This window comes from Tinamus guttatus, unplaced genomic scaffold (genome assembly GCF_059628265.1).
Source record: "Tinamus guttatus ecotype Peru unplaced genomic scaffold, ASM5962826v1 Tinamus_guttatus_pri_ptg000702l, whole genome shotgun sequence".
Taxonomy (NCBI): Eukaryota; Metazoa; Chordata; class Aves; order Tinamiformes; family Tinamidae; genus Tinamus; species Tinamus guttatus.
The window spans coordinates 909,702-1,053,162 of record NW_028289236.1 but is presented as its reverse complement, the minus strand read 5'-3'; the positions used below and the strand labels follow the sequence as shown (position 1 = coordinate 1,053,162).

General features: G+C 46.2%; 3 protein-coding genes across 5 annotated transcripts; 1 reads left to right on the top strand and 2 right to left on the bottom strand.

Moving 5' to 3' along the window:
• Positions 1–7,362: 7,362 nt before the first annotated feature.
• Positions 7,363–19,781, bottom strand: SPP2 (secreted phosphoprotein 2). 3 transcript variants are annotated; one of them, XM_088536705.1, is made up of 7 exons: positions 19,684–19,781; positions 19,461–19,585; positions 18,140–18,262; positions 16,792–16,902; positions 14,974–15,028; positions 14,510–14,617; positions 7,363–7,780 (listed from the first exon to the last, which is right to left on the bottom strand). In XM_088536705.1, exons 1-6 carry the CDS (start codon positions 19,730–19,732, stop codon positions 14,520–14,522), a joined length of 561 nt encoding a protein of 186 aa, XP_088392831.1. In that variant the 5' UTR covers positions 19,733–19,781; the 3' UTR covers positions 7,363–7,780; positions 14,510–14,519. The 3 variants fall into 3 exon arrangements, with proteins under 3 accessions (XP_088392831.1, XP_010223619.2, XP_088392830.1); XM_010225317.2 differs by having other exon boundaries at positions 7,363–7,777; XM_088536704.1 differs by lacking the exon at positions 7,363–7,780 and adding an exon at positions 12,309–12,369.
• Positions 19,782–35,114: 15,333 nt separating this feature from the next.
• TRPM8 (transient receptor potential cation channel subfamily M member 8) lies at positions 35,115–71,770 on the bottom strand. The gene is made up of 23 exons (XM_010225316.2): positions 71,672–71,770; positions 71,057–71,130; positions 69,505–69,661; positions 66,727–66,904; positions 65,824–65,996; positions 64,802–64,976; positions 63,697–63,764; positions 60,770–60,967; positions 58,724–58,826; positions 57,280–57,398; positions 55,805–56,095; positions 55,255–55,350; positions 54,230–54,359; positions 52,111–52,256; positions 51,323–51,435; positions 50,786–51,002; positions 47,029–47,120; positions 45,867–46,008; positions 44,296–44,467; positions 43,659–43,836; positions 38,903–39,093; positions 36,439–36,538; positions 35,115–35,163 (listed from the first exon to the last, which is right to left on the bottom strand). The coding sequence occupies exons 1-23, from the start codon at positions 71,768–71,770 to the stop codon at positions 35,115–35,117; spliced, it is 3,261 nt and encodes a 1,086-aa protein (XP_010223618.2).
• A 26,279-nt stretch (positions 71,771–98,049) lies between these two features.
• On the top strand, positions 98,050–119,833 carry LOC104577821 (uncharacterized). The gene is made up of 5 exons (XM_088536727.1): positions 98,050–98,066; positions 98,508–99,596; positions 114,566–114,636; positions 117,003–117,081; positions 119,686–119,833. The coding sequence occupies exons 1-5, from the start codon at positions 98,050–98,052 to the stop codon at positions 119,831–119,833; spliced, it is 1,404 nt and encodes a 467-aa protein (XP_088392853.1).
• The last annotated feature ends 23,628 nt before the right edge of the window (positions 119,834–143,461 follow it).

The window sequence follows — 143,461 nt, the reverse complement described above, 5'->3', positions numbered from 1 at the left end:
CGGCATTCGCCTTAGCAAGGCCTGCAGAGCCTTTTGGGAATCACAGAAGGGACCTCTAGAGACCATCTAGTCCCACCCCCCTGCTCAGGCACCTAGAGCACGGGGCACAGGACTGCATCCAGGCGAGTTTGGAAGATCTCCAGAGAAGGAGACTCCACAACCTCTCTGGGCAGCCTGTTCCAGGGCTCTGTCACCCTCAAAGTTCTTCTTCATACAGAAATGAAACTTCCTATGTTTCAATTTGTACCTGTTGTAATTGAACCCTTGTTCTGTTGCTGACCATCGCTGAGAAGAGTTTGGCCCCAACCTCTTTACATCTTCTTCTCAGGTATTTGTACACGTTGATCAGATCTCAACCTTCTCTTCTCCAGGCTAAACATGCTGAGGTTGCTTAATCATCTTCATTGCTCTACACTGGATCCTCTCCAGAAGTTCCACGTCCCTCTTGTCCTGGGGAACCCAGAACTGCATCCAATACTCCTGGCGTGGCCTCACCAGAGCTGAGGAGAGGGGCAGGATCCCCTCCCTGGACCTGCTGACAACACTCCTGCTCAGGCAGGCCAGGAAGCCTAGATTAGGTCTAAACTTTCCTGATGTGCCCCAGGCACCTCAATGTTTTTCTCTGCGGAAACGGCACTGCCAAGGCTCTACCGCTTTGCTTTACTCCAAGTGACTTTTTAAAGACCATTTCAGACAGCAGGCCTAGTGCAGACACAAGGCCTGCTGATCTAGTCTCTAGATTGTGGGCTGTTTTAAGTCAAGAGCTTTCAGTCTGGTAGGTTGGTTTTTTTCTCCATTATTTATTCCAGATTTGGAGGCTGAGCCAACAACAGCACTTCCCCAATAAAGTCACACAGAAAAAGCATGAAGCAAGTCCAAAAGTCTGTTGGAAAGGAACATCACACCCTGGGAAGAGGAAGAAAACAACAGCTGAGGTCTGGGCAAGAACATTCAACTGCATTCGCTGTCATCTTGAGAGATGTCTTGAGCCATCCTTGACTGAAACCATGGTGTCACAGGGGCCTGTGAGAAGATCATAAAGTAGTTCATCCCCCTTATGCCACAGGAAGAAAACTACAACACCTCTGCTTTGCCAAGAGCCAACTGGGAGAACTTCCTAGGAACTTCCTACACATGGTAGCTGTGATTCCGAACAACCAAGCCTCACCAGCAATACGCACAGAAGCTGGTTGAGGAAAAATGGTCTGATGTTTCAGGAATCCACTGGTGCTCTTCAGTACAGAGCATTTGTCCCCACTGCAGCATGAGACTGAAGCGAATGGACATGAGGATGAGGCATTTGTGCTAGAGAGGGGAAAAACTACTTTAAAGTTAGCAGAAGGTTTGAAAAGAGGAAACACCATGGCAGGGACCTGGAGTTAGCAGATGGTGGCAAAAGTTGTCCTTGGTTGTGAAAGTGCTAACTAGTGAAGTTAAAAGAATTAGAAGGGCCTTTCTAATGCTAGTCTGCTGTTGTGAAAGACAGATGGGAGGTAGGAGCAGGGGTGAGCAGCAAAGTCAGAAACCTTCTCTGAAGGAGAAGATACATGAGCAGTTCTGAGGTACGATAGCAGATGAGCTCCAGAGCAGGTGGGGTAACTGGTCAATATGCAGGAATTTCCCCCTAAGATACAGGCAGAAATCATGCCCTTGTCTCCAGCACACACTGCGCTCCAGCCAACTGCAGAAACCTCCAACATGCCCAAGCAAAGTTCCAAGGCCCACAGTCTCGTAAGAAACCCGTTGCTCTGGAAACAACTCTGAAATTAAACCTTCTCCACAAAGAGAATCTCTCTTACTGGGGATGCCTTACAGCTTGCAGACCAAGGAGAGGACTGGCTGGGAAATTTGATTAAAAGCTATTTTATTAGAAAGTGTCGATTTGTCATGCAGAGGATGGGAAAATCCACTGTCCTCAGAACTAATAAGCAAGAACATTTTTGTGACTGAAGCAGAATTTAAACTCTGGGCTCCCAAGTGCAAAACAAGCACTCCGACTAGGCCAGGCAGTTTCTTGCCTCAGTCATTTCTCCTCCTCCTCCCCTGATTCCTTCATTTAAATAAACAGCTCCCCCTTCCCAACAATTTTCATTTTATGACACAGCAGGAAAGAAACCAGAGAAAGGAGAGGGGAAAAAATAAAAACTTTGACAACTTGAACCATTTCCCCTTGTACCAGCATTGCATTTACTCCATTCTGTCACCTAACCACACTCATGAACAGTCTTTGCAATTATTGGGTTATTGCCTGAGAACACACTGCAACCAGACATGTGCTCCATCCTTTGCAGAAATGGGTCCATTTAACTCCTCCTGGGTCTTGGTGTTGAATTCACCCTTGGAATTGCACTGACAGTGGAGTCAAAATTGGAAAATGCTCAAGTCCTAATCCCAACATCAAACTACTCCGTATCAGGACAAGGGCTTGGCAACTAATGCCTATCCTTCATCTTAAGGAGATCATCCAGGGGTCAATCCGGTCTGTCACCCACCTGAGATTAAGTTGCTGACAGGAGAACACGTGCCAGGAAGTCTCTGCATTCCTTCAGGATGAGCGATAACCTAACAGCAGCATGGCTCCATCAGCTTTTACTCAACATGATCTTCACCCTTGGGAAAACGCAGACTAGTTTTACTTAGTGCTAAATCCCTATTAATTTCTGGTAACGCTATTCATACCCAACTAGCCCAAGCAAACAGGATTGCCACCAGGCTGCCAGAGATCCAGAAGACTTACAGACAGAAACCTGGGGGCAGGCAGAGGCAGAAACCAAAGCAGTGTCAAGCCCAAAACACTCTACAGACAACTATTACCACTCAGCATCAGCAGCACGGTGGCAGTTAAGAGTGCCTGTGAAGTCCTGCACCATTCTGGACCACATCTATACCTGCGTTACAAAAATGCTGGTAGAAGGGCCAGAAAGGAATCAAGCCCAGTTCTTCTGCAATACTGTGGCATAGTGCAGTCCTTTGCTAACACAACATGGGTACTCCCCAGACGCTGTCAGCATAAAAAGTGCTACGGTGTTCAAAAAAATAAAAAAAATGCAAAAACAGGCCAATTCTGCCATGAACATAGATTTTGCCATCCTTTCAGAGGGAGTAAAAAATCAGCAGTTCCCCTGTTTTCACAGAGACAAAATAAGGTACTAAATTTCTTCATAGGACAAAACCACTCTTTGCACAGACAGATCTCTTGATACCTCCTCTACAGCAAACTGGAGTAAAAGCTCCCACACCTCATTCCTCAAATTATTGCCCCACTCTCAAGTCACAAACTCAGATCCACTCAGAAGCAAGTCCCCAGAAGTCCTCGCTTCTTTTGTCATGCTCCAGCTACTGCAGAGGCTCTAAATCAAAGGCTCACTGTTTACCTTCCCATGAGACAAAACCAAAAGCAATTGCTGCAAAGCTTCTGTACAAAGCAAATCCCAGTCTAATATCACATGGCCATGCTGCGTCCCCTCAGACGTAACTCCATTGCAGCTGTCTCAGTTTCTCCACAACCTCTTAGCCAACAAAAAGACAATTTCTACTTTGCACATTCCTTCACTGCAACTAGCATCTCTAAACATTGCAGGGAAAGCTCTCTCCCTTTTTCTGCTGTTCCACAGACCTTCACTTATGTATCTGCTCCCTCCTCAGTGTGCTCTGCTCTACGTCTTGCTATTCACAATATTCTTCCTTTCTGTGTAAAACCAGAATGCCAACATCCCCTTCCGCAACATAGGAAAAAGGTGATATCTTACACATCAGGCTTTCAAATTTAACTAAAACTCCAGCCTAATACCCTGGCTCTTCTCATTTATATGCTGGAAAGAGAGTGTAACTAATAACTTGGAGAGGGTGGAGGGCACCTGGAGAGCAGAAGATATAAATGGACACTGCATTAAACCACTTCTTGGTGCAGGAGTGTAAAGACAGCTTGATGATACAAAGTTCTCCATTGCAGCTTGGTCCCTCCTAGACAGATGAGGTTAGATTTGACAAGGACAGAGACACTTAGAGCTCGCAGGTGTGAGGATGTGGCTGAATGCTAACAGAGCCAAGATTTCAGCATGATTTCATCCTTCAGTTACAGTTAGGGGATTTGCTCTTGGATGCTGTTACAGTATTTCAGACCAAGCCCTCAAAAACATGGGAGTTGGAAGGGAACATCCATAGCAACTATCACTAGCATGCCGGGGTAACGAGTGCTCGAGTCAGCGATTTGAGCCCACTGAAGACTTGAGTAATGTGGACAACAGAATTATTACTCCCCAGCCCTGGAGAAACATCTGCACAGCAGATGCCACATCAGCTTCTAGGTGTGAGGCTGGACATTTGCGGGAGGACATTTGCATATGTGTAGCAAAGAGTCTAGAATGGCTGCAATCCATTTTGCTGTGGAAAGAAAGTGCTTGCTTTGCTTTTCACAACAGAGACCTGCACATGGGTGACTAGCATAAAGGCATCCTCTGTAAACTGAAGAGGTCTAGTTTTTTGTTGCTTTTGTTATATCTACCAAAAGAAAATGCTGAATGTGACCATACTTCCTTACAGACAGGGCGCTTGTCCTTGTTTCCAGGGAACAAGGCAGCAAAGCCTTACCTCCAAAAATGTTTTTGGTCATGGGACACCTATGTAGCCAGTGTTAAGAGATTAGAAGACCTTTTTCCTCCTATTTAGTACAAAGATCACATCTGGAGGTCATAAGCAACTAGCCTCTTACCAGCTAACTAGCACTAAGCTCAAAGACAAGTTTTCTATCCCAGGTTTTGAAGGACCCACTGACAAATTGATCCATCTTTTCTTCCTTTTCTCCCAGACATGCCCTCCTCCTCGTCTGCCACTGCAGGGACCTGCTGCTCCTCTTAAACTGTTTTCAGGCTGAGAACTGCCTTTTAGGAACTGTGAAATAAGAAAAGAACAAGTAACTAAGAACAGCTGAAGTGTGTTCACATGGTAATCCACCTCATCCATCCATCCCATCTCACAAGAGCAGCTAAAGAAATCCTGCTGCATGCCCATGCCTTTGATTAAGATGGGAAGATGTAGATGTACCTGCCTTAGAAGTCGATGGCCACAATCACTTGTGCTCAGCAGTTTTGGAAAGCAGCTAAGCTGTTTCTTTCTGCCAGCTTTTAAATGAAGAACCATGGTTATACCTAGACATTATCACAAAACTGTGGAGTCAGAAGATGCTTAACAAAAATGACTCAACTGCAGCAAAGAAACAGACTGTTCAAGACAGCTGAGGCCCATACATTTGTAATGAAGGGGTGACGTTTCTAATCCTGTTCGCATAAAGTAAAATCTCCATGAGAAAAGAAAACAGTCCTTCCTTTGATAGGCCTCTCCTCTACACCTCACCAACACCTTCTGCCACCTCCTATCCCCTGCTGCTACTACTGCTTGCAACCATTGAGGGCTCTGATTATATGTTGTCATGCTTATGAGACAGAAATCCCTGCAAATGAAGTCACTTCCCTGCAATCCAAAAAGAAAATTAACTGCAAGTCAAGCTAGATTACAGTGTTACTCTAGAGAGCAAATCAGTTGGTTTTGAAAGGAGGAACATTTACAGAGCCATCAAGAAATTCTGCAGCTACCATCACTACCACTTAAAATGAAGACCATAGGCAAAACAGCAGCAAAACTGTAAACTAAATTTTGCTCTGTATAATGAAAGTAAAGGATGATAGAAGCAGACCTTAAAATCAAGGAGATCCTTTCTCTAGAGGCACAGTTTTGTTATGTCTGTGCCTTTTAAAGACCACTTCATTGCTAAACGGCAGTCCCACACTCCAACAGATACTCAATCAATTTAGCTGTTGTTATATAAACAAATTTACCTATTAAATCAACCCACTTTGGCACAAGGCCATAATGAGCAGTTACAAAAACCACCCAAGCTGGATCCCCAGTGCCATGAGCTACTCTTAAGGGGAACAGATTTATACTAATTAATTAATTTTATCTTCTGCACAATCAGAGCATATGCTCTGATCGATCCTATGCGTATAATGGGCAATTCTCCAAATATACCTGCTAGGGTCTGTAACTGTAAGGAGGAAGAAAATCACAGGACTTTGCCATAACAGGATTTCTGAAACACAACATGAGCTCAACTGCTGATTCTGAGTGCATAAGGAGTTATCAAGATCACCAGAGCATCCCCAGTGTGGTGTTGCTGTACAGACACTCATGGGCAGAGCTTTTAAAAATGAAAAACCACTTCACTAGGATTTTGGCACTGGTAATGTCATCATGGCGAATCAAATCTCTTAAAAATGTTCCTGCTGGCTGCTATCGTGCCCAGCCAATACAGGTACCATCACTCCATGTAATTGACTAACTCCATCTCTCCCGCCCTCCCCAAAATGAAATGCTGTCAATTCAGTCAGGTACCCAGGTGAGCCCAGTTCCCACTGCAGTGCAAAAGTTCAATCGCATTTGTCCTGCGCTCCCAAATTTTCACCCTTGAGGTTGTATGCAAGGAATAAAAGCTTGTACAGTTTGTTTCATTTCTTGGCGAACACCAGCCTCACCACTACCACAGAAAAGATCCCCCTGCCTTCCCCTCCTCAAAAGTCAGGTTACTAAAATTTCAGAGAAAAGACCCATTTGTTCTTAAAAGGTCCATGTACTTGATTTCATGGCCATGATCTTCCTCTGCCTCCCACATGAGTATACTCTGATGTGGAAAAAAAAGGAGCATAGAAAGCTTGCTAAATCAAAGTGCAGACGTATACCTGAATTTCCACCAATAGCACAGCTGTCACACAGTGATGTCCCTGTTAACTAACCCTCTTTTCAAACTGCTCTTGTCAAATGGGAAGCAATATGACTTAGCAGTTTGCAAGAGGTATCACAGGGGTTTTCCTATGGGCCAGAGCAAGCAAGCAAACAGCTGTCACAGCTCAAATGATGCATGAGAAGGGGTTAAGCACAGGATGCTGATTATTTGCTTGAACTTTAATCCAGTCCTGTCTCATACAAATTTGAAGCTATAAATTGCACTCTAGTGTTTGGGAGACAGCAAACAAGCTTATGCCTGAACCTACCCCAATTTGCTTACCTAAGGAATGGAAGACAGATGATTGGAAAATATAGGTCTTCCACATATTTTGGCACAGACACTAGAACCCTTCACAGTGTTTCCTGGGAGGAGAACGCAACACAAGCCTGTTTGCACGCCTCAGGTCTGCAGAGCTAACACAGACTTGGTCCCAGAGTCATAAGCATGTGAGGAATTCTGATCTAGCTTTTGACTGAGCTGCCAGGATAGTGGTTAGGTGCCTATATAAAGCTGGATTTGGGCTCAGTTAAAACTCACACCTTCCGACCCGTTGCAAGACTCTTCATCCATAGCTATTGCACTCCAGAGAAAAAGGAATGAAGTGCTTTATTAGTTTGAATGGATCAAAAATTAGCTACAAGCATTACAGAAAATTACAACCAACCAAGCAACTAGCGAGCAACCCAGAACACAGATGGAATAATCATCCTTTAATGGCATCATTATGAGATGAACCTGGATACAGTTAAGCTAGGTGTGCAAGACAGCACTCCTAATGAATCCTAACACACCAGAATGCTCTCCAGTGCCAGCTGCACACGTTTAGCACCTTACAAGTTCATCCAATGGACTTCTAGCATTAAAACAGAAACTGAGGTTGGGAGAAGACTGCCACTTTGTTACACAGTTGATTTTGCTCAAAAGGCAAAGGAAGTTGCATCAGGTCCCTTCTTCACGTGCTGGATCTTTGAATCTTGATTCTTCTTATTTTCCATTCTACTTTGAAAAAAAGGTGGGGAGGAAGAAATATCAGCGTTTGTCTCATACTTAACAGAAGTAATCAACCACCCATAGCCTAGGAAAAAACATATGCAACTACAGCATCAGATTCATGGTCTAGGGATTCTGTAAGCAGATGACTACATATGCAGAATATTTAACACATGCAAAAATGTGTATATATGAAGCAGACTGCTATAAAATTAGCAACAGCGAAATAATTAATGCAGGAGATACAAATCAACACATGCCAGAAAGTCTCTAAATCAGAGAAGGTCAAGGTTATAAGCTGATGCATGGTCTTCTGACAAATGCATTTGAATTAAGAGCTACAATATTCACAGCAAATTTGAGCTGTGTTTTTCTGAGAGAACTTGCGACTGCCTCTACAGCCATCTGTAGCCTACGCTGTATTTTCATCGAGCTGGTCACCATGGCAACCTGAAATTTTCCTATAAGACAATTTTGTTAATAAAGTTTCATGGATAGATTTGTGCCAGAAAGGCAGGTCTACACATGGGGCAGTGACAGAAACAGTAGCACCTCGAGAGGTGCCATTTAGCTTGCTTGGGGAACACCAGGAATCCAGCCCAGCTCCTGAGGATGAGGGCTGCAGGCCAAAGAACTGGGACCAGTTGCTAAATTCAGCTTTTGGCAGCAAGTGATCCTTTGTATTAGCAATCTCCCATCCAGATGGGAAGTATCCTACTGCCCAAAGAAACAGGCAGAGCCATTACATTTGTGCAGAAGTGCAGCCAGCAAGTTGAGGGAAGGGGTTCTTCCCCACTGCTTGGCACTTGTGAGACCACATCTGCAATCTTGTGCCCTGTTTTATTGGCTCCCCGGGAAAAGACAACCACCAAGTGGAGCAAGTCCAGCAGAAGCCACCAGAATGATTAGGGCTCTAGAGCAGAGAGCTGGATTTGCCTGGAGATGAGAAGGGGCAGATCTCTCTGATGGGAGAACATAAGGAAGATGGACCCAGACTCTTCTCATAGGTGCACTGGGAAAGGATGAAAGGCACAAGTTCAAAGGTGGAAGTTCTAGCCTAATATAAGGAAAAATCTTATCCCTGAGAGTGCTCAAACAAGCAGAAGCCAAGAGAGGTGTAGGATCTTTATCCTGGGATATTCAAACAGGATCTAACTGGCCATGCTTCGAGCAAGAGCTGGTGCAGAGGTTTTCAAAGATCCCTTTCCCACCAGTTCTCTGACAAGATCATTCCTAGTGCTTCCAAAACACTGCATGGAACAATGGGCTGACAGCTACGAGAGTCCTTTCGAGCTCTCCACTGAAGTGCTATTGGTTTTCCTCAGCAATAAAGTTAAGGGGGTCTTAAAATAACATAGCACAGTCTAAAGAACTATCCAAGTCCTGCATCTTCAAGAAGCAGGAGCAATTTCCTCGGTGTAGCAGTGGGCTGGATCCTTCCAAATAAATCTAGAGGAAGTGGCCAAAGGAGAAGACAAAAATCACTGCCACTCAGAATAGCAGCAGAGCAGCCCTCCTCTCTCACAGTAATAGCTCCACTTCACCCCTACGGCACGATCTGACCTGAACGTCAGGGTAGGTCCTCACTGAGTCCAAATAAAGGTCAGCCCTTCACTTCTGTGCACACCAGAGCCTGCTGTCCTCCCTGCTGCAGTGTATCGTAGGTGCCAGGGGATGCCCAGAACTGAGCTACCACAAACTCCAAGGAAAGAGAACATAATGGTGTCCTGTCATTTCCTCCCCAGTGCTTAAGATAGATAAATTGCTCTGCTCTCCCTCTCAAAGCTGATCCGGATATGGAGCTCATGCATTATGCAACAGATCCCATTCTGCAGGGATTTTCCTTCTGAGGCTTCTCTTTCCCCCCGCTCCCTAGAAAGCTGTAAGCTACGTTGAGAGAATCGGAGACAGTCGGGTGGGCTAACGGAGAGGTGGGGTAGGAGCAGCAGGAGAGGAGGAGGGAGTCTGATGCACAGAGCCATGGGAATATAAATGCAGGACTAAACTCCCAAAGGCAACAGCTTCTTAATGAAGTCACCCAGGATAAAAGCTAAGCTTTCCGTGCCCCAGGAAGGCAATGTGCCCTGCTCTGTTATTACTTTTCTGGAATAGGAACACACACAAACATCCAATCTGCTCTGAAATTTGGATCCTGGATTTCTCGAGTGTGAGCAGAACAGCCCCAATCCTACCATTATTCTTTCAGTGAAAATCCACAACATTCAAGGATGCTAGGCTGTTTGCTTCAAGCAATTTACTACGCTGCCAGGATGCCAATCAGGATGTAACAAGTGCCCTAACCCCATTACAGCTGCCAGTGAGCTATGCCAGGTAAGCTCATTCAGAGAGCAGTTTCAAAAAAAATGTAGAAGCCTTGATGAGGAAATCACAACCTGTTGGCTTTATACAAAAGAAACCTGATCCTCTGTTAGAAAACACTTTCCCTGTGTGATTAATGGCACTAAGAAAATTAGTAATTGCAACCTACATGTATATTGCAAGCAGAGACAGGAGTCGTCTTAATTTTCCTCTTCAAGGATATGAAGCAATGCTGTTGACTCCAGACAGAAATAAGTCATAGGCTGAGCCCCCCCTCTGCAAAGGAGACTTGCCTTTGGCAGTTGATTTTGAAAGAGCAGAGCATTGGGGACCTTTTCCCTTGGCTTTCTGAGCTTCAAGATGCTGGGTACATTTGAGCCTCTTTTTTTTTTTTTTATAAAAAAAACAGCTTATTATTTTTTTTTTTATAAAAAAAAAAAGGCAAAAAAAACCTTCTTGCAATTCAGAGGCACAGATACCCTTAAGCTGGTTTCATCTTAATGGAACCTAAAATTCCACAAAAAATCTCACATACCTGAGCGCAAGCAGAAAGCCTTTAATCTGCTCTGTGATACACAGCATCCTTTGTGATACACAGCATCCTTTTCCTGAGCAGGAATCCCTCCTCCCCAAGGGTTTCAGCGAGGGATTAAGTGCATTGCTAACATGCCCTTTGCTGACACTGGCAGCTAACACAGCTCTAGCAAGGCCGGCATGGATCCTACAGGCCAGGCTAACTAATGACCTTGCACTTGTTGCAGGCTAAGGTTGTTAAGCAGCGATCAGCTGTTGTACAGCAGCTGGCCCCCCGCTGCTACTCGCTCACGTGCCCAAGGTATTCGGTGGAAAGGCCAGTCCATGGCCTGACATGTGGTTTGTACAATCTCCCCCATTCCAGAGGTGCATTAGGAAAGAAATCCACAAAATCTGATTAGGGTTTGTCACTGAAGCAAGCTCATTAATCACTGATGTGGGTCTTTCACAATGCATTTTGCTGGCTTCTGCAGGCATCCACAGATCCACTGGGTCTGAAGACTCCAGACTTGACAAAGTTTTGCTTCATATAAGAATTGCACTTTTTTTTCTCTCTTGAATATTTAGCACATTTTAATAAACCAAAAAAGAGCCATAATGGACCAGTGAGATCATTCAGACTAGCTTCTTGCATAGAGCAAGGCCAGGATTCCTCTGAAATAATTTCTGTGGCTGAAGGGAAATATCAGGTTCAGAAATGCAAAATCCAGCACCAAAAATTCTTTTAACCACTTGCCTCAGTAATTTTTGCAGCAGTCAATTTCCCACACTGTTCAATAAAAAAGAATCACACTTTGTTTCTCACCTGAATTTGTCTAGCTTTGCCTGTCAACACCAGCTTCTTTAAGAGATAAAAGTCTCCTATTAAAATGTTGCTTCCACAACCTCCTCCAGAATCTTCTTTCAGGTACACTAAGCCAGCTGAATTACTTCCATCTCAAAACACAGCATGTGTTTCCTATGCTTCATCGTACTCTGTCATCACAGAATTAATTGTAATAACGCCAACCACAATCATGCAGGTGCCAAAACGGAGGAAAATAAATTTAAAAAATAAAAGAAAAAACATGACTTTCCCTGGCCTCAAACACATTTAATAATTTGGATGCTCATTGTTCGAAATGAAGCTCACAGATGAAATCCTCAGACTTTGGATACGAGTGAAATTGAGAAGCAAACACAGCTCCAGACTGTGCAGCTAATAATATTCTGTTGATCAACAAAAATCAACAAAAGGAGGAGACAAGGACTTTTGATGGGCTTTGAACATCTTCAATCTCCTGATGCATCTGCCTCTGAAACACAATTGGGCCAAAACCAGGCTCTCTGGTCCTTGCAACCTACCTTCAAGAGTGAGCAGGAAGTATTAAAACTGGAACTGCATAATGTCTCAAAAACTGCAAGTTTCTCACCACTTTTTTTCTGTTCTCTTTCAAGAAGGTTTTACATCTTGCTTCTGGTTTAGAGGTTTGCCAGGCACTAGGTCCAGGAACACAAACCATTTGTGACTGCTGCTTTAGTAGGATGACTCCTCTGGAGGATCAAAGAACTAATGTAAGAGACCTAGCATTTTTGAGACAGAAGGAAAAGAAAGGCAGCAATTTAAAGAGTATGGACCTCCTTGTCCACAACTTTTCTAGAAGATGGCTAAAGATGTTTCAACACAAATTCACTGAGCCAGATGGGGAAAGTTTGGTTCACAGAAGCCAAAGGTCAGGCATTTACAAAATTTCTCCCACTCTTCTCTGAAACAGCAAATCAACAGTACGTTACCGTTCGGTAAGCCTCAGCCTTTCCACACTAACTCCTCAGAATAAAACTACCCAAAAAGGACACAATTCACACTAAAATGCCACTTCAATACGCTCTTGGAAGTTGAAAGACATTTAGAAAAGTCAGAAATCCCTGTCAGAAAAAAAAAGGCACAAATTAAAGCTGCACTTCACCTTGTACTGGCTTATGGATAAACTAAAATAGCATATGGATTTAACAAAAAAAATTTACAAGATCAAATAGAAGTCTGACTTAACAGAATTACTAGGTTTTTCCTTTCATATCTAGCTTCTAGGAAAGTGGGGGGGGATATCTCCTTCAGCAGATATATGTTTATCAGGAAGGTACTTATGAGTAACAACTGTGTTTTTGGTGAGTCATTGGTGCAATCTGCATCTAAAACTGTCTTGTTTCCAATATGGAGAGACTGAATTGAGTGCTACGTAGATGCAGCCTTCAGTTCTGGGCCTTGCCACGGGGACCGAGACCTGCTGTGGGTAGGCAGTGAGTGTGGAAGCCCTTTCTTCAGCAAAGACGTAGCACTACGAACTTTCCTCTTCCTTTCCCAAATATTTTTAAATTGGTTAACATGCTAAAGAACCATTTCCATTTGGTGTTGCTAGAACTCTTAAAAATACCTTCCTTTAACTCTGTAATACAGCAAGTAAAATATCAGTAGCAATTACAGCTACTCCCACAGAGATCCTCAGAAGTAGGTCAGCAAAGGGGGTACGTGCAGCACAGACCTTGGCAGATCCAATGCATCATGACTTTTTGTCACTATTGTTCCCATTATCTGGGCTCCAAACATTACCATCACAGGTTCTCTGCAACAAAAGCTGCCCTGGGTAAATTGCTTCTTTGTTCTGTCAGACACAATACTACAGCATTTATTTTTTGTTTGCTGGACCATTGGGCCTCAGAGCCCCATTGCATTAGATTCTGCACAGACTTTGCCATTCCTTCAAGTGGGAAAACGATGCATAAGTAGACCCTACAAGCTGTGGGTGAGAGAACTGGCAGAATGGACCACAATATCTCAGAGTCTCTGCCGATACACTGCAGAAGGGCATGGTTCAGATCCCATAGGCAAGTGCTACATCCCTGCTAAGAGCAACCTGCTTGAGAAAGTTACAGTGCATCCCTGAAACATCAGTACTTACAGAAATATATCTCTGTAAATCCAGACAAATGGGGACAGAAAGGCACAACTGTAGCTAAGGCTTAATCCTTAAGCACATTGATTTTGTTGGCCACTGTTTTCACACTACCTGTATGCCAGGAGACTGGTGTTTATATGAGCACGTGGGACAAACTGCTCGAGAACAAGCTCTGCAGATGGATGTCTTCTTCAAAGAGAAACAGGTATAGGACAGAGAGGCAGCAAAACCCTTTTATGCTGCCTTGACCACCCACTGAAGCCTTCTGCAAGTCCTCCCTTAGGCACCAGAGACACAGAAACATAAATCCTGCCTCCAGACTAGCGATGGAACCCAAATCTGTGATGGTTGACAAATATGGAATAGGGCAAACTCCCACAACTATGTCACAGTAATAGGAGCTTTCATTTCCTAAGCTGAGACCTTAGCAGATATTTGAACCTGAGAGGGTCTTAAGCCCCATATATCACTCCCGCATATTTACTTCATCTCACAGGGGGAGGAAAAAAAAAGAAAAAAAGGGCAACTTTTGAACCATTCTTTGCACTATATAAAATGGGAGAACTGAGGGAGCAGAATTATAATCCCTCAGCTCATGCACCAGTTGACTTGACCATATGCTTTAGTTCAGGTTACATTCCAGGCAGAACAGCAGCTTATCAAAGTGCTACCTCGATTTGTCCTTTGAGTTACAAGAACTGCATGGGTTGCCTCACATTTCAGCAACATTTGGCAAGTGACCAACTGATAGTGCTATTTGTCTTGCTCCCATGCCACCGCATTTCCCCATAAGCAAGTCCTACAAATGCCTAGGACAAAATGGCTTTAACATGCTTGCAGCCAAGAAGCACATTCTCCAAGGGATCCTTTATCCTGAGCAGCTACATTCCTGCTCTCGCCAAAAACCTGCAGCATTAGCCTGCCTGAAATCTATCCTTTCAAGTGTACTTACCCAGATCATGTTACTCAATCTTGTCAGAGCTGACATAGCTGCGTTTACGCCAGTTTCCATAGCTATTACTACCTCTTCTTGAAGGGAAGGTTTCAGGAGCAAAGAGATCTTTTAAGAAAAGAGAGACATGCATGGGTGTTACATGCTGCCAGATCAGTGTTCATTCAGCATTCTGTGTCAGAAGGACAACTGCAAGGATGCACACAAATACCAACCAGCACAAGGCTGGCAAAACAGCAAATGGCCACACAGAGCACACCAACCTCAGCACTGCCCCATACTGCAGCCTAACGTTCTCACTACTTTCTTAAGGAGATGTCCTCATGAACAGGGAAAGGATGCTAGGTGTGATCTGAGCCTGCTGGTCTCCCCTATTTCCTGCTTCCTCAAAATGATGACTTGTTCACATTGAAAAGGCCAACGCACACATGCCTGGGGAGCCCAGCATAGCAGAAATCTCTTACCTTCAGAGAGACTGCTGCCTCGCGTGGTGGGGTTCATTATCTGTGCATGCATCATCTGTAAATTAAGAGAGACTTCTTTAAGAAGCACTTAACTTCAGGTCAACATGTTGGGTACCCAATACCCTGCCTGACCTGACTGCAGTGCAGATACAGCCAGGCAGCGCAAAAAGCAGAGTCAGTCTGTTGGGGTCACACAGAGCATCTTCTTGACCCCAAATGACTCTCTTAAAGCTATCTGTATTCTTCCTCTGTAGGTCTCTATCCCCGTAATATAATACCAGCCTCAGTTGGTCATGGATATGACAGGAATCATGAGCACTACTGAATTTACACCAACATCATTCACAGTGGGCCAGACTGGGATCCTTTGAACCAAGTTAAAATCTCTAGAGCAAGAGCTGTTTTGCACCTGCTGCAGCCCTTTGCAGAAAGAAATACTTTCTCTTTCATGTGCAATAATTCCCTTTGGCATTTATTCCCCATTAACATTCTAGCAAATATATTCCCTAACAGGAATATTGGCAGGAATACTGAATTTTAAGTGATGGTTAAAGCAGACTTGCAGAAAGAACACTGCTTGTAAAAGCAAGTGTTTATACTGAGTGTCCAATTAAAAAAGAGTTATGCTTAACGCACAGAGGACAAACCGAACATCCAAGACTACTGCACATATTTCAGTACTTCACACACAGTCTTCCTGCTCTGTAAATCAAGAATTCCTGTGGTGCATTCACTAGCTAGCTCTGAATAGAGGCACAGAACAAGAAAATCACAAGCTAATTTGGCAATTCAAACCAAGAGGTGACACTGAACTCTATTTGCTTCAAGTTATTCATTTGGCTGCTTGCAGTTGCCAAAAATAAAAGCTGTCCTTATCCTCTGGCACTTTGCCTTGGAACTAGCTTCATTCTCCAAGCAATGCTCAAGCATAACACCCACCATTGATTTGTAAGTGCAGGCACCCAATTTTCTATTAGCTCATGGAAAGGTGCACACTGGAATGATTTGAAAACAGCTAGCAGGAACTCACAAACTGGGACCAGCATTTACTCATGCCTTAGAAAACAAAGACGACAAGTCAAAAACAAAACCACGTGGAACAAATCCCAGCAGAGCAAGCCTTGTTCAGTTATGCTATGATTAAATGCTCAGTTGAGGGCTGGATTTAATAACAGAGTCACAGTCATCAGATGTGTCTATAAAGATGCGCCTGTCACTGTTCTCCAGATGCAGGCACACAATATCTTTTAATTAAGAAAAAACATCAAGGTTGGTAGATCTACCAAACTATTGGAATTCACACTCTCCTAAGGCAGCCATCAAACAAGGTCAAACCTTGCAACTGATGAGAAATACATGACAAGAGACAGCACAGACTTCTAACCACATATAGTTTTCTCTTCAAGACCTCCAATGGCTACTAAAAGAAATGGCAGGAGCTTCTGCAGCACAGGACAAGGTTACCAGATAAATCCAGTAAGGAGAGAAAAAGGATACTATCAGAGAAGCCCAGCTGAGACGGAGAGCCCTCTAGCAACATGGCAGCGCACAGAAAAGATACTCCAACTTTGAAGTGACCACTGTATTTGGAACTGGGGCCTAGTGATTAATCACGAACAAATTCCATGCCCACAACACCTCAGTCTCTCCACAGACAAAATGGAAACATTAAGTAAAAGGAGAAAAAAAATCCTTTTATTGGCACTCATGGTTTCAACATGTGTGATCCCAGGCAGTTACATATCCTGCCTTCACACATACTTACCCAACCACTCTTTATTCTCCCAAGCTGCAAAAACAGGTTGTCTCCTTCCTTACCTCCTCACTGCTTATTGATTCTGAGCTGAACATATCCTGATGGCACTGGACAACCATGTTTGTGATCTGCTCTTCCGAGACTATCACGACACTTCTGCAGAAAGCAGTTGGCTGTAACAGATAAAAACAGGACAAATTTGATGGAGCAAGAGTACAATGCAATCTCCCTCTTAGAGCTTCATGGAGGGGGAAAACATCCGTACAGGGATTTATGAATCATTTTCCAAAAGGAAAAGCTCAAGGCTACACCTCCAACCTAATTCCTGGAGCAGCCTGAGGCCAGAACAGTGTACTTGGGTTTCATACAACTCCACACTACAATAGCCACAAGTTATTGCTCTACTGTTGCATGTTAACTGCATGAAGCTGGAGCGTGCTATAGATGAAAAATTTCCAAATCCTTTCCATGCCTCTGGCTTTACCAGACATGAACAGAAGAGTCGTAAAGGGTTATGCTGATGGCAACTTCCACTCCAGAAGCAAAACTCTCTTTAAAAGAAGATGCCTTTATGGCTGGGGGAAAGCTGGAGCTAAACTTGCATGCAAATTTAGAAAATTGATAACCTTACACGGTTATTCATACCCCTTTGCGTTAACAGGAAAGGAGTGATTCTTCCCAAATACTCTCTGTCCATATGCTCCATCTATATTAATAGTTGTAACATGCACAAAGTTCAGGCCTTCACACAATATATCAGGTATATCTGATTAGGTGCCCCTGGTTTGGGAGGTTCTGTGGGATGGTGTCTCTTCAGTGCCATCCCAAAATCCTGCTTTTTCCTTAGACTCTCTGCCCAGGAAGGACAGATCAGTTTGACTGGCATTCACAGTAGATGTCCTTCTATGTGTGTTTTGCATCTTGAGCTCATGCAGGACTCCTTACCACTCCCTCTGAGGGTGTCCCACACGTCACTCTCCATTAATTGCCAATTCTGCACTTCTACTGGCTTCTTACTCCTTATCTGGATGGATGATAGATGAAAGCAGGTCAAACCTCAGTTTTCTCCCTCGCTTCTCTTGGAAAAAAACCATACTCTCTTCCCAGGAGTTGGTTCCAAAGACAGACATTTGCACTACATGTTGCTTCGAGACACACATGCTTTCTTTTTAGCTCTAATATTCACTCCCATACTCTTCACAGGGCAGTCAGATATGTTTCCAAAGAACCACCCCATGCCATGTAACACTTGTTCCATACTGCAGGTTGTATTTGTTTTGGCTTGTTTGGCTTTTCAGGAGGTCTGTCACTCATCAGACCATGTTTCAACATGCTGTATGAACAGCTTGTACCATGGGATGTTTTCTGTACCCTTCCACTCCCCCCATCCAAGGACACAAAAGCACTTACCACAAAAGGCCCTATTTTGAAGTCACATGTGAATGGGTCTTTCCCTGAAATTTTGGTGCATACAGTTTCACGGATACTGAACTGTATCACTAGCTTGTAATCATTGCTGTTCCACATGTCAACCTGGTAAAAAGATCAACAAAATATATAATTAGTGCCTGTTAGTCTTCCGTGTCTGCTACATGGCAATCTTAATTCTTTATCAAGCAGAGCCAAGAATTTAGAGCAGATTACTACAGTGTGAGAAAGGGTGTTTTCTTATGCATGTTTTTAAGAAAAGGGTCAATTCTGTTGTTTTGAACAGATTTGATAACAAGAACATAGCACAGCTTTCCGCAGGTGCTTCAGATGAAACCCCGCAGTCCTCTGCAGAGCCTCAAGTAGGTTTCCAAGACTGCTGCCACCAAGACAACAGCAAAGCAACACTCCAGATGCTCCCATCTTTTTGTGAAAAGCCGGGCGATAACAGCTCTGCTTCAGCTATCTAGACTGCTGGGAAGTATATTGTAAACACATGACTTAGAAGTAAATCAGAAGATTGCAAACAATTGAATTAACACAGCTTGAAGAGAGACTCCTTGTTAGTTCCAGGACCTCAGCAGGACATGTGCATGACACACTGCAAACTTTAGAGCATCTGGCTGCTTTTGTTGAAACATTAAGATGATCTTTTCTTATCCTCACAGTCTAATCAAGTTTTAGCTTGGTAAGGAAGACTCAAAACCACTGCTTTCAAACACAAAATTTTCCAGAGTAGATCTATTCAAATGTCATTTTGCCATTCATCCTTGCAGAGGATTTGATACATGCTACCTAACAGAAACACAGTGATTTCTCAGGTTGTTGAGGAACACAGGCATGCCAGCTTATATTATGAAGTTAACTTTGGGAATCCAATATAATTTTTAGTAACATATGTTAGAACAGTTAAAGGTTTCCTGATTGTACCGGTGTTTAGAGACAGGTGAAGTAAATACAGATTTAAGGCAGACTACTATGTTGGTAGTGGGATCTAATTAGCACTGCAAACATTCAGCTGAGCCTGTCTGAGGGCCCCAGTCTCCCTGTGCCCCAGACAGAAAGCAGTTAGATGGAGGTATTTGAAAGTGCCAGCTCTTTTTTGAGTAAAGTTTGGAATGAACTCCTATGAGACGTCCCTCACAAATTTCTCCTTTGGAAGTGCAAAATTTGAACTCCTAACATTAATATTAAAAAAAATATATATACAAGGAGCATCCAGATTCCAGCTATAGCTTTAGAAATAAATTTTCCAAAGAAAAGCAAATTTCAGGTAAAGTATCTGAATTGTCTGCAGACTTACAGTTCTAACGTGGCTCCTGACAACACCATACAAGTTTGGCCCCCGGGACTGAGAATTGATTCTTGCAATGGAAGCATTGAGAGCCTCTTCTGTGACAGGCAGTTCATAGTCATACACTGGAAATGCTGAGACAGACATACGATTCCATTAAAAGTTAATCTGGTCTCCCCAAATCCCCCCAAATTACACGAAATAGGACATGGATCCATTCTGAGCAACTTACCTGAACATGAGAAAACACTCACTGTAAGCACAAAAATTAAGATCCTCATAGTGTATCTATCAAAATCCTCTGGTCTTTTTGCTCTCTAAGCAGTGGTTTCCAGAACATGTTCTTGTCTTTATATAAACACAGCCTTGATACTACACCTGACCTTCCGGTGTCCAAACTCTGCTACAAACATTGCACTTTAAACAGAATTGATCTCGGAGTAAATATTTCCTGTCAGCTTTTTTCCATTTAGCAGTAGTTCTCCATTAAGACATGGACTGTAGTGCCTTCCCCTCCCGCCCCACCCCCAGCACTGTGACTAGAAGGAGGCACTGAATTTCTGATAACTCCATAGCCAAAGGCAGGACCCAATTATTTTTGTTCTCTTCTAGACATTTTTTCCTCCAATTTAAATCAGTCAATTCTTCTGTTACCACTTTTGTGTCCCTGCAGTGACTGAAAGCAGCTGCATGCCCATGACTCCTGAGCAGATGATTCCCCAAAATCAAATGGGAATTCTCCAACATGGACCCATCTACTATCACAACCCTATTGGACCATAGCATTGAATAGCAGCCTCTCAGATACAGGCACAGTGCAAACCCTTGGGACAGCCCAGAGCCCTGCAGGGTCCTGGAACTTCTGCTACTCGTCATGCACCAGACGACCAAGTCTGCACCAAGCTGACCAAAGAAGTCACTGGCTGTGGCCATTCAATACCCTCCATTAGATTCCCTCTATAATGCTCAAGCCTTAGTGTCAGCAGAGTTAATAAGAGTTTTGAAAAAAAAAAAAATCTGGCCTGATGTCATTACTGAAGCTCTTAAATGATTAGAGCCAGAGAGCTACTGGACAAAATGAGCTATGACCATCCTCTCCATTGCTGCATGTGGAAAGCTGGTCTTGCTTTCCAGATGCCAGCAACATATCTTTTACGTGTACGACAGCAGAGCCTCTGAAATGGTTTTTGTAAGATTCAGAGAAATACATGCATTTTAGTGCTCATAGCTCTCCACAAGAGTCAGGAGAAAAGAGAGAGAAACTGCTCAAGATAGCTGCTTTCAAACAAGTTCACTCATTCCCGACTGTTCACAAAGCAGAGATATGTCTAAATCCACATTTGCTGGGAGATCCCAGCCATAAATTTCCTCCCTTAACCTTCAAATTGCAGCTCTTCTTGTAGCATGTGGAGCAAGATCACTGTCAGAGTTTCCCACACGACAAGTCCTCAAGGAAGTCAAGGAAGGATGTGGAGCATGCAAACTACAAGGCCAAAATTCAGTAAGAGCACAAAGCTGCTACTGGTTGTTAGCTCCTAGGGTAAAGCAAGCCATGGGCAACCTATCAGTATTCAGCAATAGCAATGCCATGCCTACTTGCCCATTCCTCACCGCTATACTCAAATACTGTTGTTAGAAGGAAGGCTAAAAATGCTCATCCATGACGGAAACCTCCAAGAATCTGCAACTGAAAGGGACATTTCATCCTTATTAAAACTAAGTACATTCTGAGCAGCATCAATAAACAAGCAATCTTCCTCCACTTCATCCTGCACTTTGCACTCCGGAAGTGGTAAAGGATGATGATGCAAAGCTAAGGCAAGCCAGGCCATCAGACCAGCCCCCCGTTCCCAGTGCGCCCCAGCAAGCAGCTCATGTGCCAGTTGGTAGCGCTCCATAGGAACATACTGTGACTCCACTTGGAACAAGGCAGGCCCAGGAAGACAAACAGACATGCGGCCAAGCAGGGAACGCGCCGGGGCCACGGCACTGGCTCACAACGCACCGCATGTGCTGTTCTCAGACACGTGCATGGCGTGCGCCTTCCAAAAAGGGGTGGGCATGTCTTGCGAGCCAACTCAAAAATGGTCAAAATGAAACTACTACTATTTAGGAGAAGGAATTTGGAATTCAGCATTGGGAATATGGGCCAAAACGCCACTTGAAACTTTTCCCAGAGGAAATCCAGAGCCTCTACTGCACTTTGTGCTCATGGCAGCTGTGGACAGTCTCTGCCTGCTCCTAGACATCCCCGTCTGTAGGAGGAGTGGCTGCTCTTCCTGCTACCCTGTTCTTGGCCTGTGCAGAGAAAGCTGGTTAGGAAGGCTGCTAGGCCCCAGGAAGGCTGGTTAACTCTTACCCACTGCAGCCAGGGCAGAGCACCACAACACAGAGCTTTTAAACTGAAGACTCAAGAACAGAGTCTGGTGCATTACAGACAACTTTTCTGCAGCTCCAACTACAATGCCTCAGATCTATGAGGAACCCTTCAGATACACCATCTGACTTGCCACTTCAGCACTTTCTCTGCAATCAGCCAATGCTGCTCCTGCAGTAAGGAAACAAGAGCAACGAAGACAGCTCTTAGCACGTGAATGCAGAAGAGTCTGCATTCAGATCTCCAAGGATTTTATTTCCCATCAACTTGCTACAGTACTTTGGACAACGTAAGCTTTTGTCTTCATCCCTAGAAAAGGGATCATTTCCCTCACCTATGATAAAAGCATTTAATGTTTTATTAGGACCTGAATATCAGCAAAACTACTTCCTAACTGCTAAGTAAAAGAATTATTAGCAGCCCCATAATAATTTTAACTAGGGACCAGATTGTACTTCTCTCACAGTAGCTACGAGGTGACGCTGCCAGCAGGAATGTAGAAGAGCTGAGCAGTGCTTAGAAATAAAATTGTTTAATGAAATGAAAGGTCCTCTGCAGCGCTCTGGCTTGGCTTTGCTATGTCCAGAGAATGGAGATGTTCATTATTCCATCTCTCTAAATCTTGGCTCATTAAGCTTGTAATGAACTTGGTAAATATTTCTCCTGTGTCTCCACAGATACATTATACACTCCAGTAGATTCATGTTGTTACAACAAAATTGGCTTCATTCACTGTACATGTCAGCAGAGCGCTTGCGTGCAGGGCAGATAAGCGAGTGCTGACTACCCTCTGTGTCTGTGGGTACAGATGATAGACAGAACTCTCCCTCCCCGGCCTGCCCGTTCAGTCTCACCAAGAGGGAGGGTAAGGAGGGAAGCAGATGGCTTCCGCCTCCTCCAAACCGTCTGCTTGCCACTAAAGGCTCCAGTGCAGGAATCCCTCTGCTGCAGGAGTAGGTCTGGCAAGTAAAAACAAAAAACAACAATAAAAAAAAATACACTCAACTTTGTTGTCTAAACTTCAGGGCTGGGTTTTTAGAAACTGGGAGACAGCAGAAGATCCAGCCAACCAAGGAGGAACAGGACTGATTGAGAAAGAAAAACAAACATGAGCAACAAGCTCAGCTTATCTTCCAGCCAAGAGCTGGGCAGGACATCTTTTCAAAGGAAGACTGAAATGCTTTAGTACATATTGATTCTTGATGTGGTGAGGAAAGACAGGCAGGCAGACAGCAGCAGCAGGGAAGGGAAAGAGATGAGGTGAGGGAGGCCAGGATTTCCTTCTCTTTCTCCCTGCAGAGATGAAGCTTGAAGGGTGTCCTATGAACAGGAGCTGCACAATATGCTCCTCAGGAGAAGTTGAATCAATTCTGCATTTCCAGACTCTAAGTTTCCAGAGTTCTGAGTTTCTGGGTAGCCTTGAGGTTTTCACCAAACTTCAGTTTAGGAAATATGACTTAATTTGGGAAAAACACCTGGGATTCAAACTGGAATCCAAGTAGTACTTTGCACAAAGCCTCCAACTTTGAAGTCAAAATTCTTAAATTATTGGCACATTTAGAATCAAAAGTTGTGGCTTCATCAACACTCAAAAGTATAGTCATGCAGACTGAGGACAATATGGTCTGGAAAGAGGAAAGTGACTTATCTTTCTTCTAGGACTTGCACTTATACATCTTTTAAGGAGGGAAGGTTAAGAACAAGTATTATGGGATACAATAAAACCTCATGAAACCTAAAATTGGGCAACAGGGAGAAACACAAACCACAGTAATTTAAGGACTAAACTTTGGCTTCAGTATCAGCAAGTTCCAGCTGCCAAGCGCTTTGAGGAAGAGGAGTGGTGGTATCCAATTTAATTTACAAAGCAAATAGATGTGCACCATTTAAGAACACAGAAAATTAGGGACTTTAATAGCTTTTTCTAGTTGACCATTTTCAGACCACTTCTACTCCCAGCAATCAAGTTAGTTCTGTTCCCAGATGATTGAGAACAATAATTTCTCTTTATGAGTAAAATTTTGTTAATTACAAGACACATTTTCATCAAGAACATAAATCATGCAGCATTGCCACGTGTCCATACTCTGGAAACAGCCCAAACACCATCACAGGCACTGAGGAACTATTCCAGGCTCCTTTGTTTCCTGGCCATGCAAATCTCACAGAAAAGTTAAGGATGCCCCTACAGAAAAAGGTTGCTCAGACTTTGAGACCTGATCCGAAGTTCACACATGCCAGAAAGACTGAGCTTTGACTCCCTTTGCACCTTGCCTGCATGTTCCTGGAGAAAGTGGCAGGCCTTGGGACGGCCAGCACAGTGACTCAGCCCTTGGGCTCTGGAATAGTCTCCAATCTTAGGGGATACCTTGACCCCTAGAATGAAGGGTAAGTCTTTGTTCTTACAATTTATCTAATTGCTCACGCACCCTGGCGCTGCCCCCTATGCCACTTCTCAGCAAGAGGAGAGAGTTCCTAAGGCCCTACTTAGAGCTTCCCACTGTCCATTAGTAAAGGCACTGAAATATTTCCCCATCAAAAGGAAAATAAAGTGAAAATGAGTAAACACAGTGACATCTCAGTTTTCTCTGCACCAACAGAATTAAGGATGAAACCAAATGCATTTCACAGCTCTGGAGTTTATTCTACAGCCGCTCCATACTCCACAAGGTTTACTCATGCTCCAGGCAAACTCACTGAGTTCTTCTATGGCAAGACTTAAAACTGTTGGAACTGATCTATCAACATCATTTTTACAAGGATTAAAGAAAACATTTCAATAAGTGCCTAGAGGTCAGGGCCTGACCCCTCTTGCACTGCAGTTCTTGGGTTGCACCACATGCTTCTCCGAGAAACACAACCCAAGCCTGCCCAGTTACTACTGCTGTCAACAGAAGTGGACTTTGAGAGTGGAGCAATAGAGAGTGCACATAAAAGCAAACAAAATCTTGGTAACACACTGTACAACTGTTTTGAAACATTACAGGTTGCTGGAGAATCTGAGAGGTCTCACTCCATTCCTTTGAGCCTTTGAAACTTTAAATATTTATATTTATTATTTCTGCCAGTTCAGCAGTAACCAGCTCTGATGGAGGTGCTGGCAGATGTTTGCAGATGATGCAAAGCAAACACTACCCCAAACCCAAAGACTATCACCTGGAAAGCCAGAGATGACCATGCTGATTATTTTTCAAGGTCTTCTTCGAGTCCAAAAGACTGTAAAGCTATTCATGACTACTGTCAAACCCAAACTCTCAGAAAATATGAAATCCTAGATGAAACCTGGTAAAACATTCACCTGCCGCTTATGAAGCCGCTGGCTATACTGGCTATCAAGTGCAATCACCAGTGTGACACATTAGACATGGCTTTAGTACCTGTATCTGCTCCATTGAGAAGATAGGGCAGAGTGGCATCTTTAAGCACAGCTCATTTAATTACTTAGAGCAATTAGCTTTATGAATTAATTCCAGGGCTGTGCCTGGGCATCAGAGCCACTTAAATGAAACAGTCTAGAAAGAACTTGCCCTGCACGCCTGCTGACATTTCTCCCTGTAAACTGCTGTGTGCCGACAGCTCCAACTCAAACACTGCTGCTTTCCAAAGAGGTACCATCAGCTGGATCTTATCGTTTGATCCAGGCTGTCCAACTGCTGCTTCTGTTCCCTGAGCAGCCACGTTTGGCATGTACACAAACTTGATTCCAATGGCCATCTCCCAGACAAAAAAAAAATATACTTAGTGCAATCACATGGCACTGGCAGAAAGCACAAAAAATATATGCTTACATGGACAGACCAACTCCAGCAGTGACACAAGTGGTCTTCCTGAACCATTTTTTGCAGCATTTAATACTCCCCAGGTCAACAGTTAGTAGTCTTAGAGTTCCTCTGGCTCTGGAAAACTCCATGCCTGGAAGAGAATCAAAGTTATTATCTATGCAGTGCAGTTTCCTCCCATTCTGGAAGGCCAGAACACCCACATATTTGTGTATCAGACCCCAAAACGCCAGAAGGTTGAAGATGATGATAGTACACAAAGAATGATGTTTGAATTCTGACTGATGAGGCTTTATAGTTCAAGTTTAAGGGCTTGCTGACAACTGGAAAGGCTTGCAGCAAGCTTTTGGTTCCCCCCCCCCCCCCCTTTAAGCAGAGGTGCACTGCAAGGAACAAGGCCTAAGGCAGATATGCTACATAGCAGGATCTTGAGGAAAGATCCTCCAAAGCCACAAACTCTACGCGAGCACAGTAGTAAGGTAGAAAAAACAAGGAAGCTGCTACTTCATATATTTTCATTGTATTTTTTTTTTTAAAGATTTCACGTATATATATGCACATATGTATACACACATATTTAATCTCATGCATCCTTGATCAAGTTTCATTAAACAAAACATTTGTGGAAATCCACTATTAAGCATTTTCAGTCTGAGTGTACCAGCAAATATTAGCACAGACGAAGTTTTACATTTACACTCAAACACAGCAACTAGAAGTCCCGCTGGCATATATATAACCAAGTAAAAACACTACACAACACATACCTGCTGCCAGACATCAACCTAAGCAAACCCTTCCAACCTTTGCTTACTCATATATCCTTGCCTGAGCCAATGTTTTTAACTATCACTTCAGTCTCTCCCAGACCATGCTAATGACAAAAGTGTTTTTCAGCTATCTACTGTGTAAAGCAAACCTACATCTTCTAAGCAAAAGAGAACTTCCTCCTAAGATAAAGTATTTTATACATTCTCTGTAGTGTTCCTGTCCTACAGCAAAGATTTCCTGATATCAGAAAGCCTACGCTATTAATTAGCTAGAATATAATTAGATTTATTCCTTAGACCATGGTTTTACAATGTTATTATTAGAAATATATTAATATCCTACACACAAAAAAACAATAGAATTGGCACAAACCAACAGCTACTACTCAGATGTACGAGATGTAGGAAAACAACTAGATGCAAAGTTGCCTTGAGACAGTATTATATCAATGTTTTAAATCAAATTAATAATGAAAAAGTGGGAGACAGCCAGGGGCAAAAAATGTAAGCCGCCTCCTCTGTGAGGAAATACAAACTGGCTTCTCTGCAACACCCAGTTATTGTTCACATGCCAAGACTCCTATAGCAGGCTCCAACACCTCTTGACTTAGACACAACCTCAAGCATCTCCCTCTCCCCCAAGGGCCCTGAACAACAGCAGTGGGTCATGCTGCATCCTCTTCCTCCCTGCAGTTCTCCCATCTCGTGTCAAATGGCCATGGCAGAACCTGCTCCTGCTCTTTAGCTGGGCAGAAACCTCCAGCCCAGTACTACCCCATAAGCAGAAGACAAGAAATGAGGGGATAACATCTAGTCATGCTAGAGGTAACCACCTGCACCAGGAGTTATGGGCTACCAGAACACTTTTCTGCCCAAACTTATTTGGGCTGGAAAACAGCAGCCCTAAACTTGCCTTCTACATACAAATATATTTCTGCTGTCTTCATTCCTTTGCTGCCTCAAGAGGCTGCTATTTTACAACCGCAGCCTGGCTGTACTGCTGTTAAGAACAGGGCATTTCCCTGGAAAAGTAGCGAGTACCAAGAGATGCAGAAGACATCCCTCAGGTCAAGGGAGACACTGCAGGGCAGGCATATCTGAAAGAATACTGCTGCGCCTGATGCACTGGCAACTAAGCAAAGGACAGCTCAGTCCAGGCCAGCCATCCACACACGGATGGAGAAGCTGCCAGAAGCTCCCAGAAGCTGCTGGGGCCCCACGTGATGGAACTGAGTGTCTAAAGGTGAACTCATGTACATACAGCACTGCCACTTCCTCACATACTCATGTGAGTTCAGGGTCAGCTGAACCTGTGAGGGACAAAACCTCACCTATTTCCTTGAGACCTCTAAGAGAATGCTTAAGCTGTACTTGGTCAAGAACATGTTTCTGCTAACATTCTTGTGACAGCTGCCAGATACACGTCATTCTTTCTAAGCCCCACAGAAAAGGCCAATTAGCAGATTTTTCCAACTCCTACCTAAGGCCATCAAGATCTGCCTGGTGCCATACAAAGGAGGAGTCTCCAGTGGGATGACACATTCCCATCAGGTTCATGCTGGCTCTGTCCCACAGAAGATTACACCAAAAAAGAGGCTCCATCTGCCTGCAAGCATCTGCACAAAGCAGAGGGCAGGAGGTATCAGGCACTAGAATATCATGACACTAAATTTATACACAGTAATCTATGCTGGGAATGCAAAGGCAGCAAAAAGCAAGATAGATTCATCACCTCCTGGGGCACAGCAGCAAAATCCAGGCAAGCACAGATTGCCAGGGACTTAAAGAGCCTAAACAGATAAGATGTGCCTGCGTGCTTAGGTGTAGGCCTTTTAACCCACAGCTCTGTGCTGCATTGAGCTGGCCCTGCCTCAGGAGCAAGCCAGCCAGCCACCCTCCCACTGCATCTGCTGCAAAATCCCTTGTGGCCCAGCCATGTCAGCAGTGCAGACAACCCTGACACAAGTCAGCAGAGCGCAGAGAAAGGTGGTGGACACAGAACTGGCAGAGAAAAGATACAGCACAGAAGGCTGCTGGACAGTCATGCATATAGAACACAGGGAAGGAAAGATTTCATGCATGCCCAGCTACAAGGGAGAATCTGAGCCTTTCACAGGCAGGGCCTGAAGGACCCAGTTCTGGCTGGTGCTGTTCACTCCTCCTCCCACATCCCTGCTCCTCTCTGAAACACAACAGGCCAGAGGAGGTGCAAAGACCCCAGAGAAAATGGGAAAAGACTTTGCAAGCTATCAGGAACTTTTGGGAAATGCTTGCCAGCATGCTCTTTAGCTGGCAAAGCCCAGGCTCACAGAGGGCTGGCGCCAGCATCTGATACCCACGCAAATGACTCAGGTTCCTGAAATGGCCCAAGAACAGCAGAAGGGAACGGCATTTGCGCTGGGCTGTGCTTTAACTGAAAGAGCACTGAGAGGACAACCTGCCTCTGGGTCCTGGCCAAGTCCTCATTTCACAGCAGCTGAACCTTGGACTCTGTAGGAAGTTGGCAGATAACAGCCAGGGTAGCTCAGGAAGAAAGGTCAAAATTCAATATTATATCTCACCCTCATAAACCCCCTGCTTGCTATTAAATAGAAGCTGCCTTTCAAACATCTACTATTTGAATTCCCATTTATACTTTACCAGGGCACCACTTTTTTCTGCAGTAGTGAAGAATTGTTGGCTCTATCAAAAACACCAGCCATTCAAAGCAGCACCAATATCTAGACACCCAAAAGCATCATGTTTGTTTCCTCTGGCCTTATTAGGGGAGCCCTGGCTAATTTTTAGCTCTTATTGCAAGGCACATCCCTGCACAAGATTAAAAAGCTCATTTCCTTTTTTTTTTTTTTACTTTACTTTAGATTAGCCACAGCTCTAAGGGCTGGACTTTTACATTTTAGGCTCCTTTCTACTTCAACTTGACTGGCATGTCTTGCAAATATGAAGTTTCCTATCAAACAGATAAATCTGCTCTACAGATTACTTAACTTTTCAGAAAGCCTCATCAGGAAGTAATACTCTTAAAGTTTAGTTATATCCCTACAGAGACATTTCTTGATATTAAAGTGACTTCTGCTAAGTGACTTTTCAATTATTCAAGAATCCTCTGAGTAGTTGATGGACTAACACAACTGCCATGGATATAACAGAAAGCCTGCTCATTTGCACAGTAGCTCTGTCAGTAACAAAGCTCACTGTAATAACAACTTCTGTAAGTATAGAAGTATCATAATTGTCACAGATGTAGCAGAAAGAGAGCAGAAAAAGAGAAAGCAAGAAGCCAAAGTAGTTTTATTGTTTTAAACTGTAAATACAACCATAAGAATGCTTTTGACTTTTCACAACATGGCTCAAAGCTACATCCATAACAGTACAATGGATTACTACAGCCGCTGGCAAAAATATTACAGGTTTCATATATGAAAGAAATAGAGCAAAAGCACACTTTGCACATTAAAAGCAGGCAAATGACATAGGAAGATTCACTTCTAGAAAGGAAGCTTATCTTAATCATGATGCAAGCCAGCTGCTAAGGAAGTCAATGAGTGAGAAGCCTTCATAATCTTTTCAATGGGGGAAATTTGGAGATCTTTTCATATACCAATGAGTTACACTGCTAGCGGGAGCACTGTACAGCCCAGGATCATATAACGCACTGCATACAGTTAAACTGGGTAATGTGAAGCAGACAAAACCCTTCTCCCTCCCCCTCATAAAACCACACAGTTTAACTAAAAATATGAGCACAGCATCAGCTTGAGTAAACAGAGAAGATAAATCTTGCGTATATTCTGGATGTGTAAGCAAAAGGGGTCACCCTACAGACCCCATGCATATATTGGCCTCCTCTCTAACAGCAAATGACCAGATCGGTCAGCTGTATCCCCAGTAGAAATGTTCTCCACTTACATTAGTGCTTCACATCCCTGAACTTAAGCAATTGCCAGGACATTAAAGCATATAAAAATGTCTTCACCCCTTTGGAGCAACACGTTTTGCCAGCACACAGGGGCTGGAGGACACTGCGTGCACAGAAGCAGCTTGCACACAGGCTTTGGTTGCTAGCCAGGAAGAAGCTGGCTTTGTTCACACTGCTCATGCTGACTCACCTGGGCAGCGTTAACCGATTAAGCTACCATAGAAATTCCCCCTCCATCTATCCAGCTAGGCAGTTAGGGAACTCGCATGGCCATTTTAAGCACGTATACATTCTACCTGACAACCCTCAGACTAAGCTTATCCTTGCCAGCCAAAGGGAAATACCTAAGCATTCAAAATCAAACACAGTGGAAGACCAAGCTTAGTCACTGAGGATGAAGACAAATATGATGTTTGCAATGGAAATGAATACCAGTTGAGTGACTTCTCTTCAGCTGGTAATGTAATTAGTTTACACCACACAATCTGCCACAAGATGCAACTGCTACTTTAGAGAATAAAACAAAACAGCAGCAGAAAAACCCACACAGGAAAAAGCAGCCTAACTGTAACAAGTATCAAAGTTTTAAGAGCCAACAATCTCTTCTCTATTTGAGAACCATAACACAAACAACTCATGTATGTTTGAAAAAGTAAAATAAACTGCAATACTCCAAGCATACAAGTTAGCACTACAGAAACAACCAGGGATTGCACAGAAACCCTTTGGAAGCTGCTCCTGCATGAATCACATCTCATCCTGTTCCCTCTGCCAGCCACGCAGGGTTGTAGCCGTGGAGCTCCCGCACTGCTGCGCGGTTCTGGGCACAGTCCACACTGTCCACTCCGGAGTCCAAACGGTGGGCACGTGGCGGGACCAACGGCCCCATTCTGCCCAGGGCACGATGCAGCAATCCCTTGCATCCTGGCATGCCAGCACCTCAGACTTCAGGAGCTCTTACAGACAGACTATGCAGGTAGCAGGCTAGATCTGGCTATTATATAAGGAGTGAGGGAGGGAAATTCATTAAGACAAGCAGTTAGCAGCTAGAGGAAACCCATGAACAGACTCATTTGATGGAAATTAAGAAGCAAAATGCTTTTTACAGCAACAGCAGCATTCTTGGAATTAAGAATGCATTTTAACAGCAGCTGACAAGGACTACCTGCTGACAGCAATCATCAGAAGAAAAGAAGAAAAAAGGAGGGCTTGGTAATTTGGAGTTCTATCAAATGAGATATCATCCCCTTAGTGTTTTACCATCTTCATACAACAAGCAGAAAGAATTGTTTTCTCATAAGATCAATAAATAAATAAAAACATTTGAGTAACTCATGGTTGGACACCGATACTGTGCTGGATCAGTTGTGGTTACTGTCAGCTCTGAGAAATGATTCTTCGTGTATCAGTACCTGTGTGAGCAAAGGACAAATATTTAGAGTTGAGCTCCCAACCCAGCTCCACAACTTGCTTTTCTCCTCCATATGTCCACTTTGAAACTTAGAGGGCCCATGCAATATCTGGGTTCGAGTAGCTATTTGCTGCAGCCATCAAACATCTCCTTGCATTAGCAGGGTAGCAGTGCTATTAGTTGTCAGAACATGCAAGCAAAAACAACAGGTTCAAAGCAAAGTGCCTGGAAGGGCCAATCCAACATTGCACATTGAAGACAGGGCAGATAAGTGCTTCGTTTCAAATTAGATACCATAAGACACGTTAACTTCTTGTGAGACACCAGCCCCTCTATACTACTACCCTAGCACTGTTGAATCACCGGATATCAGCTTCAGAGCCCACACAGCTCAGATGAAAGACAGTTTGGTCACAACATCTACCAGGATTCAGCACAGTTTTACCAGGCATAAACTGAAAAGGGACTCCATCTTATCAAGCCACTGATTGGTCTACAACACAGAGTAAAACAAGAGGGCTTTTCTGCAAAGTCCACCATGAACAAAGAGCTGGAGAAGGCCTCCAAAGTCCACAGGTGTTCTCACATCTGCCTACACCAACACAGGATCAAATGTACCCGTAACACTGAAGATAAGTTAGTCGAACAGGATTTCAAAGACTTCTCATACAAGCTGCTTCAGTGTTTCATTACCGTTACTGGTCACAAACATTTCCCATTACCCAACTCAAAACTGCCTTTGCTGTGAACTAGGCCTTGAACATGTGCTCCCAGTCTAGAAGGGGTCGAGAGGTCCCTTCCAACCTCAATTATTCTGCCATTCTACAGGCTGTCTGAAAACCACTGCTTTCCTCTCAGTTCTTCTTTCCCAGGCTAATTGAGTCACTTCTTTCTACAAATTATTTTCAAGACTCCCAATGGCTCGTTACTGTTCCAAACACTTCTCAGTCACTCTGCATCTTCCTTGATGTTGTATCCAACTGACAATTCATCATGCACTAAAGAGTACTACTTCATACTTCTCAGACAAAACACCAGTTATTTATATTCCATTTCAGAGGAGCTACAGTCCTCAGACACTCTTCTGCACAGCTGCTGCCTCATAAGACTTGATTCTTACATAGGTTCTTCCATTTGGCTCTTCCATACCTATTGATTCTTTGGCAAATGCAAAATTTTTGCTCATTCTTATTGAATTGCAACCAAACCAAACAGCAAGCTACCTCTTACCTAAAAGCTGGCCAAGCTTGGAACAGGGGTCGAGCTAGATGATTTCCAGTATCTACTTCCTCCACTTCCAACTTCAATTACTCTGCAGTTTGGTGGCCTGAGCTCCAGGTGATTAGAAATTTACTGCAACCAAGAAAATGCGCAGTATCTAATAATCCTTGCAACTTTTATTAGGGGGCTCAAGCTCATAACTGAACTGGACCTCATTGCATATGAAATCATCTCTGAAAAGAAAGTGTACCAACGTTTGGCACAGGCAGGACCTATCTTACAGACATAGAAAAACTTTGAAGGAAGAAGGAGCCAGGCTCAAGCTGATTAAATCCCACCATCTAATCCTTCCTTCTCAGCAGCCATCCTTCTTATCCTGATGTCCTTAACAAAAGACAAGAGTTCACTGCACACAGCAATATTATGCTTGGCTTTCACTTCACATTAGGGATCATGGCTCAAGATCAATGTTGATGAAAAGGGCATGCAGCTCATGACCAAACCCTGCACTGCAGCTCAGGAGATTTGAGGTCCATTTCACTCTACACTTTATCCTAGATGACACAGAACAGCTATAGTGATCTACCATAACACCCCATCTTGACAATGGAAAAATAAAAAAAACTTGCTCTTACCCTCAAGTCTCTTTTCTATTTAGGCTTTTTTTTTTTTTCCTCTAAATGATATTCAGAGTTAAAAAGAACCAACTCCAATGAATCCAGCACAGTAGCTCCTAACTTCCAGAGGGCCTCCAGCACAAAGACAGCTAAAATAACTTTGGGTCATTCACAGCTTTGCAAAGGCAAGGGAGCAAAATAGGATATTTTAAGCCCTGCCAAAAATTATTAAGCACACCAGCTGGAAATTATTTTTAGAGAAAAAAGACAAAACGAAAAACAAGCAAGAGAGAAATTAGTTCTTTTATTTCTTGTCTGATATTAGAAAACGTCAATACAAGCACTAATTAACTTTTCCTCCAGTGCCATAGCAGTTTAATATTGAAGATGCGGCTCACTCAGGTCAGATAACAGATTTAAAAAGGGCTTACCCTGCTCAGGTAGTTGCTCTTAGGTTTCAGTTGCATTCATTTCATTTTGCCGGCAATCTCTTTCAGAAGGCTTTTCAAATCACAGATCTTATAAGCATAAAGAAAGAAGATTTGTATACATAAACTAAATCTAACTCATTCCAACAGATGATTGCAGCAGGGAATGTGGTGAAAGGAAAAGAACAGAAGCAGTAAGCAGTAGTAAGAACCTTAAAATACCCTAAAGCATCTATACAACATCAGCAAGGACTGGCAAACAATCATTAAGCTGGACCGTGCTTTCTGGGATACCCTGTGAACACCAGTCATTAGTCAGGAAGCAATAGCTTAACTGCTTTTCATGTGCAGTAATCACACTGTGGTGGCAATGAAGCAGTGTTAATACTGCTTTTCTAAGGAAAGCTATCTGAATAACAAAAATAATAATTGCTCCACTAAATATTATCCCAAATATGACAATATTTGAAAGGACATCCCCCGTGACAGCTTTCAGCAGTAATTAATACGGCAAGTCCTAACGCATACATATTTCATATAGCTAACGAGCAGGCATTGTGACAGCTACAAGCTCTGAACTATGTTCTATCTCCTTTTGCTCCTACAAAGCAGATTTCAGTTCAGTGGAGTAAGTGTAGAGCCAGTCTACCATAAATGGGTGTTTTTTAATATTTGCTTCCTTTAACACCTCCTTTATACATGTACAACAGTGCAAAGCCAAGGAGAAGTTTTAATTTTGTACTACAGGGAGAGCAAGATCTTATTGCCCTGGGAAGTCACTCTAAAGACTAAGATGCTTCAGAGAAATCACATGCTTGTACACAAATTTAGAATTAGGCGGTATTAACTGGACAAGCTGTTTCTAATGCTGACCCACAGAGCTGCTGCCCTCAAAGTCCAGACAGAGTAGTGCAGAGGCAGTCACAGAAGCAGCAGCAGGTGGATGTGACTTTAAAAGACCATCCATCATCCACAGCAGCAGCATCCAGAGGTGAACTAAAAGTGCAAAAGAACATGCTAACAAGTCCCCATGAAAACTGGATCTTGATGACGATGACGATTGCAAACAGCTCCCAGTGATACTCAGGTTTGTGTACATTGCTACCTGTTTTCCCCACACAGACCCATCCCCTAGAGCAGTCTAAAATACAAATACCTTTGCATCCAGTTGTCTGAAGCGATGCACCATCCTGAAAACAGAAGGACGACACAGAAAAGGACTAAGTCTGTGCATTAAAGAAGCTACACTTGACCACTCTCCCTCTGCAAAACTATGCAGAAGTGCATTACAGAAGTATCACCTGAGTAAGCCCATTCACTCTTCATCTTTTACCAAAAAGTGGAGCTAAGGCACCTGCAGAGTAGTGTTCGCTGCATGTAGTCAGAGGTTCCTTGCAAAGTAGGTTTACTGCAGACATCCCTGCTCCCAGTACCATAGCTTCATCTTTTCAAGAAGGCAAGTGGCTTGGTTTTATTACAATTATCATAAGCTAATATAAAAACTACTGTTAGTACTGCACTTTTCCAATTTCCCCTGTAAAAAATCCTTCTGCTTCCAAAATGGAACTTCTCTCTCTTTTTTTTTTTTTTTTTTCCCCCCCCCTCCTCTGGGGGGGGAAATGTTAAGTGCCTCTGGGCAGTCTTAAAAACACTTAAAGACAGCAATGGTCACAGTAGGCACCGTAGAAGATTCTGGTCCTTCTGACTCAGCTTTATCAGTTCTTCCATTACAGCTGATTTAAGGAAATTTCTAAGCTGCTGGGAGCTACCAACAAAATGACACCATCAAATGCAACAACCACTAGACAGGTTATTATAGATTTTTAGTATTTCTCTTCACTTTTAAACTACTGCTCTGGAAACACTGGAACCAAAGTGTTGCAATGTGACAGCAGTCCAAGTCACTAAATCTTCAAATCTCATCATTCCAAATAGTATTTTCCCCATCTCCAGAAGTCTTTCCTGCTCATGCCAAGTAGAGATCTGCATACGCATTGATACTGGTGGAATCCTTGATTTTTCAGACCACATTTTGATTTGTCTCCGCTAATTGTATAACTTCAAAAGGCTCTCGTGTGGAACTGGCTTTCCACCATGAAATAATTAAAGTACAACACGAATATAGCCTCTGCTGAACAAACTGTGAAGAAGTTTAAATACAAAGTTATCTGAGAAATATTGCAAGTTTTGCATCAAGTGTGATTAGCACATGTACCCAGATGCTGTTTGTATAATATGCCATTATAAACCTGCACTATCATCATTAGCCAGCCCAAAGAACTATTTCTGAAGCCATGCTATAGCAGCTGATAAAAACTGTTCAATTCAAACAAAACAGGCACATTTAAGGTTGAAGTTTAAGTGCTCGTTAGTTTATGAACATTTAAAGCTACTGTAAACTTGCTTTTATTAAAAAATACTTGACAGAAGGTTAAAAGAGTAAAGATAATAAAGGGCAGACATACTCTTCTGATGAATCGTTTGCTTTAGTATTGACTTTGACAAGGTAATTCTCTTTCATGACAGCTTCCCATGACAGAGTTTCATTGTCCTCATTTCTTAAACCTAGAAAATGATAAAAATCACACTAGATTAACTTATTTTTTTCTCTCCAGTGTGGAGATGTGAAGAAGCTGGCATAGTGCTTGCATTTGCAGAGACTAATGATTCCATTCTCCACTTACAAAGTGTTTGCAACCCTGATTCCCAGCTGTAACACAGCTCTGATATACATGACATTAACACATTTTGCTGCATACTCCTGATGAAATAAATTGGTAAGAAAAATATATAAACATCTCTCAAACTCAGAAGACTGATTTTTGAGTTTTGATTAACTGCTTTCTAAAATGGCAACTATTGACAGAACTGAAGCATTCCTGTGGATTTGAATTTTACATAAACTAATTATTTCAACATTACCACAGGTTGGGTCATTAAGAGTAACATTTATTAGAAGCCACTTTGTATCACTTATTATTGAACTAAAACATTTCAAAGCATTTTCTTTTCTAGAAAGCATCTCCTGTTAAAGAGCCATAGGGCAAGACTGGCTTTGAGGTATCAAAGTGCCCCGGGAAGCCGCTTCTACACTCCATCCTGTTCTCACAGGACAGCACAGATCCACCGAGAGGTCGGGCTCCAGAGACTGATCACATCTCAGAGATTAGATCTCCATAACCGATTAGATTTCAGATGTTTAGGCCTGTGTCTGTCTGTCTGTCACACTACAGGCAGAAGAAGTGTTAGCTTAAAAGCTGTAAAAGCAGGAAGGAAACTTGGGCAGCACAATGAGGAATAACACCACAAGCACAGAAAAGATCTCCAGCACTTCCTCTGGGCTCAATAACTTGACATTTCAAACAGCACATTGCTCTGCCACATTAACATATTAGTGCTGCTTCCTCCATCCAGATCTCAATTCTCTTCATCATCACAGTCTCAGTGATATCAGAAAGAAATCGGAAGATTTTAATTCCTTCCTTTGTTTTCAGAACAAGATCACCAGGCACCACTTAGGAAGAAATACTTGCAATTAGACCAGCTCAGCAAATAGAATATTAAACCCTGCCTCAGAAAACCAGAATAGCTTTGTTAGTGCTAAGAAACTTTATACTCCAAAACAAGTGTCTTCTGAACTAATAACACATCCAGTCAGTGTTGCAGGGCAACAGTTCACTGATAGATGGGAACAAGTCTATTAACTTACTCTCTCTCATCTGCCATGAATGGTACTTAAACAGCAACAAAAGACTATTCCAGAGAAAACACTCCATCCTGGGGTTAAAAAAAAAAAAAAAAAAAAAAAAAAAAAAAAACCACACCCACAAACATGTTAAAGCAATTCATATCTGTACTCTCTGACAGAGTAAATAAATGGAAGATAGCTATGGGACTGACTCAGCCACTCTTGCATTTTTAAGGATGGTTTCCTAACACAGTTTGCTTATTTGGCTATGCCCCTAGGGGCAGAGGACTCTTTCTCCTTCAATCAGAAGAGTCTCTGAAGTAGTTTGCACTCTATCAGGCTGCCCTGGCAGCAATGAGCTTCATTAGCTGGAAAACTGTAAAAGGAGAAAATAGAATCGCAATTCCAAAAGCTACAGTGGCAAGCAGAGAATTAGGGCACTGAATAAATTCATGCCAAACCCACAGCAGCTCAAAGTCATCTTCATGGTCTGCATGGAAAGTGTAAAACATCGCATTTCAATTCTCATCAGCATCTGAGTAGTATGCCCTCCTGCACAGTTCCCAAGCGTCAAGAAATCCTTGATCTTGCATGCTCTGTGTGTTTGGGTAACTTGGAGCAGAGCTGGTCTAATATAAAAAGCTTTTAAAGGTAGAAAGTAGCACAGGCACCTCTAAACAGACGGGATTAATTTTAAGACAAGTCATTTACATACATGAGCTAATTACACTTTGAAATTGCTTGGGCAAAGAAAGCCCTGCATGATTCTGCATATTACTGAAGTGCAGCAGGTCTCATGGTAGCACAAAAAAACTGCCTAACCAGAGCAAATCCAAAGCCACTTAAAGCAGAAAAGTTAAACAATAAAAAAGACAAAAACCCCATAACAAAAGCAGCAATTTTTAATGCTCAATTGGAAGCTTAACAAAAGAAGTTAGCGGTATAACTCCCCATGTCCCAGAGAGAGTGCAACTTTGAGTACTCAAAGGAGATTATGTCTGAAAAACGGTCAGAGGCTTAAATGTGAAACTCAGAAAGGTTTCAAGCAACACTGCTTTTGCATTTGAGCTGCTGCTCATTTCCACCACCACCACCACTTCCTCCAGGTTCTACATCGCCCTTCAAATCCAGTCCCATCCCCAAACACTAACTGCCTGGTCTGAGTACAGCATGTCATGGAAGAGCTGTAATGCCCTTGTCACAGAATCCATTCTTAAACAATGAAAAATAATCCTACTCACAGCAAAGACACAGCTCTTTACTCTCGTTCTTACAGCAGCATTTAAAAAATTTCCTCATCACCATGAAGATATAGGCAAAGATGACAAAAGGGAAGGGGATTGTCAAGCGACTGCAGTATTCCTGGACCAAAAAGTACCGCTGGAACTTCCATACTTGGTCGTTGTTCTCTTGTACTGATCCAACTGTGTATCTAATGGACAAGAAAAATACATATCCCATGAGTTATTTACCAAAGAAGTCCAGAGCCAGGTAACATGGTCTTACTGCATTATACCAAAGAGTGTTTTTGCAAAGTCATCGTGGTGCTGGTCATTATTACTGACTAGGAGGTTCCTGAGTTTATCTTCCTCTCTAGAGGAAAACCTCTAGATGGAAGGAATTACAGTAGAGGGGAAAACAAAAACAAAAAAAAAAAAACAAACAAACAAAAAAAAACTTGAAGTTACAAATAAACTAAAAAAGAAGAATATGGAGAAAATGCTATACCTACTTTTACTACCTTAGCTGAAGGCAGTTTTCTCCCAGCATAGACACATGAGAACAGGATGTTACTTTGCAAAATACCATGTCTCATTAATTCAGCAGATAACTTACTAAAAATAGACCTTTTTACAAAGAATAGAAATCTGAGATTATTAGTAGAGGTAGTAAGAGAGCTCCAGTCATGCATCAAACCTACTGTACTAAACACTGCACGAACTCAGCAAAGCAGGAGCCACAAGAGCAAACAGCTTGCAGACTGCCTGACCTTTCACTGCTGTCATTAAAGTGCAGATAGTTATTCTCAAAACATCCACGTCCACATCCTGATGGGATCCTCACAGGAGATAAGCCAAGACCTTCACCTGCAATTATTCTGTTGGAAATTACCTATCATTTTAGAAGATAAATGCAGTTCTTAATTTCCATGGTATCTGAAGTATGCAAAATGTAAACTAATATGCATCATTTTTGGCTGGTGCATGCTGGATGTGAAGAAGTTTTGTCTGTTGTAATAGCCATGTATTAATCTTTACAGCTTAAGGAGACTGATTGATGCTTAGTAGCTACCAGCAAGAGTGAAGAGTAGCAAGTACTATGCACACACTGCTCTTGGGACAGCACACATTTCTAAGTGCATCAAGAAAAAAAGATCTCAGGTTGCTGTTTGCCCACAGGCTTGAGTTCAGTGCAGTTCAACACTGCTGCTTCACTAAGTTGCTCAGCTTACTGTCAAAATGCACCAAGCAGAGCTCAGACTGTCATTAGAGAATCCATGCCAGGTCCTTCCACAAAATGAGCTGAACTGGCAAAATGTAGGTTTTTACTGGCATAACTGCACAAACCAAGGCTTTTATTACCAGGTACCATTAAAATAAGCCAAGTTCTAAAACATCAAAAGCTTTGGAGGTAGACCTGGCTTGCTGCTATGTTTTCCTTTATTAATCTGAATTGCTTTTACCCTTTCTAGGGAGCATAAGCATTATCTTCTGTTCCAAGGTCCCGAGCAGGTTAAGAAAACACAGGTACAGCAGACAGATGTGTTCCAACAGCCTTTCCTGGCATTCATTCCAATCACCTAGCCAAAATTCACATTTATGACTGGCTATGGAGACCAGGTCAGCATGGGAGGAAATATTCATAGCAAAAGGAAGAACTGAGGGACTTCTAAATTATCACAGCAATGAATCTGATCTCAGACCAGCCAGGAAAGACCACACAGGCATCTGGAAGGTAGATTTTCCTTAGGCAAATCAAAACTCCTCAGTGGCTCCTGTAAATACACCTGTTGTCAAAGCAAATTCCTGCCAAGCTTGCCACAAGTAGAGTACCATCAGAACACAGAGAATTGCAGTAGACGTCAAAAATCCCTTTTCCTGACTATAAACTTGGAAAGCCTCAGAATTTACCCCTGCAAAGCACATGGGGAAAGCAGCAGCAGATGTTCCTCCAGCAGGCTGACTCCCCTATGCCTCCTCCCTGCCACTTCCCATCTCCCATTGTAGCTCAGAGCCCTGTCAAGCATATACTCAACTAGATACATCGCAGCCTCTCTGCTGAGCCACTCGTGCCAAGCAAGATGTGAAGAGCTTTCCTTATTTAACTCACTTCCACACAGAAGTCTGCAGTATAAACACCAAAAATTTGTGGAAGCAGCTCAGGAATCTCTTCCCTGAAGACCAGCTTTGGGATGAGGCTGCTGGTCCCAACATATTCGGTGATGTACATGACTATCATCACTTATTTCACGAATCGGTACTACAAGGATGTATAATGCAGTCACCAGATGTCTGCATGGGCTACCTAGCACTTTACAAGCTGCCAGAATGGGTCTCCTGACTGGCAGACCCACAGATGGATAAATTACCATATACAAACAGAGGTGATGCCACTTTTCAAGACAAAGTCCTTTTACGTGTCCTGAGGAGATGCAGCCCGCTGCCAGTGGTGCAAATCAGAACAATAAATAGCAGCTTCAATAGAGCAGTAACACACCAAAGCCTCAGTACCCATCATGACCAAGCAGCAGTTCTGGTTAATAAAACTATAATGTCATAAAAAAGACGGCAGCAGTAATTCCATTCAGTCTAACAGCAAGGTCAGTTGTGCAGAAACTCATGCTTCATAAAGCAGTGACCCAGACATCACCCCCTGTGCAAACCACAGGGCTTTGGACAAAGCCCAGCAGAGATGTGGAGAACACCTCCAAGCAGGGAAAGCAAATCACAGTCATGCAGAGCTTTGCCAACAAGATGGAGGCATCTTGGTGTGTTCGTCCTTCCTAAAGGAACGCACATTTCAGTGTTTTGTGGACATTTACATGACAGCAGTGTAGAAGTACTCCCAGCTGCTTGTGCATGCATGTGTTCGTAGATTGATTCAATGCAAAGTAAATGAATCATGTATGTCCCTTGACTTAACGTGTAAAGCAAATTTGTTTTACTTTGCCTTGCAAACACATGGTCGGTGACCTTCCAGGATTACTGCTGCTGGGCCTGGAATCAGCAGCCAATATCATATAGCTAATCATTCATCATCTAGGGCTGTGTTTATAGGCAGATGGTTTGCACATGTCTACTTTCCATTTCTTCTGCAGCCAGCAAGCGTGTTGAACTGCATATTGGAGCATGGCTGATCCAAGCATTTTCTTCAAAGTGGAAGGAGGAAAATCCTCTCTTTGGCAGGCCTGATCCAAAGGTTACAAATGCAGCTGATGCTGCAGAATGAACAAACCTTTCAAGTCTCACGCTCACTGCATACATGTATTCCAATGGTCACTGTACTGAAGCAGATATTTCACTCCATAACTCTATCATAACATAAAACCAGAAAAGGACTATTAAAAAATGCATGGAAATAAATAACAGGAAGGTCAATTTGACTAAGAAAAAATGAACTTAGTTGATGGGAGAAGGCCAAAAAAAAGGGGGGGTGGGGGAGGAAAAAAGTCTGGGAATCAGAAGATGTAAAATTGGGTAGAGCACAGTGAAGACAGATAGCCTAGGAGAACTAAGCTACTGCTTGCGCTGCCGAACCCCCACCTGAGCTGTAAGGCACCACGAGGGCTTTGCTGCACTCGTTAGAAGACAAGAGAAGACACGACTTGCAAGCATTCAAGTTCACAGACTTCATCTCTACCACTCTAGAAGATTTTTTCTCATGTCCGTCAGCTTTCTGACCTAGAAAGGTCTGAACTGGTTCATTACCATCCTCAAACTCTATGACCATGGAACCAGGCCAGATGAAGAAGCATGTGTCTAAAAACTATCCAAGGAGATGCTATTAGACAGCTGTGTACTTTTAAAGCTAAGTATGTTACCTGGGCTTGTGGGCCAAAGGTACTTGAAACAACTAGCTCAAATATTCTTTCACAATACTTGTATGTTAGAAATAACTTCTCAGTATCAATCTAACACCTTAAGCATAAAGGACCTTTCACTCCAGCAAGTCCCTCCAGGTCCGCTAATATTAGCGAAGAATCTGAAGATGCCACAGTGTATCACAAACACACAAACCATTGATTTCCAATTTCCTGTCAAAAATACCCATTATACCAGCAAGCCTGTCTCAGCAGGGTCAAGCCAACAGCTCTTCCCTGAAGCTGTCCCAGGCAAAGAGTCACGAGAGGTACATTTTGTGATCACAGCTTTCTCACTATCAAGGCAGGTTTTTCATTCATTATATTCTTCAATATTTGTACAACTATAGTGCTTCAGGTGGTGATGGGCTACAGCCATTTAAGTGTTTATCATTTAAAACTAAGCCTGTAAAATATCTTAACATGTAAACTAGAATGTAACAGGGCTCCAAACTCATAGGAAGGTGATTTTTTTTGCTTGCCATAGAGCCAAAAATCTTAGAAACCTGCTTTTCTTCTCCAACACAAAGGCTCTTGGCTTACTACACAAGGATGACTGAATCATGCGAGGCAAATCTCATTTATTTCAATGTCCTCTGATAACAGCGTACAAATGATGCTTATAGAAGCAGTAAAAGGTCAGAGAGCAACCCATCCCCAGGACACTATTAATTTTGATCAGGTTGCTATGAGAAGTACTGATTAATCTTGCTTTTGTTCACCTTCCCACCCCAGCGTTAACCTCAGAGGTCTCCTTTGAGCTGGGAGCCCTGTCCAGCCTAGCTGCAGCATAGTCTCTGCTGAGGACACATGTAGAGCCCAAGGCCTAACTTCCTGCAACTTTTCAGGACTCTGTTCCCTTCCTCAGATTTTTAACAGAGGGACCACAAGCGGACGATGGCTCCTTCATGACATACCCAAACATGGCCACCAGCAGGTTCACGAGCAAGATGTTAGTTGAGAGCATGTAAATGCACACGAGGGGGATTGTTATCCACTCTGGGAAGCGGGGTTGGTTGTTGGCATCCAGTTCCACACACAAGGGCTTGGACTCATTCCCAGTGAAGGTGCAGCGGTCAAAGTTGTAGGTGGTACCTGAGAGAGAGAGAGGATAGCAAACTGCGAGCCAACCAAGCATAACACATGTTGTCTCCTCCTTCCAGCCCTCCCTATCAGATGTAAAACTTTGTCCTGCTGCTACTTAGAGGGAAGAGGCCAAAAAAGTTGGGGCAGACACACCATATTGGGACAGATGCTGTGACTCAAATATGGAGAGCTATTTTAGCTGTGAAGAGAGAGCAAGGCTGTTTGTGAGGAGCATCTAGAGACACAGCTTGCAACAGAGGAGGGCTAAATAGTTAGAAACTACGTCAGATGCACAAGAGAAACCATTTCTCTTGACAGGCCCCATTTCAAAGGCCATCATTCAGCTGCTGATCCCATGAACACCAGAGCTGAAGAAATTCCCGTCCCATGCAAGCACATAACTAGACAACTTCTGAAAGAATAGAGCCTTCCATCCTCCCAGGAGGGCTTCCCAGATAAGACAGGTACCATCAACATCATCAGGATACTGGCCAAACATAGCCAGGTACGGTTCATAGATGACGGAACGAAATATCCACTCCCAGCGGTGCTCATTCTTCCTCAGGATGCCTTGCCTGGCCACACCGAAGGCCACCATCCACACAGCAAAGAGGAAGAGGAAGAAGAAAACATCTATCATCTGGGAACAGACAAAAAGCAAATACATCAGTGCACTGTGTGCCTGTTGCAAGCCCTGCCACAGGCCTCCCTAATTTGATATGGGAAAACAAATATCCAAAACATGGCCAGTAATATTTTAACGCAGGTTTTCAAATCACTGGTATATTGACTTAGGGTCACCAACACGTACATACACCCTGTTGACCATTCCCCTTCATGGGATTTCAAAATCATTTAAGCTAACCTAAGAATATGGCACCTTTCAGAACACAGGATATCCCACCGGCAGACAGACTCTACCCACCAGATCCACGTGGAGACTATTTACATAGATAAAACTATGGCTGCAGACCTGGCAGTTGACCACCAGGTGAAAGCATCTGCCACTTCTGAAAGCTTCTGCCACAGTTTTATTAGACCTAACCAGCTCCTTCTCTCTTTTGAAATAGGCCAAAAGACAAATATACAACAGCATCTTGTGTTGTTGCTTCCTCATCATAAGGTACTCTAGACACATATAATTTCTAGATTTCTACTTTACAACAGTGGTACAAAACAAAACAACAGCTTTCTGGAAAAGCTGCAGTCCAGGTTAATACTCCCACTGTCCCCACATATTTTTTAAATTCCGTGTGTACAAATGGGGAGGAGAAGAAAGCAAGAAAGAAAAGGAGAACTTTTCTTAAATGTTTTTAAAAATACTCCTTCACCTGCTCTGTGTCATTCCCCAAACACTCCCCCTGTTCAGGGTGCTCCAGAGTGCTTTTCTTGGAGTATAAGCGTATGTGTATGCAGGAGCATTGCTGGACTGAAGACCATCCCCAGCTTCCTGAACGGACCCCATCTGCACAACACCAAGGGCAAGCTGCACCTTGCCACACTTTGCCTTGCATTGTCTGTAACTCCATGTTCTTCTCTACCCTTTCGAAGTCTGCTCAGAAACAATTGCCCACAGTGTGAAGGTCAGAATCAGCCACGTTACTCCACACAGAGGTTTCTCAGCAACAGCATCTCTAATTCTTTACATGGTTGATGTGATAAAAGAGAAGATTCCTTCTCCTATGATTTGTCATTGCTTCTTGGTTCAGGGAATGCTCGTGTGAGTAACAAATAAGTAACTGAATATACAAGTGAAACATTTGAGAGACTTGAGACAAAAGCTAATGGGAAGTAAATTTCTTTCCTATTATCCAGCCTGATCTTCATTCAGAATGAAATGCAACCCTGTGCACAGGAAATGAAAAAAGCTGTGCTCTTAATTAGGTCCTATTAAAATCTTAATTAATCCTGTTTAACGGATTTAAGAGGAGGAGAGAACTTGCTGCCATCATCAGAATAGTGCTGAATTTCACTCTGGAGGAAAAACAAGGCATCACATCATTTATTTAGACTCTATTGAATGATTGCCAGAGTCTTACCATCCTCTGCAGCATAATAATTTTGGGTCCAAGGTTCCTGCTAACTGTGAAAATATGGATCAGCCTCAGAGTAAAAACTATGTAGTCCAAACAGAAAATGACTCTCCCAGTATACCAAGAACTTTCATTGGATGAACGAAGCCTAGTGGAAAGAAAAAAAAAAAAAAAAAAGAAAGAAAAAAGAAAGAAAAGAAAAAAAAAGAAAAAAGAAGGGTAATGAAGAGAAATGCCTGGCAAAGCACACAAAAGGCAAAAATAAACTGAAATAGTCCCTGGGATGCAGAAAGTAACTGAGAAACAGGGCACAGATTCTCAAGGCCCCATCCCCTCACCCTCCCACTCCCATCCCATGACATGTGGTTAAACTGGTTAATCTGCAGAGTGTTTACACACACCCCATCTCAGCTAAATCACTGCTTTGTCTCCCCTCTCCTTCCTGAACTACTAGCAGCAAGGAAATCTTATAGTTCTAGCTACTCCTCTAGCCCTCCAGAAACACCACAGCGCAATGACCACTCCACTGCATCAAGGCAACAAGAACCAAGTTACAGCTGACTGAATGATTATGCTGTAAAATGCATTTCCACCATGTCTGTCACTGCTAACTCACAACTCAGAGGAGTTAATGAGATTCTGCTATAATATTAGAGATGAAATTGCAGTCCCCTTTAAACACAGGCTCTTTCAGCTTTGGTGTGTTTTATCACCCACACTAAATAGTCAGTAAGAGGAGACAGGGGAAATCCCATAGAATTTCTGACTTTGAGATCTTGCCATCTCCTGTAACTTGGTCTCAAGAACTCTCTATGGCCATATAGTCTTAAAAGAAATGACAAAATCTAACAACGTTTCATCACCTCTTTGACAAAATGCTCCTGCAAAGCTAATATTAAGAAGGGCTGTCCTCCTGGCCCAAGAAAATGTACATTTAGGGAAGCTTCCTCTGAGTACAGATAGGGACTTAAGCTTCTATTAACTCAACAGGAAAAAAACCTTTATAATAAGATTTAGTGTCAAGGCTTAGTAGTGTTTGTGGCCTTCATAAAGAACAGTCAGTTTCCTCCTAGAGTTTAATAAAGACATCATTTCTCAGTATCTAGAGGCTGTAGTCAAAACCCGTAAAGAAAACCACATAGTGACCCTAAGAAAAGATACTACTCACCTAAATACAATCCCTGATATGAAGTAGAAGATTGCCAGAGTATCCATGACATTCCACAGATCTGAGAAATACCTATTGCCATTCATGTACCACTGGAAAGAAAAGAGTAGAAAGTAACCACCACAGAGCACTGGCCACTACTTGGAGAGCTCATCTAGGAACACTTCCCTTCCTCCCACATCTCCCACTGGAGCCTCTCATGGGTAAATACTCCATTCACTGCAACAGGCAGGATTGCCTCCTTGCCCAGTTATGGTTTTTGACTTATACAGTGGATATACCAGAGTTTAGACAGCTTGTAATTTCTCTCAAAAGAGAATTTTTAAAATACCAGAAATATCTGAAATTACTGCCAACATTTTCTACTGCTAACTTCTAGCAAGACTATGGGTAGAGTTTTCTATATTTAAAGTTTGTTACCAATTCTTCTCCTACAGTGCAGATGTCCTAGACTAATGCCCTTGCACTAGGACTGGTTAAGCACGTTGGTGACACCAGCCTGCAGGCCCAGGGGGGTTTATTGAATCCAAAGGACATAACTCAACTATACAGAGGCTTCTCCTATGGGAGATGAGGGGCATATTTGTCAAACTGAGGTTACTATGCACAGACAGCATGCTCTGCCAAGGGACTTTAGGGTAGATGGTAGCATGTTCCCTCAGAACCCCTGCCAAATAAGTTAAAGGAGTCTTCCTTTGACCTACCAAGAGAGGACCAAACTGCAGTGTCACCATTGCAAGGTTGTTGAACTACTCTGCAGCACTCAGTAATCTTTCCATTCAAAGATGCAGATTTATGTATGCTTTTTATTACTTGCCTCTCCATTTTTGAGGTACAAAGTTGGCAAGAACATCTGCCATTCACCAAACTTAGCTACAGGAAGTGCACCCCAGATTCAAAGCTTGCACAGGAACTTCTGGATCCAGGTCAGAAGGGACTTATTATGAAAAGCTGCTTAACTAGGAAAAGAGTCTCCACCAACCCCAGAGGAACAGACAGAATAAGAAATCCCACCACAAAGCCTCTCCTGAATTTCAATCCCTTACATTAACTCCACAATTTTATTAATGTTTGGAATGGCCTGACCCCTGCAAACAGCCAGACTGGCCCCCAAACCACTACACCTCACATTCAGCTGCTGAAAATAATTTCATGCGTTGACAGATAATTGGAAGTGCAACAAGCTTTTAAAATGCCAGAGCCTACCTTGCCTGCAACATCCTAACTCCTGGAAGAGCGAGAACAGCTTCCGCAGCAGAAGGCTGGCACCTAGTGGCTGAGGATGTTAGGTTGGGGTTTTCTCTAGGTATTCCCCGCTGAGCAGGGACAGCACGTCTGGCACCACAACACTGGCATCAGGATGTCCCCCTCTAGTAACTCCCAAAATTAAACAAACTGCTTTGCCCTCAGTAAGGTGAAGCAGCTAAGTATGGCATTGAAGGGGTGTTCTATGCAAACAGCTGGAGACAGAGGGTCCAAATGCCTTTCACAAAGCAGTAAGCCTAACAACACTGAACTGAGACTGTATTAATGCAGTAGGTTTACTACTGATGCCTGTTATCAGGGGAATTAATGAAAAAGAAACAGTTTGGTCTATTGAAAGAGCAGAGAGAAAAAAGGCAGATGTGTGAACAACTAAGACTGCAGTAAAATCCAATCCTTTCACCATCAAGCAGACCCCACTGCTAAGTGTCAATCCGCAGGTGCAGTCTATATTCCTTCGCTGCTTAAGAGAAGTTTTGTGTTTGTTTTTTCCCCCCTCTCTGCATACCTCACAACTCTACCTACTCACCTGGCTGGAGACTACATCCTGCCAAGTTGATAGCAGCAAAAAAGGCATCTCCAATTTCACTATTGCTATGACAAGCCAAAACAGATGCCAGTGCTAGGGTTCAGATGCAGATTGAATCAACCTGTCAAAACGTTACTTAAAAACAACCACACACACACCCCACAAGACTATTTGATGGAAAAACCTGCTTTATAACTGGAGCAACTTCTAGTAGCTTTCGCCTCCACAGAACAAGCATCACTTTATAACTAGAATTCTGACTTGTCCCCAAAACCAGTTGTGTGACTACAGCAACTACAGTAAGACCCCAGGCAACCTTACTCCTTTACTCCTATTTCCACTTGATGCAAAAAGGCAGCGTGAACTATCCTGAAGGACAAAGGTGCTATCTGGACTGTAGTTAGATGGGGGCACTCCCAAATCCGCCACGGACAAAGCCAGGAAGGAAGTTTTCAACCTCTCTCACCTCTGCCTTTGGCTTTTTAGCAAGTTATTTTTGAAGTCAGGACACTGGCTAAAAGATAGGCCATAATTTGATTTCCTTAAATTCTCTATTTTAACTGACTCTTCTCTTGCAAATCAAACTGGTTCAGTCATGTCACTAGTTACTAATGGGACTACTGGTACCTGAAGCTGTTCTACCTGCACAGGAGAGTAAGAAAAAGTGACATCAGCAGGAAAAAAAAGTTTCTATACGGCTTTCCCCAGGGTTTTTGCTGAGCACACACAAAGTGCAAGTGTAGTGCAGAGACACCAGAACCTAAATCAGCAGCAATAAACACTCCATCAGTGTTTTCATCATACTGGAGAGTATTTTCCTTTTTTTCCTTAGGGAGTGAAGTTGCCTTAAATAGGGTACCACATTGACTATTAAATTCTACAAAGACCATGCAGTGAGTTAAGCCTTACTAATACTAAGACTTAGCAATGTCTTTTGAGCTCATGTAAGACATTCTGTGGCAGGGCGTCCTGACCTAAGCTCATATGTGAAATTTTGTAGCAGGGTGTCCTGATCTAGCGGATCACTTAGAAATGCTCCCTTTGGAGGCTCACACTTTACAGGTCAAACAGAAAGCGCCGCACTGAAATCACACACCCATTTCTTTCCCAGTTTCCCCAGTCTCTCTTCTATACCACTTGAAATGCTGACTGGTGGGGAAAGGCCTGCCTCAAAACCTGCATCTTCACAGACAGCACAAAGCAACACTGAGAAAGAACAAGCACTGATTTGACTTATTTCTACTCTAGAAAACATTTCCTTTTTAGCAGGCCTCCTTCAATAACATGGTCCTCTATGTGAAGGGAGGAGCGTATCCGCTAAGGGGATGCAAGCTGGCTGCTCCCACACAACAAAGCTGATCCTGAGGATTACATGAAAGCAGCAAAAACTGCTCTTTTGACTTAAAAGATCATTAGAAATAAATGCTTAACATGCAATGAGAAAGTGTTGCCTCTGGCTCATTGGTCCCAAAAAGCAGGTATGCGAGAAGAAAGCAGGAACCATTTAACCTACAAGGATGCATTTGGATGCAGCTTCTGTTAAATTTAACCTCTGTGTCATCAATCACTTTGACAATCTGAGCCAAGTGGTCTTGAGATACCTGAGAGATATTCCTCCTAGTGGTATCAGCTTATTCACACAGCCCAGCCAACCCACCCATCCCACCCACCCCACCCACGCCACACCCCACACATCCCCAGAAAAAACTACAAACAAGAAAACCCAAATACTACAGTACACAAACAGATATATTCCTCTTGGCCCATAGACACTGCAGATTCTGTAGCATAAGTAGGAATTAAACATCAGAAAACAAAAACTGTTCCTCAAGTTGCCCGAATCTCTCACAGGAAGCAGGTCCCTGTAACTTAGAAATAGCCTGCACTGCCTTGTGCAAGTACAGCAGGGACAGAGGAAATTAAGCATCTAGCATTAAACATTTTTGGTCTGCAAGGGCTGCCTACCTGTCTCACTTCATCACAAAGCAGAATGAAGACGAGCACATAAAGGATTATCTCCAGGACGGTAGGTTCCTTCTGGAAATCCATGAGCAAGACGTAGGCGAAGAGCAACAGGAAAGCAATGTAGAAGATAACATTCCAGGAGAAGACCACAAACGGGGAGGTGAAGAAAGACACATAATACAACAAGAGTTTCTTACTCCTCTCCACAGGCTTTTTCCTGAGGAATTAAAGGCAGGAGAAGATCTCAAAACAGAGCTTTTTATGCCTGGAAACATTTGTTCACAAAATACATATAAACACTTAAAACAGACATTTGAGTGATAGAACATGAAAACAGGTTGCCCAGAGAGGCTGTGGGTTATCCATCCTTGGAGATACTCAATATGCAACTGAACACTGTTTTGGGCAACCTGATCCTGGTTAGAGCAGGGCCTAGACTAGATGACCTCCAGAAGTCCTTTCCAACTACAGTTCTTCCACTACTCTAACACTATGCTGACTTGCTTTACTTCTGCTAATGCGAAGCCAGTTAATTACCTGAATGAGATGAAACCACAGGCAATTAAAGGGAAGAAAAACAGACACAAAATAATCTTCCAGTTCTTGGTATCTCTTGAAATTTCTCCATACCACTGCTTGGAAAGGAAATTCTGTAGGGAAGAAAACATTCTCATTTTTAACAACAAAATAACCTAGGAAAACTATCAAAAGACACTTGGCTGAGGGAAAACTCTTGAGATTTAAAACAAAATAATAATTGGGGTTACCAGTTCAACAATACAGAAAGCTTTCTGCATCAGAATATGCTGGTTGCTTAATCCAGCTATCCTCTCTACAGGACAGTTCAAAGTAAAACTTTGATCTTGTACTGTACTTTTACACCATATTGTGAATCCACACTGCATGTGCACAGGATCTGTGCCAAGAGCAGTCAGTTCAGGCAGGCTCTATCATCTAACTCATTATGATTTATAGCTGGAAATCAAACCTTCCCCTCCTGACTCAGCATGTGTTGGCAATTCAGCTACTTTCTAGTTTAGCAGGAGGAGCCAGGCACCTTGTCCAGGCACAATCAGTGTTTTCTGGGATACATTTCACAGAACTGCAAACATTTGTTTTTAAGGATACTGCAAGACATGGCTTCTTCACTCCTTTACAAAGCTCAGCATTTGTACTCACGGCAGGCAATGTCTGAGCCATGGCCTTTCACAAACTACTCACATGGATGCAGCATTTTCCCAACAAAAACATTCACTTTATGTTCTTTAGAATGACCCAGATCATAAGTTGCAGAAACCCGGGTGCCATCTTTTCACTGCTATTACCTGCACCCCTGGCTGTGCAATGAATTGTTTGTCTTTGGCCTCCACCGCTAGTTTCAAGCAGTTGCTCCCTCCCCAGGCTTCACAGGAATAGGTCAGTAGCTGCTCAGCGAGCTCTTCGTCACTGCTGTAGCACTCGGTGAACAACTCTGCAGGAAAGCAGCAGGCCCGCAAGGGAAGAAAACAACTTGAACAAATCTGCCCTGGTCCCCTTTTAGCCACAGTTTCACAGCTCAAAACACAGGGATCTCCCAGCCCAGTGCTCTAGCACTAACACTCATTCATCTGGCACCTGCTGCATTTTCCAACACAATCACTCACACACGAGCTACAAGGTCAGACTTACGTTTCCCACTCACTTGGTTACATGTGTCTTCAATGCCTTCAAAAACATAATATTCATATACACACACAAGCTCTTTCCATACTTTTATCACTGTAAAGCATTGTGCACATTGCTTTACAACTCCAACTACACATACAAAGCTTTCACACAGATTCATGTCTGGATGGAAAACAGTAATATTCAATAAGCTTAGACAGAAATACCTCAATTCTACACTAAAAATTGAGGCAAAATACAAGGTTCTGTAACTCGCATGACTCTACACATCTCTGTTCATTTTTTCATTGATTTGGCACTGCCCTGGTTATAGTCAATCTCAATAGTCCCATATTACCAGTAGAGTTAAAGGAGAAAAGGAGAATGATGCTTTTAAGTCTGGGAAATGCACTGCAAACAAGGCAGTTTCAGAAAAGCTATGATGTTCTTAGTCTAGCTACAAATTTCTTCTCCCTGTAATACATGTGGAGTTAAAAAAGTTTGACATGTAGGGCAAATCTGCAGGGAAGGCAGCAATTAGAACCTAAGTTTTAAGCCTGTGACCCATCTGCTTTGAGTGCTACCCATAAAAAGTTGGGATGAAATCTCAGACCAGTTTCCTTGCACAGGCTTTCATCTGCAATACTTGATAAAGTTATTTCTGTCTCCATCTCTGCACATTCCTCTCTTGCAAGTAGCTTTGCTGGTGGATCTATGACAGCACAACATACTGCTGCCCTGAGGAACAATCAGAACTTTTTAAAAGCAACGCCACCTTCCCTAGAAATTCTCCTGTCAGCCAGCTTATTTCCCCAGGCCCCTCACAAACAGCTGTGCTACCAAAACCACATCCAGCAATACCTTCAGCTAGCATTGCCAGGTACACTGTGATACACCGATAAATTTTGATTAATTTCCCTGCAGAATTCAGTGGCACCTGCTCACTTAATAACATCTTGCTAAATTATTAGACCTAGAGGACATAGTTACCTGAAAGAAAGATAGATACCTGCACATATATATATAGTTAAACAGTTTTCAACCTGTAAAGCATGAGATTTTCTGTATGAGACATTTCCAGTGTAGCCCTTTAGAGAGTCAGCTCCCACAATCAGAACCAGCCCGATTACTCAGTGGATAGTGATAGAGCTCTGCAATAACTCTGATACATCCACACAAACAGTATTAAGGCTAGAGGTTCAACAGGTCAGTTTAGACTCCATTAGCCCCAGAACAGGAACAACCATGACCTGCTTTTAGCAGCAATATAACAATAACCACACCTAGAGATTCTCAAGGTTCAGCTAAATACAGCCTGGCTGAACTGTTCTGGCCTACATGATAGCTCCACCTCAAGCAAAAGGTCGGTCCCCAGGGGTCATTTCAACCAACATTTCTATGAAGTTTTCTTATTCTACCTTCAGGCTATTAAAACTTTACAGTCATCTAGTCTGACTTTTAGCAATGGCAGCAAAGTATTTGGGAAGCAATTGCAGTTCTAGAGCCTGTTTTCCAGCTGCAGATTAGGCTCTTAAGAGGACAAGGCCATAACGTGCAATAAAGCTGCAGAGGCAGCACTGCACTGTATTTCCCTCCTAGGTCCCACATTGAGCTGTAGCACAGATGAGCCTAAATTTCTTAAACAGTGGGTGCTACAAATTAATCCCTGTTCTGGTGTCTATGCTCACTTTCATTTGCATGTTTCTGAAGGCTAACTAGGCACCAAGGAAATATCAGCAGTGAAAGTTTCCTGTCCTCTAACTCCTATTCAACTTCCAAAGGACTTAGAAAGGCACTTACCAACTGCTCTTGTCTCATACTCATTTGCAAGTTCCTCAGACTCACCAGCAGCATTAATATCATTCTTCACCTTGGCCAGGCTTTTCAGAAGCTTACTGGCCCCAAGAGCAGCCAAAGTGCAGCCTCTGGTCTACAGAAAGAGAGTTAGGTCACACAAAACCCTCTGCAAATAATTTGGTGCCTTTTTAAAAAAAAAAAAAAAAAGCCTCTTTTGCACAGTTGTTCAGTGTATTCTCAGTCAAGATCAGCAAATGAAGATCCATGTTCACAAAAACAATAGCTACCATTATATTGCTTTAATAACAACTTTATGATCAGTCTGAAAAGTTCACATTTAATGGTTAGGCATCAGCTTTGCACTTCTGCCTGGAGATTCACAAAATCAGGTCTTTTTTCCTGTGATTTTTTTTTTTTAAATCTGTGCATCAGCCTGGAGTCAGTTGAATCTACCCAGACTGTGTACATTCTGTGCAAAACACACATGCAGAAAGCATGCACTCCCTTTCAGAAGGGCAGATCACCATAAACAGGAGCTTGCATTAGCTTTGTGGGCTAATTACCCTAAAACTCGTGGCCTGTCAAACACCCACATCTTCCTGAAACACTCAAGATAAGAATTGAGAGATTTTTATTGATGTATTTCATACAGTTATCACAAAATATGCAGTCTAATCCCAATTCAAGATGGATTCAACCCAAATACCTGGGATCAGAACACATACAGATTGTGGAATGGGAGAAAACTAAGCATCCAGGCTTGAACATAGGTACAGAACACACAACTACATGTAAATAAAGGCTAGCTTGGTCTGCTGACTCACACTTGACATTAGGAAGGTCAAGTATGGAATCCACACCAAAACACACTATTGGTAATATTAAACCTACATGAAAACTGTCACTTAATATTTACCTATTGTGGTTTTATATTTAAAAAAGGAACTGAGCCTTCAAAGTCCTATAAACCAGAGACAAGGAATACCACTGTGCTGAGTGCAAAGGAGACCAAGAAAAATTCAACTCACCTGTTCCCAGATGACTTTGGACAATTCTTTCTTGTTCTGAAGCACTGACCAAATAAACAGAGCTTGCAACGGATGCCTTGTGATGGGACATTGATCCTGAAAGAAAAAGCCACAACTCCTCAGACATCTGCTTCCAGACGGAACAAATTCTTACCCTGACATCCTCCTCCATATTTTCTTCCAGTCACAGACAGCCCACTGACTCCCTCCTCCTTGGTTATCTGCCACTTGTTTCTCACCAACTTATATTACACATTTTGCATTTGCATTTTCCTATTTTGTGGACTCTGAATTCACATTGGTGTAAATTACAAGAAAAACTAGAGCATGCTTTCTGATAATTCTGATTAAAAATAAAAATCAACTCAATATCACCTCTTCCGTAGTTAAACAACACTGTCCTAACAGGCATTTGTAAAATAGGGTAATTGTTAAAGTAAATCTTGCTATATCAGAAACAGGTTTTTTTTTTTTTTTTTTTTTTTTTTTTTTTTTGGTCTTTTCCTTTTCTAAGGGAACTTGCAGTGGAATCAGCTTGTACATCACTTACCGAGAGCTGTATCCCTGTCTCATCCCTGCTGTTCTTGTCATCTCTTTTGACACCTCTTCGGAAGTCTTCAACCATCTTCCACACAAATGTGAGGAGCGCATCATTATAGGAATTCTTTGCAATCTGCAGGTTCTTAAACACCAGGCTGCTGAAGTTGTTGGTGTACAGCTCGGTCAGGACCTCTGTGGTAAGGAATTTCCTCAAGTTCAAGCCACTTTCCAAGAAGAGCCGAACAAACTTGGGCCTGTCTTTCACTAGGGCTGTGAACATGACATCCTGAAGGTCAGCTGACTGGAAGAAATAGAAGGACAAGTATTAGGGAGTATGAGATATGTGGATAGCAGATAGAGCCCTCCCAGAGTCCACATGAATGGCTTCCCTATCCCTGTCTACTTCAGTCCTACAGCTACCAGCTTCTCAAAGAAAAAATTTTGGCTGAAGTTCAGTTTTTCTTCTAGGCCCACTGTCTGCATCACCACATGCTGCTTTTCAAATCTACATACAGTCTCCAAGGATAACATTCCTGTTCCCTAGAATGCATTGAGCAGTTCAAAATTTTGAAATAGTGTAAACAAACAACCAAAGACTTAGCACTATACAGCAACATTTCTCAGTGTTCATTGACCAGATTTTGCTGAGAACTTCTACATTGAAGAGATTGACTGATACTGTCCAATAGTGCCTTCTGCTCATATCCCAGTTTACCCTTGCTCCTGCCTTCTGCTTATATCCAGTAAATTTTGCCCTTGTATTGCTAATGCGACACACAAACAAGGCTTGCTGCCTTAATACTTCTAGGGGTAGGGGGAATAGTTTTTCCTGACTATTTTGACACCACTGAAGATATGAATTGGCACCCTCTGAATAAGACATTTGCTTTCTAGCAAGCAAACTATGCTGGAGTAAATAGGCAGTTCAGAATTAACACGGACTTATGGCTTGTCAGGTTGGGCAAGCACCCAATGGAAGTCTGGAGGGACCAATCTATGCGAGCAGGGACACCATGTCTTTCCCAGTTCTGGCTTCTGCTCAGAGAGCACCCATTTTTATTACATAAGATTGACTAGTGGGGCTCACACCACATGTGCTGCTTGCTTGCCCATTTTCCTCTATGTTGCCAAGCTCTTATCAGAATCCTTCTTCTCCATATGCAGCTGCTTTCGCAGATGGCCTAGATTCTGGCATGGGCACAGAATCACAGAGCAGCTGAGGTTGGAAGGGACCTGTTGGAGCAGGGTCACCTAGAGAACACTGCACAGAACTGCATCCCAACAGGTTCAGAATATCTCCAGAGGAAACACCACAGCTCCTCTGAGCACATAACTCTTGCAACTGGTTACAACAATTTAAGGAAGAAAGCTGTTACTTATCCTCATGAAGATTGAGATGCTGAGAGCGGGGCTGTTGTTATAATGCCTGTCTCTTCCAGCCTCTCCCCTGAACCTTGACTCTGCTCAGACAGCTGTGGTATATACCTCCCAGTTGCGGTCATTGGTGAAGATCTCATCACTGGCCAGGTCCAACTGGTTCCACTCCAGAAGCAGCTTCAGCTGCCCGTTCCAGTTATCTCTGTCATGTTCATTGGTGCTGAAAGCTGCAGGAGGAAGAATCCGCTAGGCAAAAGCTCAAAGACAGAGGAGCTTCCTGACATACTTATTAATCCCTGTTCTTCACTTTCTTTCCAACCATGCAGTAAGACCTTTATCCAGCCTCTTTCTCCAGATTCAGGCATCCTTGTAACTGGGTTTTACAACACATTGGAGGCTTAGAAATGCATTTATGTCCCACATGCATACCTGACCTGCTGCTCACTTTTATTCAACATGGAGACAGCCTCTACTGCTCAGTGGGAAGAAACACAAGCACCAAGCTCTTGACATCTTAGATCAGTTGCCCTTGAATTGGCATGACCAAGCTGCTCTGAGCACACCATCAATAAAAGCAGCATCATCTTTCCCATGGACTTCTCAGGGTCCTACAGTCCCTACACAGATGAAACTCGGCAGGATCCTCAACGAGAGCTGACAAAAACAACATAACAGGGGGCTGTAATGGTCAGGAGCTTTCTTCATGCACAGACAGGACAGCAAGATCAGCCCTGCAACCTCTGTGGAGAGGCAGTTCTGCTCTGCTGCAACAGTAGGGAGCCCAAGCTTCGCTAGCGATGGGCTACTGCGAGTCATCGGAGTCTGCAAAAGTTACAAAGCAGCCCTGCACATTCACTGTTTACTGGCTAAGGGCTCCTCCCAAAGAGGCCACATACCAACCAGATGATCCTCAAAGCCTTGTCGAAGGCCTTGCTAATGATTTAGAGTGAACTTCCATCTCACTCGCTAACAGGTCCCACAGTGTTGCTGCAGGCTGCCCACACAAGTGCAGATGAGGCCAAGCTCTACTCTGTGGCAGCAGTTTACCCTCTGGAGACGTGGCCCTGCTTTGGGAAAGACCAACCTCAAAAGCTAGAGCACCCATAATGGACATAAACATATTCTTTAGTTTCTCTCGTAACGCCCACTCTTTCACATCATGAATAACAGTGTTGACAAGGTGTTGTGCAGGAGAAAAAGAAACGAGTCAAACCAAGTGTCACAAAGCTACAAAAAGCAAGTGGTTTCTAGACCAGTGAGGATTAAGTTTGCAGCACAGAGATACAGCTACTAACAGCCTCCGTGCATGTTCTTTTTGCTCTATTTCAGGGGCAGCTTGCTTCAGGTTTCCGAAGAAGTTGCCAGCTCCTGCAAGAGTACTAATGTGCCCTAGGTTCACGACACAGCTCACCTCATCTCATGGGCTGAGGAGCCTGAATGCATTTGCCTAAAGCTCAACCTCACTATTCAAAATAACCCAGGCAAACCTACTTTTTACCCCCATCTAATTAAAAAAAAAAAAAAAAAAAAAAACAGAAAAACAATTACTTGCCTTTGTACAGAGCAAAAGAAATGGCTTTGCTCACAATTTCATCACCAGCTTCTTCTGTTTTGATAACTGTGAGTAAATGAGGGCTCTCAAGGACTTCTTTGATCTACGAAAAGGAAAAGTTAGATTTTAACCGCCACACTAATTATCTGACATATCTTTAAAGAAAGTTTCCCATCACATTGTAGCAAAGTCACTTCTCTCTCTCTCATCAGGTCTATTGCCACGTGTAGTTAGAACTTAAGTCCAGAAAGAAACAGACAGTGAAATTTATTTTGAAAATAAAGTACAAAATTAATTATCCTCCAAGCATGCAGCGGATATTTGATTCCTCCCTATGCAGGGCATAAAAACAAGACATAATCTCAGAAATTAAACTCCTGCTAAAAGGAAAAAAAAAATGATTGTGCTGATGTGAGGCCCAACAGATGTCTAACAGTATATTGGAGGATAATTTCCACCTGCTCATGCTCCATCAGAAATAATTTCTCTCTAGAGATTTCTCACTTCTATCCTTGTGAAGCGACTAGCTACTCTTAACCGAAGAATGAGATATGCTCCACAGAAGCTCAGCAGATGCAGTGAGGAGTGTGGTCAGTTGATCATACCAATCAGGGAAAACTGCAGGCAGAAACTCCCCACTCCACAGTGCTGGTCTCTTTCTGGAACTCAGAGGCTCAACACCTGCGCACAGGGCAGTTCTTCCTCTTTAGTTTTGGAGACCACATCTCCAAAGTTCAAAAGGCGGCTTCAGACTCAGTTTCTGCAGGCCTCCCTCTACAAATGATCATGTCCTGCTCCTGTCCTGACTCCTTTAAACATAATTAGATTCACAGAGTCACTAGATTTGGAGGAAACTACTGGAGATCATCTAAACCAAACTCTGCTCAAAGCAGGCTGTGCAGGGTGAACTTGCAAGATGCCCCACGGATGTCCTATGTCAAGCTCTGACAAAAGATTTTAACTTAGGCCTTATTAAAAACAATAATCCATGAAAATTCAACAACAGGAGATTTGTTTGGTTCATAGTAAAGGAACTACATGCTGACATCTGAGGGCTTGAGTCCCTCTCTGGGATCAGTAAACAGCCTGCAATGGTACATTAAGAAATAGCCTAAAGGGGAAGAAAAGCTAAGACACAGAACCTCTAGCATGCAGAAAGCATTGTAACATTTTCTCCATCAGTCATTAGGAACTTGAGCAGAGGTTCAAATACATGATCCCTCCCTAGAACAGTGAGAGTGGGCTGGGGATAATTGACCAAAGAAAGAGAATGGAGCTGGATCCCAGGATAAAGCATTGGGCTAATTGAGAAAGTCAATTAGCACAAGTTAATGGACTGTTCACTGAACTGAAGTGCTGCTAGGAACAAAACTTCTGAAAAATAACAGAACACTTAGATTTTCCCGAGCTGTTTTTTTCCCCTGCCCCTATTAAGGAGGGCAGAAACGCATCTAAAAAGAGGCCCTCTGGAAGGTCAGGTAATCACAGACACAATGGTTTCCTGAGGCTGGCCCAAGCAACTCAGGACAGGAGGTGCTGTCCTCAGCTCTCCAGTTCCCCCAGGCTCTGAAAAACCCTCTCACAGTAATCACCGTTGTGATCCCACATGTGACTAAGTCCTGTCTGCTCTACCTCTGGCCAGCCTAACACAGGCTCTTGGCACAGCAGCAGCTTCCTGGCGTACATAGGGTGGTGAGGTGTGACTTGGTGTACAGGCAGAGTTTCCCTCCAGAGGAAATGAGGGTGCAATTATGAAACATGGCTGCCCAGAGCCAAAACCAGAGCCAAAACTCCCCTTCCCAAAGCACACAGCCACCCACCTTCTGTTTTCATCCCTGTAAAACAAAGGTGTTTGGGATTTTCTTTCAGTCCTGTCAAACACTACTTCATAGGTATCTTGCAACAAAGACTCCTTGCTAATACCTACAGTGGTACTTAGCATTTGGTAACACTAATAAATTTGAAATCACAGAGTGCTCCTGACCTCTTTTCCCACTCCCTCACCATTTTCAGCCTCAGCAGTACTCTGAGGTAACATACACTTACCCATTGGATCCAATTTTCAGTCTCCTCCTCCGAGAGCCTGGCAATGGTGCGAGGCAGAAACCTGAGCAAGCTCTCCTTGACACAAGAAGCAGCAAGAGCACCTTCCGCCTCCAGCAAGCTAGCTATAACATCAGCAATCCGGCCAGAGCCTTCCACCACAACACAGGGAATTCTACTCTTGATGGCCACATTGATAGACTAGGGAAACAGAGGGACAGAACATGACTTGTTTTTGCGGCTACTACTCAGGAAGAATGCCTAGAAGTTTCAGATTTGGCTTAGGCTTAATAAAACAGAAACCCATGATCCACAACGGTATTTTCCTTAGTACCAAATAATGCCCTATCAAGGCTAACTCCTTAAAACGGCATCCCTCAAATGACACGGGACTGTAAAGGAGTCTCACAGAGGCTGACGGACAGAAATCACAACCTATCAATCAGAAGAGCAGGAAAACTGCCAAGTGGAAGAGGCACTCAGGATGCACTGCAACCCTTCTTACCCACAGCCACTTCCATGGCACAGCACTGCTTAAGAAACACCACAGCTGAGTACAAGGGCTCCTGCTTTATTTGTTCGAGATACAATCTGCATAATTTATATGTAAATTATTTCCTTAGTATCATGAGATTACTGGACTGTAATGGTGTTCAAAATCTCCAGGGAGCCATTCAGGTGGTTTCTGACACATAATATCATACAATTACATAACCATAAGAATGAAGATGATAGAAGAAACATTGACCTGTACGCTGCAAAGACCATAAGAACAGACATTTTTCCTTTGCCTCATGGCATCAAGAACACAGTCATTGAAATACAAGCTGCCAGCCAGTAAACTGGATAAGAAAAATCAATGCAGGTGATGATCAACCAGAGAAAAGACAGAGCATCTATCAGCTGTCTAGAGAAACAGAGTTTATTTCATGAAAAAGAAGTTAACTTGGAGCTGTCAAGTTACAAACATATATTACAATTAGACAATACATGAAACAAGAAATACATTTTTTCTTGACAACTAGATCAAAGTGGTTTTCTTAAGAGTGGTCCAGCTACAGTGTACATCATACATTGGAGGGGTTTTATAACAGAACAGAAACATTTCACTTCTCTGCTAAAGCTGATTCCTCTTGTCAAAGATGAAGCACAAAAGAAAGGAGATGTCTTTCCTGGCTGACACGGCTAGGACTAAGGCACAGCAGGTAAAAGCACCTGCATCCCAGCACTAACTGCATTGCTTTACACTGATCAGAGATTCACTTTAGTTCTTCAACGACTTCACTTCCAAGCCATCAGGAAGCCAGGCACTGGTGTCCAACTGTTCCTGTAGCACTGATAAGTAACCAAGAGACCTGCACAAATCCTATTTGAACTGTCATCTGGTTTCTTATTGATGGGAGTTTATGCATTTGATTTGATACAGCTTTTATTCATTCTCATTAGATAACTAATAAATATCTGTGTTATGCAGCATTTGCTAATAGTGGCTTTGAGGGCTCTCCATAATACACATGCAATCCATAAGGCTGCCTGTATAATTATGCTGCATGAGATGGAGAAACAACATCCTACAGTGATGGCCAAATCCTCTCTCAGATGCCAGCAACCAGGAACCAAAAGGAGGTCAACATGTTCAACATGCCACTTGCCACATCAGCAGCCCCTGAATGAATGCTTTCCATTAACCTCTGATTAGCTTATTTAACTCAGGATCTCTATTCATCCATGATCTTTCCTGTGGGCAAACTTAAAACTGAGCATGTGAATGGAACTGGAAAACCAGGGAAATCCACAGAGAGGCTGAGGTCATGATCTGATATTTCAGAGTGGTTTGCACTAATTGATTAGTGCTAGCAGTGAGGCAATACCAGGGACTATGCTTAGAACTCAAGTTGTTTGTCATCCCGACAGACAAACTGATTTCATTAGCATCAATATTAAAAGCATAATTCTGGTCAGAAGGATTAATAACCAGGAACCCCTCTTAAAAAGGTAATTATTAAAGATCATTCTGCTTCAATTCCACTAACTCACAAATGCTGACACGCTCTCTTCCTCACTCTTGCAAAGCCCAGAGCCTTTTCCCAGGTCATCTCCTCCAAGTCCTTCAGCCCAGACTACCAGTTTCTTTTCTCAACTGCTGGTCAGACCAGCCTCCACCTCACCCAGCACTGCTGTTCCCTCTCAGCAGTGCCAGATTTCAGATCCCTTTGAAGCCCAGCCGTCTCACCCTCTTTGTTCAGGCCACCTTTCTTGATTCTTGCCAGGATGGAGAAAGTAGTAGAACCATTGTTATTTAACCCTAATCCAGACCTTAAGTTGCCCCTTTTCTTCCTTTCAGCATCACTTAGGCATCCTGTTTCTCAAAACTTTGAAATCATCTTCCTCCTTTCTGTTCATCTTCTTGCCTGTCATCTACTTGAACTTGATTCCTGCTTCCTTCCCTTCAAGGCTCAGAACAGGCTCTAGGCTCTGCACAAGCAGAGCCTTCTTGTTCAGCTAGTGCAGCCTCCAGAGCTCTCAGACAGTAACCAGTAGCTTCAAGTGAGCTCTAAATCAGATATTTCCAGCATCAGCTGGCTTTCTCAGAGTACTATAAAGCAAACATGTATCTCCGCTGAGCACGTCCAAGGCAGTTTTTCCAACCCAAAACTTACACAAATGCATCAAGAGCTACACAGCTGACAAAGATTGTCTCAAAAGTTTTCCAACAGTGTCAACCTGAGGCAGACACTTTGGCATGGAAATTTTGAACTGAAACAAAGCTTAAATGCAAGTGCAAAGAGCGCCTGTCTATAGCAAGAGCCAGACAAGCTTCAGTGAACAGTAGGACTGGCCACTTTATCAGGTTGCTTGTGGAGTAACACATCTTAAATGTTCTAACAGTGCCCCTAGTATTCTCAAAATAAATGAAAAAATAAACTTACTTTTAGAGTTTCTTTCCCTCCGCCTTGGGCGAAACATACAATTGGGATCTTCCCACCATAATTAGATTCTGTTAAACAAGTCAAAACAAAAAGGGAGAAAGATTCAACCAAAAATGCATGCAAACAACTCATTTTCCTCCATACAATTAAAGAATTTCCAAAGCAGTCCATGGAGACACTGATGTCAGTTTACTGTTGATCATTTCCCCTACTAGCAGGTTTTCTGTTTTTTAAAATGGAAATTTGTTTTCTCTTAATGCTTTCCTAAACTTGTGTCAGTCCTAACTGACATCATTCTCCAAAAAATGCTTTCTCCTCCCAGCAGTCACAATTGCTGCAAGCTCTCAAGTCCCCTCAAACATGCAATTTTATTCTGTTTACTTACTGGTTAGAGCATTTTGAATTTAGATCTTGATGCAAGCTGAAGATCCGCAACCTCTGACTCCTTCTATTTTCCAACTTGAAGAAATTCAAGAAACCCATGACTCTAGAAGCTGGTGTTTTAAGAGATACACCGAATTTCCTAAGTCTGGGTGCTCTATGATAACCAGCAGTAAGTATGCTTCAGCTGAAGCAGGTAGTCAAAAAGTGATTTAAGAATTTTCTGCTAAGAAGGACAAATCAAAGTCCTTGACAAAGAAGGGGCAGAGTTAAGAGAAAGAGATGATTTAGGCCCAGGCTGCTCATGGATCAATTGCACTCACAAATGACTACTTTGGTAAAAGCTTAGCTTCAGCTCCTGCACAGTTGTGCTTGAGCTACCCGGTATTCAATTCCAGGAGGAAAATAAGCAAAAGTCAAGGGCCAGCTTTCAAAATAGACAGCCAAGCAAGAAGAGGAAAGGACTGCAACACTGAAACAGATAGTTTGCTGTATCCCAGAAAAGGACTGCAGCAGGCTACTGACACAAACAAAAGAAAATGAGAGGATAGGTGCTGCTGTCAAGAAGGCTGGTCCTCCCTGACAGTGCACTGTTCCCTTCTAGCTCTGCATCCGAGGGCTACCACACACTCTTTTTTCATTTCTAGAAAGAAAATTCAAGAATGAGCCCCAGAGCATGCAAGATTAAGGAAAAGGAGGTCTCCAGCCTGACACGTGCACTTACCTGGGATAACCCGCTCGGAAATGTACTTTTCTAACTGAGTTCGTACTTTGTCCTCTGTTGTTGGCTGCCCGTGGGTGCCATTATCAACCAGCAAGAGATGGGTGTGATTATTGTCTAGGCAATAGAGAGGGTCTCTCTTGAGATCATCCATTATGTAGTGGGCCAAATAGTACCCCTAGAATCAAAAGCAATGTGTTTAACAAGAGACCCAGAGCAAGGTAATGACAGCTGGTTTCATGGCCAATTATTCCCCATTATTTAGGGGTTTTCATATTAGGTTCACATTACGCATTATGAATTTCCTGACTTGAGACACTGCTCACTGGCAGTCATCATTCCAGGATGCTTCTTCCACCTGTGAGAAGCAATAGTTCTGTGGCAAACTGACTTTCAATGCCCCTCAGCAAAAAAAAAAAAAAAAAAAAAAAAAAAGAAAAACAAAAAAACAAAAAAAAAAAAAAAACCACACACACACGTTTAACAGGATGCATTTTTAGACAAGCTCTATAAGATCTAGTAGAGTAAATATAAAGGGAGCGACACTAGTATATCCAACAGATGGTACTAATACTATTGGATGAGCAGGACCATTAACAGCAGAGGCAGATCTAACACTTTTAGCTGTTAAGAGACCCTACTGAGGGCTACTGTGCAGAAATTTCACAACAGCTAGAATAACCTTGGAAAGTTCCCTCCATTTCTAGGAAAAGGCACATGGTGCTTCATCTCACAGGTATGTACATTGAGGAAAAGCTGGCTTCCAGCTGAATTTTTTAGGACACAGCAGGTCAGGCTAAACAGACATGCCTCTACAGAAGCATTGCACTGGAAAAAAAATCTGCCTAGCTCTGCTTTACCAGAAAGTACAAGCACAGATCTCAACTGCCCACTCAGTTCAGTCACCACATGCCAATAGATACTGCGAATGCTGACAACAGCAGTCAATCGGGAACACAGTCTATACAATTTGAAGAGGAAGCTTCTCCCTGTTTCCCCAGCAGAGAACCCTACATGCTTCTTACATCGTTATCACCGCTGCGAATCAGACTTTCGCGGTTGGAAATCATGCCCCAGGCTGCTATGCCAATGGCCACCACGTTTTCCTCAGAACTCCGGCTGATGGTGTTGTCCCTGATCACCTCCCCAATGTACTTCGTCAGCCCGTAATGCGTGCCTCCAGTGAAAATCCAGGCCCCTGGGGACAAAAGGGATAATGAGCAGCAATATGAGATGGGGCAGTAGAATATTACAATTGAGATACCACACACCCATTCCCTCTTGAGGCCTCAGAATAGGCATTGCTTCTCCAGTTAAATGTAGAAGGTATGCTGCACAACTTTACCACAAGCACTCCCAATGACTAGCTCTCAACCCCATTACTTCCAAATTGCTAAGTCACATTTGCCTGAAGTGCACCAAGCAGGCAGAAGCAAACTGAGCTTTTGCTTCTGACCCTTCGAGCTTCTTCTCCAGCAAGCTTATGCAGCCAAGGCTGCTAAAAACAACTGCTTGTGTCTGAGATGAAATGCAAGACACAATGCTACGTGGTAGACCATGCCCCTGCCCCTCTCTTTCTCCATCAACCAGAAAGGCAGGGGCAGCAGACCAAAATTCACATGTAAGTTTAGCATAGGACATCATGAGGTCCAGGGAATCCTGCCACCCTATGTTCAAAAGGATATAGTTAAGCTTGAGGACTTGGAGATGCAGAAGGTATCATCCAAATCACCAGCAAAATAGACTTTCAACAAGTTACTTCACCCACCTATTAGCATTATTAAAACCACAGCCATTTAGGTAACCAAGTCAATAGAAAAGGTCCAGGTGCCAACTACCCAAGCTTATGTTATCCATTTTCCTCTCCTATTGTGTCTTATAGTAACTAGAAGCAATGAAACAACGCAGACATTTCTGCAGGTCTCTACCTTTGGATTGGGCTACGTAGACCAGCCTGCTGAATATCTTGCGCATTCGGGGCTTCAAAGCAAAGTTCTTTGCACCACCAGTGACAGAAATGACCAAGTTAGGGGTTTTCAGGTGCCAGTGCTGAGTCATGAGATCATAGAGCGTTTCAGAGTCTGTGTCGCATGACAAACGGATGTACTTGATTGAGACAAAACCAAAAAATGAGAGGTAAATAGCGACAGCTAGGAGTCAATCACGAATTACAGCTCTTATATGAAGCCTAGAATTTCTTGTGCATGGTGTCCCTAGCATATAACAGCATTTTAAGCATAATGCATTACAATAACCTGTTCAAATTGACAGTGAAACAGTTTTTGGGGGTTGGGGGGGCAAGTGCTCATATGGACCCATCACTGCTCCATTTATATAAAAGGCTCTCTAACTTTTTTGCTATGCTCTTCAAAAACCCCATCCCAATTTCATCACTAATAATAGTTTAGCACAATAGCCTTTTGCAAGACATTCGTGGCTATAGAACCCACACCAGGAATGCAAAGGTTTAACTTGGACCTGAGTTGCAGTGCATTTTGTATGCAATGCCTAGTGTTCACAGTGGGGCAAAAGATAAATTTGAGAAACAAATGCCAATATCCTGACAGGCTTTTACCCTGAACCAGGGTAAAATACTCATCTGTTCCAGGAAGGGTTCCCAGGACTATTGCACTTGGCCTGGAGAAGCACAGCTAACATCCCAGAGCAAGGCTAGAAGAGTCGGGCAGCTACACAGAACTAATGAACTTGCACAACTTCTGCTCCACGCAACACCACCTGCATGAAGCCTTGGGTGCTTAGCAGAGCATAACCCACCATGGGAGAGCGGGGAACCTGCCAGAAACTAACTGCTCTGCACAGCTAGTGAGCCAAGCCCACAGCAACAAAAGGCACTGCCATGTACACACTATTAACAGGGCAATGTCAAGGGAATCCTCTAGCTCCATCCCCATCTCAGTCTGTCAGGACCAAGAGTGCTTCCTGCTGCTCATTAGTGCTGTAAGTTGATGGCAGTTCCCCTGCACAAGACTCTAAGCCCCACCGATGACATGGACAAAGTGCAATGGACCTGTATGAATATATATGTTCCATCAACAGTTAAGGTTTCCAACTGAATAATTTGTTTTTACCTATATAAAGCAAATCAATAAGAGATAATAGACTTGACTTGGCTGTAAAACTTCTCTCATCCTCTTAAACATCATCACAGTGCCTAGGTGCAGAATGTAATTCAGTTACTCCTCAGCCACATTCAACCCAGCAGCAAGTGCAAGTCCTGAACCTCCTAACTCCACATCCTTGGTGAGGCTTTACAAACTTTGGTGAAACTCTCAGCTCAGCCACTTTCTAAACACTGACGGCATTTCTTTGAGATACAATGGTGCCATCTCCTGGTATGCCCAAGTGATGCATTTCGAAATTCACACAAATAATGTGTTATATTCACAAAAGCACCACCTGACACTAATCCAATCTTCAAAACAGGGGATTCCACATGTTCTTTTGGCATGTGAAGTTGGTAAAGCATCAGAAGCAGCACATTTCAGATTGCATGGATTATGCAACTGAAGTGTTCTTGCACTCTGAAGGGATTGCAGAACACTGCAGAAATAAGAGAGCATAAGTCATCTTTAACAATCTAACATTTATGCCACTGCACTCATCACTGTTCTGCTCTGAGAAATAATGTGCTGAATGTAAAACTTGTTATTATCTACTGCTAACCATCTGCAATGCTCCTATTACCTTAAGCTTGACATTATCCCCACTTGATAAGAAATTAAAAATATATTTTGTAAAGTTCGCAGTCATTATGCATGAGAGTGACAATTTTCTGGAGTATCAGGCAGGCACGCGTATTTAAGTCTACGGATTCACAAAGGACAAATTTTACACCTCTATAGATATGAAGTCTCTTACACCTTACGTAACCTTATATACACGTTATATACACACCTTATATGCATACATCTATATATACACCTTATATAACCTTATGTATTACACACATGCATGTGTAACATGCACCAGACCAAAGAGTTGCACCGCTGCGCATCCTACCACTATTTTCTCTCCCAAGCAGTCTACCTCAGAATGGAAATAAATGACATTCCAAGAAACAACCTTGTCTTGACACTGAAATCCAAGCCAGGAACAAAACTTCTTCATCAGGAGCTGATCATTTAAGCACCTGAGCGTATCTTGTTTGCTTCAAGTGCAGGTACTGCTACAGAGAGCTAAAATGGTGCTGACTTCTTCCCCACTGATACCAGATTTGAGCATGAGGACCACAAAAATGGTTACTGCAGCTATACATTGATACACTTGTGGTGCAGAATCTCATTGAAGAGGTCATCATGGGTCTAGTTTAAATTATTTCCCTGTATCTTCCTACCCCCCAAGCACTCCAAATTGCATTATATGGCAATTAAAATACAGCTAGGTACACACAGAGAGCTTTGCCCTCATTCACTCATTCTTACATCATATCTGGAATCAGATAACCTCTCTCCACCCCCATCAACAGCCTCTGAAAGAAATAAAAGAAACCACTTTTTCCTAACTAACATCAGGGCTTGAGAAACCAGCTGGACTTCTTTGTAGCCAAACTCTTTGCACTCCCATTAAAATAAATCTACTTCAGCCTCACCTTACCCACACTTCCAGAGACTTCAGTTGGTTCCAGAATGCTGAATATGGTACACATGAGAGGGGCCTTAACACATATCCTCAACACAATCACTTACCTTTCCTTTTTTCCCCAAGTATTCAAACTGAATGTCCCCAAAAGCGTCAGTAGGAAGTTCTTTGGTGTGCTTCTTGTAATTCCATTTCTCACTGTTATTAATCTGAGTGTCCTCTATGTGCTGATTTTCAGGGTATCCACATTTACACAAGTTGTCCCTGGTAGAAAAGGGAATGAGCATGAAAACCCACAGTGAACATCTTGAGCACAGAAAGCAGCACACTTCTTTCTGGCAGTACTTGATATTTTACTGACAAGTGACAGAGTATTCACACCTGGTATGACCAGCAGAACAAGTGCAATGTCTTTCTGCTCAAGCAGCACAGTACACAGACAGGCAGAGACTCCTCCTAAAATTTGACTCTGTGATAGCTCACACTGGGAAGGGAAGAACACCACATTTTGGACAACATTTTGTGCTGGGAAACCAGTTGACATTTTTGGATGTGCCTTTTCTATATGAGCTTTCATTATTACCACAATTCAAGCTGGATCACTAGCAGCTTAGAACTTTGTTCAGCTCTACAACAGAGCAGGAAAAGGATGCAAAGGATACTGCATCTGGCAACTGGTGTAAATAGTTTATTTTCCTTTTTGCTCATTCAACCAAATTTTAGCCTAAGGAGCCTTTGTGACAGCATTTAAGATGCTCCAGGATCCATATACAAGTAAAAGCAGAGAACAATAGTCTCTTAATGCTACAAAAGGACTAGAAGAGTCATGTGGCACAGTGGACAGCAAAAAAAGTTCAATACTTGGCAGAAATCAGAATGCTTTACAAATGATCCAGCCTATTGGCTTGAAGACCCTCAAGGACCTTTAGGTACCAACTTGCAGAAATCCCTGTGTTTCCTGTTCATGGAAAAGATTTGGTCCTGCAGCTGCTGCCATCTAATTGCTGTCTGTAGGTTTCAAGTATAAATTTGCATATTTAGAGATAAAACTCTGTGTCCTTCATTAGCCCTTTTCCAAATATCTCATTTTTAATGGCAGAAGGGAACATGAAGCAAAACTTTGAGATGAGACAAATTCCCCTCCCTCTGTCTCCAAGGCATTTTTCCTCACAGTTTCAGAGCTGAATGAAGATGCCGAGGACACTAGTGCTGGTAAGGTATCCCTAAAAGTATCTATGTATCACCAGAGTTATGCTGCAAATAAGTTTTTATACCAAATTCCTTAAAACAGTGGTTGGAAAGCATCCAGACAAAGTTACCATGGAGGTTTTCTGATTTTGCATGAAGTTACTTGCAGAGTACCTTTAAAACTTACATTTCCAGTTTTTACATCAACTACAGAGACAGCCTGGAGCTCAGAAAAGCACTCTGTGGTGTGTGTCCCACCATCAAACCTCTCTTTCAACAATGATTGAAGAACATCCCAGCCCTAACCAAACAAACAGCAATAAAGAATTGCACAAACAGGACAGAGTTGAGGTTGCATTGCCTGATTCAGACCAGAAAAACTGTGCCTCCCTCACCTCTGAAATGACTTAAGAGATAGAAACACTCTTATTTCCCAGTCCCGAATCTTGTAAAGCAAAAGCATCCACTTACATTGACTTGGCGTCTTTTGTAAAAAAGACGCATTCTCTCTTCTTAAAGTTTTCTTGAATGAAACTGACCAAACCCTTGGAAGAAAAAAAGTGATATTTCTACTTCTAGTAAAAGCATAGACAACTTAAACAACAAGTAAAACTGGTGCAATTATTCCAAGTCTCTCTTTTCAAAACAGCTGGTGAAGGGTAGCTAGAAAGCACTGATTGGAGAATGCAGGTCACAAAAGACTACTAAAATTATAGATAGGAATTCCAAAACTACATCTGATATCAGATAGGATGACCTGCCTTCAGATCTTAAACAGATTAAGCTTTTTGAAGATAGACTTTTCTGGCACAAAGCTTGTCAATGGTTTCCAACTATACAAGCTCTGTCAATAAATCAATTACTTCCACCCACAAGCCTTATCCACAGGTCTTGTCCTTAGACCTTTCCTAATTCAGTGAAGAGCCATTAAAGCTTGAAGGGTTGCTGGCTAGAACAACTCATCTATAAAAGGGGAAATTGCCACAAATCAATTAGCCTATTCCTGTCTGCACATGATCTAATTCATTATCACTGTGACCCACTTCCAAGAGTAAACACCTCTTCAAAAATGATCCTGATACTCACACTGTCACTGCATGACACATCTATGCTGCGGGACATGCTGGAATAAAGGAGCCTGGAACTCTCAAAATTGCCATTTCTTCGATACCGCATGGTGCCCATAGAAACCTGAAACAGCACAGGACAGGTGGAGATGAAGAAGGCTCAGAAAAACCATCATTACTTGCACCAGATAAAAAGCAAGGACACTTTGCACCATGGGAGGCACTAACAACTACTGCAACTCAAGAAGGTCACCCAGCAGCACCCCAGAATCTTAGAGCAGTTGCAAGGCCTGGACACAGATTCCCTCATGCACTTGCCCACTCCAACAACAACGATAATATAAATAAATCTAACAAAAGCTACTGGATCTGAGAGCTAATGGAGTTGCCCATTAAGTTTAGAATTAATCCATTAAATTTAGAATCAAATACATTATAATTACCCTCCACAACAGATACTTGTACTGGTTTCACTTCCCCTGAAGGAAGATCAAGATCATTTGAGACCACATCCCAAAGCGCAGAACAAAGTTATATTTAGCTTCACAGCTACTATTTCAATTCCTTTTATGTAACAAAATATTTAGGAAAAGATCTTTTTTCCAAAAAGGAAGTTTAGTAGCCAACCAACCAATTGGAATTAATTTCTCTTTCCAACATCTCCCCCTTGCTGCATACACTGAGCTTGTCTCAGATGACATTGCTGTTGCGCAGAGAAAAGCATCCCTCCCAGGCAGAATGCTCATCCTCCACCCCAATGAAGCATTTTCTGAGCATGAACATATCATTTATATGGACCAAAAATTAGCAAGTTTGAAACAAAGTTCTCATGGGGGTTGACAAAGCAAGAATGGTAAAAGCAGCTGGAAGCAATAGTTGGAAATAAGACGGGAACATAATATGAGTTACTCCCAAAGGAGGAAAAATGCCAAGTTTACAAAAGAATGCACATTTACTCTGAACATTCATTTAAAAATGTTGCAAAGTATCTCATGTTTTAGGGAGAAAAATGATCAGTGTTGTTTACTGTGCTGCATATAGTGGTAAAAGCCTACAGTGACTTCCCCAAAATTCTTTGGCATGGTTAGGAATCTTGGACTTCCCCTTTATTGCCTCTTCCATGGTGCAATTATCTCTTGCAGTTACATATTTTTAAATTCGCCCCCTGTTCCTACCATTTTCTGTACAAACGCTCAAAGGTGATGACACCTCCATGTGCTATAACTGCAAATTTCTACACAAGTAACACAGCATCAACCACACAAAATGAACTCTGTGTAATTGCTTAGCTATTTGTCCGTGTCCCATGGGTGTCGCATTAAAACCCAGTGCTATAGTTGGATTTCTAGAGTAATCCCAGAACAAGCTTCTTCTATATCCCAGCCACAATCTCCCTGCCTCCCCCCCGCCATAACTTCAGGCACATTAGGAGCTGACAAAACTGGATCTGCGGTCAATATTCCCATAGCAACAAAAGAAATAGCCCAGTTAAAGAGATGATGATAAAAGTCATGTCAATCTGAAAAAGCTCTCTGCTCCTTCCCAACTTTTGCATGTAACAGGAATCTATTACACACAAGAAAGGGGAAAAAAAAAGTCTAAAAAACCCATTTCATTGTATTGCAACTTGAGTAATCAAACTCCAGTCATTTCCAAGTTTAAAATTTGAGGCTATTTAAATCTCATTTATTCTGCATTCATCTGATGCTGTGTGAAAGTAAGACTCCTAAAAAGGCACCCCTACTTAATTCACAGAGAACCAACATCCACATAATGCCAATGTTCACCAAAACCTTGAAAGATCAGGTGTGATATAAGGGAACAGCAACCCCATTCTCTAAAAGAACAAGAGCAGAGTATTTCAAAACAAGTCTTAGTTTTTATTTGATAAAAACAACAAAGGCTCTGTTTCAAATGCATGACACTGTAAAAAAGAAGGTTAAATACACCTGCCCAAAACTAAAACAGAATTAAGTGTGGTTAAAAGTTTCATTTGAGGCCACCTTAGGATGATGCAGAGCAACTAGGCAAGCCCTATGACAGTCATGTAACATGATAGTTTGCACAAATCTAAACCTTAGTACCCTAAAAAGGTAAGAAAGGAACGTAAAAAGTCTGACAATTTGGTTACATTTCCATCAGCCTCCAAACACATGTGTTTTTCACAGCAACAGGCCTAACTGCATTTGAGAAAACCCAGAGGGCCCATTAAAATGGCTCACACTTCTCATGAAACACTGAGCCAGAACCTGATCTCCGAAGATGCCACTGGTCCTGGTCATGCCCTGTGGCAAGTTTCCAGAAAACAAGTTTGGGTTTATTTGCCCAGAAATTAAGAGGAAAACAGGTTGATTTGATACTTTCCCTTATATTCTCTTTATAATCTAAATACAAGAACAGAGTTACCACTCACAGCTGGTCTCATTTCACTTGCTGAAGGATCCAAGTCATACGGATAACTAGACACGATTCATCTGTTTTGAGCTAAACAGTCAGAACCAAAAAAAAAAAAAAAATCCAGACAAACACAAAATTCCAGAAAATCTCTCCAAAGATTAAAAAAGGCCAGAATTTTAGTTATCATTAAGATTCTTCCCTTCCCAGTCTTTGCTAATCCAACTTTTCCACCCTTTGGAAAATGCCCACCTCCCTTCAGGGCACAGGATGGAGCATTCCCACCTGCAGAGCTGCTGCTCAATGCTCCCTTTGACGCTGGGCTGGGCTGCAGGCAGCGTGACGTACGCAGCAAGTCCGAGCGCACTGTTCTTCTCAAGCCTAGGGGAGAGAAAGCAAAGGGGAGATCTTAGTGCTCTCTCTCTCTCCCTTTTTTTTTTTTTTTGCTGCTTATCATTATCTTATGGCTACTTGATGGGAAGGTTTAAAACGGACAAAACCTCACTCTTCTCGGAGGCACCCAGAAAAAGAGGTGATGAACACTAAGGTGTCAAACTCCACCTGGATACTTTTTTTTTTCCCCCCCCCTCTATTTTTAGTCACAAGGTATGTCAAAAATAGGAAAAGGGCCTAGAGGTTGTGGAACATCTCGTTCCTAGGAAATACCCCAACAGAAAAGGCCCTGAGCAACCTGATCTGTCTGAACCAGCTTTGAGCAGGGGATGCTGGACCAGAGATCTTCAGAATTCTCTTCTCACCTACATGATTCTGCTTCCAAAAATACAGTCATTATCATCAAAAAAAAAAAAAAAAAAAAAACTTTGGCAAATGCACATTTATCCGGTTGGTATCGGCATTTCTGAAGCACTCATCTTCTTTTATAAAACACTGCATGACAGATATGTTCTGGAATACCAAGAAAAAGCAATCCAATGCAACTTACCTTTTACGGGTGAGAAATTGAGGCCAAGAGGAAAGCTAGTAACGCCAAAGAAATCTGCTATTAAAGAAACACCCAATTTTCACATGCCAGAGCTCAATTAGGAACATGAAGTGATGAAAGAGTTGTAAGTACATTTAAAGCATTGTTTCTGCTAATTGCTATTCCAAGACCTCTGCAGTTACCATTTCAAGGTCAGCAGGGGCTCAGTGCTGGGCACCCATGAAGGGATACCCAAAGAACCACCTGGGAATAATTTGGGCACATAGATACAGCCACACGCCAAGTATCCACTTTGCAAAATGTTAACATCAGTAACCACCAAGATAAAAGATGATCGAGATGTTGTGTCCCACCATACAACTCCTCCTTCCTTCACAAAACACTTAGCCACACAATCATCCCTAGCAAAAGCAAGGAAGTTTTCAGCTGCCACTAAACTAGAGCTTTAATTGAATAAGATCAATAATTGTGTGTTGTGAGACATGTTTCCTAATAACCCAGCGAGCAAATAATTTTAATTTGTTATGACTGATGTTTGATGCAAACACAGATGATTTAAAAGCTAGAATTCAAGGTAATGGTTCCATGGGGAGAAAGACATTTTGGTCATGATCTGGGCAACCTACTTACTGGCTGAGTTTTATTTGCTGATGTGCTTAGCAAGTTTAACAACAGAATAGTGACCATGCACATAACTACACAGAGAAGAGATTAAATGAAAACAAGGGCATTAAATTATTCATTGAAAACACCAAAGAATTTCAAGTCTGTCTCACTGCATCTATAAATAATTGATAAGAATGAATGTGCTGCAAACAAACTGAAAAGAGTTCGCAAGAGGGCAGAAAAGCTTGAAAAAGCTTAGGCATTATTTCGAACTTTAAGTTTTGAATAACTTAATCAGAACCATAGTGCTTAGCTGATATTTATGAAAGAAATCCAACAACTCCACAAGCGATAGAAACACAAAAATTGTGCATACTTTAAACAGTGAATTGGGGAACATAGCTGCAGTCTACATAGCAAGCAAAAACTTCATTTTCCATCATATTTCCAACCTATTAAATATGTAGAAAAACATATATAAAGTACAAGCTACTGTATTAAAGCATTGCTTTCTTAAACAGACACTTTTTTTTTTTTTTTTATCATCACTGGATAAACACAAGACCAATCCTCTTATAGTCTTTAACTTATGACTCCCATGGCACTTGGAGGAGTATATTCCAAGAAAATCTTCCACCTGGAAGTCACCGAAGGAAAAACATTAAAAAAATATATTATTTTTTGTTACAAGAGTTCAGTTCTTATAGCAGGCTTTTAAAAAGCTTTTCCAGTTGAAACCAAATTGGCTACAGCTAAAAAAAATAAGACCAACTTCCATGCTCAGAAAGGTTTTAGATAAATCTATGCCTCTAATCACTATTTCCATCAACATAATTTTAAGCCACTGGTTTAAAGCAAAAGTTTAATCAGAAGAAAAAGATGCCAGACTTCAGCAGCACATCTACCTCAGTTACAGGCTATTAAAACTACTCTGACTGCAGAAAATACAAAACCTCATCACATACCAGGGTGAAGCACTGTCCAAAATCTTCACAAAACGCCCCAGTGATCCTGCTAAACTCATTCCTTGAAGAGGAAGGTTTTCATATACTTCAGCCTGCAAAGCTCCACCTTTTCTGATCCGTGTCACACTTTCCTTTTAAGGGAGGACACAGAAGAGGAGATAATGCACAGGAGAAAGCAAGAACAGATTATTTAGCAATTGATAATGAGCAAACACATAAGTACAGCAAGATACAAGAAAAAAACATATAACTGTAGCAGGTTAGTGTTAAGTGTCTGAACACAGCAATGTTTCTGCTCCATCTGCTGACAGTGTATTGTAGTTATTTAACTTAACAGCAGTGTTAAACAAGAAAATGCTTATGGCAAACAAAATTCAGATTTTAAGGCACCAAAAGAGAACAAAACAGTCTTAAAATCAGCACTTAAGAAACTTACAAAAAAGTTGTTCACACAAGAGTGACCATATAGGATTCTACAACTGATATTAAAAGCTTCTTTTATCAGGTTTAAATTAAGAAAGTTTTTTAAAAGCTTCTTAATTTTTTCAACTGCTAGCCTCTCACCAGTGTCACGTAATCAGGTTTTCTCGTTCCTTTAAATTAAAGCCTTTCACTTTGGAGAGAACAGCTTCTATCATCATAAAATTCATAGCTACTACTACTACTTTCCCTACAATAGCACACACCAACGAGCCAGACAGGATTAAAACATCCTTTTGCCTTCCCCACCACATATGTGTTCAGCTCAGAGACATCATTCCTCTGAGCAATCCGCTTCAGAGAACATCCTGAAACAGGTCTTGGACTCATGACTTCCATGCAGGGCCCCGGGATCAACATTTCTCAAATAAAGCAATTCCTCATGATGCTGTGCATTCACAAACATATCTCAGAAGCCCAGACTTCAGGAGAGGCAGGTAGTGGTAAGATGCTTTTGAATCCACATTAATGAAGTAGGAGCCTTTATCTTGGGTTTATACTCACACTAAGTCCCTTAGCCTTGTCCTGGGATAGGACAGGCCCTTACCCTATCCAGGCTGATAACTCGCAGGATGAGAAACTAATAAGTACAGAAAGAGCCCAATCATCACTTAAATTTATGCATTCAATTAGAGAGTTGGGGACCAAACTCTTCTGCATGGTCCTACTGAGCAAGGCTTTTAATCTACAGGGAAAAAGTGGTTCGGTAACCTCCAAAGACAAGAACTCTTCCTTTGGTTATTACCATTCAAACTTCCCAGCATTTCTGTATCCTTGATCTGAGAACACACATGCAAATATTCCAAGCCTGCATTAAACATAAAACATGTCAGCAAATATACTATTTTGTACTCTAGCAAGAATGTGTTCTCCAGGCACATATTTGCCAAATTCTGCAGGATTTACTGTCTTTCTTAACACACGAAAAGTACCAAGGAGACTTTCAAGTTTATGTAACAGCAGATCTGGACTAATCTGAGATGACTTGGTGAACAATAAAAATCCAGTTACAAAGGTTTCTACCTTCACAAGTCCAGTAGCCTTTACAGGCGGTAAGATCTGGGTTTGCTGTATAAGCACATGCTCAGATTGGCAAACTTCATCCAAATATGTGAAAGAAAAGAGGCACAAAAATATCACTCCAAGTCTGTAAGACACAATAATTTGAGCTACTTGCTAACTTAGTGAGTTGAGAAACCCACTTACATTAGTGCTAACTCTGCCAGTTACAGTTTATGGGAACTTGCCTAATGAGGATCACTAAACTACCAATTTGATCTTTCTTGCAATTATGTTAAACTTCCAGCGTTATAAAAACATCAGATCTTGGCCAGAGCGCTATGTTTCTATGATGAATTAAACAAGAAAATGTTCAGAGACTGCTGATATCATCACCTATACAGAAATGAAAACTCAGGAAGCCCTGCCATCCTAAGGAACAGAAATTCAGATAGTTACCAAATATATTTGCTACTGTATGAACAGTCAAGAGAAAACTAAAAGGAGAAAAGGTGCTTCTGCACACAAATGAATTTTGGGAACCTATTCCAGAATCTATAAAAACTTAAAAGGGGCAAGTTATTGCTGAAGGCAACATGCCACCAGCACATTAAAGATAGTGTCTTACTGGAGGGTTATACACAAGGTTTCACAGTGCAGACACCATACGACAGAACTCAATGGTTGAGAACCTCTTGGGTCATATATTCCCACTCCAAACTGAGGGTGATCAGCCAAACACACATGAGCTTTGCAGCACCACCTATGCATGATGGATCACATGGGCAAAACAGCTGAAAACCTTGCTGACTGCAATATCTTTTCCTAGCTTAAATCCTCCCCTGAGACAAGATTCCTAATACTGTCACAGAGCGGCAAGGGTACTTCCTAATTACAGCACCAAAAAGGAAATGCTTACATGAAGATGCCCTTAAAAACAGAAGGTCCCCAGAAAGAAGATTTGAATTTGTTTGGCCTTGGTTGCAATCTGCTTATACTGTTCCTGCCTGTGAGCAGGAAACAGACAGAGAAAGTTTGGGAGAAACTCATTTACTATGTAAGACATGCTTTCTGTAGCCCCTTTTACTGCTTGAAGCCACAACAACACGCTACCTCCTATTGCATCCACACTTCAAAAATTCACCTTGAGCAGAGGCGACAGCCTGGGCAACTCCTTACCTTTTTTAGTGCAGCCTTGAAGGAAAAAGCAGTCCTTTCAGAACCACCAGGGAGAACAAACCTGTTTTAGCACCTCTCCAGGTCAGGTACTGCACCTCTCAACAGAATTAGAAGAAAGGGGAAGAAATAAAAATAACTAAATGTGAACTAGGAGATAATACTTGAGCACTTATCCTCAAAAGCACCCAAAACACAAGTGGCATGAACTACTCCACAGACTTGGGGATAAGTAAGGATAATTATCTGCCCTTTCAGCTCAAATCCCCTTGTGTAAATTATTTAGCCCATCTTCCTCCTTAAATGCCCAGCTGTTCTCAGCAATGACCTAAGTTCCCTCTTTGTATCTCACTTTTTCACCTGTGTCTAAAGACATCTGAAGATGCTACACTGATAACAAGGTAATATTCTAGCAACAGGCATCCCACAAAAGCCCCGAGATTGAAGAGACAGTTCTTCAGATCAAACAAAAGGACAATGACAGTCTAAAATACATATATACACACACAACATATATATATATATATGTGCGTGCAATACTATGCGCACAGACTACATATCACTTGCTTACAAGCACTGAGAAAAATTACAGACTAAAGCTTCTAAGTTAAAGAGTCCAGCTAATGGTCCAGACACAAGGCACCCCTTCGATAATGCGGCTTCCCCAATGGCACAGGCAGTGCAGGAATTGTTAGTATCTACAAAGCCAGTAACTCCGACTCAGGAATCATGAATTCTTCACCATAGAAAATGTTTCACAGAAGTCTCTGCATGGCTTGCTGTTCTGGTTATCAGCTGTTGATCTCTTTGGAAACCAAAATGAAACTTGGCTTCCCTTTTCCTGTGCTGTTAAAGTATACATAGGAAAGTGCTTCAATGGGACACTCACACTACATAAGGCCCTACGAGAATACAAAGCCTTGTGCCATGCAGTAGTTATGCACTAATATTAGACCCATATAATATGCACCAGAAGCCCAGAAGAGTCACGTGAGCTCCTAATGATTAGGTCTGAAAATTAAAACCTGCTTAGTTCACCCTAGCAATGTATGCAAGATGACCAACTTTCCAGCTGCAACAGAAGGAGAAGACTTAGGTAACCAATTCGTGAATATACAAGTTTTAAAAGATCGTATAAGGAACATGGGCTTTAAGAGCATAAGCAGTGGTGAGGGAAATGTGCTACAACTACTTGTTTCTTTCTGCATGCTGCTGTATGTGCTCATACCCTTTGGGAGAAAGGGGAGCGTGCCTGAAACCCTGGGTGCTCCATGCACCCACCAGCCACTACAGTCAGTTTCTCTTCTACAGTACAAAATTTGACTTTGTCAGTCCTTTTGGACTTCCAGGTCATATTAAAACTCTGTAAAATGAGCATGTGTTCTTTACTCCAACTGCAGGTGTTCTTCATTCCAAGAAATGCTAATGAAACTAGTCAAATTATAACCAAAGCCTTACATAAATTACAGGTGTGATACCCTGTTCCAGCACAACTTTGGCATGAAAAACAGGTAACAGAGCTTTTGGGGATATTGTACATTTATGGAGAAGAGCATAAATTCTCAGCAGAGGTATTGCTTAAGAGAGACAAATCTGAGAAGGCAACACTTAATGGTTACTCTGCACTGATGTAGACAAAGTTGTGTAAAGATAAACAGCTATAAATATTCCTGTTGCTTCTAAATGGTAAACCTTGAAAAAAAATTCATATTCCTGGATGGCAATGTGCTCAGGTCACAAGGATTTTATATTTATTACTGAAAACAATTTTGTTATTTTTAGCTGTTTGTCTTTGCAAGATATGTAACATCCTATCAAACCTACAGTGAGTGATAACTAAAGAGAACGTAAGCCAGAGCAAAATATTTAAATTCGGGTAATTATAGAGATTTCAAGTGTTCAAAAAGAAATTATTATAATTGTTCAAATCTACTAGAAGCACCTTTCATGGGTCTGAATGCCATGCTCATTCCACTTAAAGGGGACATATCCTGGACAAGTGTCACTTGCAGGACAGAAAGTCTCAGGGCTACAAGAGCCTTGAGAGTCACATTGGGGCAGAACACAAAGCTGTGGCCCTAACTTCTCTTTTCCATCTGATTCTCCATTTCACAGGCATTTCAAATCTCTAACAACACAAATTCCTGGATGCAAACACTTGCTTGTTTCGTAGCATGAGAGCACTTTGCATTTGGAGAACAAAGGGTGAAATAATTCTGATTTGCATGTTCATACAGAAAGCTTTAAAAGTGCATTTTGATGTGAAATATTAATAGGTATGGCTAGAACACTGTGTCAAATTCTCTGTAAAAGCCTTAAAAATAGAGAGATATCCACCAAAAATAATTATGCAATTTTCAGCTTAAAAACATTTAGAGTGATTTGCAGAGATGACTAGAGATTGTGGACCTCAGGCTTTTAGGCACTTAATTTGATGGAAATGTTCTGAGAAAGTTTTGATCAAGCTTCAGAAAAGAAAGCATAAAATATTTCAGATTACCTCAAAAAAAAAGAGCCGACTTCAAACACACTATTCAATTGGAAACTGAGACTCACTTCCACAAATTTCAATGCAGTAGGCTCACCACCTTAGCCTTGCTTCTACTATATCAATCTCTGAATTTAACCAGGATCAAAGCAGAATTAAACTAGAATAATCCAGTTGATAATCAGAGAAATCTACAGATTTAAGTAGCAATTCTTTAAGACAAATTCAGCAATGAAAGTTTTATAAGTTAAAGATCAAAAAGTTATAGTAAGTCATATTCCCATCTGCATCAAAACTAAACCCATTCAAATACACTTTATTTAAGGGAACCTCTCATACTTCAGTAAGAGAAAACATACAAATACAACTGAGGATAGTCACTTTAAGCTCTTTTTGAGGTTTAGGGTAACAACCTGAAGACTCAAACCATTCTTTATTAATAACCAATACCACTCCCTTGTAAAGGTTTTAGCTTAGACATGCTACTCAGTATTTTTACAATTTGAGCTCTTTCAAAGCATAAGATTCATAAACATACTTTGCATGCACTGAGATTGTGTTCATAAATCAAAGCTATATGACACACAGACAAGTGGCAATATTGAAAAAGTGTTTAAAAAGCCTTTCAGCTTTTAATCAAAACTGTTCCCATGAAGAAATACATGTTTCTACTAAAATAATGCTGTGAAAGAGCTATGCATATTCAAGCAAAATTATTCTCTCTGTGTGATTATTTCAATCTCCATTCTCTACAAAGCAAGAACAGCATGAATATCTCCTACAAATATTCAAATTTCACAACACGGCTCACACAATAGTGTGCATCAGAAGTAGGTATTCATTTATTCCGCCATAAAAGTCACCTCCTAATCACATCTTCAATGAAATCACCAATTAAAATGTCTTTAATCCATGGAAGTCCTAGGATTGGAGTCCACAGGTTAGGAACTCTCTCTGGAGGTCCCTGGTTCAATCCATTACAAGTGGATTGTTTTGGGCCATGTCTGACTGAGATACGAATATCCCAAAAAACACAGATTCTCAACTTCTCTGGAAGCTTTTTCCAGTATTTGACCACCCAAAGATGGAAAAATCTTTTCCTACTCTAATTGCCCTTTCCTACAGAGGTAAGTTACTTTCCATTCCCCCTTTCCCTAAAGACACAAACAGGTTTACTTCATTTCTGGCAGCTGGTTCATGAAATTCTCCTTAAAAATCTCTCATGATTGAGACTCCATACCCTCCTCCCTAAGGCATCTAGAGTGCTGTCCATGCCAAACCCTTCTCCTTACTGCGACAAAAGAGAATGAAGCACTGCAGAACTTCGCTTGCAGGCCGTACTATCACATGAAACAAGAATGGTTACCAGTATCCTGTGATGATTTTGCTCCGCTCAAAGGTGTCATCTGTAGAAAAAATGAGAAAGTTGCTCTTACAGAGAGCTAAATCTGCTCTACAGCACAGTCATATGGAAGTAACAATAATAAGCAATGGTAAAGGCAGAAGCGATAATATATTCTCTAGCCTTATCAGAAATGTTAAGTTTTTACAAGCCAGATGAGAAGTTACGACAGTTCTCTATTTATTAACTAATTATCAAAATATTTCTTCTAATCTTCTGTCAACGCGGTCATCAAACCTACTGCTGGCTCCCTGTCAAATACAGCTAACTAAATAACATTTAATTAACCTAGGATGGGATTCATCATAGAAGGAACAAGCGTGTATATAGTCGGTCATTTTTATTTCCCTTGCAAACCTCCAAATAAATGTAAGCCTAATCTGAGAATCCAGGAGGGCTGTGGTAGGACAAATGAGGCCTACTTGCACTTTTGCATTCCCAAAGCTAACAGTTCTGCTCACAGTCATTTCAGAGCACTGAACAGAGCCCGATTTTATCGCATTCACCTCTAGCTTCTGCCTTTAAAACTTCCAGACTCTGAATAAGATTTCATCTCCCTAGGAATTATAAGCGCAGTAATTCCGGTGCATTTAGAACATATCAAAATCTGTACATGGAGAATTCCTCAAGGCAAAAGCAGTACCCTGAAATCAAAAGGTTTCTTTTAAAGCTGTCATCAAAAGAAAAATTTTTAGAAGCATGCTATCTACTGACCTGTCACTTCTACAGGGATAGACAACTAGAGAAAACTTGTCCAAATTCCATCCCAAAACAAGAAGGAACAGCAATGATCTGTTGTGAAGGAAGCACCAGGAATACAGTGTTGCTAGAAAGTATGATCAAAAAACGTAGGTGACATATTTAGGATGCTCCAGCTTTGTGAAAGTAGCATTTCTGGCAGCAGATATTGGACTACTGCTCTAGCCAGACAGAACAAATATAGGCATGGGTGAAATTCTCTTATCAGGCTGCAATTCCTGTTGAAAACAGCACACAGATCTAAGAGACAAAACAGAACAAAATACTATGCCAGAAATGACATCTGCTTTGCAACAGTCTGACCACAGCATCACACCCTCTGTCCTGCCCTATTTCTGCACAGACTCCCTGTAACTTTTCCCAGCAGGTTCCCCAAGGTCAGTCTCCACAGCACTCCTGGTAAGTACTCCTGCTCTGCGCTTAGACTCCTCACTCACCAGTGGCTCCAGTTGCAACATGACAACTTTTGAGTACATTAACTAACAATAAACTCAGCCTTTGCTCAAAGAATTGGACCCTGGAGCTACAAACTTCTCAGCTCAAGCTCTGCCACTCACCACAGGTCACTCTGAACAACTTGTCCCAAAAGGAAGGTAGGAACAAGACATTAGAGACACCTTTTCTGTCTTGTAGTAGAGACTTGCATTCACACAAATTCTCTGAAATAAGAAAAACCTCAGCCCCCCTCTAGCTTTTAGGTACAAGAAAGAGCACAGAAACCACCACCTGAATAATACAGCCTGGGTGGCTGTGTGAAAGACTGTACTCCTCCAACCTGCTGGAGTGCTCTGCATTACACAGCACCTTCTTCTCTGTACAGTTGATAATGAAAAGTCATCTTGAAAAGGTGGATTTGACTGAAGGAAAACTGTCACCAAAAAAAATTAGTTTGGGCCATACTCTGCAGGAACTCCTCATTCAGGGGGAAGAGCAAGAACTGCTCACCACTCCAGGGATGTTCAGAAAAGTTTTTAGCTAAGAGCCTTGAAATAAGAAGCATTAGAGGCTACACTAATAGAACTATCAGCTATGCCGAGAATTTCAGTACAAAGGAGAGGCAAAGCGGAAAAGAGAGTCAAAGGAGCAAAATCCCCCGGAGACAGAGGTCAGACTGATCAATACAGTGCTGTAGTCGATACCTGCTGAAAACCATGCTTGCAAACAAACACTAAATATATGTATTTTTTAGAATCCTACAAGGATAATAGCCTCATGGAAAATGTAAAAGGAAGCTTCCAGTAATTACAGATATAAGGTATATTTATTTCATTGACCATTAATTTCTATTAATTATTAATCAGCCATTGCAGTCAAGCCTATGGCTTACAAACAATAAATAACAGGGGTAGTTTATAGATTTTATGTCCCTCACACAGCATGAAAATGAAAGATAAGTGATCTAGAATAAACCAGGAATTTGATCCTTTTATTGTTTCATTGATTTCCTGAGTCCACAAGGAGTTTGGGATCAGGGAAGGTCAGTTGCTTTGACAGATACAAGTCTAAGGTAAGGCACAAAAGTGACACACACAGCCACTTTAGTCACACTCCAAGAAGCTTCCACCTACAAGGACACTCACAAGGACACTCCTGCTTCCAGGAGCTCTCCCAGACGTCACACCCAGCAGCAGAGCAGAAGACACAGACATCTCTTTCACCAAAACCAGGGTCTCTAGCCCAAGTCACAACCAGCAGCAGAAAAAGGGATGGAAAATCTCTCAGTTCACCTCCATGTCTCACATCTGCCCAGAAATACCTTTATTGCTCTCCTCCTCTTCCTAATCTCATCAGATACTGCCTATCCTGATAATATAGGACAATATTCTTGCACCCCAAGACTGGCCACACTTGTCTCGCATTCAGGATCTCCTTTGTACTGATGATTTGCTAAGTATGCATGTGGCCCAGAAATATGTCCGAATTTGATGAGTATTTGCAATTATTGATAATTAACAGGCTCCTAGGAAGCAGAGGAAGACTGCAGGTACACTGTCAGACAAGGATCTCTATCTTCTCAGGACATCCCGAACAGAACTGTGGAAATAAGGACAGAGCGGGGGGGATTTTAAAATCTGAAATTATATTCAAGATAAGTTCAAGTGTCTGTATTATAACAACATATGCCATCTGCTACTGACTTTCCACATCTTGTGATGTGAAGAACACCAAACCCCATACCTTACTCTGAATCAAGCCAGCATCATTCAGCTTTTCATATTGCAAATGGCAGTACTAGAAAGATCCATCCCGAACTTTTACATCACTTTCAACACTCCAGCTTCTCTAGTCTACGAGAAGGGCAAAACCACAAAAATAAAGCACGCCTTTGGAGCTGCCACTCCCTCATTTGTGAAAGCACTTTCTCGATCTATTGGAGAAATAATGAAAACATTTATGATCTCCATTTTTTTCCTGAAACTGCTGAGAAAGGTTTTCACTGTAGGCACTTGTACCAGCTAGCCTGGAATCTACCACCAGTGACATTTAAAAATTAATTTAAAACTGAAAGGGTAATTTTGGGAAAGTGTCTCAGATGTCAGATGGATCTATTAAAACAGCTCTTGACAGACTAATCTATAAGACCTCCTCTTTCAGGGTGATATTTGTATTGATTTTTAAGATAGCCATCCCATTACTACACATTAACAGCATGGACAAGCACCTCTCAGAAAATATCTAACACTACAACAGAGCAAAGCAAGAACATGAGGGCAATAACTTTTCCATCACAGAAGGTGAGGTTAAATGGCAAAAGGAACAGCTTAACATTTGCCATCCTAAAATCAAATCCATCTCTAAAGCATGTTTTCAGCACTGCTACTGCTGGGCTGAACTTTCCTGCTCTCCAAATCCATTCCACATATGGTATTTTGCCCCCTTCCCCACCAGCTTTAACACCTACCTCATTTTCCCTATCCTGACTAGCCTGTCTTCCCAGCTGTCACAGAAATTCCCTTCTTATTTTTTCCAGCTCTCAGCAGCTTCTTAAATGGCAGTGATATACTAGCAACATTAGCAGGATGCTTAAAGTTTCAGCGGACTAGACTCCACTTTTAATGAAGACTCAGAAGATTCAGTAGACAGAGCTGCTAGTAAGAACACACTTCAAAAGGCAAACACTGTCTGAACAGTGTCTGGTGGCAAGGAGCAGGTGCTAAACGCAGAAACAGGAATGACTAATCACGGCAAACTACCAGCATGTAGAAATTTCAAAAACTCCCCTCTTAAAAAGTAGTGTTGAAGTTATTATAAGGCCACCCATACAAAGCTTTTCCCAAAACCTATGCAAATAGCACTCATTCATAAACAAGTCCTCCTAACTATAATTTCAATGATTTTAAAATATAGAACAACATGTGGTTTAGGAAATCAAAAAAAATACATTATCAATTATCCAAATATAAAAAATGGACAATTGATGATAGAGAGTTTCCACATGACATGTTTTCACATTCAGCCACCTGGAATAGCCAAGGTCTAGCACAGAAACGGAAAGACAACTGTAAGATGGATCTGAAAGGGACCAAGTAAAGCTTGATGAAGGCTTTCAAGGGACCCTTCAAAGACAAGGCCCAGCCAAGGTCAGCACGCTTAAGCCTGTTTACTACAGGCTTACAAGGGGGGAAATACTTGCTCCAAGAGATTTTCCTCATGAAAAGCATTCATATGCCTTGCAGTATCAGAAGGTATCAAGTAATCTCCCAGATAGTGCTTGTATGTGTAAAACAGAGTGTGAAGGGTGGAGGAATATAATGTGGAAAATATGGAGATGTGGCTATACCAGCTATAAGGAAAACTATCTAGTACACCCAAAGCCAAGCACATATGAACAGGAGAAAATGAAATGTTTGAAAAATGCCTGAAGCTATACTATAGTAATTTGCTCTTCATGACTAGTAAGTCCTATATTTTCTAGAGCAAGAAAGGACATTTTATTTACAGTACTAACTATGCAATCTTATAATCCAAGTGTCCCTCACTCTTAGTTCAGAGAGAAAGATGCCTGATCACCTTGCTGGTAGCAGCACTACTGCCATTGTTCCCATAAAAGCAGCAAGTCTGATCAACTTGAACAGCCAGGAGTTTCTCCCATCTGCCTCCTTTCCCCCTTTGCCGCTAATAAGAAAGTAACCCTAGTGACTGACAATATTAAAGTAACCCCAGGTACAAGAAACCACAGCTGTGACACCTGTGACAATAACTCAGTCTAGCACTGGTCAGACATATCGTAACTTTGGACACAGAAGGTGGGACTGCTTATGTTATTCTTTGTTTTTAATATTGCATTCATCAAAAAAAGTCTAGAGGGCTTTTAAATTAAAAATTTTAAAATTTAAAAACAAGAAAAAGTATGAGCTAGAAGTAATACCTAATCAACTACAGAAAACAAGGTTTGATAGAATAGAAAAAGGGTTCATAAAGCAACCTGAGTGGGTTGTTATCTGTCCAGCCATTCTAATTTTCGGGCTATAACAATTTCCACAGCCTCCTGACTTCTACAAAATGCCTGCATCCTCACAGCCTTAAGACCTAGCTCCACATTCACCACAGCTCCTTTACAAAGCCTCCCAGTCTCTGTTCCTGCAGACACACCACTCGGGCACAGAGCAGAAGAGCTCTGCTGCATCAGGTCTAAGTCACCCAAATTACAATAGCCACAAGCCAACATTTTAGCACCAAAGCTGCCACTACCTACACACATCCCCAAGCACAGACCACTGCATGAGCAGCAGAAAGACACCCTAGTACCGCCTTGCGTGGCCGCCTCACAGCCTCAGCTGCCTCCCACTCCTACAAGCCTTCCCTCTTCCAGGCACACTTCTTCACTATGTGCAATCCCCAACTTTCGCTCTTCAAATAACCTCTGCTGATTTCCTGCCATTGCTTTCTCTGAGTTCCCTCTCTCAGGACTGTGAGAAAGAGCAGTGAGAACAGATCCAAAAAACTAATTATCACTTTCTCTTTGGTGGCAAATGCCCCTGAAAAGCAACCTGCAGATAGAGAGCTTCACACCTGGTCACGCTGCCTTGGGTGGCTGCAGCACCTGCCACCTTTTCCTTGCACAGGTTGGTAGCCAGTGATAGCAGTTTTGCTCACTACAGCAAGGCCAGTTTCTGTCCAGCCCAAGTGTCACTGTTCTCCATCCCTGTGGGTGATTACGCCTGACATCTTGGAGGCCGAGCTTAGTGGTGGGAACATGTGGCATGTTCTGGCTGCAAAGGGAAGAGCCATAACCTTGCTCTGAACTTCTAATACTAAAAGAGCTCAGAAATGATCTGCAATTTTATAGTTCATCTTCCCATTACAGGGCCCTGTTACATAACTTGCAAATCTTAATGTCATTGTAATATCATCTTGCTTTCTAAATGGATTCTGCAACCTTAAGGCTGCAGAACATAATGGGGGGGAGGGGAGGTTTAAAAAAAAAAAAAAGTGTCAAGCAGTTCATATAACAGAAAGAAGGTGGAAACCACAACACCAAAGCAGGAATTTAGACAGCCACATTATTCTACATTATACCCTAGGTTGCTGTGGCATCTCAGATTAGTCCTTCCAACTCAGAGGCATTGCCTTTGCTGAGAAAAAGTCACAAAAATATGAGAACATTCCACCAGTTCCACCACTCTTCCTGCAGAGCTAGAAAGAAGTGGAGCTGAAAGGCACCCAGGAAACTTGTTGCTGTGCATACTTATTGCCCACAAGTCGCAGTTTGTCCTTGCCGCTTCCCAATACAGAGCTTTGGAGACCAAGCACCAAAACTGCTTTTAAATATCAGCAAAACTCCAATACATAGAGAGAGAGGAAGGAAAAAGTCACATTTCTAAATACTACTTTGATTTCCCAGATAATGGTCTCCTTTCTGCCGCTAGATGTCCCACAAGAACTGAACCCATATGAAACACGCTGTGAGCACATATACCCTGCAAACCATTTCTATACGAATAACCAGCATGCAGGAAACATGCTGCTGTGTTTACATTACTTGAATCCTTAGCAGCTCAGGCACTGCACTAACAGAACATTTACTGAACACATAATGTGCAATTCTTGCTTTGGAGATCCTCACAAACAGATGCACTTTTAAAGACAGTGTCAAAATGATCTTCCTAAATCTGTATATGTGTGTGCACACATACACATATATATACCTAATATGCTAAGGGAACATCAGAATGACTCAACAGTAAGCTATTTCTTTTTCCCCCCATCAAATGGCTTTATGCACAAATCTGTAAAAGCTTCTTCAAATTTAAGTAAGTGTAAGAACATATGAAGTATTATTCATTATGTAAGTTTTAAGCATAATACAGTTCTAGCAGGGAAGCACTATAATGAAAATACATCCCCTGTGGAAACAGTGTGCTTTGCTAAAGTATGCTTCATGAAAAATAAATCATTAGGAACTAGATGGAATTACACCTGACTAATGCCAAAGATATGATCCCAAACAACCTGAGGAAGTCTGTCCAAAATGCACCACATATCAAAGACACTTTGTATTTAAATGTTCTGCTATTCAAAAAATTCACAAAACAAACCAAAAGTGAAGACAACATCTCTTCTCCTTGGTGGTTAGAACTGTTCTATTCTTACTTGGCAAGCCTCTCCTGCTCTCAGTTATCCTGCCAACTGAGGAACACAGAATTAGTTTTAGGGACATTGTTTAGCAGAGCACCCCAAGAAACAGGGACACTGCACTGCTTAATGCCTTGTATCAGTCTCCAGAAAATACCAGTCTCTAGTAACCTTTTCCAAAAGATGCAGAAGGAAATAGGAGAGAAAGTTTTATAATATTGCTTGTAATAGGACTTCTCACTATGAGGTGAGATGGCTAATTCTGTAGCACCCCTCTCACTCATGATTCAATTCAGAAGTTATACTAGTCAAAAATCTGGAAGAGAAGACTTACACTGGAAAGCTAGTGCTGCACTTCTTAGAGAGAAAATTAGTTCTGAAGACAAGACTAGGACTCATTACAAACTGGTAATGTAAAACACCACAGCAAGCTCCACTAACTCAGCTGACTGGAATAGACTTTCTGCCAGGCCTTTGAGAAACTTTTACATCAATATTTTCAAAACAGCACAGCACCATCATATATACAGTTTCTGCATTTCAAAGCCTATCACCAAATGAATAACCCGTGGCTAAAACATACTCCAGCTGTTTGTTCTGCAAGAGGAAGGAAAATAGGAAGAGATGGATAAGAAGGGTGAGGATCTAGCCTATGTGACTGCTAAGCAATATCTACTCCTGGACTTCAGCAGAATTGCTCCTCCTGATCTATGCAATAGTATTTACTTCCATCACAAGGACCTTGCCCCTCTCTCAGTTACTTCCACCCATCCTTCCTGTTGCACAGTACCATAAAAATCAATGTTTAATTTAAAAGTGATTGCTCCAGCAGACCTCACAAATCAGGTCTACAGGTCAGTGAAAAGAGATATCAGAAGCTAACCCACCAGGTATGCCATGAGATACAAGACACGGCTTGCTCCCAGAGGGAGGCAAGTCCTAGCGCTTTCAACAAGATGTTTTTGCTCCTCCATCTTTTTTAAAGAGCAGAGGGAATCTTCAAACACACACCTTGGCAAAATCACCAAGTAGAAAATAAACCAGTCCTTACCTCACACCTCTCCTAGTGTGGTCTCCACTCTAGCAGAGTCCTCAAGACTGTGCTAAGTAAGCATTTCCAAACCGTGCTCCTATGTGTGCTGCAGTCAGCAACAGTTGCAAAACCCCTTGAACTACCACCAAGAAGAACAGGAGTCAAATTCTGCCTGCTTTACACCTACTCAGCAAGATGACACGTTTCAAACTTAGGCATTAGCAGCAACACATTTAAAATTCAGCCAGAAAGTAACAACCCAGGCAGGCCTTACCTTTCCCTCTCTCAGAAAAGAGAGAGGGGAAGCAAGGCACAGTTCACTCCTTAAATTACTTCACTACCTGGCACCACCTGTTTGCAATTAGTTGTTCACATACCACCCAATTACCCAATTAACACACTAACCTTAGAAAGTAAGAAAATTCCTGATTTAATATTTATGCTCTACAGGGGAAATGACATGCTGAAAATTGGTGGCAGGACAGTAACTGCAAAGGAATCTGCCACATCAGCAGCAGTGATTTTTAAGTCCCAACTCATGTTAGACATCTAATTCTCACCAAGGGTTGGGGGGGAAGGAAAAAAAAAAAGGCGCCCCTATTTAAGATATTTCTAGACTACATTTATGGCCAAAGTGCTCACTCTGAGAAGTAGCGATCAGGGCTGCCTTAAGCACAAACTTTTATTTCATCAGGTGTTGGTTCATGCAGCTCCCAGTTCTGACCATACACTTTGCCTCCTCAAGCTCCAAGGTTAGCTCAGAGTTTGGAAATGTGGCGGCTACCGACTGCTGGGGCAGAACTTCAGCCTTGCACCTAATTCCTCAGTGGCCATTACGCACATGCTTGGCTTTAAATATCCATGTTGTTTGAGTACCTTGGTTTCTCTGCGATATCCCTGCAGCAACCTGACTACTGCTCAGGGAGAGCTTCAGCAATGTTTTTTTTTGTTTTAGTTTCAATGTTTAGTTTAGTTTCTAGCTTCTAGGAATCTAGGGCAGACTGCACCATACAGTCATTTTGCTGATTGGACTCCTGGCAATAGAAGGACCCTGTCTGCAGAAAGCAATATCCTGATTACAGCTTTACTGCAGATAGCAGGTGCACCAAGCAGTCAACCCTCCTCCTCTTCTCCCCTGGCACCCCTTTCATTTTCCCTTAAATTATAGACATATATTGAGGTCATCTTTAAACCATGTTGGCTTCATCTATGCAAACAGTGGTGTTCTCTCCAGGAACTTTAATATAGCAAAAGCCACACATGTATGAAATCTCTCTCAGCCGTTAAGAATAAATATACATTTATCAAAAGCACCCGTATCCCAAGTTACTTTATTGTAGATGCAGTGAACATTTCCGGTGGCAGACTGGCTTAAGGGGATCATTAGAAAATGTGCAAGAAATCACACAGTGCCTTCCTCTTGAGACAAGATTCATAATTTCATACCTTGATCCTAGTAAAAAGCTCTCTTGCATCAAGTATGATGCACAGACCTGGGCGAGTGGGGATAGGGGGGAGAGGTAAGCTTTGGGTCTTATCAGTTAAAGCAATAGTAATTAATCATTGTAAAAGTGTACCTAGATTTTTTTTTTTACAATAGAAATTATTTTTCTTCACATCAACAATGGGACTGGCAGAAATATATATATATATATATATACACACACTTGTGGGTCCTTCTTCACTGCTGAGAAGGACTAGGGAGCAGCTGAGAAATAGCTATGTAGTACCCCCCAAGACCTAACATCCAAATAGCCTGCTAGCAGAGCTTCTAGAAACAGGCAAAACTCTATTTAATGAGCATCTAATACTTACCAAAGACACATGCCAGTGGGGAGGAAGAAACCTTTATACAAGGAGATTTTTCCCCAAAGGGAAGGATGAGAAACTTCACAGCTGCCCTTAACCAGACACCAAAATTTCTTGCCCTAAAAGTGTGGCTGAAATGAATTTCTGCCCTGCCATCCATTAGCTGTAGCATTCCTGCCCTGGCATCCCTCATTTGTATGGAGTCATAAGTGCAAAAATTGAATTTATATTTTACATGTTGGGGTGCTGCTGGGGACTGATGCTGTATGTGTGCACAGTGCACATCAGCCATTACGTCTGCTGTTCTGCTCCACAAAGTCCTCCCCAGGAGCTGGGATTTCAGCACTAAGGGCTGCAGGCAGGGTCAAAAAGAAAGCAGGGACCCCCTTGCAACAACCACCCCTTGAAGCAGTCGGAGAAACCCCGTTTCCCTTTACAAAAGGGTAAGGGAAGGAGGCAAGACTGCGGCGGCTCTGACGAGGATCCGCCTTGAAAAGCCACAAGACGCAGGAGGCAGCACTGCCCCCTCACCAGCGCTGGCTTCCCCTGCTGTGGCTGAGCCCAGGAGGCAGCAGGCAGCCACGACGCTCTGGCTGCAGCAGCCCAGGCAGCCCCCGTACTGGGAAAGTTCCCTTCTCCACCAGGCAAAGCTGCGCCTCTCCCTCTCTCCAGCACTGCCAGCGGGCCTCGCCTTCTCGGGAGGTCTCGAAGGGAAAGACTCCGCAGCGGCCGCTCGCGCAGGGGTACCTGCCGTGGGTAGCACAAGCCGGGCAGCAGGAAAGCGCAGCGAGGGAGAGGCAGCCCCGGCCCCCGGGCGGACAGAGCGAGCGCCTCACGAGAGGCGGCTCTGAGGCAGCGCGGGCGCCGCCAGCAGAGGAGGCGGCGCGGCCGTTAGGGCGGGGCGCGGCCGTTAGGGCGGGGCGCGGCCGTTAGGGCGGGGCGCGGCCGTTAGGGCGGGGCGCGGCCGTTAGGGCGGGGCGCGGCCGTTAGGGCGGGGCGCGGCCGTTAGGGCGGGGCGCGGCCGTTAGGGCGGGGCGCGGCCGTTAGGGCGGGGCGCGGCCGTTAGGGCGGGGCGCGGCCGTTAGGGGAGGCAGGAGTTCTGCTCCCGGCTCGGCAGGGAGCCTTCCCCACGCTCGGCCCCTCGGTGAGGAATCAGCCAAAGCCAGGGTGGCTACACGGTAGCAAGGCAGCACCACAAGACTGGCGACTCGGACGGAGCTGCCCCAGGCACGTCAGGGGTGCGGGTCTTTGGCTCAGAGTGTGTTTGGTCTTCTCAGCTTTACTAGCAGGTAGCAAAGGCAGCACCTGTGTTAGGTGTGAAAAAGCGGAGGAACTGCTTAGCCTGGTAGTGGCACTGAAGACGGAGCTAGAAAAACTAAGGGCCATCAGAGAATGTGAGAAAGGGATAGGTTAGTGGAGTCACACCCTGCAGTCATCTCAAGAGTTCACTGGGGGAACACTCCCAATGCATCTGAGGATCCCCTACGCTCTTGCCATAGCGCAGAGGGGTGAAATTAAGAAACATGGATGAATGGAAACAGGTCGCTGCTTTGGTTGGCAGGAGAATCCCCTCCTAGCCCACCTCGCCTCCTTGGGTGATGATATGTGATAGGTATGACGCCTTGGAGCTTCAAAGACAGACAAATGAGGACACGGACCTCTGGTTAAACATGGTGTCCGTCAGCGACGCGGCTGCGCACCAGAGCCTGAGCAGGGCTCTTCTCCGGAGCAGCACGTTCCCGGACGTGGTGGTTGCCTGCCTGCTGTACTGCTCCCCATCCTGCGACAGGTCTGTGCTGGCAAGGGCTGGCGGGCAGCGGCAGGGCTGGCGGGCAGCGCAGGCCACGACGCTGCGGCTGCAGCACCCGCTGAGCAAGCGCTCTGGGCCTGCAGCGCCGCCGCAGCCGTGTGGAAGGCGCTCGTGTCCACGCCCGGAGCTGCGGAGCGGGTGCTGCGGGAGCTGCTCAGTGTGCTGGAGGACTGGCTGCTGCATGAGATGGAGACGTCAGATGGGCACCATGGTCATCTCTTCCCTACCTGTGAGTTTGTGGAGGAAGCCTCTTCTCTCTCTTCCTCCATGGTTCCCCCTGCTGAGTCATGGGGCAGTGCGTGAGCATCACTGCCAAGCTCGCGCAGCCCAGGAGGGACATCTTGGCAGCAAGAGTTGATGACGGAGATATTTGACATCTGGAGAGAATGCCCAGGGGAAGAACCTCCTTGCAGCAGCCCTGTGAGGTACCCATTGGATCCCCACTGTCCCTGCCACGGAGCTGGAGGCAGGGCCGGGGGTGTAAGTGTGACCTGGTGTTTGCTCTGCACGCAGGTTGGCAGTGCAGACAATGAAAGCTCTGCTGTGCCACGCTAGCCACGAAAGCCTGGTGCTGGCTGGGCCATGCTCCAGAGCGCCGAGATGCAGCACCAGCGAGTGGATTTATTGGCCAGGTGAGAGCCCACCGTGCCCCATTATTTACCCCCTGTAGACAGAGTGTTCCCCAGAGCGGGCAGGAGTGCCCCACTCTCCAGAAAGCGGCTGCAGCCTTCTATTAGAGATGGAAATTTCTATGATCTATAGAGTCATAAAAATCTCCCGTGGGAAGCAGAGGCCAGGCCTTGAGAAAGAAGATGTTTGCCTGCCTAGGCTGAGCAATAAGGAGCATGGATGCAGCTGCTCAGCCCAGTTCACAGGCAGCCCCCTCCGAAAACCTATTGAAGCTGGTCCCTAAGTTGGGCTTGTAGCCAACTTAATCGCAAACATCCTCCAAACTAGCTTTGGAGGCCAAACGCCCGGAAATGAGGAAGGACGAGGCCAGGACCCTCGAATTGAGGACTGGGACCCCCGACTGGTATGCGCACCTGCGCACCTTTGGCCCAGGACTCGCCTTGTACTTCCCAGACTGTGGAGGAGAAGGGTCTGACCTTGCTGCCGGGTGCTTTGTGCTTCTGTTTGTGTGTCTCAGCTATCTGGGAAAATGATGACAGCTGTTTCCAGAGAGAGGCAGGTGGCAGGCATCACTTTGCTCCTTTGCTACTTTGAGCTACCTGAATTATTAACACTCCCCTTCTCTAGCCGTCCTCTGCTCTTTCTGCACATGCCTAGTGCTTCCAGCTAAGGCTTTCCAGCTAGCTTTGGCTATGGGTGGATGTCCACAGAGGAAGGCAGAAGATAGAGCCACAAGACAGGTAAAAGACATTTTGATTTTCCAGCACCTACCTATGGAAGAAGCAAAGGGAGGCAATGCTGTAAAGGGAAAGGATTTTTTGCTGATGATTGATGATGATGATGATTAATCTTGCCATTTGCCTAAGGATCACTTTTGATCAAATCCCGCAGTGGCCTGGGGGGGTAGCATGGCTTGCATAGGTCAGTTGGTGCTGTTTTGTCACCTGTAAAGTATGTTAAGAGGCACCCAAGCCTGAGGCTAACACTTCTTGCTGTTTGTGACCTTTCTTCAAGGGTTCAGGGCTCTACTGTACTACTAGCTTAGGCACAAAGCCAGCAACAGTCCCAGTAAGCCTGTGCTCTGAACCTACAGCTTTTCATGCCTCTGTCTCATACTATTGCTTAGGGGAAAAAAAGTATGTGGTGTTGTTGTTTGGTTGTTTTTTTTTCATTTTGAAATACAGAGGTACTTTGAAACACCGGACATTACAGCCATTATAACTGATCTCCATCATGATGGATGCAAAGACAGAGCATGAAGGTAAGGGAAGGTTAGCTCCAGAGATTCGAAAAAACGGTGAGCCTGAGAAAGTAGCTGCTGAGATATTTCTGCTTCAGAATTCGATGAAGAGGAGTCTCATTTAATGATGAGGATAACTGACCTTTCTTATGTGTTTTTTTTATTATTATTATTATTTTAGCCTCACTGATAAGGAAATAGGAGAAGTATAACTTTTTTTTTTCCAGAGCATATGGAAATTAGAAATGGGGAAAAAAGACCTCTCGGTGTCTCCTGTAGTTGTGTTCTTGTGCTATGTAGTACAACCCCGCTAGTTCCCTGTCAGGACAAGCTCAAATCCCCAAAGCACCACTCTTTGTATGAACCAGTGCAGGGCAGGGGGCACTGCCAGAAGTCTTTGTCCAAACCATGCCCCAGACAAGAGCACCTCAAAGTTGGGAACAACTGTGCAGAGCTGCAGCTGGGTGAGACTAGGACACCTCAGAGGCCAGAGCTCCCCCAGTTCTCTTCACTCTGTCCCAGGATGGCCCCATGTTTAGGGGTGAGGAGAGTTCCCTTACACCCTCTTTGGATTTGCCTTGTATCATCCGGTCTCATCACTGTGCAGATGAGTCCAGCTCTGTCTCCTCCGCATTTGACAGCTGACAGTGACAGTTAGTGAAGCCCTTAGGTTTAGCAAGCCCCCTTCCTCTGTACACCGTTACATCTAGTTACACCGTAGTTCACTGACATCTCTCAAGGTCTCTCCTGCATTTCTCAAGCTTGAAAGTTGTATGGACAGATAGCCACCAAAGCAGGACCAAGAGAGGTCCCAGTGCTTGACCTTCTTAAACTGGTCCTGCGGTGAAACCACAGACAGCCTTGGCTGCACAACAGAGGTGTTTGTTAAGTTATAAGAAAATGTGTGGTCGTTGTGTTGCACGGTGGAACAGCCTCGATTTGGGCAGATCACAGCAAGTGCAACTCCCGGGCACACATTCATTAAAAATTTAGCATGTCTCTTATGCCTTTGCCAGGTGTTGATGAACATATCTTCCAGTGAGCAGAAGCAATCAGAGGTCAGCTGGTGCACAGTGCTCCTGGTGGGATGGAGATGGCCCTGAGGTGAGTGATGAGAGGAAGTGTTAGTGTAGCAGTGAGGTTGGCCCCAGCTTGAAAGCTGACACTGTAAACTAACCTGCTTTCTTTATATGGCTATAAAGTTGTTTCACAGTCCTTCCCCTGGGATGCTGTTTGCACCTCTTACCTGTGAGGATGAAATAGCTTGTGAGGTGGCGCTGCAAGATGGATCAGAAAATGATCTGGGTTAGTAACACACCTTTCCAGGTCAAGTGTGGGGAAGGTGCTTCAGGCTGGGAGACCCTTCAGCAGTATGGCCATGGAGAAACATGTTCAGTCTTGACACCAGAGAAATGGTGCAGGAAATGACAGGGCCAAGACAAACACTGTTGCCAGTTAACAAAAAAAAAAAAAAACAAAAACAAGCTCAAAAGGCTACCATACATGTACCTCTGCATTTCTCATCATTCCTTAATTATTTTGCAGGAAGAGCTGGCTGCCCAAGATGAAACAGAAGATGCACACCCACTACTTATTCTGGGTTTGGATTCTCTTCTTTGCAAGCGCTGAATTTCTTCAGCCTTGCCCTAAAGTCTGCCTTTGCAAAGAGGGGGCAAGATTTGTGAACTGTTCTGGAGTCAATCTGAGCGGAAGCCTCATCTTTCCGCCAGAGACAGAGCACTTGGATTTGTCTAACAGTGGCTTGCATACTATGCCCAGCCTGGCACTGAAATCCCTGTGGAAGCTGCAAGTTCTCCTTCTGTGCAGGAATGACATTGCTGAGGTAGGAAGGGGAGCATTTCGCTCTTTGGAGAGACTCCAGAAGCTTGATATCAGTGGGAACGTGATCACAGTGCTAGGAAGCAGTTTTTCAGCTGGGCTCAGCGCTCTCCTCGAGCTGTCGTTGTCCCACAACAGGATCCAGGCAGCTCGTTTCAGGAACTTTCAAAATTTTGAGAACCTGCAGAAACTCAACATCCAAAACAACAACATATCCTCCATCGAACCTGGGGCCTTTCGAAGCTTAATCCGCCTGCGGCAACTTCACCTGCAGAACAACCAGCTGCTCAGCCTTCACGACGGGGATTTCTCCATGCTGCAGCATTTGGAGATTTTGAACTTGGAAGGCAACAGGATCAAGACAATTGGCCCTGGTGTCTTCACATCCTTGAGTAGCCTCACCGTCCTGAACTTGGAGCATAACTGCATTGAGCACATCAGGTTCAAAACCTTCCTAAGCCTCCAGACCGCTGGGACACACATTCTGCTTTCTGACAACCCTTGGTTCTGTGACTGCGACCTACAGAGGGTCTTTGCCAAGCTGCATAGTGTCCAGCGTCTGGTCCTAGACCACTATGAGAACATGACGTGTACAGAGCCAGCAGTGCTGAGGAACATCCCACTGGCCTCTGTGGACACCCAGCTCTGTGCTGCAGAGATGGCAACTGTGCTCATTATCACCATCACGGTGCTTGTCAGTGTTGTGGCTGCCATCGTGATGGCAGAGCGAAACAGGAGGAGAAGGACAGGCAAGCACTGGAGTGAAGACAACGAGCTCTCTTACAGCATACATTGGTGAGCTCTGCTATGAAGACCTAGATTCTCCAGTGCACGTGTGTCTTGGATGTTAAATAGGGCCTGACTCAGCTGTGCTGCCACTTCGGTGGTACAAGAGGACATTGGTAGTAAAGCAGATAGAACCAGATATGCAACTTGGAGGGTTTCCAAGAGCAGGACATCTCTAGGCTCCTAGCAAACTGGGCTTAAAGCAAGGTAGCATGTGGGTTTTTCACTGTGTGTCCAAAAACTGGCTGAGGCCAAGGAGCAGGGTTTTCCTCAATGCAGTGATTTTTTTTTTTTTTTCTTGTAAGTACTTTTTCAAAGCACAGTCCCCTTTAGGACTTCCCTTTCTTCTGCTGACTCAGCCTGGGAGCAGACATCAATTTAGTACGTAGCTCCATTCAAAATAAGTTCACTTGATAAACTTTGCCTGTCGCAGTCTTGACAATTTCTAAAGGTTGCATGCTGTCTGGAAAGCACAGTGAGGTGCTGGGAGATGAGAAGCCATTGAACATTTCATCAGTCAAGGTGCTCCATGTTCTCTGATGGCTGGCCAAAAATGCAGGCTGCATTTGCAAAAGCAAGCTGACCTGGTCACCTCTGGCCACCCGTTTGCTCCAGCTGATGAAGACAATCTCCAGGCAAGGATACAGTGAGCGCTCACCTGCCTGACAGACAGTGACTCTCTGAGGTCTGCCTGGTGAAGTCTTCTGTATCCCAGTACAGAGTTGCAATAGGACCGTCACCTGTGGCTGGTTCAAAAGACTTTTTCACACAGATGTGCAAGCAAAAAAGAAGTATAGGGACTTCTCAGGTAGATTGCATGCGCAGGTCTTTTACAAGCTCTTCTATGCATCTGCAGGCCTCTCTTTAAAAACACATTAATAGTAATCTAGTTGCAAATCTAGGGGCATCCTTGTTTTCAGTGGTTTCTTTGGTGATAATGTTTCGTCTGTTGTGTTTTGTGTTTACCTTAAAAATATATATTTATATATATCTGCTGAAGTGCAGGTACATCTCTTTTTTTCTTATATCTCCTCCCTCTTGCCCCCAAGGGTGGTTGCACCTTGTCCAGACTTCTGCTATGCCAAAGAGTAGTTTGAGTTACGGTTAGCCCAGGAGAATGGCTGGTGGAGGGGCATGAGCTGCAAAATAGTGTCTGGGCTATCTTGGATTGCAGCTGAAGCATGAAGACATCTGGGAATGGAGGCTTGTGCCATGCTGGGATATATGTGGCACTCTCTCACCGTGAACAGCTTCATGGTGCTATCCGTCTTCTTAGCTCACAGGGAGGGAGTCTCAAGCCAGCTTCTGCCACCGTAATTTTGAGGAGATGCAGATTGTGTGAAATAGCAAAGAACAGCATAAAGGTTTTAGAAATAAGAGGTATAGGAAATGGAATTGCTGAGAGGTGACTGAGAAGAGGCTTATGAACAGTCTTAATGAACACACACACATACACACACACACACACACACGCAAAAACAGTCTTAAAATCCCAGTATTAAAAATCACAGAGATTTGGGTGGAAAGGCACCTCAGAAGACCACTGCTTCAAGCCTTTCCCCACGCGCTGCCACTCCAAGCCCATCCAGCATTTGTCCTGGTGCAGCTTGTGTCTGTAGCTTCTCATCCTCTTCCTGCAGAGACTTGTCTTTCTTCTCTGTGACACTCTGTGTAGACAAAGGCCACTAGATCTCTCCTTGCCTTTTCCAGGCTGATTAGCCTGCCATCTACGGAGGCTAGTGAACGGATAAAATGCCCTGTCTGTTAAGGACAAGCAGGGAGAGCTGCTGCGGTAGCAGACATAGCCATTAACTCCACCTGGGCAGGTGGATCACGGCTTGCTTGTGTGTGCATCCGCCACAAGAGGGCAAGCTTAGATGCTCCTATAACCCTGACAACAGGGCTCAAAACAGGACCACAATGCCAGGTATGGGAGAAGGCCTCCTTGCGTGTCTCTCCCATCAGCCGTGTTGGGGGCAGATGAGAAGAGCTCAGCCCCTTGCCGGGCAGGTGGGATGCATCAGAGCTGTTATCCACAACCTCCAAGAGTTATGTCTGCACGGTATGGCACAGTGTGCATCCATGGGCAAGGACAGTTGTTCCAGCTGTGCTAACTCAGAGAAGGGCTAAGTATTTTTGCTACCTAGAGTCAGTCCCAATCTCACTCCCTGAGACCAAGCCTGTCTGAAATTCCAGCAAGGCAACAAGCTCTCAGAGGAAAGGGATGTTTGACTGTTGAGACTCTGCTTCCATGCGCACCTCATTGCACAACGTGCACAAGAAACACGCTCAGCTGCTGGCCTATCTTGCTTGCTCTTTTCCAAAATATTTATCCCAGACATCTGTACAGTTTTCCTTCACTGAATTTATTGCATGTGAACCTAGCTAGATTTCTGGCGTCTGGCCTGTCCCTCGGCTCCCAGTTTACTGCCACAGGGATTGGCAGAGGGCAGAGCGATCGTGCCAAAGGTTGAATGAGGACATACTTTCCGTTCGGAAGTCAGCCACCCCCAGCTCCAGACGGTAGCGCAACAGAGGGCAGTTTCCCGTGAAGAGGAGGCCATGGTGTCTAGCAGACCTCCTCTCTGGGCGAGCGCACGGCCAGCTGGGCAAGGCCCCATCCCTTTTCCTGCCTCTTGTGAAGCTGTGGTCCGAAAACACTCAAGGTGCTAAAATCAAATTGCACTTGGAGGTGCCAGAAGTCATACTCTAGGCTGCATCCTGAGGTGATGGGGAGAAGAACGAGCACATCTGTCCTAGCAGTCAGACAGAACATCTGGACTAGCAATCAGGCAGCACAGCCTTGCTCCAGCCGCTGGTCCAGCCTTTACGGGGGCTCTGCAGAGCAAGCACAGGAGATCCTCTCACATTTCAGCCCCAGTCTGCCTTGTGCGCTTGCAGGAGCTCACCCCCTCCTGCGTCAGGAATGAAGGGCAGGATACAGCCTCAAGTATGACTCATGTCTAAGAGCAACAGGTCAAATCCCACTAGTTTTAACAGCAGCTCATACCTCTGCTTTTCTCCTGCACTCTCCTTTTCAAGAGGACTCATTGAAGGCAGAGAAGAATGGATTTCACGTATTTTTCTCTCATGTATGTAAAGAAAAATTTCTTTACGTACAAAAGGCCTTGGTAGTCAACACCAGGTAGGCGTCAGGCCTTGGTTGCTTCTTCTCCCAAGGCCATGCACACCACAGCCTCTGAAGACCTATATAAAACGTGTTAAAATTGAACAGTGATGGCGGTGGTGGTAGTAGTGGGGTGATGCTTGCAATTTTTAACAGGGAATAACAACATAGAAGAGCTGCCTGGCTTCCCAGCAAGGACCTGAGATACCAAGGCCTGTCCTGCAAGTGGCACTGTGGTACCTGCATTAGGAGATCTCCCTAGTCTTAGATACTGGGGGCTGCTCAGTGCAGCCAAGATCTACTGGTGCCCTCAGGAGAAGGGCATCCAGATAGGCACAAGGCCAGAACCACCTGGCATTTCCAGGATCCACCTCTGGTTTGATCTATGCTTGGTCCATGGTAATGTTGCCATTCCGGTGTGTGGTTGACTCCCTGTGACTCTGTGTTTCTTTTAGAACAATCCAGACTGGTGCCTTGTCTTCTGTGCTGTTTCCCTGTGCCTCTTTCCCAAATGTGGAGTTTGAGCCTACTTTTTCTTCAGAGAGGATCTGGTGGTTTAGGGAAGGATGAAAAGTCTGGTACTATGTTTGCAGAAATGCTCCATTGGTGCCCAGATTAGATCCACCATTTGGTATCCTTATTTGAGTAAAATTCCAAGTGCAGCTGAGTCACCAAGTCCTGAAAAACATCACTGGGTGACCAGGCCTATCTTATTTTTAGGTGCTTGGCTTTCAAGGGCCCTTGGCACTTTCCCAATGAATACACAGAGGGGCTGGGTCCCCCGGAAATGCTCCTTCACCTTCACAGCAGCTAGACAGGAGAAAAAAAAGTCAACTTTCCTACCCATAAATAGAAGCCAGAGAAAATGAAGCAGACAGGCATCCAGCTGGGGCAGAAAACCCATGCTGACTGCAAGAGGCAGCAGCAGGAGCCCTGCGCTTTGGGTCTCACCCTGGAGCATCCTCCCTGTAGCCTTGCCCTTATGGTCTGGCTGTGGGAGGTCTCCCTATAAGGCAAAAGATCTCATGCAGGGACCAAGGGCTGGGCAGGGATGGCTGCACCTTCACCAGGAGGCCTTCAGGGAGATTGGGGGAAAGGGGAGGGCAAATCACTCTGCACTTACAAAGCAGCCGTGAACCCAAAGTACAGTGCAGATAAGAAGCCTTCTTTTGGCAACTGGCAACAGTGCTCATAAATTAGAGGAAGTTTCAGGTACCAGGAAACGGTTGATTTTGCTCTGTGGGGGGTTGGTTTGGTATCCATACCCGGAGGGTGCGTTCCTCTTCCAGTTTGCTGAGCTTGTCTTTCCTTTTGCAGGGCTGGTGCTGCTGAGCTGTGATCTTCAGGTGTTTCTGGACTACTCATGGAGTGGCAAGAGAAGGTACACCTGAGGAGCAAGACCATGCTGGGCATGCTCGTCATGCTCTGAAGGGGTCTGTATCTTGCCTCGAAAAAACTCTAGGACTCATAGAGCAGGAAAGGCAGGAAAGTGTGGCTCCACAGATACAACTGCAAAGGAGAGCTCAAGATGGTCTTTTACAGGAAAGCCAAGTATCTCACCTAATCTCATGAATCCAGGAGCTGGACTTTTAGAGGCATCCTGAGGTGTGATCGTTGCCTCCTGTGACCTGAGGTGAAAAACATCACAGGAGGCAACGATACCAGTGAGTGAGAGCATCACCTAGCCTGCGCACCTGGGAGACTTCCCCTTCCACTTGCCCAGTGGCAGTGATGCCACCTGCTTCATGAGAGACCACAATGACATGCCAGAAGCTTCAGACCTAAACTTTTGGCTGCCTTCTATGTCCCCAGAGTGCTGTGACAGCTAAGGGATCAGCTGATCTGGTAGAGACCCAGGGCAAGATCAGCCCCTTCCCATGGTCAATTCCCTTGCCATGGTCAATTCCCTTCCCATGGGACGTGGGAGGGTCCTGTCTCCCCTAGCCTCAGTGGACACAAGGGGAGAAGTGGAAGTGCATGGCATGCCTTCAAGGTCCATGTTTGCACCTTGTTCTCTGCTGGGGGGAAAGGGGTGCTGGGGAGAGTAGGGAGGATTTGGCAGTTCGCAGGCTTTGGAAAGGGCCCAACTGCCTTAGGAGAAATTCCTCACATAGTTTTGCCATTAAGAAAGTGCTGACCTGTTTGGGGGTGTTTGCTGAGCAGTAAAGATGAGCCAAAAGCAGTTTGCAAGTGCTGAGAGAATACAGCCCATTTTCTCATCACTAGAGCCAAGCAGCAGGTCAGGATCTATGGGGAAAGCAGTGCCTGGTGCACAGTAATTTTGAAAGTCACAAGCGACTCCACCAGGATATTTTGATACTCACTGCCTTTACTTGCAGCCAGAGAGATGTTCCAGTTGAAGCAGAGCAGCATCCTGGTACCCATGACACAGGTGAGTGTGAGAGGGATGTCCTGCTGGCTACATCCAGGTTGTGTGGACAGAAACTAGAGTCCATGACCTCTCTCTGCTGCTCTCTGAAACCCTGAAAGTCCCACAGGTGACACCCGGGAGATGGACTGAGAGCTGGAGTCTCAGGATGGGGATGAGATGATGATAGAAAGGCAGGGACATTAATTGTAGTATGATCTGGGCTACCTTTGGAAATGTGAGGGACGTGCACAGGGCAGGGAAGCTCTTCCTTCTTTGTAACAGAGCCAGACTGCTGGTGCTGATAACTGAAATGCCTGTATTCAAGGCAGAAGCAGGCAGGTGGAGGAGAGCACCTGGTTTGGACTGGTATGAGTCATGCAGGGAATGTGGCTAATGTTCACTGAACCTCTGAAAGGCCAGAAAGTAAACAAACAGCCTAACTGCAATAAATAAGGAGGAATCAGACCCCCCACAGTTTCAGGACAGCAGCAAGTGCGGGTCAGAGCAACAGAGTGAAAGCAAACCTGCAAGTGTACTGATGCCTGATGGCTAAGAAACAAGGAGGGAGAACCAGAATGGTGGGTCAATAAAACCCAGGGTCTACAGCTTCATAGGACAGAGAGAGAAGGACCTACCAGGGCATGGCAATGTATGTGGAGGGTAACATAAAAGATATTAAGGGATAAGAGACCTCCTTGGACATCTCTTGGAGCACTTCCTACTAACAAATCCCAGACTTTGCTAATAACAAAGATACTGTCTGCTCAGGACAGTGATAGTGATGGGGAAATCCCAAATGAAACTAGGGGAGCTGCAACTCTAGGAGAGGCAATAATTAGGTGATACTTTGACTCTCCACTTGCAGACAGGATCAAAGCATCAGGGAACAAAGTATAAAGATAAAATCTTTGTATGCTGTAAATGATGCCATTCCACGACAAATGCTTCAAGAACCCACAGGAAAAGATGCTCTTGGAGCAGATCTTCTCTGCTCTTGAGCAGCGCATGCGGCTTAGCTCAAGAGGATCCAACACAGCCTGTGGTATAATGTGATTTAATTTTGTAATAAGGAAGAGCAGGCTGAATGAATCTAGTACTCAGTTACTCATTGTCAAGATAAGAGATCATGTAAAAATGAGTCAACGGAAAGGGAAAGGAAGGGAAGGCAAAGAGAAAGGGAAAGGGAGGGAATGGGAAAGGGAAAGGAAAAAAGCAGGTGAACACAAGAACTCTCAAAAGTGTGGCCCAAAACCCCCAACTCTTCAAGCTGCCTGGAGGCTGAAGTAAAACACTGTATTAAGAGTCCCTGAACATGTGTACCAAAGTACAAAAAGCAAAAAGGGCAGTCTAATAAAGCCCCTGCACAGATGACGAGAAAGAGTGGGCAGCATGGGGAAAAGGTCAATGCTTAAGAGCAGAAGGCCTGCCAAAAGAGCGGGGAAGCTCAAAAAACACAGCAGGTCAGATGTAAACAGGAAAGCAAGAGGACTAGAAGCAAACTTGAGCAAGATTTTGCAAAGTGTGCGCAAACCAGCCGTGAAGAGCTCAGCAAATCTCTGTAATGCAGGGAGGCACCCAGGGAGTTGCAGGGACCCGGGAGAGCACAGGGTTAGCAGGGTAAGGATGGGGAGGCCACGGCAGTGTCAGGCACAGGAGGTGACAGTCTCAAGAGTGGCAAGCACCAGCTGGGTGCTCCCGCATCTCGAAGGAGCAGCAGCAGGGAAATAGGCACAAGCTGCGGGCATCAGGGATATCTCCCAGCAGCGCAAAATCCTTTTCCTCACAGGGCAGAGAGCTCAATAGGGCAGAGGGTTCAGGACTACCCAAGCATTTTTTTTTTGTCTTTTTGTCTGCTGAATTTGCAAGCAGATGCTGAAGTTGATGGAGAAGCAGGAAGCTCTGCCCTGGCTTGCCATCTTAGCTTCAGTCTGGGCTTTACTGTAAAACTCCTCTATCCTTGTCTAGCTCCTGAGATGCTATTCCAGTGCTCTCCAGCACATTCAGTGATGTGCACAAGCTGTCTGGGAGGATCCTCAAGGACCAGGATCCTCATGGCTCTGATATTGTATGGGAAACCATCCCAGGAGATCAGACCTTCTTGGGGTGCGTGGGAAGTCCCATGGCTCAGCACCTTTATTCAGCACTTCTGTATATCCTGACATGGAAGAGCAGGGAAGAGCTTCCACATGTCCAGTCACTGAGTTACTTGGGGCAGGCCAGTCCTGAAGTGCAGGCCATCACGAGCTCCTCTGTGGGGAAATGGGAATTTCTTTTTCCCAGGGAGGAAGCAGCTCCTATTTTGAGTTTGGCTGGGGCAAAAGACTTTATTTTTTTTTCTTTCAGCTAATGCTAAGGCAAGGTTGGCCATTGTTTTCCAGGGATAATGCTGGGTGTAATCGGGGAAAGAGGAGGTAATAATCTCATGGTTCCTGGAAGCCACCCAGCAGTTCAGGGCCATCCTAATCAGACAGGGGCAATTCATTGCCAGGCTGATGCCAAGCTGCCTTGATACTGCACTAGGATCAGGGCCAAAAGCCTCCTGCCGAAGAAGGCTTGCAGCAGGTGTACTGGCTGTGTTCCGGGTCTGTCTCCAAGAGACCAGCATTGCCGTATCCCTGGTCCTCCTGTTTGAGGACGGTTTCCTCTTGGTTTTATTTCCACCCAGGCAAAGTGCAGGTATGAGCAGAGCAGTCTCAAGTGAGCAGGACATGCAATCTGTAAGACCAGGCATTGCACAACATCCTGCTTGTCCCATCAGGCCCCGCTCCTGCTGCCAGCCATATGCCACCTATGTCCTCCCAGCCATGCGCTGCTCGTCTGTAATCCAGAGAAAACCACTGTAATTATAATGGTCAAAGGGTGCAGACTGGTCCATCAGCAGGCTGGCCCCAGATGCCTCCTGCAGAGACCATTTCATGCTTGGCCAGAGTTCAAGGCTCTCAGGATGCTCAAGCGAGTACCTGTCTGTCAGTGAAGGAAGGATAAGGAATGCGTGCATTTCTGTGTGTGTCAGAATAAATAGCTTTAAAGAGATCTCTTTGAAAGGGCTGGGGATGGGAAGCAGGAATTTGGCAGAGTTTGCCTGCTCTGTGGCTAACAGCCCTGACTCGTGTCAAGCAAGGATGATTTTGATGTGAACTGATCTGCAAGTCTCTGGAGAGGAAAAGGGAAGTGTGTGTTTGTGAGCAGAGCTGAACGGGGCACAGCACCCTCAGACAGGCCAACTAAGGCAGTTCGGGCAAGAGGAAGGGGTCTCCTGGCCATGGGCCTGAGGAGTCCTGCAGGCTGTGGGTGGCCCCATGCAAACCAAGTGGAACTGGGGGAGAGATCCAGAAGAGCTAGAGCCGGCAGCCAGGATGTCCTGATGTGGGAGGACTCCTCCCTAGCATGAGCAATTCAGGCTCTGTGACTAAACTGGGAGTGCGGGGGAAGTTTCTGTGAGCTTGCCGGGCTCCGCTGGGTTTAGCAATAAGAATGGGAAGAAACTTATGCCTGGTTACTGGCTGTGGACTGTATATTTATATCCTCCACAACATCTCAAGTCATTGGATTAAGGATATTGGAAGGGACATGCCTATGTAGGCCATTTAGGATCTGTTCATGGGCTTGTTGGCCAAGAATTTCCCTCCTCGCTTTCTGACCTGTTGATCCCATCCACTTCCACACCCTACCCTAGCAGCAGGCTCCAGAAGGGCAGTACTGTTGGGGCCGGAAATGCTTTCTTAGACGTGCTTTCAGCCCTTCTTCGATGAGTGTTACCTAGTGCCCCTAGTGCTGGTGTTGTAGGATCAGCTCTGCATTCACCTCATCCACTGCCTTCATGAACTTGTAACCGTCCATCATGCCCCTTCCACCTTCTTGTCTCCTAATGAGAGCTTCTGCCATGACCACCTCTCCCATGAGCTAGTTGCTCCATCCCCTGGATCATTTTGTTTGCTCTTCTCAGCATGGTCTCCAGCTCCCTAGGGACCCTCTCAATCTGCGGACACCAGACTTTCACACCATGCTTGTGCTGTGTGTGCACCAAGGTTTCACATGGCATCAAAGCTGTACCCTCTACATTTCCCACTGGCATCATACAAACAGGACTATGAAGCAGAAGGGGAAACGTGCTATTTTCCACACCCAACTGAGAGTCAGAGAAACCCAAGGGCGAGCCAAATGGATGAGCCATGCAAGAAGCATCCGCCTTGTCCCCTTTCCCATGAAACGCTTCTCTCAGCATTTCTTTTGATGTGTGCAGAAGTATTGACTTTTTTCCATGGAGTGGATGAGTCATGGAGGAGAAGAGGGGAGCGGGGACAGCCAGGACACTCCACTTGCCTGAGCCAAGTGGGGAAGTGGGGAGGCCATTTGGAGGGGCAGACGTCACTCCAGGGTGCAGGCAAAAGCCATGCAGCAGGAAGCAGGAGGGAGCTGGGTCGAGGACGTGCAAGGCTCAGGCATTTGGGGCTCGCTGTCTCTCTGCTGACTCTGCACAGGGGCTCCTCGGACCCCACTGAGACTTAGGATGGGCATGTGGATGGCTCTTGGGCCACCCTTCTCCTTGCACGAGGCAGAGGTTACTGTGCACATAGGGGTGAGCTTTCGGCTATGACCATGCCAGATGCACAGTTGTGTATCTGCTGGCTCTGGCGCAAGTGCTCTTGCGTGTCCTTATCTCTCTCGTGTGTTGCTCAGCTCTTTTATTGCTGATATCCGGCTTGGGATCAGGCCAGGCAATCTCCATGGAGTCGTGACTCAGCCAAACGGGTTGCTCAGCCCGTGGCTGGGGTGGATGGCGAGAGGCTCTGCTCAGCCTTGCCCTGTCCCGGAGCAGCCCGCTTTCCTCGCTGGGGGAGCCATGCCTCATGGGGCTGCAGACTGGAGCCCGCCCTGCCCCTGCTGAGGCAGGACTCGGTGGCACCTTGTCCCCTGGGCTCTGTTTGCCTCCCTGCCAACCACAGCAACTTGCACCGTGCTGTTGTTTCTGCATCCACAGGAGCTTACGGGTGGGCTGCAGATCCTGTAGCCTTTCCAGCTCTCCAGCCACCCGCGTAATGACTCTTTCCTGCCTCTCTCCAGCCCCTGCTCATGCATTTGCTAAGGTCGGCTGCTGTGGCTAGCTGCAGAGCTGCTATGGTTGCAGCCTCCCCGGCACCCGGGTCTGTGCTAGCTCATCCCTGTGCACATGGACGGGTAACGTGCTTCCCAACTCCGCCACAGTCTTGCACTCGCCAGGTTCCCCCCTTTTGGGGAATATCTGGATTTCCAATTATCCCCACTCCCTGCCTGAGCTCCTTGGGTCCTTCCCAAACCCTGTCCTTCACTGCGCTGTGTGCAGGGGGATGCATTTTGCAGACAGAGTCAGGATGCGGTTACATTCCCTGTCAGATCTTGTCGGAAGGGAGGCTACAGCGAGGTCCTCTGCAGCCACACAGCTTTCCCTGGTCTGCTCCCTGTGCCACTACTCTGGCTTACCGTCCAGGCTGCAAGTGCACACGGACTTCTGAGTCAGAGCAAAGGAAGCAGCAGAGAAATGCAGAGCTGGCTGGTAGTGCGGCTTGCAAATCCCTGGGGGCCACTTCTCATTGCTCGCTGTTGTCCTTCTGCCATGCCAAAACAGCCCAGGAAATCCATCTCTGCTTCCTAGGTGAGCACTGGAATGAGTGGGGGGAGCCCTCCGGCAGGCCCCCAGGATGGGAGCTTTGCAATAACCCTGCATGCCTTTGCCGAGGAGAGCAGGGCTCTTTTTTCTCTCATTTGGAGCGGTCTGCGCTGAGCCGTGCGGGAGGGAGCCCTCCAAGCCGTGCCTTTGAGGAGGGAGCATTTCCCCTTTCTCAGCCCGGGGGTAATTGTAATCGGAGTGACTCCACCCTGGAGGCCTTGACCTCCTTGCTTTGATGCTTTGTGGGCATCCTCACCAGCCAGGGCCTGAAAAAAAAAAAGAAAAAAGAAAAAAGAAAAAAAGGGAGAAAAGCCTAGGAGGAGGGAGGCGGGGGATTCAAAATTAGCAGCAAAGCTTGGAGCACTTTCACTGCACAGTGGTGCTCTGGGATCAGCCTGGGGTCACGGCAGTGGAAAGGAGACCAGCCAGGGCAGCACTGTGTCCTGCACTGTGTCCATCACTTAGTGGGAGGAAGGGTCTCGGATGTCTCCTTTGGCTGGATCTTGCAGGGACACCTGTGCCCCAAGGTGGAGAGGGTCTTCAGCGGCTGATGACTTTTGGGGTGAAACTCCTCATTGGGAAATGCAAGTCTTTGCAATGTAACTCCCAAGAAGAGCAGGCGGCTCCATCCCTGACTGCAGTGCCGCTTGAGGGGGCCCTGGGGCGGCAGCCCTGCACCCGAGGCCGAGCCATGTGTGCGGCGTGCTGCTTTCCCGGAGCGTGGTTCTGCCATGACGCACAGAGCGGGTGGAAAACAAACGGCTCCAAGGGCTGTGCAGCGCTGGGAAAAGCCGCTGGAATACCGATAAATGTCACGTCGAGGAGGCAGGTTACAAAGGCCGGCTCTGTCGCGGCCGCCATGACTCAGGCAAGAGGCCGGTGGCAGGCACATGCAGAAGAGCCTCCCGTCACTCGGCTGGTTTTCCTGCTCCCCGGCTCGCCGTGGCCTTTTGTTTTTCTGCCCGGCCGCTTGCCAAATATTGTCCTTTGTCTGCTCGTCCCTCACTGCTCCCCCTGGGCCCCAGCCCGAGGCTCCTGCTGCTCCGTTTCCCCTGCTTCCCCCCTGCTCCAGCAGCAGCAGCAGGTTTTTGGGGGGGGACCCAACAGTCCCACCTTGTAGGTCACCTCCTTGGCCAGCACCGTGAGACACCCGGGTCTGCTGTTGCCATTGGAGCTGATGGGGGCTGCACTTCCCATGCGGAGCAGCCCCCAGATGAGGCACCTCTGCCCAGGGCACCGCAGCCCCTGGGCCACCAGCCCCGGGAAGCGGCACGGAAGGAAAAGACAGGAGCCAGGAGCAGGGAGGGAGGAAAGCGGGACCCTGTGGAAGCCATGCCGGGCACTGACATGCAGAGACAAAAATGCAAAAACTTTGTCAGAGCCTGGAGCCTGCGGCGCTGCAAGGGCTTTCTGGAAGGAGCTTGGGAAACTTGGGAGCCGAGTGGCTGGGAGAGCTCCACTGCTTTCTGTGCGGTCGGCTTTGGAAAGAGCAGCCTCCCTGGCAGCATCCCCCCCTTCCCTGCAGCGGGTAGTGTTTGTTTGCTTGGGAAAGATGAGCCTCATTATCTGTCCCTCGTGGTCGTGGCTTTAAAACTTTAAAGCACAGTGGGAGGACATTTTATTAGCATGGGAAACTGCTCTGGTGTCAGTGAGACCAGAGCAAGGCTTTGTTTTGCACGGAGATCTCCTTGCCTGGGGCAGCCGTCTCCGTGCCAGCGGGACCAGAGACCCACGTGCGTGGAGCGGTGAGGAGGGCAGGCGAGTTAAACGCCACCCCGTTCTGCCCTCTATCCCCCAAAATTCGCAGTGCTGGAGCGCGGTGGGTCCCAGGTGATTTCCCGTGCTGGAGGCGCCAAGCAGAGCCAGGTGAGGCAGCGAGGAGGAACCCGGGGGTGCAACTCGCCTCCATCGCGGCCGCTTCCCGCTCGCGGCGATGGTATCTCTGCTCTCCTCGAAACGGCAGCCCACCTAATCACGTGGGGAGGGCCAGGGCAGCCCTGCTGTGATTTATACCTGGGGAGACTCTGGGTCCCCAGCTGGGCTGATAAGGATGGGAAAGGGCACTGCTGCCCTACCCCAAAGCAATAACTCTGCCCTGCAGCCTCTGGTGCTCTGCAAGAGAGTTTGCCCTGTCTGTCCATACCACACCAAGCCCATTAAATGCCAGATCACTGTGCAGACACCACTATCAAATTATTTTTAATTTTTCCAAGCACCATCCTTGCCCCAGGACCGTCCTCCTGGTAGCTACAGGTCCACAGCTGCTGCAGCTGCTCCCATGACCCATCATCCCTTCAGAAAACCGCACATGAAATGGCCATGCAACAAATCTGAGCCTCCGTGTATCTTTGTGCAGTTTAGGCACTCGAGTAATACCCAGCAGCATCTACCTGGCAGAGAGGAAGCCAACTGCAGAAGAAGGCAGGAGAAATAATTCACTTTTCCAACAGAGAATGTGCAAGTTTAACAGTTCTGTCCCTATAAAAGCATCCCATGCCCAAATCAAAGGCAGCTTTGGTGCTATATATCACCTCTAGTCAGGGCTTGGGCCCAGGAGCATTTGGCTCCACTGCCCAAGGCACCATGTAAAGGCATGTAGTTAAAAGACATATAGCACGTTCATCTCCATGAGCAGCTGCATGCCGTGGTTCATTCTGCTAGAGCCGAGCCGCTGCTTAGACTAAACACTGCCTCCGCCATCCGTGAATCACTCCCTAGATCCGCTGGAAGTTTCCAGGGCTTGAATTTCAGAAAGTCGCTGCCGCAGGGCACTAAAGCGCAGCGCGAGACAAAGCAAGGTGTGGCGCTTTCGGAGGATTACCTTGCCTGCCGTGGGCCTGCAGGAGCTGGAGGGAGATGAAAGCTGGGGCGAGGAGGGGAGGGAATGAAAGCACGAGGGAGCACAGGCTCCGCAGCATTTGCCTGCATGGAGAGGTAAAGCGAGGTGTGTTAACTGCAGGGGCTCTGCACCCCATTGCCCCGGTGAGGGCTGGTGGTGCCCATGGTCTCCTAGGGCTCATGCTCTCCTAGGACCCATGGTCTCCCAGGCTCTGCTGTTCTGGTGAAGAGAGGAAAGGTGGTGGGAAAGGCTCCGGGGCTTCCCAAGGCCTCTACGCACACAGAGGAGGAGGACATGGGTTGCTCCTTCAAAGGCCGGGCTGGTCCAAGAGGGCTCCCCAGGCGCAGCATCCTTCCCTGCTGGGCAGAACCGGGCCAGCCGGCGCCTCCGGGGACGGAGCCACTCGCTCACTCCAGACCAGGATTGATCTGAGCGCCGAAACCCGCTGCCCTCGGATCTTCAGCAGAGCCGGGCTCGGACCACGGCGGCGAACGGGCTCCGCAGGGGGAGGGACGGGGCGAGCGGCGCCCCGGTACCCGCCCCGCCTCCCCGCCCCGCCCCGCCGCGCCGAGCCGAGCCGAGCCGAGCCCAGCCGCGATCCCGGCACCCGGCGGGCACCATGCGCCCGCGGTGAGCACCGGGGCTGGGGCTCCTCGGCGAGAGGCAGCGGGGCAGCGAGCTCCGAGGCGGAGCACGTCGGGGGTGCGGGAGGTGGGGGGTGCACGGGAGCGCCGGTCCCGGAGCTCGTCGCGGGGTGCTGAGAGGCGCCGGGGCTGGAGCACGTCGGTGGGAGGCTGCAGAGGGGCCCCACGGCGCGTCGCGGGGTTCAGGGGAGCCCCGGGAGCGGGCAGGGGCTGCAGGGCTGTACCGGAGTCTTGGGGGTCGTGGCTGCACCGTGTGTGCGAGGCTGCCCCCGGGGCGGGGGGCTCCGGCTTGCGCCGAGAGTGCGGAGCTGCAGGGAGGTGTAACCGCTTGGTCCCTGCTTCCCTTGCAGGTGTCCCCTGCGGCGGCCGCTGCTGCTCGGGCTCTTTGTCCTGCTGGTCCCCGCCACTTTCCAGGAGCCCGGTAACGTGAGCGGGACCCGGGAGCAGGGTGGGGGGGACTGCTGGGCTGTGGAGAGGTTCCTCCTGCTGTGCCTGGGGGGCGGTGGGTGCTGCTTTTGTCTCCCCTCTGCCTTCCCTTCTCCTGCTGCTCCGCGGGAGAAGTGACTGCAAAACCTGCGCTGCTGTGGGCTGGGCACGGGTTGCATCTCCCACTCGGGGTGAAACCCCAGGTGAAACACGTGGCTGTGGCTCCAGTTCGTGCGTGGCAAACACGGACACGGAGAGCAGCAGGACTGGGCTCTTGCGCTCACTGTTGTATTGCTGGGATGCCTGTGGCTGCGTGTGCTTGGGAGCACAGCGGGCTGCAGAAAGCCTCTGCACGTGCCCCAGAGGTGCAACGCCTCCCGTGCTGCCTTGATAGGGGCTTTCCCCTGCCTTCAGGACTTGGAGCACAACCCCATGCAGTCTCCTGGTCCGTTTGCATGATGAACTTTCCCTGCCCTCCTAGGAAAGCTTCCTCCTGGCTGCCAGGCGGGTTTAAAACCCTGCACCCCTTGCAGCCGCGGCCAGTGTGTGTGAGCGTGTGCCAAATCCATGGCAGGCAGAGAGAGTGGCTGTTGACAAGGCGAGCCCTTGACCTGCTCGCGGCTCGGGAGGCTCCTGGGGATCTCCCTTATGCCATTCAGGTGGCTGGACTGGGTTGGGTGAGACTCACACCATGGAGGGCATGAGAGCAGCCGGCCCCGGGGCTGCTGAGCACCTCCCCAGATCGGCCAGGTGAAGGGAGGGAGCATCGGGCGTCCTTGGCTTGTTAGCAATAGTCTTGGCACCTGGATGGAGGCAGTGGTAAACATCCCCAGGTGGAAGTGTTTTCACAAGGATTTTGCTCAGTTTGCAGAAGGTGCTGAGCTTCTCTGATTGCCCCAGCGCTCTGGTGACAGAGAAAGCGGCACGGGCGCCTCTTCTTCAGGGAGATGTTCCAGTTGGCTCCTGTCTGTGTCATGTGCTGCAGCCCCTACAGCAAGCGAAGGGGCATCGCTCACGCGCCGTCTTTCAGCTCTGTGCTGGGTAGTGCGTGACGCGGGTTGGCAAGTGGCAGCCCGGCTATAAATGAGTTGGAAGTCACAGGCATGCGCTGGGCTGTGAAATTGGTGGATTATTTACAGGAGCGAGGCTTTCTGCCGTCTAGGAATAGCTCGGATACATCTGCACTGAGGCTGGTACTGCTCAGGGCTGTGTCGCGCTCGGGGTCACGGTCTAGCAGTGGGGTTGTAGCCTGCAACACGACACATGGCAGCAGGCAAGGGCATGAGGGCCCCGATGCTCCTCCGCTCCCCTGTGCGAGAGCCCAGTGGGGAAGTTGAGCAGGGCAGTGTGCACAGGCCTGATTTGGTGTGTGTCTGGCCTGGCCATCCGCGGGTTAACAAGGATGCCCAGAGCATGTCTGGGAATATTTGGAGGAGTCACAGAAATGGCCCGAGCTGGATTTATGACCCTGCTTTCTGTTGCATGGGTGCTGGCGGTAACAGTTCCCTAAGGGCTGCTGAAACAAAGTCCCTCTTAGAGGTCTCCAGAGAGGGAAAATTATTCCAATGTGAAATCCTGAATCAACTATTTTAAGTTCCTGGAGGTTGTCCAGAACAGCAGAGTGAAGGCCAGGAGCTGCTTTAACAGGGGTTATTCAGAGCTGAAGTGGCTGGTCACCCACCGCCCCCTCCGTCCGGTGCCTCTGCTCCCAGCATGGCCAGGCAGGGTTTGCCCGGGAGATCTCGGAGCTGGCGGTGCATCCCACGCCACAGGAGTTTGGGTGTTTGTGGGCAAGTTTTGCATAGGTGACATCTACTAGTAGGGATGGAAATGCAAGAGATTGTGCAAGAGATTTCCTGCCCCCAGCCTATCACAAGGGATTGGGCTGTCTCCGGCCAGGTGCAGGGGATGGTGTGTTGCGTGTGTGGGGAAGGTAGGGTTTGTTCCGTGAAAACCTCTTTAAATCCACACTGTTGCTCTTGGGCGTTTCTCCTGTGGCACCTTGCACCAAGGGAGGGCAGGTCATGAACTGCCTTTTCTCCCTCCTTTTCGGCCACAAGCAGGGAAGTGCCCGTTTCACCCAGATGACTTGGCCGTCTCCCAAAGGCAGGCAGGCTGCAAATCGGGTTTTAAAGAATTTGAAAGAGGTCTCTTTTTTTTTTTTTCCTGCTCTCTTTCTTCCCTTGGTTCAATGTCCAAGGACTGTGGGGCCTGTTGTGGCGGCTGCCTATGTGATGGGCTCCCCTGGGAATGTTTGCTCCGAAGGCTCTCCTGGTGCTGAGATAACCTTTCCGTTTATCTGCCTTCCTTGCAAATTTGGGCACTTAATTGGCTGAAGCTTGTCTTGGCTTTTATCGCCAGGTCTCCAGGATCCTCCACTCAAGCACGTAGCCCAGCAGGTGATGGGTGAGGAGCTGGACAGGGGGCTTCTGTGGAGAAGGTGAGGTAGGAACAGTCCTGAGGGCACGTACATATCGTTGCGTGTCTGGATTAGGTCAGGCAGTGGGGAAATCTCCTTCCTTAGAAGGACGGCAGCCCAGAAACAGTCCTCAGAGATGGAGGATCTTCATCCTTGATGTTTCCAGCCTCAGTTAGACGTAGTTGGGACCACCCAGGTGGGAATAGCCCACATATTTGAGTCTATAGGGTGGCATGATGTCATCAAGTGCCTCTTGCGTTGGGCTTCTCAGCGTTGGTTCTGGCTTTGGGAGGTCTTGGTACCTTGAGGTCTCAGGTAACTATGACTGGAAGACCTATCTGTGACAGTGCGGCACACCTGGAAAGCAGAGCTGCCTGCTGTCAGAGTTAAATATATCAGTTGTTCGAGCTCCTTTCTATGAGCATAAAGGCTCGTCCTTGACTTTATTTCCATCTCTGTGTCTTTGAATGCCTCCGATTCTCTGCAAGCACGTGCTGTCAAAGATCAAACAGGTGTCATGCGGAGAGATTTATGAAATGGGATGTAACTGCTTTGGCATCAGGGCTCGGGGATTTTTGACAGGTGGATCTGAGCTTTCATGAACATTATTTTAAGAACCTTTCCTACTATTTAAGAGTAGCGCTGCAGGGGACGTGCCACAGGCAGTGCTAGCAGATGCTGTTTTAGCTTGGGGAGAACTTCTCAGCCTGTAATCATGAGCAAGGAGTTTTCTGCACTATGGGAAGTAGGGAGGCTGACTCACGTTTTGGAGCTGGCATGAATGGATTTTGGCCTGCCACTAATAGTGCCAGGTACATGAACCATAGAGCACCCTTGGGCATCTCTTGGCTTTGAAAAGCATCGTTGGGCTGCTGAGGCCTTTGGGATGGAGTGAAACAGCAGGAGAGGATGCTGCGCTTGGGAAAGTTCGGGAACGCTTTGTCTCCTCCTCGACGGGCAGGATTCGTGTTTGCCCAGCCTTATTTGGGACGCTAGGCTGCCCCGGAGCATGTGGGCAGGGAGAGCTGCTCGGCTTGCGTGGGGGCCCTGGGCCGCAGGAAGCCGGAGCGGGACAGAGCTGTGGACGTCTCCCTGCAGCAAAGCTGGTCGTCCTGTCGCTCTCGCGTGTGGCTCCTGGTCCCATGTGGTTGCTGGCCGGCAGATAAAGCTTCTTCCCGCTCCTCCTGGGGAGGAGGGAGCCGAGCTGGAGCTCTGGGCCAGACGGCGCTTTCCCGCTGGGACGCAGAGGCTAAGAATAGCTGCCTCGCCTCTCGGGATGGCTGGGATTAGGCAGAGCAGTGGGGGCGGACAGGGGCAGCGCAGCCTGTTTGCTCTGTGCCGGTACCCCGGGGACAAGGGGCAGTGCCAGCGGTCGGGCCCGAGCTGCAGCACCCACATAACGCCAGGAACGCTTGCATCATCTCGGCCGGCATCTAAGGGTGTTGTGAGCATGCGGAAGCACCACACAAAGAAAGAGGAAGAGACAGCACCAACGTTCAGCAGCTAATGGCAGTTGGTGGACACCTAAATGTTGTGCTCTTCTCTGCCAGCTGGCAAGGCAAGGGGTGACGCTCGGTCTCTGCTAGCCCAAGGGCAAAGATCTTGTGGGCCACCAAGTAGTAGGAGAGTGTCTCTTGTCCTGAGCTCAGACTGGATTTCAGGTTTCCGTACGGACAGGGTGAGCTCTGCCCAGGTTTCTCCTGTGCCCTGCATGGCTGTGAGCCCCTGAGAGCTCTGTGTTGGTGTGTGGCCATGGGTGAACAGAGACCCGGGCTGCTTTTCCTGTGGCTGCTAGAAGACATTGTACAGGCTGTATCAAACCCCAGGAGACATGGGGATTTCTGCATTGAATAGCAGGCTCGTTGTGGCATTCCTTATTTATTTTGCAGCTGTAATAACCTCTTTTTAGACTGTTTATTTCAGCCCAGTTTGCATGCTGTTGAAAGAGCAAGTCTGAGCGCAGGAGAAGACAAGGGTGCTCAGAAGAACAGATTTTTCAAGCACCATTACAAGGTTAAAAATGGAGGACAGTGATGCCAGAAGGTAAAAAGAGTCTTTTCCCTTGTGGGGGCACATTAACGCTTCTTTTTACGGAGGCAAGAGCGTTTGCAAGTGGGATGGAGCAGGGACAAAGCACAGAGGGTGAGGACTGCTCTGCAGATACCTGTGAGCTCAGAGCCCTAAGAGGATGCTGAGGACGCTGGTGCCACTGGTTGCAGACCAGCTTGCTGGTGCTAGATAGGCTGCTCTCATCCCTGTGGTGTCACAGGATGCTGATGTGTCCTCCAGTGAGTCCATGTCTTGTCAGAATAGCTCTTGGAGCAAAAACAGCACTGGCACAGAGGTGCATGGAAATACACATTCTTTTAGGTGAGCCTGAAAGGTTTCCCCTTTGCATACATGCAATTTTACTAATTTACCAACTTCTCCTTTCCACCTGCTGGGTCTCGCTCTGGTTTGATGTCTTAGTTTGTTTCTCCCAACTCCTTCTTCCAGGGCATTGAATAGAGGATAGCAAAGACTTCCCTCTGCCCAGCTGTTCGGGGAGACAAGTGCTCTCTGCTGGTGTGCGACTAATTATAGCAGGTCTTCCCAGTGCTAAAGTTCTCATGTTTCTTCCCTCAGAGCGGAGGGAACCTTCTGCTTGGTCCCACCACCTGGGACCAAGCCACCAGTCTCCGGTGGCTCCAGGAAGCAGGTGCCCACTCCTGTTGGCTCCTTCTACCTGGTCTCAATCATTCAGAGAATTGCTGGAGGGATTGGCATGGCCTGACACAGAGCAGCAGAAAGGGACATTGCTTGGAGATCCAAGAGCTTGCCATGCCCTGCATGCATGGGGCAAGGTCTCAGCAGTCGCATGGAGAAGTGTTGCCGGGGCCTTACAGGGTGGGCTTTATCCACCACCAACTGTTGAACCTGAGATGACTGAGGGAGGATGCTCGGTTGCGATGTGTGGGGGCTGGCAGGGACTGCTGTGCAGCTTTGCTAGCAAAAGCTTCCCTACGCCTCATTTCTCCTGCTTTGTTCCCCCAACTGCTGTTTTCCTTTGCACACAGTGCATATTTCTCTCCTGGACTGATCTGGTTTGTAGCAGTTGCTACAGATGATAGTCTAAGTTCTGAAACAACAGTCCCAGTGAGTGCACTCTGCCTCTTCCAGAAGTTGGATAGTTTACCAAGAGAAGAATTAATTCTGGCATTTCAGTAGAGAGTTCAAAGCATTAAAGGAGACATCTGGGATTAAATATCGGATGTATATCAGCAGCTCAGAGGTATGGGATTAATAAAGCATTTTAATGATCTTCCAGCATATCTGATGACATTTGAGAATGTGCTGAGGAAGAGCAGTTTTCACGAGCATGCCGTGCATCCCTCTGGCTGTGAATGCAGCTTGGGGGGCTGTTTGGAGACAGCATCTCCTATGATGAATAGGCAGCTTTTGCTGGCCTCTGTTTCACCCTGAAGCTTAATTTCCTCTCCCAGGAGTGAGGGAAGGTGGGAGCCTTTCACAGGTTTGTGTTCATCACCCAAACCACCCCACCCACAGATCCGCCAAGCCGGTTTGCTCTTCCTTTGGCTTCCCAAGTGTGATTGTTGTGTGGTTTTTCCTGGGATTCCTCAATCCTGGGCAGCCAGCAGCAGCAGAGCTGTAGCCGCCGTCTGGGAAGATGGGCGAGGTCTTGCTGAGAGCTGGTGCTCAGAGGAGTCATGGAGAGCTGGATGATGGCATGGAAAATATCAGCCTCCGCAAAGGTGTTGGCTACATCCAAATCCCTGAATATCAAGGAGTAGGAGAAAGTCCCATCCCCTGACTCTGTGGGTAAAGGAATGTGTGTAGTAGCACAGTGCGTGTGCGTGTTTTGGCTTTTAGCATCATACTTGATTAACGTAGAGAGTGTTGCCAGAGATGTAATTGAAACAAGGAGCTGAACAGGATTTAAAAACTGGTTGGGACATTTATGCAGTTAATGAGGACTTCCAGGGTTGTGGTAATATACGTTGAAAGCCTTTAGGACAAATGTTGAAGTAAAGTGCCCAAAGCATAAGAAAGGTGGAGCAGCCAAAGAGCGCAGATGGAAGGACACCATAGTGGGAAAACCTTAAGAGTGCACAGCCAGGATGACTTACCAAAGATTTCCAGGAAATTCCTGTGGTCAACACACTTGATATGATACTTACAGAGATTTGGACTGAGCATTAAATTGTTTGGACATTGGTAAGTCTGTCCCCCTCGCCAAAAGCTCAGCTCTGTTATTAAATCCTAGTAATGAGCAAAAAGCCTTTAACAGAAAGCTCGTTCTATTTAGATACAGGATGCAAGATTGCAGATTTTTTTGTCTGTTTGTTTTGTTTTTCTTTTCCTGCTAAGAGCACAGTCACCTTTGGAGCAGGACGGGAGATTAGTGGCAAAACCAGCACGTTTCCCTTCCCGGCGCCCCATGCATTTGCCAGGGTTTGTGTCGGCGCTGGTTACTCTGCAGGTGTAATTAGGTGTTGGCATGTGCTCTGCTTCTGGGTTTGGTTTCCAGCCCTCCTGGGCACATAAGAGATGGCAAGCCAAGAAAAACTCGCAAACAAAGGATTTTAGGCATGGGTGCAACTAATAAACCTGTTGGGTGTTAGAGGACCATTCCTGAGGGCTGGAGCTGCGAAGGCTTTTGCCCCACCAGCAGCTGATCCAGACTGAGGAAGGATTTGGCAGCTGGGGGCTGTTTTTCATTTTGTGAGTGGCAGGTAGGACCTGAGCTTGGGAACGGGGTTGCCGAGGGCTCCAAGTCCTGCAGGTTACGGGGTTGCTTTTTGAGCAGCGCTCTTGAGATGAGCCGTGCTCCCGGCTTCCTGCTGTTTGGCAGGAGCGTCTCCACCGCCGAAGGCTTTCTCAGCAAGCAACATCTGGCCTGGAACATCTTGTGTCTGGTAGTCTTAAGTTAAAAAGGGTGCTTTTGTGGAATTCTGAAATTGCTTTTTTTGGCATTGTGTCTCGGCTCTTTTTGCAAGGAAATTAGTCATTATTGAGCTTTATTGTATTTTTATTTTATTCCCAAGCTTGATCTGCTTGTTTCTTCCCCTAGGGCTGAGGGCTTTGAAGAGCTTTTCTTCAAAAGGCATTTTTTGCGTATGACCACTTCCTTGAGCAAAAGCATCGCCCTGGTCTGCGGGTTACGGGCATCTTCTTGCACATAGGAACATGGGGTGCAAACAGCAGCGAGGGCACCTGAAAATATACTCTCTAGCTTGGACTTCTTGTGTTAGCATCCCAGAGTTCTTCACAATGTTGCCGTTGACATAAATCTTGATCTAGTATTTTCGGTGTCAGCCCAACGGCCCTTAAAGCTCTCTCTGATTTTTATAATTCGCCAGTTAAGCCACCTGTCTCCCCTCAAGTAAATGCTGCTGTTAAACAAGTTTCTTTTTTTTTTCCCCCGCTTCCCCTGCTAGTTAGTCTGTAACTTAATTGAGTTGGGGCCTGTTGACTTTAGGATAAACGTCACCTTTTTTGATAACCCCCGATAAACACGCAACGCTTGGTCACTGCGGTAGTGCTGTGGACGTGTCAGCTGGAGCCCTGTCTGCCGTCCTCCCCACCCTGGGACGTTCCCAGCTGAGGAAGCCGAGTGTGAAGCTATTTCTCCCAAGGAAGCAGGCTGTGTCTGATTCGCAGTCTGATGCACAGGGTTTTGCTGCCTGTTGCTGCTGGCTGCCCCCGGACAGCTGATACAGCTGACAATGTTGGAATAAGGGACCGTGTATTTGTTCTGGCTGGCGATAGGCTTTAATTATTAAACAGGTAGCAATGCAAGATCAGGAAATGCAACGAGTGCCAAAAGATCTTTTTTTCCCCTCTTTTCCCCCTGCCGACGTGGGAACGTCGCTCTTGCCAAGACGGGCGTTGCTGGAAGTTTTGTGTTTTCTGCTGCCTCTGCCTGGATGAGGGTCCAGGAGGGGACCCCGAAGGGGGTGTGAGTTGACCTGTGCTCACGTATGCATTTGCTTGCTCAAGGAGGAGGGCATGGGGTGGATGCAGCCCTGTGGTCCTCTGCTGTCCTCTAAATTTGCTTTGTCTTTGGTTCCTGAAATTCCTAATCCCCAAATCCTTGCTGTCCAGGCATATTCCCATGCCCCGAATGGAGTCCACGAGACAGATGCCCTCACCTTGCCGCTGTCTTTGCCTGAAGGGCTGGCATCTCTCCTGCTTCAACCTGCACTGTGTGAAGTGGGTGTGCAGATCCATGGCTGCCTTCTGGTCTCCATCCCTTGAGACAACTTGGTGTCTGTTTCTCTTGGATGTCATGATTTAAGACCCTGGTGGTTTGTTCGTTCCTGTCAGGATGAAGCAGGGCTCGTGGGTGGGTTACCCATGGGTATTATGCATCTCGGCAAGGTGAAACTACTACTTGTCTTGTTCTCAGCCAGCTCCTCAGGGCTGTTCCTGAGGGAAAGGCTCCTTTTCAGAATGTTATTTTCTCTCTGGCTCTGAAAGACTCTCCAGAAAGGCCGGGGTCCCCATCCTGGGGACATGAACGCTCAGAGGGAATGCTGACTGGCGAGGAGACCCTGAGTGCTGGGGCAGTGGGTGCTCCCTGCTTCTGACACACATCTGAGAAGTCCTTCTGGGTGGTTTTGGGTACCCGGCATCCCAGGGTATGTGTAGCCAGTCAGATCAGAGCCACCAGCGCAGCCGCACGGCTCAGCCCTCCTTTGAGCGCCTGTCTGGACTTTCCAAATGCTTTTCCAGCCCTCCCTCCTGTTGATCCTGAGACATCTCCAAGGCTTTTCTGTGTGCTGTGCCAGCATAAAGCAATGATGCTCCAGAAGTTAGAGGAAAGCTGCAAGAGCAGACCCTGCCTGCAGGGTTTTGCTCCTTCTCTTCGGCACAGCTCTGATCCTTGCTGTCATGTAGGAATTGAGCTTTCTGCTATTCAGCTGCTTCCCCTAGTGCCTTGGAGCCCTTCCTTGTGTTGCAAGGCCTTGCTGCAGCCCCAGAGCCTCAGCATTTGTGGGATTTCTTAGAATGGGTTCGGACATCACCTCCCCCTGCTCTTCCCCAGGATCAGCCAGTGCCCCCAAGGTGTAACTTGGGCTTTGACAGTGGAGGAAACATGCTAGTGGGTGCTCTGTTCACAGTATATTTTACTGGGGCGCTGCAGGACTGTTTCACGTTGCAAGCCTGGTGTCCAAGAGGGAACTGCTGCCAGGCATCTCTGCAAATCCAGAGATCCTCAACAGCTCGAGGGCATCATCTCCGCTCCTGGCTGAAGGCAGGAGCCCCCCAGCTCCTCCAACAACCCTCTCTTACGTGTCCCCAGAGAGGTCGTGTTGATGGCTGGTGTCCCTCCTTCCCTCCATTAGGGACCCCGCAGGCACAGAGGTTGTGTGGCAGCAAACGTAAAACCGCCCTTCATCTTGGAGCTGAAATGCCAACGAGCCAGGCTGTAATGAGGTGGTACGTGCATCATTTGGGCACATCGCATGCCGTCTTCTCCTAGCAAGGTGTGCACCAGGCATGGCTGCAGATCTGTTAGCTAAAGCTTGCTGCAGCCTTGTTCAGGGGAAATGGAGGAGAAAACTTGCATTTCTGTGTGTGGTTGTTCTTTCTGCTGCTTTTCAGGGCAGTGCCACGTATTAGGCTTGCTGTTAAGTCTTTGTGCCCATGCTGGACCAAGCCCAGTACTACAGCCAGGCCCAGCGAGTGCAGCTTTTGGACACAGGGGCACCTTGGGTGACCTCTCAGCCAGTGAGTGCCTGCAGCCCCACGACGCGTCTGAAAAGCAGCGGTCATGGGGCCTGTCCTGGCATAGGCATGAGCTGTCCCCACGGCATGCCTGTCCTGTGACACTGTTCACACTGGCCTCTTTTCCTGCTAAAGCTCCTCAATGGAGGCAGCCTGGCCCAAGCTTTGCTGTCTGGCCAGATTTTCGCTTGGGTGATTTACTTCAAGTAATCCCCTGAGCTGTGCTTTACCCCGGCTCGCTCTGGCTGTGCCCCGCGGCTCGGGGAACAACAGGCACTAAGGGATGATCCATTCGGCCTGGGTGCCACCCAGCTTTCCTCGAGGCAGGCGCTGAAAGGGAAAGCTTTGCTGGAAACGCTGAGGTTTTAGGTTTCGCCCCAGGTATTTGGAAGAGAAAAGCCCTGCTGTTTCCCTGGCAAAGTATCTCATGCCCGGACGGCTCCTGGACTCGGCAGCCATCTGCACCTCTGGGGTATCGGTTGTGGGCAGCCCTGCTTTGGTTACCAGCTTATCGCTTTGTTATCCTGCTGGGAGATAAGCTCAAAGGTGCTATTGTCGGCGCCCCTGGAGCAGCTGTAACCAGAGGATGGTGCAAGCACTGGCATAAACGTCTGGGGGGAGTTCCCCAACTTTTCCCCACTGGTTAGTTGGGATGCTGTCAGATGAAACGTTATTTGATAATGATGTCCTGCATCTTTCTGGTGGGGAGATGGACATGTCGGGCTGCAGCAGGCTACGAAGGCTCATGGAGCGGGGATCTGGTGCTACTTCCAGCATCCTCCCTGCCCGTAGTGCCTGATGGTGTGGGACAAGCTGTCCGCAGCGCTCTGTGTGCAGGATGGTCCCTTGTTTGGCGAAGCAAGGCAGGAGGAGGCAGCAGCAAGGCTTGTGGCACCCTGTGCAGCCAAAGGAAGTTGCTCATCCTACAGTTGTGCTCACCAAACGGTCCCTTTTCCCGCGTATAGCCAGGAGAAAGTCTCCAGCGCTGCAAGCTGCTTCCCAAAGCTTTTTGTGGAGTCAGTGGCTCTGTAGATCACTTTGTGCTAGTGCCAAAGGCACGAGCCTGTGAGATGGAGTTGCAAGCTGAAATACCCTCCCTCTTTTTGAAGAGAACTCTGTGTATTTTTGTTTTTCTGCCATGCCCTGCTGTACTTGGCACTGAGAGCCTTGTCACTGCCTTGGGGCAGACTTGTGCCTTATGGTCAGCAAGCCAAAGACTCTGCTCCTTGTGCCTCTCTCTGATGCCCAGTTAGCACTTGATTTTGTAGGGAGTCCCCAGGGTTTTTCTGGAGATTATAGCAGCAAGAACATGGGCTTTGTGTCAGACAAACTCTTGCTTATCCCTTCTTGGCAATTTGTCAAGAGTGTTTCTGTATCCTGCTTGAAGATCGTCAAAACCAAGGTATTGGCAACAGCAGTCAGAGGGCTGAGAGGAGACTGGATGCGGCAGAAGCGGAGCCTCCTTTTGGGAGGAGGAGATGGCCTTTGGGGACAGCAGGGCAGTCTTCTGGTGGAGGGCAAGGTGTGTGGACAGCCACGATAGCCAGGTGAGGGTCACCAGCAGGTTTGCCAGGGAAAGGTGTGAGAAGTGGCATTGCAGCACAAAGTACCCTCTTGTGCAGGAGGGCATGGTGTTCTCTAGGCCTTCCCCAGGCCACACAGGGCATGGGAGGGACAGCTGTGCTGCTCCTGGTCCCTTCAGGTGCACTGTTACTCACTGGGTTTGATTTGACATTGGATCTTGTGCAAAGACATCAGCTGCTGCCAAAGTAACCCAACAGCGCTCGAGGGAATGGGTGCTGCAACCACAACCCTATACACAGCGTTGGCTAGTCAAGCTCTGGTGAAGAGTTGGTTCAGAGTAGAAATGCATGTCCTGAGCCTCTCCTACGTGCATTTTTTTTGGGGGGGGGGGGGGCAGGGCATAGAGGAAGAGGACAAAGGAGAAGGGTAATGCGTTTAGGGCAGGATAGGTTTTTCCTGGTATATGGGAAGGATTTAAGTAGGCTCTTCCAGAGCGGAGCCCTGCTCAAATGCCCTGTGTGCAGTGACCATCTGTCTCTGGGGATTCTTCTGACCCATCTGTCCAGCTAGGATTAAAGCTTCTCTCCACCTCTGGGATTCCTCTTCTACCAGCGTGAAGCCTTGTGAGACCTTCATGGGTACTGCTGCGCTTCCAGAGGATCCAAGTTGGGACTTCTTCTCTGGTGGCCTCAGTCTTGGCCCCTGTGCCCTCTCTGGAGAACCAGCATGTGGCCCTGGGAAGCTGCTGCCCCACAGAGCTGAGGAAGGAGCCTCCTCTGCTGAACATCTCCCTAGGGCTTCGAGAGCTGCGCTGGGGTGGATGTTCGCAGCCAGCCTTAAAGCGCCATGATGCTTCCCACGTTCCCTCCTTGGCCTCAGCCTAAAGAGTTAATGAAAATGTTTGAGAGGGGCCCATCGGCCTTTAGTCCTCAAAGGCAACACTGGAGGTAATAATCTTCTTTCAGCTCTTTTTCTTTTCCACTGCTAATTGTAGAGTTGACATTGTCCCCTTTCATGAAAGAGTCTTTTGTCAGGCTGGGTTGCTGGGCAAACCCTGGGCTTGGCAGTAGGTTGCGAGGCCTGAATTTCTCTTTTGCACATCCTTTCTCCCCCTGAATCAGGTACTTTAAATAGCTTTTTCAGCAGCAAGAATGTCCCTTCTCCTCCCAGCCCCCAGCCTTGAATCTTTTAGGGGCTACAGACAACTTTCTTTCACTGAACATCCCTATCAATGCCCCAGGCCCAATTTTTGTCCCACTCCTACCTACCTAGAAAACCAAGAGAAAGGTCAGGCAGTCTAGACACTAATCCATAAGTATTGTATTTCTTCCTCAGTGGGTGTCCTAGCAACTGGGATTAATGCTGCGGCGCAGGAAGGGTGTTTGCTGGGTCTTGCTCCGTCCCACGGCGATGGTTCCCTGCCCGAACGCCTGCCGTGCTGCGCGGGCAGGCTCGGTGCTTGTCCCGGGGAGCCTGGGCAGGGTCAAGACAGGGTTGTGCCGAGGCCACCCCGCGCAGGTGTCTCCGGGAGCCTGCACAGCTGTGCTCCCCGCGCCTGTTGGATGCCCTGGGGCTCTGCAGACATCTGCTGCGGTGGGGGGTTAGCGCCGCTCCGAGCGGCCGGGAAACATGGGAGACTCCTGCAACGCTGCCGGTGATAAAAGGGGCTCCCAGTGTTTCGGCAGCCTGTCCCTGCCCTTGCGTGGCAGGGGTGGATCGCCAAGCGCATCCGAACCCGGGTCCGGGTCAGGTGGCGCACGGCTCCCGCGCGGCCTGGGACGTGCTCCGGCGCGGGGTGGGGAGATGCTCTGCTGCCCGTGAAGACAGCGGAGCAAAGTCCGCTCGCTCCACCACGTCCTGCCAGCGCAGACAAGGCCCTGCGGGACTTTGCGGGGAGTCGCTGTCACTGCAGATCTGACTATCCTCGTGCCAAGACAAATACAACCATGCAGTAGAAGCAAATCTCCTAGTGCCTTCCCTGCATCCTGATGGTCTGCCGGCTTGACACGGTTGCATGGATGCTTTGAAGGCTGGTGTGCAATGGCTGCTCTTAACAACCTGTATCCCTCTTGCCTTGGGGTGTTGCTAATGTGGCATATCTTGATGAAACACGGGTTTGCTAATACCAGTAAAAATTGTATCCATGACCGCTAGCAGCTTGTGGTGTTTCAAGGTAACAGCTCTACATTTCTTAGCTTGTGGGCAATCAGGAAAAATGACTCAATTTTTCTGCTTAGTCGCTCAGTGACCATGTTGTGCTTATGAGTTTTCCCGAAGATGTTTTGCAGATCCAAGATGTTTTGCAGATCTAGCATCAAGGAGGCTTTCCTGTGAGGCACATGTTCAGAGATGCACTCAGTACCGGCCATAGTTAGTAAAAATAGCAGCAATGAGAAGGAGGTCTTGTGTTTTCCCTGAGCAGTAGATCTACGGCCTTGTGGAGTGGCAGGTGGAGATGAGCTGAAGACACAGAGTATTCCTGATCGCACAGGAACCCCTATGCGCAGACATAGGAGTCCGAGTGACCTGAACGTGTGGTGTAGGTGGACTCAGATCAGCAAAACTTGGAGGTCCACTTGGCTATCCAAACATAGGCATCTCCTTTAGGGTGCAAGGGGTTCTCCAGGTACGGATAACTGTAGTCATGTCTGCTGAGGGTAGGAGTGGATGAAGCCACCTGGAGCATATGGAAACACCCATGTTCGTGTTCGCCTACCACTTGGAGCTGAATCCCACCTTTCCTTGGGAATTAACAAACAAGTCGGCGGGGGGAAGCATGTCAGCTCTTGCGCTGGCCCCGTTGGTCTCTTCTAGCAATCTGCAGCCCCATGGGATCCCAGCTGTCAGCCAGGATGCCACGCTTTTCTGTGTGGGACTTCTGTGGGACTGATGGATAGGGTCCTTCACAGCAGCACTATGTGTCTGAGGGCAGCTCTGGGCATTTGGCTGAGTTTTGCTCATGTTGATCTGGGGGTTTGGGATTTTTCTGCGGAGGAGGAAAATCCCAAGGAGGATGGAATCCTCTAAGGAGGAGGAAAATCCCATTTCCTCTGAGGAGGATGGTGCTGGCCTCTTTTCAGTGGGGGTCACTGATAGAACTAGAGGAAACAGCCAGAAACTAAAGCGTCAAAAGTTCCACAGGAACTTAAGGAAAAATTTCTTAACAGTGAGGATGACAGAGCACTGGAACAGGTTGCCAAGAGAGATTGTAGACTCTCCTTTTCTGGAGATCTTCAAAACCCACTTGGACGCAGTCCTGTGCCATGTGCCGTAGGTGACCCTATGTATGCAGCAGGGTTGAACTAGATGACCTCTAGAGGTCCCTTCCAACCTTAGGCATTCTGTGATTCTATGACTTTAGGATGTTTCTTGGTGGTTTTCTATATGGGGTGCTGGGCTGGCATCCGGAAAGGCTGATCCCGCAACTCGTGCTGAACGGATAGGTCTGGAGCAGCAGCAGGCTCAAGCCGGTCCTCGCCTCGGGGCACCTCATGCTTTCCATTTGCGTCCCTCAGCCTCTGGGCTGCTTTGGAGCTGAGTCCTTTCCAAACCCACGAATCTTCCCTTTACCTCCTTTTCTCCAAAATATTGCCAGGATCAGCCCAGGAGAGCAGAAGTGTTGCGTGCAGGCTGGCTCAGCCGCCTAGTCCCAGCTGCATGCTGATAACATTGTCCCATGTTAATCTTTTAAGTACTTCCTTTGCTTTCCCTGCCGTCCCTTCCGGACTTTATCCCGCTTTCCTTCTCACACCTCCTTTTCGGAGGTGCCGGTGTGCACAAGCTGTGCAAGCTGATCCTTTTGGTCCATTCTTTGCTTTTTCCTTTTACCATTTGGGCTCTGCTGTCCCGGAAAAAGTTAAGAATGCATAAAGGCAACCAACCCCAGTGGGACTTTTTTCTCTTTTTCCCCCCCCTCTTCCTTCTTTTCTCTTCCTTCTCGACTGGATGCTGAAGGCTCCATGAGCCCCTTGGGAGAGCGGGCACTTTAGCATAACACTGCCCAAAGTGTGTTAATTTGGTCACTGCAGATGAAGTGAGCTGGACCTGCCAGAGCTCCCGCCAAAAACAGTTTAAAAAGCCAAATCCGTATTTTGCTGCATCCGATACTCCCCACTCAGCTCCCAGGCTGCTGACGCGCGCGGGCGAACCCAAAATTGGCAATGTAGTGCCGTGCTTCCTTGTCAGCCCTTGGAGAAGGGGCTGGTGCCAGATTAAATCCCAGGATTTTGGGATTTTTTTTTTTCCTGCTTTTTGGTCACCGGTGGCCGAGTCCGAGGGGAGAGCCGCGCGGGCGTTGGAAGCGCTGAGGTCGGCGCTTTCCCGTGCTGCCGGGGCGCTGCGCTGCAAGCGGCCACATGTTTTAATTAAAGCCCGGCTGCAGAAACTGCTGGCAGGGCTCCAGGGCCGGGAGAAGGGATATTGTTCCCCGCAAAGTCTCGACAGGCTCCAACTTGCATGGGGTCCCGTAGAGAAGTCCTCCCGCTCGCTTGCTTGCTTCTTTTTTCTTTTTTTGGATTTTATTTATGGATTCATTTGACTCGGCAGCTTCCCCGTCTCGCCGGGGAACGCCGCTTTGGCAGCCGAGGGGCACTTTGCCCGCTCCCGGCAGCCTGGATTAGCTACGCTCCGAATTGCAACATGCTTTGGAGTTGGGAAGTGCTGGCAGCCGGGAGGGGAGGCTTTGCAAAACCTCTTGTGTTTTACTGCCTGTCACGAAAGCAGCCTCGGGGGGCTTTTGGACTTTGGTGTTTTTGCTCAATTGGAGTTGCTGCAGGAGGAGGTGGTCCACGAGACTCCCTTTTAGAGGAAACTTTTGTGAATTCACATGCACAGAATACAGCGTCGGGGTGAGATGGCCTGGCAAGCACAGGGTGGCCATGCAAAGAGCAGCATAATAAAATGTCGCATTCCCCGACGCCGTCTCAGCTTTGCCCTTTTCTGTCCATCCCTGGCTCGTGCTCCTCGCTGCGTCACCCAGGCGGCTTTGGAAAAACAAACAACAAAAAAATTCCTCATTTTGATATCAGGGGTATCTTTCTGTCTGCCCTGGATTTGTGGGTCTGCTAGGAAGGGTTTCTCTCATCTGCTCTTTGAGCGGGTCTGCTCCAATGTGCAACTTGGCATGTCCCTTCCCTGCCAGGCTGAGCAAGGATGTCTCATGTAAACTTGGACAAGCTGGGAGACAGCAGTTGAATATATATATTTATGATTATTATTATTATATATTTAGGATTATTATTGCCTGACAGATGTCTTTTTTTTTTTTTTTTTTCCTCTGGGACTGGAGGAGAGCTGGAGCCTTTGGGTGTCAGGGCTGAAAATGGATCCTGCCCATTTTTTAGCCTGCCTTCCCCTCCTTTGGGCATCTTGGGCTTTCCTGCCCTCCTGCTCTAAGCTGACGGGAGTAAAAAAAAAAAAAAAAAAAAAAAAAAAAAAAAAAAAAGGCTGCTTTTATAGCTGCTGCTGCCTCCTCGCAGGTTGCTGCAGTTGGAGTTTGCTCGGCCCGGCTGCCCATAGCGCTCGCGTGGGTGCCATCTTCAGCCTTTGCTAGCTGTGTTTTCCATCCTTTCTGCCCCAACGCTTGTCAGTCCTGTGCACCGATGGCAGCGCAGGGCAGCTGCCCCGGAGCTGCCTTCTGACGCGCTGGGTTCGCGAATGTGCTGTGGGGATAGGCGGTGGCCAGCGCAAACCAGCCGCAGAGGCAGGAGGGCTCTTTCTGGGTGGCTTTGCGTCTCAGAGGCAAATTCTCCTGCCTGGGAGAGAGGGGAAGGAGAGGTTCAGTGTTTGCCTTGGCCCATCCACACGCACATGAAGGTGCCTGGCCACCCTGATGGGACAAGGACATCATGGGATGGCCAGGGTGGAAGAGGGGGTTACAATGCAATGTGCATGATCCAGCTTCTTGCAGCAGGGCTTGGAAAGCAGGGCTGGAGGATCTAAGGAGGTCTGATGGACACTGCAAGGTACCTGTCCCCTCCTCCAGATGAGCGACATCTGAGAGGTCTGGGGCACCAGGAGCGCTTTAGGGGGTGAGGAGAGGGTGTTTCCCAAGCAAAGACCCCTGCCCTTTTCGGTCCCAGCTCCCTTATCTCCTTTGAACCTCCTGGTATGCCGATTGTGCTCATGTCAGAGGGCTGGCCTGGCAAAATCCCCTCGGTTCAAGGGTGGGAATAGCAGTGTATTTCAGTCGCGGGATAATTACCAGTTGTCAGCAAGACAATAGCCACATTGTGGGGCAGGCCTGAAGCGCAAGGGCTCCGTCTTGGGGCGTAATGTTACTTTTTTCTATTTATGTTGCCATTCTTTGCTGAGAAATGGCCTTATTCTTCCTAATCCGAGGCCTCAGACATGCCTGCCTTTCTTTTTTTTTCATCTTGGCTTGCGGGATCCCTTGCCCCTGGGCGGGCTGGGAGACGGGCGGCGCGGGGCCTGGAATGGGCCTTGCTGCTGCTGGCAGTGAGTTTGGGCTTGTGGCTGTGCTTCTGCCAAGGGGAACCTTTCTCCTTGCTTGGTGACTACCCAAATATACTGATTTTTATTCTTTATATATTTATTTTGTGATGGAATATAGTCTTTAGGCTGAACTTGATTCTTTCCCCCTTCCTGGAGTGGGTGCATGCTTTACCTTCTATGTGTTTTTTGTTTGTTTTTTCCTTATAGAGTTACATGAGTTATTGTACCCATTCCAGTTTCCCTTTCTGTTGCACAAGACAATGACAGCTTCTTAGCAGCTTCTTACCCTATTTCAAGGAAACTACTTCTCAGTGGAAATGAGAATTTGTCCCACGTGTCAATCAGCCTTTTAGAACCATCTAGGCAAATGCAGCTTATTAAAGTGGCACAGCAACCTCAGGGTTTGTCTTTGGGACCAAGTGATTAATGGAAGGAGGAAATACTGGGCAAACTGATTGCTTTTGCTTGTCTGCTATGGATGCTGAGAACGAATGGATCTCTCATCCCTTGTATTACTTAGTCATTGGAAAAAGGGAAGATATATTTTGGGGAGCTTTTTTTCAGGCGAACCTGGAACTTCAGACCTGGAGGCTTCTCCATGTCCGAAGGAGCTGCACTAGCAAACAGGAGGAAACCAGGGTGTTGTCTCTGCCTGTGCATTTAATGCAGACACCACCAAAATCAGCCCTTTGGACACCCTTAACCCCTATTTCCAGAACGGTTAGCTAGTGCTTGCGCTTCCTTGAGCTGACTTTTTTTCTCCCACTAAAATGCTCTTTTTGTGGCAGCAGAGATGGGCCCTTGTCCTAGCAGGGTGCCAGGAACTCAGGCTTTACCCAAGGTCAAATTGTGATCATCCTAATTTCAGTGCATTTGCCCATTTTTTTTAATAACTCAGGGACAAGTGCAGCAGGGTAGGTTTAAGGGCCAGATGATGCTTTTGCAAGTTAGGTGGCCTGTGATATGGCTTGTCATTGGGGATTTTAAATAGCATCAGCCCAGCAGCTACCTGCAAAGGGCCCCAGCAGGAACCACCACTGTCTGCTCAGCCTGGTGGCTTTGAGCCTGGGGAGGCAGCCAGGGTTTCATGCCCCAAACCAAGCTCCCTGGTTCAACTGTGGGTGCCAAAAGCCTCGCCAAGGTCTGTTGAGAAGCTGCATGTCCTCGTGCTGACGGGCAGCCCTGGCACGGGACACACTGCCGGAACAGGGGATGTCAGAGCCTGGCTGTTCCGTGCAAAGGGAAACTTGTAAAGGAGCAGTTGAGGGATGCCACAGTCGGTGCCACAGAGCAGGTATTATCTGCGGGGTGCCGAGAGGTGGAGGGACAACAGGTTGGACGAGGGATCTCCTTACGGGCAGTGTGGTCATGAATTTTATGAGGCTCCAAGATAAACAAAGTCCTCTGCGCTTGCCAGAGGTCAGCGCTGATAAAACGGAGCAGAGCTGAATCACAGGCAGATTAGATCTGCAGGCTCAAAAAAATAAAAAAGGCAGAAATACGCTCTTTTTCTTCTTTCCATTGCCTGGTGGAACAGTGTTTCTCACCACCTTGTATGTCAGCCGTGTGCAGGAGGCTGGTGGCCAGCGCGATGTAAACACCAATTGCCAAGAACTGTTGCACTTGTTTTTTAGCATGGATAAGATGACCAGAGTGTGGAGGGTTCAGCAAAAAGAAAATCTGAGGGGAAAAAAGGAATTTTTAAAGGTTTTGGCTGAGTTTAGGATTAAGATGTGAGATTTGGCGGGTTGCAACATGCAGGAAGAGCTAGTCCCTGTGGGAACATATATAGGTGCGGGGGCCTAGCAGTGGCCCTGCTCCACCTGGCCCCCACAGCTCTTTCCCGCTGCTAAATCCTCTGTGGCCGGTGCTGGGAAGCGATACCCGGCCCGGCTGTGCCCCCCGAGCCCTATGCGGAGGTCGGCCGCCGGCATTCCTGGCTGCCGGAGCCCCTCAGCGCTGAATGCCGGAGCCGGGGGCCACGGCAGGAAAGGAATGCCTGGAACGCGATTAAAATTCGGGGGCTTCCCAGGAGGTCAGCGCCGCCGTGGAGGCAGCAAAGCGGCCCCCACGTCCCCCGGGCCGGTGGCAGGAGCGGGGTCCGGGAGAGGGGCGGAGGCGGGATGCTTTCCGCTCCTTTCCGCTCCGTCGGGAAGCGGCGCTCGGCGCTGCCGCCCGCCCGGAGCAGCAGCGGCTGCAAAGCCGGCCGTTACGGCAGCGAGGCCGGGAGACGGCGGGACCAGGCTCGACGCGGCGCGTGGGAACCCAGCTCCCTGCGCGGCCGAGCCGGGGGCGAGCGGCCACGCGGTGATTTATCACCGTGCCGGGCTGCCCGCGAGGGGGTCGCATTCCTTCCTCTGCCTCCCGCTGCCTTATCTCCGAGCTGGTGCTCGGCCCCACGAGGGGGGTTGAAGGAAAGCAGAACTGAGGCAGGCAGGTTTATCCCGGAGAGTTTCGGCACCGCCTAACCCTCCCTTGGGGAGCTTGTCTCTCTCCAGTGTTTTTGGCTTTGCAGTGTCTTCAATCTCTCTGCACTCGCTGCTCACGATCCACATATTTCCCACGGCCAAATTCTCATGGTGCCCTTTTGGCTTTGGTGAGAGCAGCCGGCTGGCACTGGGGTTCACTGGGTCTGGTGCCCATTAAAAGGCTACAGGAGGGACCTGCGTCCATCCTGGGCTGGATGGTGCTGCGCCCCTGAAGCAAAGGATACCCGAATTCCCGGGGTGTTTGGGAGCGTGAGGAGGCTGTGGGTGGCTGGCTGCGGTCCTGGCACAGTCGGGCAGGTGCTCGCACTGGCCTGGAGACTCGGGGTGCAGCCGTGCAATGTCCATTTGCTCTGTAAGAATCACTCACATACCAAGTTTCTCAGTATTTGGTGAGCATCTGCATACGTTCATCTCGCATCAACTTGAATGTCAAAGCACACAGTGACCTGTGCTTATTTAAGGGAAGATTAAAAGACAGTTGATGCTTGCTCTGCGTTTGTCCCCTGTGTGAAGTTAAGGTTGAGTATCTGGACACTGTGGCTTGTTGATGCTTCTCCAAACTGAGCGTGGCCCAGGCAGTAGTGCAGGGACCAGCTCTTCCTCCCATACCTTAGGGGAAAAACCTGCCTCTGGGGCAGCGTCCCCAAGGGAGCAGCAGGATGCCAGAGGAGCGTGCTCTGTTCCTCCCTTGTGTCCGTAGCTCGACGTCCCCTTCCTCCCAGTGAAGCGTTTCCGGCTGCTCTTCCCAATGTTTTTGCCAGTCGGCTCCAGCTGCGGGTCTGGGCCGGCCGGCTTCCCGCGGGCTGGCCCTGGGCCGCCTCCGCGAGTGAGGTCGCTGCCCCGGGATGTGGCAATATCCTCGGGGCCTCTTCTACTTACGTCTCCACGAGTGCCTTTTAATCGCTGTTTGTGCTTGTAGATGAGGAACAGATTAAAATCCCAAACACTGATAGGTTTTAAGGATACCATCTGGTTCTGACAGTTGCTGAGTGTTTCTGCTGGGAAAAACGAGCGCTCCCTGTCTCCGGCATCTCCGCTTTGCCTTGCAGTGCCTGTGTCAAGGCTGCTTTTTCCCCATCCCTGACAGAGTTTATGGAAGGAGATGTGTACAGGCCAGGGCACTTCAGCCTCTCCTGGGCTGAGCCACGTTGAACTCCAGGCTCCTTCATGCTCCTAGTGATCCTGGCCAGACCCACCTCCGGGTGCCCATCCAGACCACACTGACCCACGTGAGGATTTATTGGCACTGGGGCAGCATCACTGTGTGTCAGCAGAGGGCCTGGAGCATCGCTCGGCTCTGCCCGTGGGACGGGTGGAGGGCACGAGCAGCTGGGTCTGGCCCACTGTCCCCGTCGTGCTCCTCTGGAGCTGCAGTGAGGAGCAGGGTCTGCAGGGCAGGTCCCTCTGTACTTTCTGGTTGCAGTGGTGCTATCGTTGCCTCCTATATTAACTGGGCAAATCTTCCATGAGCTAAAGGAGGTTGTGAGCCCTCGTTGTCAGGGCTCAGAGCTACAGAAAGGGAATTTTGTTAGGGATGCAGTGATGGGTGAGCTGAGCTAGAGTGAGGTTTGTGCATGCGCAGGGGAGAGAGGAGTCTGTGACAAGAGATAACTTCTCTTTACCCAGGAGCAAGCTCAGATGTCCTCCTTGCCCTGGGATGGGCAGCCAGGAAGCTGCAAGGACGCTTGCGGGAGCATCGCGCAGGACGGTGCGTGCACGTGGTGGCTGCCTTGGCCGTTCGGAAGGGGCCAGGGACGCCTGTAGTATCAGCCGAAAGCAAGAGGAAATTTCCAGCCTTCCTGGCTGTGGAGCTAATCTGGGGCAGAGGAAGTCCGTGCCAGACTAGAAAACAAAAGAGTTGGTAAAAATAGCCTGGCAATAGTGCGTGTTAGTAGAAACCCTTGATTTTGAAGCCAGTTGCTGGGCCTGGATGCTTGATTCTCACCTGCAACCTGTGCCAAGCCTCTGAGATCTCTCTCTTCCCAGTCCCAGCTCTGCAGGGATTGAAGGAGATGCCGCTTTCTCAGCAAACACATGCGGTTTTTTTCCCCCCTCTCTTTTGCTCTGTCTTTCAGCAGTAGTCTCTACTGCTGCTACTAAAAACCCTTTCTAGAGCTTCCTGTAATGTATTTAATGCTCCTCCCCCTCGGGATATCCTGTATCTGTAGCCTGTGCGATGTCACCTGGCTCTCGCTGGACTGCAGGGACCAGTGAAATCCGAGTTTTCCCTTGAAATCCAGGGAGGGGAAGGAAGGAAGCTGCAGGTGATAAGGCGATCGGATTGCCCTGCCAGTCTGGGCTTGCCCAGCTAAGAACCATTGCAGATGCGTGTTTGCAGCGAGGCCCCTCAGCGGTAGCTGTGCTTGTGGTCTGCCAGGCCGAGGGGAGTCTGCCTCCTTGTGCTTCTTTGTCCGCTCCGTGCTGAGGTGTCCGCGAGGGCACGTGGACGGGGCGCTGTGGGACGGGTGCCTCTGGGAGGAGACGTGGCCTCCATCCTCCTCCAAGGGTCTCCTGGAAGAGAGCTCTGCCCCGGCGATGGGATTCAGACCTGCCCGTATGGACACAGTCGCTTTGTCTTTAGTCTCTGGGCAGCAAGATAGAGGTGATGTCGCTGTCTTCATAGAGCAGCCCTGAAGCAAACAGAAACACTAGCAAAAACCTCCACAAGCTGTAGCTTCCTCCTTCAGTCGCGTTCCTCTTAGCAGCTTTATTGGGAAGTTCCCTACTTTGAGAGGAGCCTTAACCCACTCCCTCCTCTGAATGTAGCCCCTTGCTTCCCTGGCTGCCTTCTTCCCTGCTTGGACTCGCTATGGGCCCATGTCCGTGGGGTGTTGGTCTAGCTAGGAGAGGTCCCTGGTGTAAGTTGGGACGGGTCAGGATGCTGTGGTGGTTTCGTTTCCCCCCTCATGCTCACACACGCAGGTTGATCATGCCATGGGTGGAGGTGTGAGGTCCGCAAGAGTGCTTGGGATTCGCATCCTCCTTTCTAGTTACCTGGTGTAAAGTAACACAGGATGCTCATGTGCCGAGTGACTGTGCAGTGGCAAGTTCTGGTTTGGGAGTGGGGAAAACTGGAAATACTTTTAAAATATGTATTTATATTTAGCTCTCTAAGGGAGTAGGTTTTTTAAAAAGGACTGTTAACATCTTGCAAAGCCAAAGAGCTTTGGAATTTGGGCTTCTTAGGTGTGGGTGTGCAAGGACTAGACATGCCTGGGGCCTGGTCTCTGCAATGGTGTGTTATGAAGGCAGAGCTTAAACGAACCTGGCGTTGCAAATCCTGTCACTAACAGTGCTGCAATTGCACAGAAAGCTGTGCAGGAGATGCAGAGCCCGTGTGCTCATCTCCGTGCGTTTCCATCCGCCTCCTGGACATGCTTTGCTCGAGTCTGCAGCTCCCTCTGCTGTCTCTGCCTCCTCTTGGCCTTTGCGCTACTGCTTGTAGTGCCATTTCCCAAATTCTCGTCCTCCTTCCCCGTTGGCAGATGCGCAGCGGTGCTGGGTGCTCATGTGCCAAGGAATTCTGCAGGCTCCAGTTGCCATCGTTGTCGTCCTTGCGTGGGATCAGGCCTGGGCACCGTGCGTTGGTCTCTCCCTGGGCGCTCTCCTTCCCGTGTGGCTTCAGCCACGAGAGGGCACCCGCAGGCCTGGCGGAGCCGTCCCTGTCCCCGGCTGGTTGTCACTGGCACCGATCTGCTGCCTTCTGCTCTTAGCCGGAGCTCACAGGGCTGGGCTTGTGCTCACCAGCCCTCTTGAGCACCAGGGCTTCACATACCATCCAGGCAGCTCCAAAGTTGACCAGCTGGGACGGCTCCAGCCACCTTCCCCATGTCCCCAGAGAGAACAGGAGCCTCAGCCTGCAGGAGGATTTCCTGAGCTCATCCTCTCCATCCCAGGCCAGACCAGAGTGCTGTGCGGAGCCTCATCTCCTGGCAGGCTCTTCTCGGCACCCGGGAATGCCCTGCTTTCCCATGCCATCCTCAGAGTGCCCCGAGCTCTCCGTGGTGTGAGTTTGAATAAACCCAGTGTCCTGCAGGACACCTGCCTGTTCAAAACCAAATATTTTCTTGACCAGGTTTGTTCCTGGTCCACCACAAACACAAGCTCTTGGTGCACTAGGGCACATGTAACTGGGTCATTTCAAACCCACTCACTTGACTCTGTGTCCGGGCATTCCCTGGGGCAGTTATTGTTTAACCACTGATAGGAAGCTGCAGTTTTGAAACCAGTGGGATGAGCTTTTCTCTTGGCTTTTTTACCTTTTCCTCCTTTTGAAGTATCGGGTTTTATTTTCCCCCCATCGATTTCAAAATAGAGGCCTGGGTGCTGGTGACATTGGCCATATTACTAGACTTCCCTAAGCTGAATCTCAAGGCTTCCTCATTCCTCATTTGCCTTGGTGTTCAAAGCCGACAATTCATTTTGACCATGAATAGTCTCAATTCCATGGGAAAACCTGGGGAGAGGCGGCAATTTGTGCACCGCTTGCTGTGCTGAGGGAGGACATTTGTCCTTCACGCCAGCTCCTGATGCCAAAGTCACAGGGCACATCCCTTGAGTAGGCTGGAGGGAGAAGCCATCAGGGTTTATCTTGGGCTCTTCTCCATCTGGGCCACAGGCCAACTTTGTCCATCCTTCTCGGTGAGCCCACAGGGATTTTAGTTCTGCGTCTGGAAGTGGCCCAGCCAGCGCCTGGTGAGGGAGGTGGGTGCCGCTTGGTGCTTGTGAATGCTGTTCTTGCAGAGCGCAGAGGGCTTTTGCAGTCCATGGTGTCTGAGAAAAGACCAAACCCGGGCAGAGCAGATCTGGTTAATGCCCCTTTTCTGGGGCAGCGCGGGGGGAAGGCTGACCTGCCCTCTGGGTTAAGCCAGCTGCCACAGCCAATGCTGAGAAGTGGTGGGAAGATGGAGAGCGAGTATTCAGGAGGGAATTGGGGACAGACCAAGGGTCTGATTTGTCTTGTGAAAAGATGGGGGTTTGGGAAATTTTATGGAGCAACCTCCTGAACGTGCAGAGTACCTTTTTAGAGCATAGGACATCTCATTTCTTCTGCTCCAGCAGCAGGTGAGCTGTAGCAGCCATGCTGTGGCTTTAGGATGTTTGGCAGTATGCAGGTCCTCTAGAAATGCCCTTCCCTGCCCCTAACCGGACACTTGGTTAGTATCAGGGTGGCACCAGGACAGGGCACTGGGGCATCCTCTGAGCCTCTTGGCTCCTGAGGTTTGCTTGGCACCTCCAGGGTCCTCCTACTGAGAATCTTTGAACCCTGTTGGTCCTGGATTGCTTCAGAGAGAAAGAAAAGAGAGAAAGAAAGGCACTAGCGGCGCGTGTCCTAGGAGGGTTTGAGCGTGGTGCGCGCTGCTGGCACGCGCTCTCTTGGAGCAGGCTATCCCGCTGTGCCCGGAATGCAGCCCGGAGGGAGGCTCTTTCCTTTGGAGCGGGGCAGACAAGGCTGGGCGCTGGGCTGCTCGGCGGGCTCCGCCGCGGCCCGGGGCGAGCGCAGCCCCATGGCGCGTGCCCACGGAGCAGCGGCCAGGAGAGCTCCAGCTGTTTTGCCTCTCGTTGTTTCGGGCATTCTTCCAAGACGGACGTCAGTGTCGGACCTGGGGGATGCCTGAGTGGCGGCTTCCTGACCCTGGGCGCTGCGGTCAGGCTGCGCCGAGGTGTGCAGTGAGAGGAAGCTCATTGACTTAATGAGGGCCCGCAGTGACGGGCCCGGCGCGCGCAGCCCCCCTCCTGCCGCCCTCCGCTCCCTTCCGCACCAGCTCCTGGCCCCGCGCGTGATGTGCTGCCTAATCGCAGCAGAAGGGAAACTTTTTTTCCTTACTCTTCTCTATATTCATTTTTTTGATTTTCTATTTTCAATTTTACACTTTATTTTTTCAATTCTCCATTTTTTCTGTTTTTTATTTTCAAACTCATTGATTGAATTAATCAAAAATTTTTGATTTTTTTTTTTTGTATTTTGACTCTTCTGTTTGTTAATTTTATGATTTTTTTACATATACATGTTCTTTTACCAGCTCAGCATTGCGCTTTCATGCACTCGGTGTGCCCCAGTGCGGTGCCCACCCCCCTGCACCGACACGCTCCCGGGTGACGTTGGGAGGCTTGTTGGGGCTCGCGTGCTCCCTCCCACGCGCTGCTCCGCTGCGAGAGCAGCACGAGTCGGAGGACGATGCCCCGTGTCCCTCAATGGGGTCGGGATGGCATTGCCCGCTACTGTTATCCGGGCTCTGTAGCAGTCTCCTCCCTCTGCCAACATTGGGGAACCCACTGGTGCCAGCCATGGGAATCGCCACCCCGGAATCCTCCCCAGACCCCGGCGGCATTCCGGGCGCGGAGGGGGGCAGCATTCCTTGGCGGCGCCTTCAAGGGCCGCTTTGTGGCCAAAAATGAATCCATCCATTGTCGGGACAGCTTGAAGGACTGCTTCTTTGCCTTGCTCGGCGCCAGGGCTTTTCCTTCGTGTCCCCCCCGTATCCCTGCCAACCGCCCCTGCACTTGGCCAGGGCAGAAATGCTGCCGAATTGCACTTTTCTGGCTTTGCTGTCCGCCAGCCTGTGGTGAGGTAGGGGAAGAGCATCTCAACTGCACTGAGATGTGGTCGCCTTGGTGGTACTGGGGATGGGAGGTCTCCCCCTCCTCACCACGGTGCCCATGGAGCTCGGTGAGTCACAGATGTGCTCTTGGGGATGTGCTTTAGAGCTCAGCCCATCAACCTCGAGCTGCTCGAGGTACCTCGCTCTTTCTAAGGCTCTCATCCAGCAACAGCTGGAGATCTCCTTTAACTTGCATGACTGGGCTCTGCAAAACCACCCAGCTGTGAGCGTTCAGGGCAGCAGCGGCCGCAGGTCGCCCTGACTCACCAGCATGAGGAATCAATTTGGGTTCTGTCCAGGGGAAAAAAGCTTCGCTCTCCATCCATCCAGATGGCCTGGGAACAGGCCTGTCAAATGCTGTCCCCATCGTTGTCCTCAACTTCCCTAGCCTCCTGGTCAGGCCACAGCGGCTGGTGACATCTGGGGTGGTGACTCTCACTGAGAAACACCCCAGTGACCCTGTGGTACTTGGCTGGACACCACATACCCCGTGGGGCAGCTGTGCTTCTGCAGAGCTCCTTGGTGGAGCAGGTTTCATGGTACCCCCCCAGCTCTTTTGGCCCATGTGCCTGGGAGCAAAGGCGATCTGCTCTTTTGGCAGGGCTGCTTCAGGTGAAGGGTTTTTGTCAGTATTTCCCCCTCAACACTTTTCATGTTGCAAGAGATGGGCTGCAAGGAGAAACCATCCAGAACACGTCCTTGAGCAGGGAAGCACGTTCGGGTCCTGGTGTTCCTCCTCCGGCGGGGGGAAGGCGGCAGGGCCCCTTGCGGACGGGCTGCTTGGCACGGATGGGGTTACGGGGAGCGGCCCGTGCCTGGAGGAGCAGCCTGGCCGGGGTGGAGAGCGGAGCGGGGGGCCTGTCCCGACAGGAGGAGGCAGGTCCGTGAGGCAACACGCAGAGCTACCCGCGAGCTGCTCCCCGCGTGGCAGGGCCGGCCCGGTGGATGGTGCTGGGAAGAGGAAGCCTCTGCGTTGTCCACAAGCAAATTCCCGAATGGCGTTGTGTCACCTGGGAGCTATTTTTAAGAAGAAAGAAGTTTTCTTCTGGTCTCAATGGCAGGAAAGAAGCTTCGGGCCTTGGACTTTCTCACGCTTTGTGCAGCTCTTTCCCTTCCATATGGAAACTTTGCCATAGGGACAAAAATGCGTCCCCTATTAGATTAGCAGGAGGCCGTTTCATGGTTTGGGGAGATCTGTTCCACCAAATGCCCTTGTAATAACATTGGTTTTGGGGCAAATGAGCTGGCACAGCATCATTGCCCTGCTGACTAGTATTTTAATCGAAATGCCCATGTCATGCTTAAAAAATTAGGATGGAAAATGTTTTATGTAGCTAGAAGTTGTCTTTTTTTTTCATTCTTCATTCTTCTCCTGCATATTTTTTGCCTCTTTTTGTTGTTTTAAGTGATAGTGAGCTGCATTGTACTTTTGACTGTTTCCGTTTATTCTCTAAAAGTAGAGAAGAGGAAGAGCAAAATCCCTTCCTGCAATGTGCTGGCAGTGGAAATGCAGAGCAGGGGGTCTGCCCCAGGCCCAGGCTTTCCCAGGCAGGCAGCTATGGGGATGGGGGAAGCCTGAGAGTGCAGCCTCCCCCACAGCTC

Excerpts from the sequence above, each read along its gene's own strand:
- SPP2 (XM_088536705.1), bottom strand. The coding sequence starts at position 19,732 with ATGAGGATCTTAATTTTTGTGCTTACAGTGAGTGTTTTCTCATGTTCA. Across the intron at positions 19,586-19,683 it reads GAGTGTTTTCTCATGTTCAG|CATTTCCAGTGTATGACTAT; the intron begins GTAAGTTGCTCA and ends TGTCTGTCTCAG. Across the intron at positions 14,618-14,973 it reads AGGCAGCAGTCTCTCTGAAG|ATCTCTTTGCTCCTGAAACC; the intron begins GTAAGAGATTTC and ends TTTTCTTAAAAG.
- TRPM8 (XM_010225316.2), bottom strand. The coding sequence starts at position 71,770 with ATGGGCACCATGCGGTATCGAAGAAATGGCAATTTTGAGAGTTCCAGG. Across the intron at positions 54,360-55,254 it reads CCAAAGTCATCTGGGAACAG|ACCAGAGGCTGCACTTTGGC; the intron begins GTGAGTTGAATT and ends CTCTTTCTGTAG. Across the intron at positions 39,094-43,658 it reads CTGCTGGTGGCCATGTTTGG|ATACACAGTTGGATCAGTAC; the intron begins GTATGTCATGAA and ends CTTGTCCATTAG.
- LOC104577821 (XM_088536727.1), top strand. Across the intron at positions 99,597-114,565 it reads CTCTCTTACAGCATACATTG|GTGTCCCCTGCGGCGGCCGC; the intron begins GTGAGCTCTGCT and ends CTTCCCTTGCAG. Across the intron at positions 114,637-117,002 it reads CGCCACTTTCCAGGAGCCCG|GTCTCCAGGATCCTCCACTC; the intron begins GTAACGTGAGCG and ends TTTTATCGCCAG.